Genomic DNA, 116,251 nt, shown 5'->3' on the forward strand with positions numbered 1-116,251 from the left:
TCTACTGAAATAGAAATCGCTGTCTGGCGTAATTCGTGGGGACCTGCCATCCTCACCAGGGAGCCTCGCCTTCTCCTTCTCCATTCAGCCGCGGCTCCCAGACAAGTGTCATGATTTTCCCCCACAAACATCTCGCGCATCTCGGGTTTGTTCAGAGGGAACTCGTGGCTTTTTACGCTTTGATACGCAGCGTTTTCGATGTGTTGCTGGTATTCGGAGAGGAGATGGCAGGACCGTGAAGGATGGGACGCATCTGTGATTGCGCCCTATGTCTGTGATTGCATGCTACTCAGACCCGGCCCCGAGCACCGCAGGGCCACGGCGGGGTGGGGGCGAGCTGGATGATGTGCGCGCAGTTACTCTGCATAGCCGCCAGTGAACCCCGGGCTTACAGACCTCCTGTGCCTGCTGTTTGCCACACAGGGAGATGCTGTCTTTACTGGACAGTGAGCTTAGCTGCCTTCGACACCATCTCTATATTCCAGAGGCAGCTGCTACACAGGAGATCTTCAAAAACCTCGTGAAAAACGTGTACTAAGAGGGCAGGCACTGGACCTCACAGTGAAGCCACAGACTGCAACGTGCAAGTCTTCTCTCCAAGTGTCAGGAGCCAATGCCACCTCCAGCGCCCAACTCCCCTTCCTGCTAAGTTGCAGACCCTGGGGGGCAGTGGTGATGGCCCAAGTTCCTGGTTCCTGCCACCCATGGGGAGACCTGGATTGATTGAGTTCCTGGCTCCTGGCTTTGGTTCCTCAGCCATTTGCAAGCATGGTGGGTGGGAGCCCTCTCTCTCTCTCTCTCTTTCTCTCAAATAAGTAAGTAAAAATTGATTTTAATGCACATTATGAAAAAAAATTATGTACGGATTCCAAAATGTTTACTCCAAAAACTTATCTTCTTAATTCCATTTTTCTGTAAACTTTTTGACTTTCCCTCATACGAATCTCCTAAAGGAATTAGCAAAAAAGAAAAACAAAACAAAACAAGGTCCCGGGCAAAGAGGCCATGAGTGCCGCTGTGACAAGGGCCCCAAGGGACAGCGGAGTTCGGGACATCGCCTCGCGACAGGAGCCCTCTCAGCTCTAACAGTTTGCCATAGAAGTCCCGATTTCTGGATAGATGATCACATGATACACAAATACGTAAGGGACAATTTGTTTCTCCTTTTCCAGTGGTTTGTGTCATTCGCTTATTTTCATTTTTTTTAATTGTACACACCAGGAAATCCAGTCCAGCCTTTGAACAAATGAGGCTAGTATAACTTTTTGAGTTTCTGATTTTTTTTTTTTTTGACAGGCAGAGTGGACAGTGAGAGAGAGACAGAGAAAGGTCTTCCTTTTGCCGTTGGTTCACCCTCCAATGGCCGCCACGGTAGGTGCGCTGAGGCCGGTGCACCGTGCTGATCCAATGGCAGGAGCTAGGTGCTTCTCCTGGTCTCCCATGGGGTGCAGGGCCCAAGCACTTGGGCCATCCTCCACTGCACTCCCTGACCACAGCAGAGAGCTGGCCTGGAAGAGGGGCAACCGGGACAGGATCAGTGCCCCGACCGGCACTAGAACCCGGTGTGCCGGCGCCGCAAGGCGGAGGATTAGCCTAGTGAGCCGCGGCGCTGGCCAAAACGACAATTTTCTAATGTTGAAATATTCCTGCATTTCTGGAAGAAATTAAACATATATATATGTGTGTGTGTGTGTGTGTGTATGATTTTTTCTTTTTCTTTTTCTTTTCTTTTCTTTTCTTTTTTTTTTTTTTTTTTTTTTGAGAGAGAGGGATCTTCCATCTGCTGGTTCACTCCCCAAATGGTTGCAACTGCTGGACTCTGCCATCCGTCCAGGTCTCCCACGTGGGTGGCAAGGTACTTGAGCCATCTTCTGCTGCCTTCCCAGGCATGTTAGCAGGGAGCTGGATCAGAAGCAGAGCAAACGGGACTCAAACCAGTGCTCCAACATGGGGTTTCAGCACCACAAGCAGGGGTTAACTTGCTGTGCCGCAATGCTGGCCCCTCATTCTATCTTTTTAGATGTCTGTTTATATTTCGTAAAAGGCGAAAGATGTATACGATCTGAAGAGAAACCAGAGTATATCTCTTTTTGTATTTAGTTTGATGACAATGCATTTAGGATATGTGCATCTATGTTCATAATTGAAATTGACCTAAAATCTTCCTGTTTCAAAACATCTCTGTCTAGGTTGGATGCCAAGCTAGACTTGCTACATAAATGCAGTGCGTAGTTTTCCCTCTTTTTGTGTTATTTAAGGCGATTTGTATCTGATATGGACTGTCTGCTCCCTGAATCTGTACCGGAGCTTGGGGCACCTGACTTTCATAGCTACATGCTGTTCCCCCAAACCTCCCCCTGTGACGACCACGGCTGGACCCAAGCTCTCTGCGTTCAGTTCTTTGGTCTGTTGGGAGGGTTCTGTCTCCTAGCAGCCTCCTCGGCTCCTGCACTCAGGCTACTCCCCCAACACAGGAGTGGACTGGACAGGCCTGGCTGTAGCTTCAAGCCCACTCCTTGAGAGACCAGGCCCAGCCATCCACTTCCCCCGGCAGCGGTGGCCACAAATGAGGTTCAGTTGGCACAGCCCTTAGCGCTCGCTCAGCTAAGACCTCTCACTTGGTACCATCAGTTATAAAAGGATATTTGGGGGCAGGCATTTGACCCAGCCATGAAGACACCAACTGCAACACCCACATCCCACTTTACAGTACCTGGGTTTAGTCCCCAGCTCTGGCTCCTGACTCCAGCTTCCTGCTAATGCAAACCCTGGGAGACAGTGGCAATGGCTCAAGTAATTGGGTTCCTGCCGCTCACATGGGAGACCTGGATTGAGCTCCCAGCTTCTGGCTTTGCTCCTCTGGCCCACACTGAGTGTTGAATTAATCAACCTCTGTTGTCTTAGTAATTCGTGTTTATTTTAATATAGATTAGGAAAACAACTATATAATTACAAACTACAAAAGACTTATCTAAAACCTCAAACTTGCCAATTTACAGATATGGTGTAGGACTAGGAGAGTCAACTTAAAGAAAAATGATACCTTAAGTGAACAATAATAAAGAGATGGTAAAAACTGAAATGTGAGGAGCTGGCATTGTGGCATAGCCGGTTAGGCTGCTACCTGCGACACCAGCATCCCATGTGGGCTCCAGTTTGAGTCCCGGCTGCTCCACTTCCAATCCAGCTCCCTGCCAATGTGCCTGGGAAGGCAGCAGAAGATGGCCCAAGTGCTTGGGCCCCTGCACCCACATGGAAGACCTGGATGAAGCTCCTGGCCCCTGGCTCCTGGCTTCAACCTGGCCAAGCCATAGCTGGTGCAGCCATTTGGGGAGTGAACCAGCAGATGGAAGAGCTCTTTCCCTGTGTGTCCCTCCTTCTTTCTCTTTGTAAGTAATCTTAAAATAAATAAATAAATAAATAAATAAACAAACAGAAACTGAGATATGACAAGAGAATAGCAAAAGTTTGGAAAACACCCAAGTAAAGGCCAATTTAATGATTAAACAACCAGTGTCAGCGGCCAACTCCCTCTCCCCGCAAACACACAAGGAAGGGGAGAGATGCAAAAACAGGAAAGAACAATTTTCCCAGGAAGTGGAAGTGGAGTGCTCTTTCTCCTAGGGACCAGAATTCCTCCCGGAAGCGCTAGTGTCTGGAATGGAACCTTCCATATCTTGGCCCAGGTGGGAGCCTGGGGCATTTGCTTGCCCATCTGCCCCCTTCCCACACACCTGAAACTGAAGCCACTGAGTCAGCCCAAGGAGAAATTCACGATGTTTTCAGACATGCAAAGCTTCAGCAACCTGTCCTCCCATGCACCCCTTCCACCAACGTCACTGGAAGATATATTGCAGCACTACAGAGACGTAACCCAAGCAAGAGGGAGACAACAGATCCATGTGGGGGGATTAGCCCAAGAGTTAATGACCAGAAATACCAGTGGCCCATAAAGCTGTCCGTCAAAATTAGAACAGGAAGTCAGCGGGCAGGAAGAAGAGCCTCTCGAAGACGAGAATGGGCTGCATTCAGCAAATAATGTAATTAAGAAGCTGGAATGTTTTTAACGACCTGATTTAACAGGCATATGTTTCTCCTCTCCAGAAAAGTGATTAGAAATTCCAGGAGAACAAAACGTTGTATAAGAAAGTCATAGGCCAAATATGATGCAAATTAAAATCTAAGACGTCTGAGTATCTGAAGGAGTGTAGGAGAACACACTTGAACTTGAAACCTGGAAGATTTCCCTTCAAGGAGCATTCGAACCGTAAGATGACAATGCCTTCTCTGTGGGTCCCAGGAAGCTGCTTGGTTCTGCTGAGAATAATGTTTATGTAATTGAGAACAATTTAAAAAAAAATATTATTGATTTTTCAATATTTGAAATTCAGAGACAGACAAAACAGAAAGCTAGAGCATTCTAATATGAGCCAGAACTAGATTCAAGCATAAAGGTGTAGAGAGAGGAGGGAGGGGAAGAGTGACAAAGGGTGTCTCCCCCTCCACCACGGGAGTCAAGAATCTTGCACAAAATCAATGGCACAAAAAGAAGAGCTGGGAAAACATTTCTCCGACCCAGCTCTGGAGGGAGGCTACTTTCCTAAACTTCTCATCTCTCTTTCTCTTTTTAAAGAGACTTATTCATTCATTCATTTATTTGAAATGCTGAATTACAGAAAGAGAAGGCAAAGCAGAGAGAGAGAGAGAATCTTCCATCCTCTGCTTCACTCTCCGAATGGCTGCAACTGCCAGGGCTTAGTCAGGCCAAACCCAGGAGCCTGGAACTCCATCCAGGTCTCTCACATGGGTGGCATGGGTTAGCACGGAGCTGGATCAGAAGTGGAGTAGCCAGGACGTGAACCGGCAGCCGGCGTCACAGGCAGCAACTTACCTCACTGCACCACAGCGCCGGCCCCTAACGTCTCACCTTTCACGACAGGAATTGTACCAGACACTGTCAATGCGTCGATCACCACTGCTTCTGCCTCCTTCAGTCCTAGAACCTTTATATTTGAACTGGGCACCAGCTGAGATGGCTATCCAGGGGGAATTTATGTTCCCCACCCTCCCTTTCAGCTACAGGTGATCAGTTGTCCAAATCCAGGCCAACCGGATGTAGATGGAACTGTCTGCCTTTCCACTGATGGGAATATGGAGGTGAGCAACCATCACTGCCCCAGGCCATGAATGATAATAGCTAACATATATGTATATGCTAACTACGTGTGCATATATTAACCTACTTGGCTCAAGAGGATGTATATTCCTTTCCTCTTGCTACCATAGTAAATTACTACAAGCTTAGTTGCTTAAAGATAAAGCCCACTCATTTACCCTCTTATAGCTCTGGAGGTGAGACATTGAAAATCAGTGTATCACTGGCGCCGCGGCTCACTAGGCTAATCCTCTGCCTTGCAGCGCCGGCACACCGGGTTCTAGTCCCGGTCAGGGCACCAATCCTGTCCCGGTTGCCCCTCTTCCAGGCCAGCTCTCTGCTGTGGCCAGGGAGTACAGTGGAGGATGGCCCAAGTCCTTGGGCCCTGCACCCCATGGAAGACCAGGAGAAGCACCTGGCTCCTGCCATCAGATCAGCACGGTGCGCCGGCCGCAGCGCACCTACCGCGGCGGCCATTGGAGGGTGAACCAACGGCAAAAAGGAAGACCTTTCTCTCTGTCTCTCTCTCACTGTCCACTCTGCCTGTCAAAAAATAAAAAATAAATAAATAAATAAAAGAAAAGAAAATCAGTGTATCAACCAGGGTTGAATCCTCGTGGAGACGCAGGGGAAGTCAATGTCCTCGCCTCTCTATGGTTTCTGGGGGCCATGTGCATCCCTTGGCTCGTGGTCCCTTCCCCCGTCTCTACAATTGCATGCTTCCACGATCACATCTCAGTTGCTGCTCCACATCTGCCCCCCTCTCACAAGGACACTTGAGGTTATTCTGGGTCCACCTGGGCAACCCAGGCTCCCAGCCTCATCTCAAGATCCCTGAGTTCACAGCTTCTATGCAGTTCTTTTGGCCGTATAATGCAACATTCGCAGATCCCAGGGGCTAGGACAGAGACGTCTTCAGGGGCACGTTAATCCCAACCCCAGGTTGGTACTTGGTACTATATTATGCTCATTTTAGAGATGAGGAGACCCAGGCACAAAGAAGTTAAGTAGCACGACCATGATCACATAGTTGGTAAGCGAAAGATTCATAATTTATGTGTGTTTCAACTTTTTATTATTATTTTCTTGAGACAGAGAAACAGAGAGAGAGAGAGAGAGAGAGAGATCTTCCATCCACTGATTCACTCCCCAAATGGCCGCAACAATTGGAACTGGGCCAGTCCAAGACCAGGAGCCAGAAGCTTCTTCTGGGTCTCCCACATGGGTGCAGGGGGCCAAGCACTTGGGCCATCTTTCACTGCTTTCCCAGGGTGTTAGCTGCGAGCTGGACCAGAGTGGAGCAGCCGGGACTCAAGCCTGTGCCTAAATGGGATACTCGAATCACAGGCAGTAGCTTAACCTGCTACACTATAGCGTCGGCCCCCAGACTTCAAATTCAGATAGCGTGGTGCTTGCATCCATGTACATGATGGTAGTCTTTTGTCTTGGCAGAATTCTGGCTTCCTGATGACTGTGGAGCTGAGGTAGCAGCCCTGGGTGGCCTGCAGAAAGAAACTTCCATGATTCTAAACTACTGCCTTCAGGCAGGCTGGGGGAGTAGTTTCTTTGTGATAGCAGCTATATTCCACTGCAGAAGTCAATAGCTACTCTACAGAATTAAAAAATTAATTTATTTGAAAGGCAGAGTCACAGCAAGAGAGAAAGAGACAAATCTTCCATCCACTGGTCCACTCCCCAAATGGCTGCAACAGCTGAGGCTGGGCCAGGCTGAAGCCAGGAACCCGGAACTCCATCTGGGTTCCCACACTGGGTGCAGGAGCCATCCTCCACTGCTTCCCCAGACACATCAGCAGGGAGCTGCATAGGAGGCAGAGCAGCCAGGACTCAAATGGGCGCCCACATGGGATGCCGGCGTCATAGGCACAGACCCAACCCACTGCACCACACTGTCGGCCCCTGCACTATGTAACTAAAAAGCAGGGACTTTGTTTTCTTCTGCATGGCTGGAATATTTTACAATGAAAATATATTATTTATTCATGTCAAATGTGCACCAATTGTAGGGCAATGTGTGTCAGACCCTTGCTAAAACCCTCTGGGGACTCCACTGCCTTTGGGGTGACTTGAATCCAAGCCCCCAGCCGACCCTCGAGGCCAGCCCCTCCCCCGGCTTCTGCTTTCCCACTGCTCCTCTTCCTGGCTGCACCACGAGCACTTACACCTTTCACGGGGCCCAGCCTGCCCCCTCCGCGGGGAAGACCACCCTTCAGCTCCTGCTCACAGCCCTCTGTGAGCGCCTCCATCCCTCAGAACCAAGCCCGAGTTGCATCTGGAAATGTTTTCTATTTATCCTGGTCTTTCCCTGTCTTGTTCAAGATTTTCCTCAAATGTCTGGTGATTCAGGACATAGCCGGAAACCCCCCAGTCCCCCCACCCCACAAATGCACACACATACACACACACACACTCCTTCCAGAAGATTCCAGAAGGACAGGCTCCTTTCCCTTCCCACAGTGCACTGCTGTAAGGAAATACCCACACAAGCACACATGCCCTCTGTCCATCGCCTATTGCTGACCTCATGCACATCATAGGAGCTATGCCTCCGGCAGCCCGCAGCCTCAGTGCAGGACCCCAAACGCAAACAATCCCCAGAGTCCAGTGTCTGGCGGTCTTACAAAGTCCCAGCTCTTCCCAGCAGGACCGCTTCGATTTTGTAAAACATGAAATTCTTGCTAAGATGTGGTGAGCATGCCCATGTCTGTCCCGCCTGGCCACTGCCCCAACACCAATCTCAGTGAATCCTTACCCAACTCTGCATGGCAAAGGCTCAGGGAAAATGAGGCGCAGAGGGCTTGTGTTGGTTTCTTGTCGTCTCAGACTTAGGGCTTAAAACAACACAGGAGTGTTCTCCTGCAGTGCCGGAGATGGCAGTCCCGAAGAAGCATTACGGGCCACTGCTTGACACGTCCACAGTGCATATCAGAGTCCTGACCTGAGCCCCAGCCACTCTGCTTCAGTCCAGCTCCTTGCCAATGCACACCCTGGGAAGGCAGCAGATGAGGGCCCCTGCCCCCCAAGTGGGAGACCCCGACAGAGCTCCAGGCTCCTGGCTTCGGCCTGGCCAGCCCTGGCTGTTGTAGCTATTTGGGGAGTGAACCAGTAGATGAGAGATCCATTGCTCTCCCTGCATCCCCTGTCCCCTGTACTGACTTTCAAACAAATAACTGTTTTTTTTTTAAAGTGGGTAGTTTTTTTAAAGATTTATTTATTTATTTGAAAGTCAGAGTTACTCAGAGAGAGAAGGAGAGGCAGAGAGAGAGAAAGAGAGGTATTCCATCCACAGGTTTACTCCCTAGATGGCCACAACAGCTGGAGCTATGCTGATCTGAAGCCAGGAGCCAGGAGCTTCTTCTGGGTCTCCCACACGAGTGCAGGGGCCCAAGGACTTGGGCCATCTTCTACTGCTTTCCCAGGCCCTAGCAGAGAGCTGGATCAGAAGTAGAGCAGCCGGGACTTGAACCAGCGCCCATATGAGATGCCGGCACTGCAGGTGGCTGCTTTACCCACTACATCACAGCACCGGCCATTTGGTTTTTTGTCTAAATGATCCTTACGGGTAACTGGTAAAGCCACTGCCCTTATGAGTGCCAGTTTGTGTCCCAGCTGCTCCTGTTCCTTTTTTTTTTTTTAATTTGACAGAGTTAGACAGTGAGAGAGAAAGACAGAGAGAAAGGTCTTCCTTCCGTTGGTTCACTCCTCAAATGGCCGCAACTGCGCCTATCTGAAGCCAGGAGCCAGGTGCTTCTTTCTGGTCTCCCATGCGGGTGCTGGGCCCAAGCACTTGGGCCATCCTTCACTGCCTTCCCAGGCCACAGCAGAGAGCTGGACTGAAAGAGGAGCAACCAGGACCAGAACCCGGCACCCATATAGGATGCCAACACCGCAGGCAGAGGATTAACCAAGTGAGCCACGGCGACAGCCCTCCAGCTGCTCCTCTTCCAATCCAGTTCCCTGCTCATGGCCTAGGAATAGCAGCGGAAGATGGCCCAAGTGTTTGGACCCCTGTATCCATGTGGGAGACCTGGATGAAGCTCCTGGCTCCTGGTTTTGGCCTGATAAGGGCTTGTGTGGTGAAATTTCATCTCCATATGAGGAACCCAGAGGACAGAGACCTGACCCAGCCATGGTGCTGGAGTCCTTGGGAGGGACCTAGAACCAGGCAAGTTTGTCAGGGTGGGGCCCCTGTAACTGAATTCCGGCAGCTTTATCAGGACACACGTGTGCCATCCCTGCCCTTGCCTGGGGCTCTGCCAGTGAGAAGACCACCACCAGCTGCGGGCCCTCAAACCCCCAGAACTGTCAGCCCAACAAACCCCTCCTCTTTAGAGTTCACCTGGCTCAGTGTTTTGTGAGAGTAAAGAAAAATGGGTCGATCCCCGTAACATATTCACGGTTCCAGGCGTAGGCTGTGGACCTCTCTGGGGACCGTGTCAGCCTGTGAAAGGGGTGGGGGCAGGGACCCCAGTCAGAGCACCGGTAAGGGGCAGAGCGGGCAGTCCCAGCCAGGGCCCTGGGGCCCCACAGCCTGTGTCCTGACCTCCACACTGTTGCAGCGTTGCTTCGGTTTCTCTTTAGGTTCAGGTACACTGTCACTGTCAGTCCCAATGCTGCTCCACTGCCTCCCCTGGATGCACGGACTCCTTACGATTTTGAGAGCACCCAGAGGGTCTGCAGCTGCCCAGCGGGGCCTCCTCTCTGCAGCCTGCCGGCCTCCAGTGCTCGCCGAGTGCTGCTGAGGGAACAGCTGTAAGGCTGCAGTCTCCCGTCCCCCAACCCCACCTCCCCACAGCTCTGGCTCTGGCTGGAAGGTGTGCTCTGGCCTGTGTTGTCACCATGGACGCCTGACTCTGGGCCTTGGGGCCCTGCTCTCCCGGTGGATGCTGGTCCCTTCAAGTGACCTGCACCTGAATACGGGGCCACCCTGAGCAGAAGAAGCACAAAGGCCTGGAGGTGGAGGACCAGGGTTCTGGGGTCCCTCCCCGGGCATGAACCCTTTGCCAGGAGTTCCCGGAGGCTGGTGCTGTAGGGCCCAAGGACCACAAAACCACAGCCGCTCCAGTGGCCTCCCTGGACTTAGCCCTCAGATCCCCTTCTCCAGGCCCACGGATGTCCCTGGGCCGCACCCCTCCCCTCGGCGTCTCTTCTCATCTCCATTCTCCCCTGCCCTGTCTAGAGTTTTCCCATCTGCAGTCCCAGCCCTGCAGCAGCATTAGCAATAGAAAACCCAATTACCTGTCAATTACTGGATCCAAGCCAGACAGGGGTTACTGTAAGTCACACTGGAATTGGGAGGGGGGGCCAGGGAGGTAGCACTGGGGCCAGTGCCCCATGGCTGACACTCGAAGATGGATGTGACAGGGACCTGTGGCTCAGAGGCTTGGGATTAGATCAACACGGCTGGGGCCGGCTGGTTCCAGGAAAAAGGTCGCATGGGCCCTGGCTGATAGACAGCTCAGGCAGAGCCAGGCTTCAGGCAGGCCCTGCCTGGGCAGAGAAGGCGCCAGGCTGAGGGCCCAGCCTGGAGATGGAGGACCTGTGCTCCCTGGGTCTGACCCCTGGGCACAGGCACTTGGCCAGGAGTTCCCAGAGGCCAAACAGCCGCAGCTCCTCGTTGGGCCCCTAGGAAGTCCTCTAAGCACCCATCCAGGGGTGTCGCTCCTGCCCAGCCAGGCCCAATAACTATTGAGTTGTTCAGACTCAGGCCCAGAGGGCCTGGGGTCCAGGGGCTTCTTGCCCAGCCAGGGCCTGAAGCAGAGGAGCCGCTCAGGACCCATGGTTCGGGGAAGCAGCCCTCTTAGGGATTCTAGGAGCTAAAGGTGGGGGTGCAGCTCTGTGAAACGGGATCCGGGGGGATCATCAGCCCGGATTCCCTCCCCACACAGACATGTGTGAAATGCCCATCTACAGTGATCTGGGGACACCCGGGGTCCTTTGCTCTCTCCACCCCAGGGAGGCCCTGATTTGCAGCTCTGGGCTGCGTTCTAAGCCCGGGCTGTGCTGGGCTCAGTGGGCGCCCACCCACCCACCCACCCACACACACACACACACACACACACACGGATCTGCACCTTCCGCACCACTGGCTGCACCTTGTTTGCTGCAGCTATCATTTGAGTGTCCCTGCGCGATCTGCTACCATCCCCCTCGTGCTCAGCCCCTTCCCCAGCCCCTACACAGCGAGCGGTGGCAGTCCTGGTGGGGGCGGTGATGAGGGGGATAAGATGAGTCATCGCATGGAAGCAGACACACCAATTCCCACCTCACACACTCTCAGAGCCCTGGACACAAAGGCATGCCACACACACATGCCCACACGCACAGGAAAACGCAGGCCAGCGCTGCGCAAAACCACGGCTGCACACTCAGACCCACGCAGACAGACAGACTGACACAACTCCCACACGCGTTCCTTAAAGACACAAACACCAAGCCCAGACAAACACATCCCGTGCGGGTGACTCCCAATCTCCAATCCAGAGCCTGTCTCCTGTCCACAAGCAGAGAGAGAGAGATGTAAACGCACACACATACACACACACAGTCTCGCAACAGATCCCCTAGACACACAGCCCTCACTTGGGTACACACGTGCGCGTGCACACACACGCACGAGCCAGCCCTCTTCTCTCAAGTCCCCTCCTCCATCCCCTGCCTCCGCCATCACCGAGGGCAGGCAGCACAGAGTTTTGCAGTCACGGGGGTCTGGGACCCATCACCCACCACAGTCTGACTCAGGTTTAGCTTCGGCCTCCTGCTCTGCAGAAGGGAAGGTCACAGGCCCCATCCCTGGGCCCCCTGCTCCCCTCCCATGCATTCTGTGCCTCACAGTCATCTCCAGCGCCCCTCAGTGGGGTTTCAGCAGGGTGGACGGTGGCCACACCCTGGGGATCGCCTTCCGGGAAGGAAGGAGGGAGAAGGGGTCCAGCACGTTGGCGAGGACTGTCCTGAGGCAGGAATGGCCAGGGTGACTGGCGGATGCCCAGGAGGTCACCCTTCAGCTACCTGTGGTCCTTGGAGGGCCCAGCCTAGAACCCTTTGCACCTGCTATTTCCTCCACCTTGAGTACGGCTCCTGCGATACCTAACTCCTCTTGCCGGGCTTCCTTCTTAGGTCTCCCTAGAGGTGCTCAGGCTCCAGGAGCCTGTCACCGGGCCCTGGCTGGGTCGTTCTGCCCCTCTGGGCCCTGCAGTCCCGGCTGCACTCATACCACAGGCTAACGGCCTGGTTGTGCACCTGCCTCCCCTCACCCCCAGCTACCCTCTGAAGGGCAGGGAGCCTCTGTGTGACGGTGGTGGGGGGCGGGGGCTGGGAGATCTCAGAATAGCACAGGTTTGAGCTCCAGCTCGGCCCCTGCACAGCCCAGGGTCCTCGGCTGTAAAATGCAGACAATCACAACGGCCTCACCAGGTTGGTGTGAAGACTGGGTAAGATCCTTGACACTATCGGAACCGGCTGCCTGCTTAGTAAATATTTGCTGAATTAACGAGCCTTTCCGCCCCCATCCCCCACCCCCGGTCCAGCTCCCGTCCCTGTCTCAGGAGAGGAAAAGTAGGGATGCAGGAGCAGGATGTGGGGGCAGGTGGAATTAGCGCGCAGGACTGTGCGGCGTGCGTGGCTGGCCACAGCTACCTGGTCCAGCAGAGGCGGAGCGGGTACCCTCTCACCCCCGTGACCCACCTGTGCCTCGGTCCTCGTCAGCCAGGTGAGGCGGCGGGGAGAGGTGGGGCCGGGATCCACCTCCGCACTGTGCCCTCCGAGGCACCCACTAGGCGCACCCTGAATGCAGGGGGCTTAACTGTTGAATGAATGCGGACGGTGTGAATGGAGGTGGGAAGCAAGCAAGCGAGCAGGGGGCGGCGAGGAGGGATGAGCGCGTCCCTCCGCCCTCCCGGTCTCGGGGCCGGGAGACACGGAGCTGAGGCCGGCTGGGGGCTCCCCTCCCCGCGGCGCTCAGCCCGGCGGAGCCCGCTCTGAGCCACAACCAGAGCTGGAGCCGAGGCTCACGCCCAGCCCAGAGAGCCGAGGCAGCGCAGCCTTGGGAGGGGGCTGCCCCAGCCCCCTCCGCGGGCCCTGGCCCCCAGGGGCCCAGACTCTCCCGCGGGAAGGCAACATCTCCGGTGCCAGGGCCTGGGACCAGCGGCGGCGAACGCCTGCGTCCCGAAACCAACAGGTGCGGGGCATAAGGGACCACCCGGGCCCGGGATGGGGGGATCCAAGGGACCCGCGGCGAGGGTTGGGGGTGCCAGGAGTCTCGGCGGGTAACCTGGGTGCTGGAGCCTGGGCCCCTCGCCGGCCCTGCCCACCTCTCGGAGGGCTCCTGCGGAACCCCTCGCTCCCCGCGCCGCAGCCCCCGCAGCCCGCGAGGCGCTGGGAGGTCCCAGGGAAAGAGCAGGTCCCGCGAAGGGAGTGGGTCCGCAGGCACTCGGCGGATGTGGAAAGGCGTCCCTTCCCCCTCTGCCGGGGGTCTCCAGGGAGCGTCATGCCTGCTACCCACGTCAGGGGTCTTCCGGGCCCAGCTCGAGAGGGAGGGGTCTGCAGGAGGGAGGCGCCGGGAGCGAGGCCGGATTTATGAATGGGAAGTGGCCTGTGCGCCGGCTCAGCGACCCCTGGCGGCCGCAGGAGGGACAGCGCGGCCGCGGGAACTCAATGGGTGCCAAGCAGGGGGCCTGGGCACTCCCCGCACCCCTTCTGGAGTGTGTGTGTGTGTGTGTGTGTAACATCCCCCCATGACCCTTTTCCCAACCAAAAATGAAGGGATATGAACTGATCCAAGAACACTCAAAGTCGAGATGGCTTCCCCTCCCAGCCTGGGGTGTTCAACAGCTTCAGACAGACCTGGCTCAGTAACAGTGACCTTGAGCAGGAGGCGCAACCCCTCTGAGCTTGCATCTCTCTCTGTAAAGCAGGGCTGTTGCCTAACGGTGGCTGCTGGCCGTGAAGCCCGCCTCCCCAAGGCCCGGGGGCCGTGGGTGAAGCCCTGGCTTGCCCGGGGGCTCATAACTCCTCACTGCAGCACCGTGAGGTAGGTACTTCATCGAACAGATGGGGAAACTGAGGCGCAAAGAGGCCAGGTGAGTGACACAGGGCAGCTTGCATGGAGTTGGGTTGCACCCCGGGTCTGTCTTCGTCCACTGATTTCACAGCTGTGAGAATCTAGACAGAGCTTACAGGCAAAGGGCCTGGCGCCTCCCCTAGTGCCCCCACCCTCCCCCCTCCCTTCAGGAGGCTTGGGGCCAGAAGCCAAAGACTGGGTGCAAACCTCGGGCCCCATGCAGGAAGTGGGCTGAGGGCTGGCCTGGGCCCCTCCCTCCACAGAGCCCAGGATGTCCGTCGGTAGCTGCAGCCCCTGAATTCATGGAGCCATCAGCCACCCCAGGGGCCCAGACAGGGGTCCCCGCTGGCAGCAGGCAGGCATCCCCCAGGCCTCCAGACTATGAAGATGAGTTTCTCCGCTACCTATGGCGTGATTATCTGTACCCTAAGCAGTACGAGTGGGTCCTCATCGCAGCCTACGTGGCTGTGTTCCTCGTGGCGCTGGTGGGCAACACACTGGGTAAGTCTAGGCCTCGCCCAGTGGTGCTTCTGGGGACTCTAGGGGGTCCTGGGCCTCACCTGCCACCCCCTGCCTCCTGCGGGCTGGGGGGGCATCGGGGAAGGACTCATGGGTGGGGCTGTACCCACTGTCCCTCACCCTAGCCACACCTTGCAGTCTGCCTGGCTGTGTGGCGGAACCACCACATGAGGACGGTCACCAACTACTTCATCGTCAACCTGTCCCTGGCCGATGTGCTGGTGACAGCCATCTGCCTGCCGGCCAGCCTGCTGGTAGACATCACGGAATCCTGGCTCTTTGGCCACGCCCTCTGCAAGGTCATCCCCTATCTACAGGTGAGCTCGGCCGGGGCACCCCTCAAGACCCTGTCACGGGGCCGGTGCCGTGGCTCACTTGGTTAATCCTCTGCCTGCGGCACCGGCATCCCATATGGGTGCGGGGTTCTAGGCCCAGTTGCTCCTCTTTTAGTCCAGCTCTCTGCTGTGGCCTGGGAGGGCAGTGGAGGATGGCCCAAGTGCTTGGGCCCTGCACCCACATGGGAGACCAGGAGGAAGCACCTGGCTCCTGGCTTCAGATTGGCACAGCGCCAGCTGAAGTGGCCATTTGGAGGGTGAACCAACAGAAGGAAGACTTTTCTCTCTGTCTCTCTCTCCCTGTCTAACTCTGCCTGTCAAATAAGTTAAAACACACACACACACACACACAAACCTGTCACATCCGCACAGAACCCACAGCCTCTCGGAGGCCTTGAGACAGGCCACAGTGGCTCAGGACCCTGGCAGTGTGGTCCCCTACTGCCAGGGACAGCAGGCCACCGGACGGACTCAGGCCCACACATTCTTGCAGTGATCCCCCCCCAGTCACACTCACAGGCTCCTACAGTCACCCCCAGGGACCTGGCTCACGTTGGAGGAGAAAGACCGAAACCCCCAGGGACACAGATATGACCCTACACCCTGATCCCAAGGAGGGCAGATGTGGAGAGCCCCAAGGGGAATGGTCCCCTCCTTCTACCCTGACCAGTCCCTCTCCCCGCAGTGGTGGGGAACACAGTGTCTAGATGGGGTGAGTGGGCAGAAGGAGGACCTCTCGTGTCCCTTGACATCCTGCCTGTACCCCAAAGCCAGGGCCCACCCCTGGAGGCAACGCCCACCCCACAGCTGGCCCAGACTCACCTCTGCTGCCCAGCGTGAGGACTCTGCAGTAGCCTATCCCGATGGCCTGGGAGGGATGGCGCCCAGGCAGGCAGAAACGCCTCCTGGATGGTCCCATTGTTTGGAGGTTCTCCACTCAACTGGTTAACTGGTGACTGAGCATCAAGTCAGACAGGTGAGGGAATTCCATGCCTGTTTTCTTGTCTGTAACGTGGGGGCACAGCTCCACCTTGTCGAGTTGTGAAGACTATGAGAGTAGTACCTGGTACCCAGAAAGTTCTAAATCCGTAGGAGCGGCACCCTGACTGCGTGCCGCATCCCACACTCACATTTGCCATCCATGATTTCCTTTATCCTCCCAAGAATCCTGCCAGGTGGACGGTATACTCCCATTGTGCAGGTGAGGCTCAGAGAGGGTGAGTGACTTGCCCAAATGCACACAGCCAGTAAGTGATGGAGTCACAGCTTGCACTGCACCCGGCGGTCTGGCATCACTGGGCTGTGACATCCCTGGGCAGCCCCCAGGGGCTGACACTGTGTCCCCGCCGGGCAGGCCGTGTCCGTGTCAGTGGTCGTGCTGACTCTCAGCTCCATCGCCCTGGACCGCTGGTACGCCATCTGCCACCCGCTGCTGTTCAAGAGCACTGCCCGGCGCGCCCGTGGCTCCATCCTCGGCATCTGGGCGGTGTCGCTGGCTGTCATGGTGCCTCAGGCTGCTGTCATGGAGTGTAGCAGCGTGCTGCCCGAGCTGGCCAACCGCACCCGCCTCCTGTCTGTCTGTGATGAGCGTTGGGCAGGTAATGGTGGGGGCCCTGGGCAAGCATCCCGGAAGTGGGCACCTCTGGGGCACAGGTCCCTAGGGTGGGCTCTCAATCTGGGGCATTGCCAGGCTGGGTAAGTCCAAGAGGGTGCCCCTTTTTATATACATTTTCCAGGAGTCTCTTCAGGATGGGCACTGGCAGGCGAGACAACGCCAGGGTCTCTCTGCCCTGGTGGCTGTGTGGGACCCCCTGGGCCTTCCATGGCCCATGTCAGGACAGGGTGGCGTTGCTGACAGGGCAGGCGGGGACTCCCAGCCTTGGCCTGACTTTGCGTCCCTTACCCCTGCAGATGACCTGTACCCCAAGATCTACCACAGTTGCTTCTTCATTGTCACCTACCTGGCCCCACTGGGCCTCATGGCCATGGCCTATTTCCAGATCTTCCGCAAGCTCTGGGGCCGCCAGGTGAGGCCCGCTGGGTCTGGGCTGGGAGGGGCGGACAGTGCTCTGCCTTCGGAACATGCCATCCCGCTGCAGCTAGCCAGAGACGAGGCCCAGGGACAGGTCACAGATGAGGCCCAGGGACAGGTCACAGACTCAAGGCCAAAAGCGCCAGCACGCCCCCTGGCAGGGAGCAGTAGCTGACATCCTTCTAGCAGTAGGAGCTGGCGCTGGCTGGGCTGCTCACACCCAGCCGGTCTCGTGTCCTCTGGACCACCGTACTCAATATGTGAGCAAACTGAGGCCCAGTCTCCCTCACATCCTCGGCTGCTAAGGAGCCAGCCAGGGACTCGCAGATGTGTGTGGGGCCGGCGCTCAGCTTCGTAGCCCCACGATGGCAGCAGCTCGGCCTTGCTTGCTTCACCCCCACGTCTTAACTGGCTAATGACAAAGCAGCACTGCTCTGTCCGCCCGCCGGGGAGGGGCAGCCCCTCGCTGGGGCCCCTGAGAGGCAGAGTCCTCTGGTTCCAGGGCTTCCTCCTCTCCCCTATGACGAACCGGCCCGCAGCAGGTGTCCTGGGTGGGTTCTGTGGGAAGGAGATGCTCTGAGCCCCATGGCGCTAGTGGGAGCGAGTGGCAGGTGCACGCCTAGGAGGTGAGAGGGTGGCCAGGCCCTTGCAGGAATGCTCGCGATGCGGGCTGTCACGTGTCACTGCACTGACCTGCACACTCAGGCCACGCAGGGGGCAGGGGCGGAGTGGTCACACCAGCCCCAGCCGTGGAGGAACACCCAGCTCAGCAGGGCCCTTCCTGGCTGGCCAGCCTCGCATTGTGCCAGCACGTGCCACCTGCTTCTCACGCATCCCCCGTCCAGCAGGGCAGACAGCTGACAGACGGGAAACCAGGACTGTGAGCTCACACAGCTCATGGATGCCTGCACTGGCCCGAACCCAGAGTTCCCTGAGCCCTGTGTGGGGCGATTAGGGTGTCCAGCGGTGGGAGAGGCTTCGGGGGTGTCTGTGGCTGCTCCAGGCATAGGCAGCAGGCCACAGACCCAGGTTGGGACCCACGCTCTGAGGCCCAGGCCATTCCACACTGCTCCCCTGCCCACCCCTTGATCAGGCCTCCTCATGGTCAGGGGTTGGCCCAACTCGCCGCCCCCCTCCCCTTCCCCTAAAGAAGGAGATTTAAGGACAGAAGAGCAGCTGGGAGGATGGTCAGAGCCCAGGTCGTGGCCAGGGCCTGGTCAAGGGGCCCCACCTGAGACTCAGGTGCCACATCTGTAATTAAGGACTAGCAATCCCCTCCCGGAGGCACGTGGCCGGTGTGCTCGCAAAACGCCAAAGGAAAGCGGCCGATGGCCAAGCCCAGATCACGAGTGCCGGGCTCCCGACCTTCCCCCTGCCTTGGGGCACAGCCCCTCCCTGAGGAGCTAAGCCCCTGCTGTGTGTGTGTGTGTGTGTGCCGGACAGATCCCCGGCACCACCTCGGCCCTGGTGCGCAACTGGAAGCGGCCCTCAGACCAGCTGGACGACCAGGGCCAGGGCCTGAGCTCAGAGCCCCAGCCCCGGGCCCGCGCCTTTCTGGCCGAGGTGAAGCAGATGCGAGCCCGGAGGAAGACGGCCAAGATGCTTATGGTGGTGCTGCTGGTCTTCGCCCTCTGCTACCTGCCCATCAGTGTCCTCAACGTCCTCAAGAGGTGAGGCCCGCGGTGGGCGGGCAGGGGCGGGGATCCGAGGGAGGAGCTCTGCCTGCTGCACGGCTTCTCCTCAGCGCCACCTAGGGGCGGGCCTCGGAGCCTCGGTCTCCTGGTGCATAAAATGGGAATAGCAGAGCAGCAGGCCTGCCCTCCCAGGGCCACTGAGAACATTCATGCGGGCGATCACCCAGTTGTTGGCGGCTGGGAACCCAGGGCGCAAGAGTGCGCGGGACAACATCCCCGCCTTCCTGGAGGTCACACTGCGCTGGGAGGGAAGGGAAATCCACGCAGTGGTCGGGTCGGTCAGTGGTGGTTGCCGTGAGGAACAATGAGCTAGGAAGACAGCGTGACAACGCGGATGCTGGGCTTTTTGGTTTTGTTTTTTGTTTTTAGAAATAATGGCTTTTGTCAATGAAGCAAAAGAAAAGGCCCCTCTGAGGAAGTGAACTTCAGCAGAGGCTTGAAGGAAGTGAGGGTGCTGGAGGCAGAGGCACACAGGGACCCCCAAGGAAGGCCCCCAGGGGTCAGGGCTGTGGCACAGGAGGCCACCTCAACCGCAGCTGGTGCTTGGCCGCTTCCGGCTGCGTGGTCTTGCACCTGTCACTGCCTCTCCGAGCCTGTTTCCCTCACTGAAAATCAGGTGATGTCTCTGACCCACGTGATCCCAGGAAAGTGCCACCTGGTGGTCAGAGTGGGCAACAGGAGCTGCCGCAAGTTTTGTGAGCGCGCGCACACACACACTCACAGACAAACATAAACACACACACGCACACACTCACAGACACCTCCACACTCACACACACGCAGCCACCGAGTTCCTGACCGTCCTCCACCCCGGCCCCTAGGGTCTTTGGGATGTTCCGCCAAGCCAGCGACCGAGAGGCCATCTACGCCTGCTTCACCTTCTCCCACTGGCTGGTGTACGCCAACAGCGCCGCCAACCCCATCATCTACAACTTCCTCAGCGGTGAGTGGGCTGAGGGGGAGCAGCGGAGCCCAGGACCATGGTCTCCCTGTCCCCCAACCCAAGGTCCAAAGGATGGCAGAGAAGACAGAGCTGTTCTGGGAACCGGGGTTTCAGTGACCGGCAGCCTGGGGCAGGCTGGCAGACTGTGGGAGTGAGGGGCAGGGGCTGCGCCCCTGTCTGGGAGGCAGAGCACAGGTGGAACCAACTGTCTTCCCCAGATGGCCCGCCTGCCCAACAGCAAGCAGGGTCAGGGCAGAGAGAGGGTCACGGACAGAGGCAGCCCAGGCCAGGACGGGGCTTCCCCTGCCCAGCCAGATTCACACTGGCAGAGTGGTCAGAACCCTAGGGACTGTCCCTGGACCCACCTGACGCTTACTCCACCTCCCCCCTGGAAGTCCAGGCCTCCATGCGCCTACCCCGACTCCTAGCCTAGGCCCCGCCCCTTCCTCTAGCTCCCGGTCCCAGGTGGCAGTGGCCTGGTGCCCCTAGCTCACCTCAGCAGTGTAACTCGCCAGGCCTCTGACCTGGGCCTAGGCTTCTGCAGTCAGTCCACCTGACTGTCCCAGCCGAGATGCCGTTCATCTTGGAGAAACAGTTGAAAGGTTAAAGAAGGGATCAGGGGACAATGGCCTAACTCCCAGTGAGACTCCAGTTACTCGACAAAGGCTGGCCAGCTGGCATCCGGCTCAGAGGAGGAAACAGGAGCGCTAGCCCTGTCGGGAGCAAAGGGTGGGCAGACCTCTGATGCACACGCCTTGGGGGGCCCACGTTCACTGAGTGCCTGCTGTGTGCTGGGCCCCGGACTGTGACACACTGAGGTCGGGGAAGTTCAGGTTCCAGCAAGGCCTGCGTCCCTGGCCCACCTGGGCTGAACAAGGTGGTGCGGTGCCCCCGCCTTCCCCTTTAAGAGAAGGGTTTGGAATGAGAACAGGATTCAGCTTCCAGCTGGGTGGCCTTGGGCAAGCTTCTGTACCCCTGTAGCTCATCTGTGAAGATAAAGGGCTCCAACCTCTCACAGCACTGGGAAGCCCTGGGGGACAGGAGCTGAGCCACCCAGCACAGTGCCTGGCACAGCATGACTGCCGCATCCCAGGGCAGAGCTGGGAAAAGCCTAGCACATGAGTGAGCTTGGAGCCCTTCCACCTACACATCAGTGAGGGCAGAGGTGACGCGAGGCCCCTGAGCCAGAGCAGTCAAGGAAACAGATGACAACTGCATCTCTCATGCCGTTGGGAACCTGCTCGGGGCCTCTGGCGCCACGCCGTGGCAGTGCCGAAGTCGCCCTGGGGCTCCCAAGCCCACTCGGCCCCCATCCCAGCGCCTCGCTGCGTAGGTGTCCCTGGGCTCAAGGCCTCTTCCGGTGCATTTGTCTCCTTATGGCTGTGTCTTTTGTCTCCCAACCAAGGCAAATTCCGGGAGCAGTTTAAAGCCGCCTTCTCCTGCTGCCTGCCCGGCCTAGGTCCTCGCTCCTCTGCCAGCCACAAGTCCTTGTCCCTGCAGAGCCGGTGCTCCGTGTCCAAGGTGTCCGAGCACGTGGTGCTCACCAGCGTCACCACGGTGCTGCCCTGAGCCAGGATCCGCCCCTTCCCCTCGTGGATGTTGCTGGATGCGGTGAGAGGCCAGGGCTCCAGTCCTGGTTTCCTGCCTGTGCGCCTCTGGGCAAGTCACTTCCCCTCTCTGCGCCTGTGTCCCCTACACAGGGCTAACTTGAGGATGAAGCATGCTCAACAAAGTGAAACCCCTCTGTAAAGTGCTGTGGACATGATTATTGTACTGCTCACGCTTGGCCACACCCCCACAGTATCACTCACCTCCCATCCTGCCCTACCTCCTAAAAACTCCTCTTCTAGCCAATTACAGCCTTCCCTGGACTCTGCCCCCTACAGCTCAGGGCTGCACTTGGCCTACTTGGGCTGAACAAGGTGGTGCCCCAGTGGGAATTACCTGTGCCCAGCCCCCCCGGAACAGCCCCCCCCACCAGGTGCCGAGTGCAGGCACCAGAGTGGGCCTTGTTGGCTTTGTGGCGTGATAGAACTCTCCAAGTGGCCGTTTGGCAGAGGACAGCAGCCCGAAGCAAGTGTAATTAAAAGTCTGGCACGGAATGTTCCCTTTCCTTGTCATTGCACAAGATCGCGTGTGCAGGTTAGGAGTGGAGGAAGGTGGGGAAGCTGGGGGAGGGGAGACACAGCGGTGGCGCTGGAATTCTGGTATCTGCTGACCCTGCCCCAGCCCACCAGTCCCAGGTGAACTCACAGCCAAGGACCTGAGCCCTGGCACATCTGTCTGCCCAGGGGCCCGTGGCAAGTCCGGGACGGGGGTGGGGGCTAAGGCAGGTACATGCCAGGTTAATGGACTGATTTACTGTTCTCTTCACTTTCTTGGAAATCTCTGGGCTTCATTTATTTTCTGTGAGCTCAGGATAAAAACAGAAAGCTACAGACTTGGCCAGACGTGCTCAGTCTGCCACTGAGATGATTACGGGACTGCCAGAGGCCCTGATCCTACGGCCAAGGCAGCTCAGGAGCGCGCTCTGCAGTGCTGCTCTGCTGGGAGGAGCGGGGACGGCTGGCAGGGGCCCACGCAGCAGAGCGCGCCACCAGCTCTGCAGTGCTCCTGGAGCTAGGACGCCTTCTGACTTCACCTGTCAGGAGGGCTCCAGCGCCGCTCCCCCACACACCTGCTTTACCCACTGCAGGTGAAGATGGGGTCTGTCACTCTCTGTCCACGTGACTCCTGACCCCGCTCTCTGAGGACAGTGAGCTGTTGCCAGGAGGGACAGGCTGTCCATGCTCCCGGTGGCCTAGGGCTCCAAAGCTGTCTGCAACTCTCCCAGGCAGGCCCGGAGGTGCGGTGTGTGGAAAGAGCATGAGGGCTGGCCCCAGGCCCAGCACCAACCATGCCCTCAGGGAAAAAACCAAGGTCCCTGAGAAACAAGCAAAGGACAGTGGTTGGCCCCTTCTCAGATGGACATCGGTGCACCCTGGCTCCATGGGAACGGGTGACAACAGCTTCCCCTAATGGCTACAGCTCTGCTCTGCTGTTAGCTGAGCGCAGCACCTCAGTGGCCTCAGGTGTCTGATGAACTGGAGAAAAGTGCGGGGGAGTGACGCTCAGTGAGGAGCTGCTGTGCCGAAGAGCCCAGGGGGAGCCGTGGAGGCCAGCCCTATGCCCGACACAGGGATGGCGTGCAGAAACGGTGAGGGGAGTCCCTGCAGCCCAGGAGCGAACCTGAGCCAAAGGCGGTGTTTTCAAGGCGGCAGGATTTGGAACTGTCAGGAGATCCCTGTCAGTGATGGAGGAAATGGGTACCTGGAAAGGGCCCAAGTGTGGTTTCTTGATAGATGTTTCTTATTTTAATGTGAAAGGCAAAGAGAGAGAGAAGATAGGGAACTTCCATCCACTGCTTCACTCCCCAAAGGCCTCCAACAGTTGGGGCTCAGCCAGGCTGATGCCAGGAGCTCAGAACTCAATCTGGGTTTCCTAGGCAGGTGGCAGGGACCATATACTTGAGCCATTACCTGCTGCCTCCTAGGGTGTGTGTTAGTGGGAAGCTGGAATCGAAGTGGAGCCAGGTCTTGAACCCAGGCACTCTGATATGGGATGTGGGCATCCCGCGTGGCATCTTAACCATTGTGCCAAATGCCCACCCCAGCATTGAGTTCTGTCACTGGAGGTTGCCTAACAGAGTGCGGACTCACAGGGGCCCTGCAGGGGCTTCCAGCTCTGGATGGGGACTGGCCCCTGGGAGCTGCATTCCATCTGACTGGATTCTCGAGTGTCAGCAGCCCAGAGCAAAGGGGGCTGCATGGCCAAGCCCGACTTGCCTGCTGGGCCTCACTGACCTGCGGAACAGTCCCAGCCACTTCCCCAGCCACGCACTGCAGGGAGAGCCCTGCTTAGGATGCACAGCTCTTATCTCCATCCCAAAGAGCCAGGGGATAATCACACCATCACCCGCGATAAGGCCCCCTGGCAAAGCGGCACGTCTGGTGTCTTCCGCTTTTGACTGACATTTTATCAGCTCGCCGTAGACACTCAGTGGAGACTGGGTATCACGCTGATCTAGGGATCTGACAGGCAGGTACAGACGTCTGTGCTTAATAACAATGGGGGAAAAGTTATGACTTCATAAGCGGAGTTTGTCTGAAAGATAAAACTAAGGCCGGAGATAATAAAAAAGCCATGTTGTGCCAAGTTTGGGGTGGCTGTTTCCAGCCCAAAAACTGTTACCTGACAGTCAACTTGAGTTAATCTCCAAGCTATCCTGAGCTGAACCTGGCTGCCCCACAGTGCAGCTTCACGCTGGCCAGTGAGAACAGCCCATGGCGGCCACGCCCGCCCCGTCCCTGCCACGTTCTGCATGGCTTGTATCTTATGTACTTAAGTATTCATGGAATGAAAGAACAAATCAGTGAATGAATGGGCAAGTGTAGCTGGAAGTCGTGATGGACAATGTCGAACTTGAGAGTTTCATCCTTTTATTGAAGCTTACAGTTTCACTGGACTTTTGGCCCCAAATGAAAAAACTAGAAATTAAAAAAAAGCATTGGCAGTGAGAGGTGACAACTGTCCCCTGGGGATGAAAGCTGAGCATAGCCTGGCAGGGAATGAGGGGTCCAAGATGCCCAGAGAGCAGACTGTGCGAGCTCCCTGAGCCTTGACTGCCCCAGGCAGCGAGAGGTAACTCACAAGGATTTGTGGGTATGGGACAAGGCAAGCCACCGGTCCCATGGGCAAATCTCTCCCGTGCCTGATCAACTCCACTTTGGCCAAACTGGGCTCATCCAATAGGACAGTCTGGGGGAAGGAACATGGGTGCAAATGCTAAGTCGGAGAGCCTCAGGGCGTAGATGGGAAAGCCGGAGGCAGAGGCCAGCAGGCCACACTAACTCCACTGTAATGACTGGAGCACCTGCTCCTGGTGCCAGGCTGTGCCACTAACTGCTCAGGGTTGTCAGGACTTCCAACCTCTTTCTCTCCTACGTCAGGTCCCCCATCTGTGTGGCCTCAACCTAGGTCCCCACTATTTGGTGGCTGTGACACAAGACTCCTACCCCTCTGAGGGCTGTGTCAAGCAAAGGAGAATCTTTTTCTAGGAGAGGCAGGAAAAGAAGAGAGGCCCACATGCTTCTCCCACTCTAGGGAGCTGGGAGAGGCCCCTGGCGCACTCCACACCACAGGTGGGCTGGGTCATAGCATCCGAGAGGCTGTCATGGTAACGAAGTCCTCAAAGCTGAGCCGAATGTTGCCCTGTACGGCGGTGTCCTTCTCCCGGAAGGCCTCGGTCAGCACCTGCAGCTGAGTGCACACCTGGATGAAGCGGTCGAGCTGCATGGCGGGACTGGCAGAACGTGGGCAGTAGCGGGAGACCAGAAGCTGGGTGAACTGGGGGCTCAGGTTGTAGCCCATCTGGGACAGAGCTGGAGAAGAGGGGCACACAGAACACACAGAAACCTGCTGTGAGCCCCTGCCCGGAGCAGCCGCAGCTCAGAGAACACGGAGGGACCGACACAGGAGCGTGAAGAGGACAGAAGAGTCCCAAGGGTCTGCACAAAGGGAGCACACCAGGGGCTCTACCTGCAAGGCCCCATCCCCCTTTCTCCAAGTCTCTTTGTGATCTGGGCTCACAAGTCCCACCGACAAGGTTCTCGCCACTGTCATCTGACTCATCCACATTACAAAAGGAGGCCCAAGCCCCAGGGACCACCCCAGCTACTGCGGACATCAAGGCGCTGGCCCAGCCCAGAGGGCCTGAGGGCCGGCTCGGAGTCAGTCCCTGGGCAAGCTGCTTGGCCTCACTATCCTTTCTTATTCTGAAGTGTGGATGACGCTGAGTCTGCAGCTTCTGGTGAGGATTAGAGGCGGCGATCATTAAAACAAGTAGCACAGAGCCTGGCACTCATTGACTGCTATCCTAATAAAATCACCCCATCTGCCCAGAAGAGGCTGCTGGGTGCTCCCCGCCCTCCACTGGGATGCTGCCTTCCTTCCCCTCCACCCAGGCTCAAATCTCAGTTCTCCTTTTGTTCTGGGGGCCCTTGGGTAAGGTTCCTATTCTAGGCCTTGGTCTCCCCAGGTGTAGAAAAGAGGTATAAGGGACCTTCACCACAGGGCATGAACAGTAAGCATCACCCATAGCTAACACACGGGCGTGAATGACATAAACCTGCGCAAAGGCTACTACAGTGCTTGTCCGAGACACAGCAAGCATTCCACAGAGAGCAGTGGTTGTTAGTTTCACCCTTACCAATATCCTTGACAGAAACTGACAAAATCTCCTCTCCCCGGGGGCCAGGCGCAGATGCCAAGCGCTCACCTCCACCCACAGAGCCAGGACAAGGACTGGACTCTCTGGCGGCTCTGCCCCCTCCCAGGCGGCAAAGCTCCCTGCTGGGTTCTTACAACTCCATTAGCCACCTGTCCTCTCACCACTGGCCTGAACCCTACAGTCAGACTGGAACTGGATGGCAGCTGTGGCCTCAGGTCATCTTACCCACCCGGCGTCTGGCAGAGGTGACAACGGAACCTGTTTCTGTGCAGGGCTCCTTCCATTCTGCAGTCTGTATGCCGCACACTAGAGGGGAAGGAGCCGCCCCGGCCACACACACTGGTCTGGTGCCCCGGCTGTCGAGTTCCCACCCCAAGGCTCCCTGCGGCTGGGGCTCTCACCTCGTGCTGCCAGGAGACTCAGTCAGGGAGTCCAGGGCTGACTCTGGACCCAGGCGTTTCCCTGGCCTGGGCTCAGGGCCACAGCTGGGTCACAGCAAGGGTGGGAGCAGTGGGCCTGCACTGAGGACGGCGTTGTGGGGTGCAGGTGGGCCTCTGGGAGCGACAGCGACAGCCCTTGTTCTGCCCGCCATGCCCCGCGTGGTCCTCACCTTGCTGCAGCTCCGTGTAGCTGATGGAGCCCGAGTGGTCCCGGTCGTACTGCTGGAAGAGGTTCTTCCACTGCTGGATGAACTTCCACAGGGCTGAGAACCCGTAGACGTCGATGCGGCCTGACTTGGTCTTGTCAAACATGTCTGAGGGAGGGCAAGGCAGGAAGGCTGCAAGACTTGGGGCCAAGGCTTCTCCGGAGCCATGGCCACAGCCCTTCTCCCAGGCTGGTGCGTGAGACTCCACAGAACCACAGGCCAGAGGCCCAGTGCCTGCACCCAAGACATCTGTATCGAGTGTTGCATCAGCTCCCTCCCCTGGACACGCCCAGCCCCACCCCACCCAGAACTGCACTTCCTTCACAGGCTTGGCAGCTGAGTCCATGGTGAACCATCCTGCCGTTTCCTCCCAGAGGAAGGAGTCCCATCCTACAGAACAGAAAACTGAGCCACCTCTAACACAGCAGGGTCAACCTGACAAAGATCCAAGAAGAGTCTCGGTCTAGAGGATCTCACCTTGAACTCAGCTTCCTCCCTGAAATCCTCCTTGACCGAAACGCTGTGTCCTACATGTCTACCTCCCCACCTACTGTCAACCCCCAGGTGGCTCTGGCCCAGTGCACGCCCACAGGGTAGGTCTGGGACTCACTTATCATCATGAGGCACGTCTCATCATTGAACGAAGACCAGTTGGAGTTGACCAGAGCCTGCTTTAGCTCCTTGATGGAAATGTAACCACTGTGATCAGAGTCCACCGACTGGAACCAGGAGTAGGCCTCAGGATCTACGCCGGGAGGGGCGCCACCTAGAGGAAGGGACATACACCAAGGGAATCCCCACGCGAAAGGGCCTCCCTGGCAACAGGCTTTCCTTACCCACAAAGCCTCACACATCTACCTGTCCCGCCTCTAAAGTTGACAGCCTCCCACGTAGACTCACTTGTACTGCAGCTGATGTCTATACCAGGGCTCCCTCAGACTTCCGTGCGGTCACTTCTCTATGCAAGTTTATGTTTCTAAGGGACAGGGCCTTGCCCAGCCCCTCCAGCACATCAAGGGTTCTCTGGAGGAGAGCTAAGGGACAGGGGAAGGGAAGTCTATCCGAGGAAAAGGCCCAAGTTACGCAGTAGTGGTAAACCACAGAGCTTACTGGCCACACCGGAAGCTCCTTCACACAAGAAACCATCAGAGACGGCCAGGGACAGCCGAGCAGAGTCGGTCAGTGCCAAAGGTGAGGGAAAAGACTGGCCTGCCTGAGGCCTGGTCTGACCTGCCAGGATGGGAAATGCGGGCAGGGCCCTGCCATCCTCCAGAAACAGCAGTGTGGTGGGGGCTGGGGGACAAGGGCCACAGCCCCAGGCAGGAGAATCTCTGACCATGGGCAGTCTGTGTGGTGTGTGGAGAAGAGCTCAGGCTTTGGAACTGAAGCAGACCTGGATTCAAATCCTGCCTCTGACCTTTACCAGCCTGTGTGATATTAGGCAAAATGCATAATTTTCTGAGTACAGAGTCCTCATGTCTAAAATGAGCCACTTCCCAGGGTTGGTGCGATGACTAGATGAGACGATGGCAAAATAAAGTTCCTAGCAAATGGCCAAGAACAAGTGTTGTCTTCAGAGGAGGCTATTCACACTGAGCCTGAAGGGATAAGGAGGGTCTGAGACAGGGAGAACAGCACGTGGCAAAGGTACCCAGTGCGTTCCCAGCATCCCACGGGGTCTCGGACTGACAGGAGGGGAGGTGATGACTGGAGAAGCCCTTCAGGCTCTTTCCTGTGGACTCTGGGGCTCCTCTAGTGGTCAAATCTGTCTTCCAGAGCCAGTGCCAAACTTTAGATCTAGATTTAGTGGGGCAAGGCCTCACAGGTGACTGCACTGCAGGTGACACCTGGATCATGCTTTAAGAAAAGCCTGCTCCAGGGGCCAGCACTGGCTCAGTGGCTTAAGCTGCTATCTACAGTGCCAGGATCCCATATGGGCACTGGTTCAAGTCACAGCTGCTCCACTTCTGATCCAACTCCCTGCTACTGTGCCTGGGAAAGCAGTAGAGCCCCTGCTTGGGCCCCTGCACCTACATGGGAGACCTGGAAGAAATTCCTGGGTCCTGGCTTCAGCCTGCCCCAGCTCCAGCTGTTGTAGCCATTTGAGGAGTGAACCAGTGGATGGAAGACCTCTGTCTCTCCTCTCTCTAACTCTTTCATTTAAATAAATAAATCTTATTAAAAAAAAAAAAAAAAAACAAAAACAGAATGACAAAATCCACCCTGGAACTGAGCCAAAAGCAAATGGCCAGAAGCTCTGGGCTCCGACAAGATAAATGCTGTTGGCTTACAGGGCTTGGAACCTCCCTCAGGGGCTCACCCTGGGTGCTCAGATGCTGTGCCTTCCCAGCACGGCCACCCTCTGGAGGCCCTTCAGGCGCCCCAGGACTTGGGCTCCTAGGAACAATCACCTGAAAAAGAGCTGACTGCAATGAGCTGGGGACTGGGGACAGACCCTCGCTCTCCCTGATCCGGCTCTGTCTGAGATGCCCAGAAATCTCCACTGTGGCTGAAGCTTCCACCCGAGACTCCGCCCTGCCGTCCCATCCAGGAGCTCACCTGCGGCAGCGCTGCCCTTCATCCCCCGCGTCTCGCCATCGTTCTCTCGCCTGCCCACCTCAGCAGCGTGCAGTGGTAGGGCCCCTGGCATGCCCACCACCACATTAAGTGCCAAGTTATTCTCTGCTGAGAACACCCCACAGCGAGTCCTCTCGTGGAATGGTATTGATTAAACACTCCCCACAGGCCAGGGCTCTCATTTAATCCTCGTTATCAACCCTGTGAGGTGGCGGCACTGCCCCATCACAGGTGTGGACACTGAGGCTTATGGTCATTTGGTCAGGTCTGATCTCAAAAGCCGAGATTTCCATGACAACACCATCCTGGCACTCGGGCTCCCCCACCCTGGAGGCGGCCCCCCATGCTGGTTACATCACTGGCTCCGACTATCTGCTAGCCTCCCCTTCACTCCCGAGCACTGCACGTCCTTCCTGTCACCTGGCAGTTTCAGAGCTCCCCTGACAGCAGCACCCACTCCCATGCTACTGATGTCAGGCTTGACCAGGGGACGAGCTGTGGCCAAAAGCCTGTGACAGAACAAGACACCTGGGGCAGAGCAGAACCTTCAGCGGGCTGCATGCGTCAGGCCTTCCCACCAGCTTCCTGCTCTTCTTCTCGGCCCCAAGGACAGCATATCCCAAACAGGGCTGCTCCTTCAGACGTGGAGAACCTCAGCAGTCAACTGCAGCTGCCGACGTGTGAGCAGGAATACATGCTCAAGAGTGAGCAACAGAAAGCACTGCCCCGCAGAGCCAACCCACAGACTCCTCGTTCTGAGAGCAGACTAAGGTGCCAGCGAGCGGGGTATCTGTACACTCACAGGAAGGACAAGGGTGGGCTGTGGACCACTCGACCAGGTCAGAGGCACCCTACTTACCCTGTCCATAAGGCCCGGGCTGCTGGGCACCATAGGCACTTGGAGGAGGTGGACCATAGGGACTTCCTGGGGCTGCACCACCATACGGTCCTCCTGGAGTTCCAGGGGGGATGCCCCCATAGGGCCCTCCCCCAGCTGGTGGTCCATAAGGTCCTCCAGGGGCAGGACCCCCATAACCACCTCCAGGGGGGAGCCCACTGCCATACTGTCCTCCGCCATGTGTGGGTCCAGGGTAGTAGCTACCCGGAGGGGCTCCGGGCGCTTGTCCTGCGGCTCCTGGGCAGCCCTGCAGAAAGAGCAAGGTATTGGTCAGAACGAGGAGGCCAGACACTAGCCACAGGACAGAGTTTGACTGCCGTAAGACACTTCCGCTGCCATTCTTTCAACTGAGCCCCCTGCTCAGAGAGGCTTCAGCCTTCTAGAGGAGCTACGAGCTACCCAAGGTCACAGCACCAATGACCTGCAGAGTCAGGACTGATCCTGCCCTCCTAACCCTCCTTTCCTGCACGTCCAGGGCTTCAAAAGGGCTGAGATGTCTGGTTTACCACTTCATCCCCAGTTTCCAGCACAAGACAGATGCCTGTGGAGTGTTTATTGTATGAAGAACTAACAACTGAATCAAATAGAATTCCAAATGTCCACTCTGTATATCCTCATTTCTGTCTGCAGAATTTACACACCCCAGGCCCTCATCAGTCACAAAGATGTTTCCATGGCATGGATGCATCCCCAGCACATCTTCCTTATCCCACTCTACCTCACAGTGCAAAAACACTTCCCTAGGGGTCGGCACTGTGGTGTAGTGGGTAAAGCCTCTGCCTACGACACCAGCATCCCATATGGGTGCCAGTTTGTGTCCCGCTGCTCCACTTCCAATCCAGCTCCTTGCTAATGGCCTGGGAAAAGCAAAAGATGGCCCAAGTGTTTGGGCCTCTGCCACCCAGATGAAGCCCCAGCTTCAGGCTGACCCAGCCCTGGCCCTTGCAGCCATCTGTGGGAGTGAACCTGAAGATGGAAGATCTCTCTATTTCTGTAATTCTGACTTTCAAATAAATAAATAAATAAATAAATAAATATTTTTTAAAAAAAGAGGCAGAGAGAAAGACAGAGAGATCTTCCATCCTCCGGTTCACTCTCCAACTGGCCACAGTAGCTAGAGCTGCGCCGATCCAATGCCAGGAGCCAGGAGCCAGGAGCTTCCTCCAGGTCTCCCATATGGGTGCAGGGGCCAAGCACTTGGGCCATCTTCTACTGCTTTCCCAGGCCATAGCAGAGAGCTGGATTGGAAGTCGAGCAACTGGGACTCAAACCGATGCTCTTATGGGATGCCGGCACTGCAGGCAGCGGCTAAAAAACACCATCTTAAAAACACAAAACAGGGGGCCGACACCGTGGCTCACTTGGTTAATCCTCTGCCTGCAGCGCCGGCATCCCATATAGGCGTTGGGTTCTAGTTCTGGTTGCTCCTCTTCCAGGCCAGCTCTCTGCTGTGGCTGGGGAAGGCAGTGGAGGATGGCCCAAGTGCTTGGGCCCTGCACCCCATGGGAGACCAGGAGAAGCACCTGGCTTCTGGCTTCGGATCAGCGCAGCGCCGGCCGATGGGGCCATTTGGGGGGTGAACCAATGGAAGGAAGATCTTTCTCTCTGTCTCTCTCTCTCACTATCTCTGTCAAAAAATTAAATTTTAAAAAAGGAAAAAAAAAAAAAAAAAACACTTCCCTAGCTTCACTGACAGCGAGGCAGGCAGGGCAACCCAACTCCTAAGGCAGTGGTTAAATGGTACAATGGTTAAAAATACCAGTGCAAGGGGCGGGCACTGTGCCACAGCAGGTTAAGCCACTGCCAATAATGCTGGCATCCCACATGAGATCCCGGTTCAAGTTCTCTAGCTGTCCCACTTCTGATCCAGCTCCCTGTTAATGTGCTTGGGAAAGCAGTGGAAGACGGCCCAGGTACTTGGGCCCCTGCCACCCATGTAAGGGTCCTGGCTTCAGCCTGGCCCAGTCCCTGCTGTTGCAGCCTTTTGGGGAGTAAACTAACAGATGGAAGATCTCTCTCTCCCCCGCCCCCTTCCTTTCAAATGAATAAATAAATCTTAAAAAAAAAAAAAAAAAAAGGCCATTTCAAGTCCAGCCTCTGCCAACCCTTTTTGTCAGTATCTTCTGTTGCAAAAGGGGATTAACAGTGCTTGTCTCAGGCTGATACGTGAATGAAATGGAAGCAGTTGTGGGAAGCACTGTGACACAGGGCCAGGCACAGAGCAAGCACGCAATATTCATCAGCTATCAGTAAGAGCCCCTTCCAAGGGGAAGACTCAAGTCCACAAAGGTCACAAACTGCCCAGAGGGGCTAGACCCAGCTCCTAGGTCTCAGAGCCCCAAGTCCAGGGTACTTGTGCACTGCAGGGTGCATGGAGCCTTCCCTCCCTTGTCCATATCCCCAGCCACTCGCTGAGGATCCCCGAGGCTCAATGTCACTGCTGCCATGTCCCTCAAAAGGCCAGAACCGGGCCAGGCAGGGCACAGCCCCCACCATCTGCAGATCAGCTGAGCTCCAGGCAGCAGGGACAGCTGGTACGGTCTGAGGTCGATGCCTCCTAGACACATTCAGATCAACCTGGAGGCACCCAGTAGCCTACCACAGCCTGGGCCTTCTCCTTTTGGATACTTTCCACGGCAGTTTGCTTCAAGGCTAAGGCCAAACTCACACTGCATAGAAAGGGGGTGAGGGAGGGCATGGTGGGGGTGAGGGAGGGCATGCCGGGCCTCCTGCTCCTGGAAGCCACCATAGCCAGCAGCAAAACCACTCTGCAGACGACCAAGGCACAGGCAGTCTTGAGTCAAAGCTGCTTTCCCCAGCTGAGTTCACAACCGTGGGCCTGTGGCTTAATCTCTCTGAGCCGGCTTCCTCACAAATAAGATATAATAATCCCTTCTTCACTGGACTGTTCCACAGATTACAAGAAATTAACACAGCAAAATTCTGCGCCTTTACATTTTAACTAAAGAATCCCATGATAAAGTAAAATAAATAAGACTAGTAGAAGAAAGCTTGGGTCCAGCTGAAGCAAACTGGGGATACCAGGGCCCTGACCAGGGTTCCCCCTTCCCTGCTAGGTTCTGAAGGGGCTCTGAGGAACCCGATAGTGACTCCAAAGACAAAAAAGGCCAGCGCCATGGCTCACTGGGCTAATCTTCCGCCTGCAGTGCCGGCACACCGGGTTCTAGTCCCGGTCAGGGCGCCGGATTCTGTCTCGTTTGCTCCTCTTCCAGTCTAGCTCTCTGCTGTGGCCCAGGAAGGCAGTGGAGGATGGCCCAAGTGCTTGGGCCCTGCACCTGCATGAGACACCAGGAGGAAGCACCTGGCTCCTGGCTTCGGAACGGCGCAGCGTGCCGGCCGTAGTGGCCATTTGGAGGGTGAACCAACGGAAGGAAGACCTTTCCCTCTCTCTCTCTCACTGTCTAGCCTGTAAAAAAAAAAAAAAAAAAAAGGCCACAAGAAACGTGCATCTCACAACAGTGCCTGCATAAAGCAAATGATCCCTAAGTCACAGCCGCTATAGTTAATACCATTCATTGTTATCATCAGCAAGGCCCTGGGCCAGGCAAGCTGGGGCCGCTGAAGGAGAGCGAAGCGTCCTGAAGGAGCTCACAGTACACAGCAGGGCCTCGGCCAGCATGGGGAAGAGGCATTTACCATGGAAATCCAGGCCACTTATGGGACCACAGAGGCAAGGGGAAAATCAGGGAGGGCTTCCACAGGGAAGTGGCATTGGAGTAGGGACACTAAGAACAAGATTCCCAAAGGGGTTGGAAAGGTGTGACAGGGAGGTACCCAGAGGGCCAGCCATCTAACCTAAGCCTCTGATTTCACAGGGACCCAGAGCAGGGTAGAGACTTGCCTAAGTCACACTGAGAGCAGAGGCGGGACTGAACTACTCTCTCACACCAGTGGCACCCACGGCCTCCCACTACAGAGCTGTTTCCTTAAGCAACAGGGCTCAGGATTCCAGGATGGAAAGAGCGTGGGGGAATCTGCAGAGACTGGACACACCCAAAGGTCAGGCTGGAACTAAGCGAGGAGGCAGCCACTTCATTACAAGCCCTGGGAGCAGCCATGAACAGTACCAGGCCAGGGGCACCCAAGGCACGGCCCTTCCACAGGGAAGCACCCCTAGGGGCTGCCAAGCAGGCCCCCTGCCCTCCCTGATGTCACATTCCATGGGCCTGCTGGTTCTGGCGCAGTCTGGAATCAACTAACCCCTTCCTGTCTGCCCTGCACTAAAGCCCTCACACAGGTCGGTGCTGTGACACAGTGAGTTAAGCCACTACCTGCAACACCAACATCCCATGTCAGCACCAGTCCAAGTCTCAGCTGCTCCACTTCTGATCCAGATCCCTCTCATGCACCTGGGAAAGCAGTGGAAGACGGCCCAAATGCTTGGGTCCCTGCACCTGCATGGGAGACTTGGATGGAGTTCCAGGTTCCTGGCTTCAGCCTGGCCCAGACTCAGCCATTACAGCCACTTGGGGAATGAACCAGTGGATAAAGATCTTCCACCTACAAAGACATTACTAGCACAATTTTGCCTACAATCCCCTTACTGAAAAAGGGAAGATGGGGCCGGCACTGTGGCACAGCAGGTTAACACCCTGGCCTGAAGCGCCAGCATCCCACCTTGGCGCTGGTTTGAGACCCAGCTGCTCCACTTCTGATCCAGCTCTCTGCTATGGCCTGGGGGAGCAGTAGAAGATGGCCCAAGTCCTTGGGCCCCTGCACCCATGTGGGAGACCCCAAAGAAGCTCCTGGCTTTGGATCAGTGCAGCTCTGGCTAATGAGGCCAACTGGGGAGTGAGCCATCGGATGGAAGACCTCTCTCTCTCTCTCTCCTCTCTGTGTAACTCTGCCTTTCAAATAAATAAATAAATCTTAAAAAATAAAAGGGAAGATGTTAGTAGGCCTATTTCTCAGATAAAGAAACTGAGCTGCAGAGCTGTTAAAGGTCGTCATTCAGCAAAGATCCACAGAGTTAACAACGCTGTGCTAGGTCCAAGGGCACACAACTAAGAGGGGCCCTGCTCCAGGAGCTCACAGATAACTAAGACACAGACAGTAGCATCAGGAAATCTACTTACACACTATGAAGGAGGCGGGACAGAGGAATGTGGCTTGTTTGTTGCATGTATAAATGAGCAATCAAATGAATAATGCATGAAGTGAGTCAAGAACGATTCCTGAACAGGCAGCAGTGGCACTGGGAGTGGGTCCTTGAAGGGTGCCCGGGCGCTCCCCGCAAGGCAGGCAGGGAAGGCCACTCGACGGCAGGGAGAGGAAGACAAAGGCAGATTTATGAGCCCGCACAGTGTGTCAGGGAACGAGCTCAAGGGCAGAGGCGAGAACACCAAGTGAACCCACACGGGCAGGGCTTCACACGGCCCTGACCACGCCGTGTCCTGCTGCGTTCCAGTCCCCTGGGAGAACAGCTTCTGCCATAGCTCCCTCTCACCCAACAGTGCCTCCCCAGGGGCAGACAAGACCCCATGCATCACAGCCCCAGGGCCCAGCACAAGGCCCGGCATCCACAAGCTTCCATAAATATTTGAACAAATGCACACAACTCTGAAGAGTTTGGGCTCCACGCCGGGGAAAACGGAGCACCACAGAGTTTCAAACAGAGAGGGGAACGTGATCGGGGCCTTGTGGAGAGAGTTAGCCAGCAGCAGTGGAGGATGAGCTCGTGGGAGAGGCAGCAGCCCAGCGCTGGGCAGGCAGGGCACAAACCAGACAGCAGGCTCCAGGGTGCAAGATCCGGCTGGATTCTGAAGCTATTTCAGAGATAGACTAGACATGACTTGGCAACTAATTAGATTAGGAAAGAGACGGAGGGGGCGTGAACGGAGGTGAGCGTTTAGAATGACTCAGGTTTCCAGCTTGCACAAGTGAAGGAGCGACAGCCACCAACCGAGGCGGAATCTGGGCTGGGGAGGAAGTCGGGGGAAGACAATGAGAGGATTCCCAGGGTCACTGGATTGTTAGCGAAGGTCTGAACCAGAAATGAAAACCAGGGCCCCTGACCTCTCACACTACTCTGCGCTGCCAACCCTCCTGAGAGTCTTTCCAAGAGTATTTCATACTGATAAACCCAAGACCGGGAAAGGGAGGAAAAAGACAGGAGGAGTTCAGTAAACATGGTTTCCAAAGCATCACAGAAAAACTATCTCCCGGCCTTTAGCCAGTTCCAAATAAGCTACATTTGGTGTATTGGGGAGGGGGAGCAGCTCACAGCGGCTGAGGCTCTGCCAGTGCTCCTAGCTCACTCAGATTAACCCGTCCTGCGAGGAAATGCTATGACTCCCCTCCTACAGAAGCCAAAACCAAGGTGCAGAGTTTACAAAGGTGCTGAGCCCACAGTCAGAATGGGAGAGCTGGGATGCAAGCCAGGGTCTGCAGGACCCTACTGCACGACCCTCTTCTGTTTGTTCACTCAGTAAATGAGTGCCCGGCGTGTGCACGTGCCAGGGACTGTGGTGAACGCTTCCGTCCAACACAACGCGTTTCCAGAGCAGTGGCAAGGGGAGGTGAAAGGCTGCAGTAGGTGACGGTTCCATGTCCAGATGTGTCCAGAACCCAGGGAGTCTCATAAGAATCTTTTTCCACCCCAGCACCTAGCGAGTTTGAGACCCCAAAGACCTTTCAGTCCAACCTCCCAGCTGATGGAATCCTGGGGTTTCCATCTGTACTCCTGTAAGCGGTGGGGCGCTCACTGCCTCTCAATGCGCACTATTTCCTTCCAGCACTGAGGGCTCAGTCTTCTTCCCCCAAGACCCTGGGGAAGCTCAGAGGTACCTGGCTCTTATTTATTTATTTGAGAGGCAGAGCTACAGAGAGAGGGAGAGACAGAGTTCTTCCATCCACTGGTTCACTTCTCAAATGGCCACAACAGCTGGAGTTTGGCCAATTCAAAGCCAGGAGCTTCTTCTGGGTCTCCCACGTGAGTGCAGGGGCCCAAGCACCGGGGCCATCTTCCACTGCTTTCTCAGGTTACTAGCAGAGAGCTGGATCAGAAGTGGAGCAGCCAGGACTCGAACTGGCATCCATATGGGACGCCAGCACCACAGGCAGAGGCTCATCCTACTACGCCACAGCGCTGGCCCCAATTGCCACCTCTTTTAAGAATTCTCCTTAGGGCCTGCATCGTACAGCAGGTTAAACCACCACTTGCAATGCCAGCACCCCATATCGAAGCGCCGGTTCAAGTCCCAGCTGCTCTACTTCTGATCTAGCTCCCTGCTAATGCACCTGGGAAAGTAGTGGAAGATGGCCCAAGTACTTGGGCCCCTGCTACCCATGTGAGAGACTCAGATGGAATTCTGAGCTCCTGGCTTCAGTGTGGTCCAGACCTAGCTGTTCCAGCCTTTTGAGGAGTCAGTCAGTGAATGGAGGGTATCTCTCTCCATGCCTCCTTCTTAAATAATCTTTTTTTTTTTTTTAAAGAAGTCTTCCAGAACCCCTAGACCAAGTTAGGTAAGCCTCTCATTCTGTCCTAGAACCTTACACTTCCCATTTACCACTGATCACATGATTACATGTCTGCATTACTCTCCCACTTGGAGGATTTCTAGACATTGTTCTTTGCATGCCTATCCAGCAGTTCACTCCGGGCAGAGCCTAGGGAGTGTGGCATAACAGCACTTGCGGCACCAAGAGCTACCACCATACATTGGCACTTGCTGTGTACCAACAACGTGGCAAGCTCCCTTACATAGGCGTCATTACATTTCATCCTCATTTCAGCCCTTTTAACAGGTTTCCAGCTTGCACAAGATGAAGGAGGGACAGCCACTAACCGAGGCGGAATCTGGGCTGTGGGGAAGTCGGGGGAAGACAGTGAGAGGACTCCCAGGGTCACTGCATTGTTAGCGAAGGTCTGAACAGGTATTAGCACAGCTCCTGTTCCTCTTTATAGCTGTAGACACTGAGGCTCAGAGTCTAGTTTGTCTAAGGCACATGGTAATTCAGAGTCCAGCCCGGGAGCCGCCGCCTGCAGGGCCGGCATTCCATGTGGACGCCGGTTCAAGTCCTGGCTGCTCCACTTCCAATCCAGCTCTCTGACCTGGGAAAGCAGTGGAGGATGGCTCAAGTCCTTTGACCCCTGCACCCGCCTGGGAGACTTGGAGGAAACTCCTGGCTCCTGGCTTCAGATTGGCTCAGCTCTGGCTGTTGTAGCCATTTGGGGAGTGAACCAGCAGATGGAAGACCTCTCTCTCTCTCTCTCTCTCTGCTTTCTGTAACCTTGCATTTCAAAAAAAATAAATCTTAAAAAAAAAAAAAAAAAAGTCTAGCCCAGCTCTGCCTAACCTGTCATTACTCCTTAGCTGCATATAAAACCACCCCTAAAGCTTATTAAAATGCAGTTTCCTGGGCCATTTTTGGGCCCAGAACAAGTCAGAGATGGGACCCAAAAGTGTATTTTTAACAAGCTCTCTGGGGATTCCAATGCTTAGGACCAACCACTAAGAAACAATACACTGTGGCCATGCTTTCTCAGTCTGTGTTACTCGGGAATCCTAACGTCACCACAAAAATGATCAGTTTTTTTAAAAGGCAGTTAAGCTGCGGTTTGGGACACCTGTGTCCCATGTGGAAGGGCCTGGTTGGATCCTGGCTGCTCTGCTTCCCAGCCGGCTTCCTGCTGAGGTGCACCCTGGGAGGGTGCAGATGATGGCTCAAGTACCTGGGTCCCTGTCACCCACATGGCAGAGACCCAGATCGAATTCTGGGCTCCTGGCTTTGGCCCCGCCCAGCCTTGGTTGTCATACGCATTTGAGGGGTGAGCCAGCAGATGGAAAATGTCTCTTTCTCTCTGCTTTTGCAATAAAATAACTTTTAAAAATTCTGAAATTCTCCATGAACAAATTTACTTGACCCTAGGTTCCTCCTCTAATGACAATTATCTACTGGACCCCACAACTCAGCAATGGAACGAGTTTGGGAAACACTATTCCGTTCTACTTCCTCCTAACCCAGCCCTCGCTGGTTCCTCTCCTCCCTACCTCTGCCAATCCAGCAATGAATGGGGTTCTAACTCCAGCCCTGGCCTCACTTGCTGTGTGTGACCTCTGACAAGCCACCTGACTTCTTCCCTCAGCTGTGGGCGGGAGAGTAATCCGAGTAACCCCTGCTTGACTCCCGGGGCGTCCACCCCTGGACAACGGGGCTCCAGACGCTGTGTCAACAGCACAAGGCTGCTCTCCCGGGAAGGACTCGCACCGCATCTTTAGGCAGGTGACCAAACTACACTCCATCCGGTGCTCTGTAATATCCCATCTGGTCACCGTCTGATGTTTCCTGCTGTGCAACCGTGGGCAATGCAGGGCCCTCTCTGGGTTTCAGCTTCCTCTGTAAAACGAGGGGGCCATTTGGGGGCCTCCTGGCACTGAGCTTTTAGGAGTCTGGTGCCCCCCGCTTCACAAGCCTCGCCTGGGTCTAACAGCTCCATGACTCGACGTCTGAGCCGGCGCTGTTCTAGAAGAGGGCACTTGGCTCAGAGAGACAAAACATCTTGCTCAAGGGCTCAAGACTACTGATGGAGCCTGGGGCAAACCCTCCTCTGACTCCAAACTGCACTTCATCTCCTCCTACTCTGTCACCCACATAGAGCTCTGGCCACGGCCAGCCCGGCTCGGCCCGGCGGACTGCAGCTCTGCTACCTAAGCCGCCCGCCGCCGTCGGGGCCTCACTCTCCCTGCGGGAAATGGACGTGTTGCACAGCGGCCAAACCAGCTCAACCACAGAACACCGATTAATCTCCTGCACTGCGTGTGGGGTGGGTCCGGACACCTGCTGCTTCCCCTCCCCACGCCCCAGATGATGCTAGCGGAAACAGAGCTCCGCTGAAGAGCCCGCCCGGGTCCCCCGCGAGGGCCTCGGGGCCGGAGGGGGCGCGCAGAGCCCAGGCGGGGTCCCAGGTCTCCGAATTCTCGCAGGCGCGACGTCAGAGGGGGCGCGACAAGACAGCCCACTCGCGCTGCCCCGTATGACGTGAGCCGGGTGCGACCGACGGTGCCTTTCCCCTTCCCTCTCGCGCGAGGCTTCGCTGAAGCGAACTTTCAGCGTGGAAAGGACGCGGTGAAAGCCGGGGGGGAGAAGAGCTGAGGGGACCCCTAGTTTGGGGCTGGCACGGCCCCTATCAGGACTCACCGACCCCCCCAACACTCACCTGCCCGTACGGATAGCTCGCCATGGCGACTCTGACGTCACACGTCAACGAGGGGCGGGGCTTCGTGCTCTCAAACCCGCCCTTTGCGTAAGCCGGGGGGCGGACCCGCTTTTCAGTGGACGCCCGTGACTGTCAATCCTAAATATGTTGGCCGACGGAAGTGACGCCACAGGGCGGGGGACTTCTTCCCGCCTGACCAGAGGAGCTTAGCGCAGGGTGGAGGTTTCCGGAAGCCTTGGCGGCTGTCTTGGCACATGTGTCCCTCTCTTTCCTGACCTGGAGTAGGCTCCAGGGCTGGTGAGGCCCGAGTACTTAGTGAGAAAATCGGGGTTCTGTGTAGCTGCGGTGGCCATATTGTAACCTGGAAAAGGGGACGCATGCTGGTGGCGTAGTTGCTGTCGTCACGCCAAGTTTCCGCCTCGCTGGGACGATTGTTGCCATGACGACGGGGGACTGCTTGTGGCCTCCAGGAGGGGACAGGCGATGGCCGAATCACTGTTCTAAGGCACCAGGTGACGGTAGCCGTGGAGTGGTGTAAAAATCTGAGGTTTTGGGGAGAAGAAAGTATTTTTTTTACCCAGAAACCTTTTGTTTAAGGTATACAAACTTTATGCGTTTCATAAATACTTTAGGAACATAGTGATTCTTCCCACCTGCACTCCCACCCTTCCTCTTCCTCCCACTCCTGTTCCCATTCTCATTTTCCACGAAGATCTAGTCTCAGTTTTTTTTAAGATTTATTTATTTGAAATTTAGAGCTTCCCAGAGAGAGAGAGAGAGAGGTCTTCCATCCGCCAGTTCACTCCCCAACTGGCCGCAACGGCCGGAGCTGAGCCAATCTGAAGCCAGGAGCCTCCCTCGGGTCTCCCACGCCGGTGCAGGGGCCCAAGGAGTTGGGTCATCTTCCACTGCTTTCCCAGGCCACAGCAGAGAGATTGGAAGTAGAGCAGCTGGGACTGCAACCAGTGCCCACTTGGGATGCCGGCACCGCAGGCAGCAGCTTTTTACCAACTACACCACAGTGCCAGCCCCCTCTCAATGAACTTTGTACACACAAGATTAGCTACACTAAGAGTTCAACAGATAGTATGGAAAAAAAAAACAAAACAACAAAACACTCTTCCTCAACAGTCAAGACAAGGGCTGTCCAAAGTCATCGCGTCTCAAAGTGCCAATTTCACCTGTATAGACTACCTTTTAGGTACAGAAGAAAATATTAAACCGCCAGGGTTGGCAGAAAATAAGATTATACTGTGCCCTTTGTCTTCATAAATGAGGAAACCTCCCGAGAGGCAGCAATTTGCCCTCGTTTGCTGTGGGTTCCTGGTACAGAGCCTGGCACTGATTTTTTAGTAAATAACAAGTAGGTTGGTGTTCTGAATTGTAATCCAGTGCAGCCCATCTATCTAACCATGTAGCCGGGCACTTCCTAAAACCATGGTACTGACCATGCTCCTTGCCCGCTGGATAGCTTGCAGTGGGTGCTCTTCAGTCACACCCATGGAACATGGGCCCATGTCTCCATCCTAGCTCTCCAGGCCTTGCAGAGTCGGGCCCAACCTGGCCTTCCAGTCTACAGCTCTGGTCGTCCACACTGGACACCCACGCCCCACTGCATGCGCAGGTCAGCACTCTTGCTTCAGAGTGAAGATTTTGGTGTTATCACTTTTTTTAAAAAAAAGATTTTGGTTTTTTTTTTTTTTTGAAAGGCAGAGTCACAGAGAGATAGAAGGAGAGAGGGAGAGAGAGATCTTCCATCCACTGGTTCACTTCCCAAAATAGCCGTAATGGCCAGAGCAGGGCCCATCCAAAGCTAGGAGCCAGGAGCCTCTTCCAGGTTTCCCATGTGGGTGTAGGGGCCCAAGCACTTGGGCCTTCCCCTGCTGCTTTCCTCAGGCACATTAGCAGGAAGCTGATTCAGAAGTGCAGCAGCCGGGACACGAACTGATGCCCAGATGGAATGCTGGCACAGCAAGCGGCAGCTTTACCCACTACGCCACAGTGCCGGCCCTGCTGTCATCACCCAACTGTGTGACCTGGGGGAGTTACTTAACCTCTCGGAATCTGAGTTTTCTCAGCTGTCAGAAACAAGTAAACTTGAAAGTGAGCTTCTTGCCCCAGCCATTGGCCAGACTTATGCTCAAGCCACTCCGTTCACCTGGGCCAGCAAAACCCTCCCTTCTCCTGTCCTTCAAGGCTTAGTTCCAACCCCACCCTTCTGACCTCCTGCATTTGCCCCACCCTGCACTTGCCCTTCTCCCTGTGCATTGTCACCGTGCCACAACACGGTCATCTGCACATGGATTGCTGTAACAGCATCCCCGCCTCCCCCTCCACCCCGCTCCACTCCGCAGGACAGCCAGAGAGACTGTCTTAAAGTGATCACGTCATTCATTGGCTTGAACTTCTCCAGGGGCTTCCCATCGCTCTTGTAATCAAATCTGAACCCATCCTTATGACTCTGATGGCCCTACTTGACCTAGACCCTGCCCACAATTCCAGCCTCACTTCCTGCCCCTGCTGTCTCCTTTGTCCACGCCAGCCACGCTGGCCCAGTCACCACTCGGCCCGTTGCCCGGGAACATACTGAGCTCATTCCTGCCTCCAGATCTCTGGGTTAGCGCTTGCCTCTGTTTGAGCTACTTTTCCCTGGTGGGCTTCTCTTTGTCATCCAGGTCTTCGTTCAAATATCACCTCCTGTGCTGGCTTCAGCGGCATGCATACTAAAATTGGAACGACACATGGCCCCTGCACAAGAGTGACACCACATTTGTGAAGCATTCCAATTTTTCTAAACAACAACAACAAAACAATCTGATCACAAGAAAGTGATTACTAGAGATTGGGAGGGGTAGAGAGGGATAGAAGACTTTGGATAGCAGGTACCAAGTCAGTTCAGTGGAAGGAATGAGTTTCTGGTGTTACACAGCATGACTGGGAAATTACAGGTCACAGTAACCCAGCAGATACCGTGTGAACAAACCAAAGAAGCTCTAAGCCTCCAATCATAAAGAAATGTCAGAGAGGGGAAGTGCTGATTGCCTTGATTTGATCAGTACACATTGTACATAGGTATTAATGTCACATTGTAGCCCATACAATTTTTGTACAATTACTATTAAATTTTTTAAAGATTTGTTTATTTTATTTGAAACATTTATTTTTGAGTTACAGAGAGGGGGGGGGAGAGACAGAGAGAGAGAGAGAGATCTTCCATTTTCCGGTTCACTCCCCAAATGGCTACACAGCAGAAGCTGGGTGGGTCCAAAGCCAGGAGCCAGGAGTTTCTTTCAGGTCTCCATGTGGGTACAGGGGCACAAGTACTTGGGCCATCTTCCACTGCTTTCCCAGGTGCATTAGCAGGGAGCTGGATTGGAAGTGGAGCAGCCGGGACTCAAACCGTCGCCCATATGGGATGCCGGCACCACAGGCAGTGGCTTAACCCTTTAAGCCACAGCTTCAGCCCCAATAAGAATTTTTTCAAAAAAATAAATATCACTCCCTAGGAGGGAGGGGGGGAGGGATATTCCTTAACACCACATTTAAAGCGCAGTGCCTCCCTACACACATTCCAGTCCATCATACCACTTTATCTTATGTTTGCATAATGGTTTTTAAAAAAGATTTATTTATTTATTTGAAAAGCAGAGTTACAGAAAGACAGAGAGAGAGAGAGAGAGAGAGAGAGAGAGAGAGAGAGAGGACTTCCAGCCACTGGTTTACTCCCCAGATGGCCATAACGGCTGGATCTGGACTGATTCAAAGCCAGGAGACAGGAGCTTCTTCCAGGTCTCCCTCGTGGGTACAGGGACCCAAGCAGTTGGGCCATCCTCCACTGCTTTCCCAGGCCATGAGCAGAGAGCTGGATTGGAAGTGGCGCAGTGGGTACTGGAACCAGCACCCATATGGCTTGCCGGCAATGCAGGCTGGGGCTTCACCTGCTACACCACAGCTCTGGGCCCCATAATGTTTTTTACCACTTGAATTATCGTCTTTAAGATGTACATGTATATGACAAGCTTTCCATGTGTATTATAGGATTGTCTTTTTTATTTACTTCTCTATCCCCAGCCCCTGGAACAGCACCTGGCATGAATTTGACAAGTGTCAGTTGGTAGTGTTATTATGAGACACTGTGCTAAATACAATGTGCTGTTTCATTTTCACCACAGTCTTTGGCGATAGATGCTGGTACCTATTTATAGTGAGGAACTGAAGCTCTGCGAAGTTAAATGAGTTCCTTAATATCCAAAATGATAAATGAAGAAGCCAGGATCCAAACCCAGGTCCAGGGGCTGATACTGTGGCACAGTGGGCTACACTGCTGCCTGTGATGCTGGCACCCCATGTCGGCCTGCTGGTTCCGGTCCCAGCTGCTCTGCTGCCCATCCAGCTCCCTCTAATCCATCTGGGAAGGCAGAGGAAGAGGGTCCAAGTGCTTGGGCCCCTGCCAGCCATGTGGAAGGCCCAGATGGAGGTCCTAGCTCTTCGCTTTACATTGGCCCAGCCCCAGCTGTTGTGGCCATTTGGAGAGTGAACCAGTGGATGGAAGATCTTTTTCCCTCTCTGGGTTTCCCTTTCTGTAACTCTCTCTGCCTTTCAAATAAATAAATATTTTTAAAAATTAAAAAATAAACCAAAGTCCATACTATTTAAACTACTCATTATTTAATAGGAGGTCACAGCTCTGGTGCTGTGACATGATAGGTTAAGCCTCCTCCACCTGCAGTGCCAGCATCCCATTTGGGCGCTGGTTAGTCCTGGCTGCTCTGCTTCCAATCCAGCTCCCTGCTAATGTGCCTAGGAAAGCAGCCGAAGATGGCCCAGGTTTGGGCCCCTGCACCCATGTAGCAGACCCGGATGAAGCTCCTGGCTCCTGGCTTCAGCCTGGCCCAGCCCTGGCCATTTTGGCCATTTGGGGAGTGATCCAGTGGATAGAAGATCTCTTCCTCTCTTTCTCCTTCTCTATCTATATTTCTGCCTTTCAAATAAATAAATCTTTTTTAAAAAATTAGGAGGTCGTGCCTTCTTTACCTTTATAAACTCCTTTCCAGTCCAAAAACTTTTGTTTGAAGATTTATTTATTCATTTGAAAGGCAGAGATACAACACAAGAGCAAGAGCAAGAGAGAGATCTTCCATCTGCTGGTTCACTCCCCAAATGTCCGCAATGACTGGGGTTGGGCCAGGCCGAAGCCAGAAGCCAGGAGCTTCTTTGGGGTCTCCCACATGGGTGCTTTCCCAAGCATGTTAGCAGGGAGTTGGATCAGAAGCGGAGCAATCAGGACATGAACCAGTGCCTGGACAGCATGCCGGTGCTGCAGGCTGCTGCTTCTCCCACTGCACCACACCACCAGCCCTCCCCCAAAAACTCTTGATGGATTTGCGTTGTAAAATCTCAGAAAGAAGCCTTGAAGTCCAGCTGAAGACCCAATGGCTGTCTTTCTGGAGACAGCACGGTGACACCGGCAGCCCAGGCTTGTACGCACTCACCCATCCACAGCCATGTTAGACTACTGGGTCCCCACCACTTGCCAGGCTCGGTCCTAGGCGATGGGGATTCAACCTCTGTAAGAATTCTTTGTCCCCACCCCCCTCCTCCACCCAGCAAAGGGCTCTTAGGGGACTGTTCCGCAGGAGGTCTGTGCTTTCTGGGGGCATCCAGGTCTACTCCCAGGCAGCCAAAGAGACCAGCCAAACCCAACACCCAGGGCTGCTTCTCTGAGGAACACAGCAGGCCCAGGTGTGTTTGTCTTGGAGGGAGCTGGATGGAGGAGATCAGAGAGTTCCCAAGACTGAAAAACAATCAACTGTTTTTCCAAACCTCAACTACCTGAGGCAGACAGAGGTGGGTGGGGAAATGCCTGGTATTGTTTCTGTCTCAGCCAAAAGGGGAGAACTTGGATCCCAGCCCTTTGCAGAGCACAGAGCCCTGTCCTCAGTTCATGGCAGCCCCGTGGTTGACCCTGTGGAGGTGAGGCAGCCTTGGAAATGGAAGGCCCATGGGCTGGAAAGTATTGCCTCCCCCGGAGAGACGCTGCCCGCAGCCGCCTGGCTCGGTGCCAGCTCCCGGCTGCCTGACTGCGAAAGAATACCAGCATCCCCCTAATGACTGTGGAATTGATTCTCTTTGATTCCAACCAGATCTACTTCTGAAATTTAAATTCCAGTTGTGATGTGGTGGGTCAGGACAGGGGGTAGGGGTGATTTGCAACTTTCCGTACAAACCGCGGCAAAACGAGAACAGCAGGTGTGGCGATCTGGCCCCACTCCCCTTCCATGATAGGGCGGCCCACTGATGCATCTTCTCTTCCCATGAACTATTTATTAGGACAGCAACAACAGCAACAGCGATCTAGTCGTGTAAGGGGTTAAGAGACCACATGTGAAGGCAGACTAATTAGATTCTGTTGAGTTCTGGTGACAGAGGAAAATATTATGACAAAGAAGATTTAAATTCCAGAAGGCATCAAATTTGGGATTCTTCTCTAATAAATATGCAGCAGCCTTTATTTTCCATCTTAAAGAGCGGAAGGTTTTGCAAAGGCCGGCCAGTCCATCCTCACATGGCCTCTGGTGAGCGCCCCCTGTAGGCCAACCTGACTCAATGTACCTCGGCGGAAAACCCATCAGTAGCTTCCCACCATGTCTTCCCTGCTCCTGTTCAGCAATCCAGCCCCGCTGCCCTGTGTCCTGCCACTCAACCTGCTGTGCTCAATCAACTCTGGACCTTGGCACATGCTGTTCCCTCTGCCTGGATCGATCGCTGTCTAAGCATGGCTGGGTCCCCCAGCTGTGCACTCCCCCGGCACCTGTTACTGCCCCTTCCTCCCACTTCACTAGAATTGCTGGTTTCTCTCTGCTCCACCTGTAGGTACTGTTGGGCAGGGACCGTATCTGCCTGGATCCCCAGAGCCTAGCCTGGCTTCTGGCACAAAGTAGGGAGGGGAAATGACACATCAAGGTAAACTCTGCCCATCTGAATGACCAGTGTGTCACCTTCAAAGCCTGGACTAGAGGAAGAAATGAAGACAGGAGAACTGCGGGGTGGGAAGGTGGCCCAGGTGGGGTGGGCGGCACGGGCAGCGTGCCCCTCATTCCCTTCTCCCCGGCTTACCAGCTCCTGAGCTGATGAGCTAGAGCCGCGCATTTTTTGCTGACCATGGAAGAAGAGACTATAAAATTCAGCTTTCCATCTGGTTCTTCATGGTCCAAGAAAATACAGCAATTTCCAACTCCAGGAAGACACTCAAATCATGAAAGCTTAAACCCAGCCTGTCGTCGAATTCCCCAGGAGTAGCCTGCGTGTGGCTCAGGGAGAAAAGTGAAGAAAGCGTCATTTACTCTGCGAGCATGGATTCCCTGGTGACCCTGCAAGGGGCCGCGTGGGATGTTTCCCCACGGCCATTCCTCCTACCCCGGCCTTCAAAGCCAATGCAACAGCTGCTCCTTGCTTCTCGTCCTCTCTGCTGGCGCCAGCGAGCTCCTGATGATGGGGCTGGCCAGCCGGCAGCACTCCGCAGCCTGGACCAGAAGTGGAGGCCGGCCTTCCAATGGGAGTGCTTTAACATCTGTCCTCATCCACTGTCCAAACCCTGGCTGCTACTTCAATGCAAACATGATGCACTCGCTTTTTAATGTTTTCTGTTAAAACCAGACTGAGGAGTGGAAAAAGGACCAACCCCTCCTCTTCCTAAAATCATCACGGGTGACCCTCAGGCACGCCCAAGAGTCTGCCTGGTTTCAGTCCCTGGACACAGGCACACCTCCACTCCCGGCAGGAAATAAATAGGGCAAAGGTCCTGAAAAGCCGTCAAGAGGCTGGTTCCCTGGTATTTGGGGCCCAACCAGACAAGGAAATTCTCAACAATGCGCTGGAAATGCCAGCTCTGGAGCCGTCTGACATCAGTTTGAAGGCCTCAGGCAGCTTGGGTGAGCATCTAGACTCTGGGTACATTTCTCAGCCTGCTGTGTGAGGTCTTTGAAGTTTATCCAGCTCGAATAAACTTTGCAGAATGCTAGGGCCAGTCAAAAAGGCTTTCTGTGGAAGTCCCCCGGGTGTGTCCTATTGCTTTCCCCCAGGGCAGCGGGCCCATCAGGGCAGGCGATCTGAGAAACAGAAAAGGCAGAGCTTGTGGGTGAGAAAGCATGATTCTGTGATGTTCCGTTCCCAGGCTGTTTACCCACGGAGAAGGAGATGGCAGATAGATCATGGGACTCCCGGTGGACTGCAGCTTAGATCGGGTCGTGTCTGGCCCGTGACCGCTTTTGCACGGATACCACCCGGCTGTTCCTGAAGGTCTGGGCTAAGATGTCCGGGAAAAGCACTCCCATGCATTAGAATGACAAAGAACGGCAAAAGTCAGCGCCTGATGCGCTCCATGCAGAGCTGGTGACCAAGCCATGCTTCACGTACAGGCAGGAGGTTCCGTCTCATTTCCCAGACAAGCGGTCCCTGGCTGCCCAGGCAGGGGCTGGGCCTGCCTGTCCTCCTGTTTGCACAGGCTCTCTAATTGCAGGATTACTGGAGCGTTGTGAAGAGCCTGTGTTCTTAGAAGGGCTTCTAGGCAGGTGAACGCGCCTCAGCGCTGCAGGGAGGGGGTGTTTCACAGGGTGCAACCTGGATTGGCTTAGGGTCACCCAAAGTGAGGAGGGTGGGTGGGGCAGCAAACAGGGAGAGGCCTTCATGAGCTGGAAGTGAGGTCTTCCAACCTGCCTTTTTTTTTTTTTTTTTAAAGATTTATTTGAAAAGCAGTGCAATAGGAAGAGAGGGGGAGAGGAGACACAGAGAGAATCTTCCATCCATCGATTCATTCCCCGAGTAGCTGTAACAGCCAGGTCTGTGCCAGACTAAAGCCAGGAGCCAGGAACTCCATCCTGCTCTCCCACTTGGGTGGTCGTTCCCAAGTACTTGGGCTGTCTTCCGCTGCCTTCCTAGGCACATTAGCAGGGAGCCGGACTGGAAGCAGAACAGTCAGGGCTGGAACTGGCACTCCACTATGGGAAGCCGACTCTGCAGGTTGTGGCTTAGCCTGCTGTGTCACCACACCAGCCGCTCAGACCTGCTTCTGGTCCACTCAGGAGGAGAGGCTGAGTGCTGCCCCTTCTGGACTGGATAGAAGTGTGCCCTGGAGGACAGGACACGAGGTCCCCAGGGCCAAAGGACGCATCGGAAGCCGCTGGAGAGGGGAGCCGAGCCCCGTGCAGCAGCAGCCGCAACTCCACGGGCTGACCGCGGACAACGAGGGGCCTGGGGTCGGAGAAGAGGAGGAGGAGGACAGGGAGACGAGGCTGCAGCACCGGAGGCACCCCACTGGACGTGGGGTTGCAGATCCTTTTGTTTCTTTATTGTTTAAAAAAATATTAACAGCAATTAAAAACAACGACAACGAAACATTCACAACCCATCACAGAGTCCTGGAGCTTTGGCCACTTATCCCCAATGGATTCCTTCATCTCCCACTGGGTGGCGGCGACTTCAGCCGAAAGGCCCCTTCATGGTTTTCATGGGTGGGTACTGCTGCTCCATTGGCATGGCTCCAAAGCAGTCCGAGGGGTTGCAGTGACCCGCCTTGCCTGGCTGGCCCATGGGCCCTGGGGGACCAGGGATGCCAGGGATGCCCTGCTGGCCCATGGGTCCTGTGGCACCCATCTTGCCATACCCTGGAGGCCCTTGGGGACCTAGGGAGGAAAGAGTCACAGAAGGAAAATCAGGAGACCCCGATCCTAAGAAGACAGCATGGCCGTGGAGAAGGAAGCTTATACTTGGTGACTACCTTCTGTGGACACCCGAGCCTCCCGTGGAATTAACAACGCTACTAAGAGCTTCCACGTGCCAGGCATGAGGCCGAATGCTTTCGCTTCCTTATCCGTTGCCTCTGCACAACAATTCCCTGAGAGAGGGCACAGGCTCAGAGAGGGCACACATCTGGCGGGTGGTGGAGCTGGGTCTCGGGGCTACAGGGTCAGGCTCCAGCCCTTCCTTTCAGGCTACACGGAGAAGTGTGCATTTGAGAGAGCCACCCTGAGAATCTAAATGACCTCTTCAAGGTCACACGGCCAGCAAGATACGCCGAGTCTGCACGTGTAGCCATTAGCCCCACTTAGCACTTGAGGCCAGAACTGGGCCTTCGGCCACCGCGGACCCCAGCAGGGGTCTTCCACACAGTGGCATCACCCTAACGGGGAGTTGATGGGCTGGTAGCTGTTCGAACCTCTACATAACTACCACATGGGGGGGCTCCCTGCTGCTCTCAATTCAATTCTGCTTTCTCATACCTGGGGGGCCAGGCAGGCCATTTTCTCCCGCAATGCCAACACCAGTGTCCCCCTTTTCACCTTTGGTGCCAGGTAACCCTGGGACAAAAGAAAGAAAAGGCGTCTTATCTTTGAGCAGAAGAATGGCACAGCCCGTCGGGTAGCTTGGGAGATACACATACACTTGGGCCCCGTGTTCATGGCAGCCCTCGTGAGTTTTTGTCATGCTCAGGCCTGCCTCTCAGAGCTGCACCCGCCCCTAGGGAAGCGGCGGGATGAGCTACCTCTCATTCCTGGCAAGCCCTGCCGTCCTTCTCTGCCAATCTGACCGGGGAGCCCCGGTGACCCGGGAGCGCCTGGCCGGCCTGGGGCGCCATCCTTCCCGGGGGGCCCGGGCCGGCCTGGAGCCGCCGCCATCTCCATGGGGAACTGTATCCTGGAGGTGTAGTAGGCCATCCTCTCTGCAAGAGAGGACAAGGACAGGTCACGGGCGGCCCCACGGTTCAGCCTGCACCAGCAGCCTTTCCTCAGAGGGTGTGGAGGCCGGGAGTGTGGGGGTGGGTCCCTGCCCTGGCCTCCACTTGGCTTTCCACAGAGCTCTTGCAGGTGCGCAGGCCTAACCATGGCCTTTTGCCACAGCCTCCCCTGGCTCACCGCTGGCTTCAGGATAAGCTCCAGACTCCTGGCTTGACACTCAGGGTCTGCCTCCCAGGCAAGGTGCCCAGCCCCTTTGGGTCGGCATCCACATTGTCCCCAGTCCCTAGCGCCATCAACACTGGATGAACAAATGAGCGGGGGAAAAGCTCAAACCACCACAGGCAGCGCACAGCTGCTGCTCGCCCCTCTCTCTGTGGCGCTTGCTCCATGCCGAATCATTTGAGACCAATTTTCTTGTCTGCCTGCTTTGCTCAAGTGGGGGCTGGGGGAGGAGAGGAGGGAGCCGTTTCATCATCTCTGAATGGCACAGGTGGCAGGGAAGGTGTGATGGATAATTGAACACGCGCCCGTCAACTCCCATGCCTGGGAGTGGGAGAGGATGGAGGTAAGGGACACGGAACTTTAAGAAAAGGAGGCCAGGGCTGGGTGGGACGAGGCTGGGACAGGCGAGCAGCAGCCACAGCCACGCAGCCGGCTGCCAATTACCATCAAGCATTTTAACGATCTCTTGTCTGATGAACCTCTTGATTTCATCGTAATTCACCATGTCTCCCTGAGGGAAAAGAGGAAAACCTGCCTCAAGTACCCTCCCAAGCCTGGCACCTTCCTCCTGGGGACAGACTTCATGAACGGAAAGGAGGGAGGAGAAGGCCAAGGCTCCAGGAGCCCCACCACGGAGTATTCGTCCGAAGCCCCAACCTCCCGGAAGTGGTCCCAAACGTTTTGCTCCGAAGTGTGTCTTCCTGGGGGGAGTGCCCTGCAGCCCCCATCTCCACCCCCACCCCACCCCTGCCCCGCACAGAACTCTACCCCGCACCTCGGAGCTGCGTTCTTGCCCACAGAATGCCAGCGGCAGCTTCTAAAATGCCCCACGCTTCACGCCACATGCTGCTCTTTGGTAGAGAGCCTGTGGCTGCCAGCCGCACCCCTTACCATGGAGCCGGGCATCCCGGGCAATCCAGGGCTCCCGGCCGGCCCCGGAGACCCAGGGTGGCCTCTCTCCCCCGCAGGACCTGGGGGCCCGACAGGCCCCATGGAGCCGCTCTTGCCAGGCCCCCCTGGCATGCCGGCTCTCCCCTTCTCTCCTGCTTGGCCTTTCTGCCCCGCAGGTCCCGGATCGCCCTACAGGGACAGAAATCACAGTCTGGCATTACCAGGCGCAGTCAAGGCCACGTCCGCGTCCCTCAGCAAGCTGCCCCTTTCTGCCAACGCTCCCTGCAGGCCCCCAGCGTGGCCCCCTGAGCTGCAGCCCCAGCGTCCTCCCCGTCACTCTGCCCCACTACTCCCAGAGCGGTCCTCTGTCATTCACGGGGTTACCCCCACTTGGAGATTCTCCCGTCTCCCGTGTGCCCTCCGCCTAAAGGCCTGGTTCCCTGGCCTGTTCTAGACCATTCGAGACACGGCCCTGATCACGCCTTCCTCAGCCTCGCTTCCCTGCCCTCCTGCAGCTGCACCTGCCTGCCTGCAAGGCCCTGCCCCTTGCTTGTGCCCAGTGCACTCCTCCTCCTCTGCGAGCGTCCTGATCCCCACACAGCCCTGAGTGCCCAGGCTCGCTTGCTGCTCCCTTGCCCCTACCCCCCAGCACCGCATGGCCCCTGCGCTCATGAAACTTTGCCATCCTCTAGTGAAAGTGCAGGGAGCGCTTTACCCAAGGCTGGGAGAGAGGGCCTGCAGCGTGAGCAGGAGCAAGCAGACATTGCAGAATGAAAAAGGCGAGTGGGGGCGGCCTTGTGGTACAGAGGGGTAAGCCACTAACAATGCCAGCATCCCATGTGAGCACTAATTTGAGTTTGGACTGCTCCACTTCTGATCCAGCTCCCTGCTATGCACCTGGGAAAGCAGCAGAAGATGGCCCAAGTGCTTGAGCACCTGCCAACCATGTGGGAGACCCAGATGGAGCTCTGGGCTCCTGGCTTTGGCATGGACCAACCCCAGCCATTGCAGCCATTTGGGGAGTGAACCAGTGGATGGAAAATATCTCTCTCTCCATCCCTCCTCCTCTGTGACTCTGCCTTTCAAATCAGTAACTAAATCTTTTTTTTTTTTAAAGGAATGAATGCATTAATCAAACAATGAATGAGTGAACTGGCGAGGTCCAGGCTCCTAACCCCAGCTAAGAAGCCCGGGTGGGCCCCCTGTGAGAAGTTCGCCAGCTCTTCTGTCCTCTGTGTGTCCTCTCCCTGGCTAAAGTCACAACTCGCCACTGGGCTTCACCAACTCATGAGCTTCTCCTCTCAGCCCCGGCCATTGCCTACTCACCTTGGGACCAGGGGGTCCATAGAGTCCCTGCTTTCCAGGGGGTCCCTAGAGGAAAGCAAAGGTCAGAGGTCAAATGCGGAGAGGATCTCCCAAGCTTCTTGGGGAAGTCGGTGCAGTGAATTGGCCAGCACAGGCCCAGTAGGGCTCTGTGTGAGAGTGGCCGGCAGCCTCCCTTGCCCATGGAGGGGCTGACAGCCGGCAGAGGGCACGCTGTCCCCTGTCCCAGCCTTGCACAGTCGTTTGTGTTGGCCGTGTTCCTCCTGGGGTTGGAGGAGACAGCCAATCTAGGGCACTGTGCATGGCCTAGCCAGAGCTGGCACCACCAGCTGTTTGTTTGCAGTTCATTGTCACTGCCGGTCCTGTTGGCCATGTACAGGGTAACGAATGTGACTGGCGTGAAACAGGTCTAACTCCTGCCTGCACCCCCTGGTCCCCGCCCCTCTCCCAGAGCAGCAAGGGCTACCGTGTCCTATGTATTTGCCCAGAGAGTCTGCACACATGGGGAACGTGTCCTGTGAATGCAAGGGGTCCGGAAGTAGCCCCAGGGGAAGGAGAAGTTCAGCACAGTGGTACCTCTTTGCCGGCCGCACCATCCATCCCGGGCTCGCCCTGGGGAGGAGAAAGCAATGGAGACATCATGAGCTCCAACCCCACCTGGAATCACTTAGCCCGCTGGACGTACCCAGCCCTGGCTCCAACACAAAGCCACGACCCTCCAGCCCTGGCCCTGTGATGCTGTGTGACACCTCCTCCCCCAACCCTATACTCCAGCCTGGCCTAGAGCCCACACTGCCGGCTCCCAGATGTCCCAGCCCCGCTCCCCTGAGCTCTAGAAGGGAAAAACAGACGGTGCGTGACTTGCTGTTTGCACCTTGCACACCCCCTGGCTCTGGGAATGGGTTAAACGTTTGCTGAATGAACACAGGTACCACAGGCCTCTGCCTGGGGGTGAGGTCCCAGAGAGCAGCTAGGGTGAGCCAGAGCCAGCCCCCTCCCCATGCAGGACACAGAGGCTGCCTCCCTCGCCGGGGCCCCTTCTGCGGGATGCCAGGGAGGTGAAATCCATGATTGTGGAGCAAGGGGTAGAGGCGTCCTGGGCCTGCAGGTGGGGAGGGGAGAGAGGCAGGGATGGAGGGGCCTCCCCATGGAATCAGTGGGTAGGGGAGGTGAGACCAGGTCTTCCCAGCATAGGGACCCATGGGCCCCCAGTGCACCAGCTGGAGTCACCCACCCCATCCCAGGCCACCAGCCAAGGGCATTGCTACTGCTCCCCAGGAGTCTGCGTTGGTGGAAAGCACACCATTGTGGGTGCTGAGAGACCTGCTCCCTAACTCAGCTCTCCCCGGAGACTTGTCGTCCCCGAGACAGGCAGTCAGTTCCAGCTGATGGGGTTCCCCTGCCTGAGACTTCTGAAAGAGAGGCTAAGGACCCAAGTTGCGGAATCAGAGCGGCTGCGGATGGAGCCACAGCTCTCCCGCCCACAGCCACGTGACTGGGCAGCCTAGTAACCTTGCTGATTCCTCATCTAAAACGGGGACAATCCGAGCTGTTAAACGGGCTTGTGGCACAGATCCGTGCAGGAAGCCCCTCAAGCTCTGAGCTCACCATCCGCTCAGCACCGGCTCAGTGACAGTCAGCATCGCTGTGAGCCTTAACCCTGAGCCGACAGGCGGCGGGGGCTTCTAGGCTCAGAAACTTACAGGAAGGGCCCAGCGGTTCTGGTTCCTGACATTTACAGAGCTTCCCTGTGGCTGCTGAAAAGCTCCTGGGGGGCAGGGCAGGGGTCTGCAGAGGGTGGACGTCAGTGCGTGGGCAGAGGCAGGACCGTGTGTGCACCTGCTTGCAGGGCCTGACTTTCCAAATGTGATACGACCCTCCCTGGAGACCCCAGGTGGGTCGTGCTGGGTTTAACTGACAAAGCCACCGGGCTTTGCCAGATTCACTCTGCCAAGGCTGCGCCATACACGTAGGGTCTTACCGGGGGCCCAGGGTGTCCAGGTGGGCCGGGCTGGCCCGGGAGGCCCACAAGGCCCCTTTCTCCAGTGGCTCCCCGGTCTCCTTTCAGGCCCTAGAGAATAGGAGGGGGTGGTGAGAGGGAAAGGAAGGTGTAGAGTGGACGCCCCATTGTGCGCAAGGACCCATGACCCCCACCCTCCTCCAGGTCCCACAAGAGGAGGTAGCACTGCCTGGACTCCCAGCAGGCCCCCGGAGTGGCCTCCAGCCCTCTCCAAAGCTATGTCCTGGACGGGGAGCTCTTTGGAGCACGGGGGCCTCTGCCAGGGAGGAGGCAGCAGAGATCCACTGCTGTGCCGCTCTGGCCAGAGTAGGGCAGGGAGCTCGTCACTCACCATGGCTGAGATCCCAGCTGGCCCTGGCTGGCCTGGAGGCCCCGGCGGCCCCTAAAGAGAGAGGAGTCAGTGGGATGGAAACAGCTCCTGAGCGTAAGCCCCCCGGGAGGCAAGGGCCCAGCAGCAGGACGGGACTCCAAGCTTCCCCCATGCCTCCATTCTCCTCCTGAAAGCCTCCCTCCCCTCAGGTACACTTGAGCTGCTGCCAGACCTGGGCACAGAGCTGATGGGGCTGAGACCTGGGCTCGGGGTCCACAGGATCCTCCCACCTTCTGTCTGTGAACAGGGCATCTGGAGCTGTGCTACTACTCTGCCACCCCCCACACCCCAGTCCAGGTCCTTAGCAAGTCCTCCACCTCCTGACACATCCCAGATCTGTCCCAGCCTTTCCCCCCAACCCAGCAACAGCCACCATCCATGGCTTCCGTGCCCTGTGGGTGCCCTCCCCCGACTCCTGACCACGCAGCCTCCACGGCTGCACCGTGTCCTTCTCTAAGCCCAGCTTCCCCCCACCCCCAACCCCTGCCTTCTCAGACTACACCCCAGCCCTTCTGAGCCTCGTGGGCTTCCTCCAGCACCCCAAGTTCCCCGCTGCCTTAGGCTCTGTGTGTGTGCTGGCCCCTCTGCCCGGGACTCTCCTCCCCAGCACTGCTCAGTCGCGGGCTCCTTCTTCCATGCTGTCCTCAGCTCCCACGCCACTTCTCCAGCAAGGGTTCCTCTAAAGTCACCTCCCAGCCCCTCTCTGTGACGCCTCACCACCGCCTGATGCTTTCACGTGGATGTGTTTGCCGGACCTGCATGGGAGCCCTTGTGTATCTTGCGCCCCACGGTTGACCCAAGGCTTGGAACAGTGCCTGGCGTGGAGCAGGTGCTCAGTGGTTATTTGTTGACTGACTGCATGACCTTCATCTGCTAAGCGAACGTGAACGTGCCCAGGAAGCAGGGGAGTGGTGAGAAGCTTGGGGGCTACTGAACCTGAGCTCTCTTCTAGCTCTGGGTGGTTGGGGCAGCTCCTATGAGCCGTTCTTGAAGGCCACCACCGCCCTGCCCCAACTGCGACAGCCGTGGAAACCGTTTAACTCACAACATGGCCAGGGGGTCCTGGTCTTCCTTGGGGTCCCATGGCACCAGGCTCACCCTGCAGGAGCCAGACAAAAAGAAGAAATGATACAGAAATGGATCGACTTGCCTGCATGTGGCTGCTACATGGAACAGAACAGAGCAGGGCAGGTGAGAACAAACGCCAATGGCCAGAGGAGCCAGGCTGGGGCCATCCAGGGCCCACGACAGGCCAGGTCCTGCCAGTTAAGGTGAGTGCCTAGCAGCCTCTAGGGAGGGGAACCAGTTACAACCATTAAGGGCAGGGAGAAAGTTCAAGTTGCACAGTGTTGGTGTAAGCTCCCCCCGGAAGGCCCAGGAGAGAAGGCAGCTGCTTGGCCGGAAGGAGACTCAGCAGGGCCAGGGGCCATCTAAAGCCAGCGTGTGCAGACCCCAGCCCTCACCTCCGCGCCGGGCCGGCCGCTGCTGCCAGGGGGACCTGGATTGCCGCAGTCACCCTAGAAGAGAGAGAGGCAGCTGGGGCTCACTACACATCCATGTGGCTCTCCCATTGCAAGTCGGCCCCACGTCACACAACCCCCACCACCACCCACCACCCAATCTGCCCTGAGCTGCTGGCCTCAGGAGGCCCAGCCGTGGGGACGGCAGCCCAGCGTCAGGTGGCTCCACCCAGGCCAGGCTGGGCCAGGTCGCCGCGTGTGCCTGGGCTCAGGTCTTAAGCGGAGCAGATAAAAACTGCTTGGCCCAAGTCACCAGGCCTTACCTTGGGTCCGGGAAGGCCAGGATGTCCCGTCTTCCCCTTGAAGCCCTGGAGGGGGAAAGCAGGGAGTTGTCAAGGCCCTCACCTCACCCAGATGACACAAAGAAAATCAGCCCAGTCCTGACTAGGCCACACCCCCCACCCTCCAACCCCAGCAGTGGCTGCTCAGCTTGGAGCCTCCCAGATTCCCGTCCTTTCCTCAGCTCAACTTACCGGGGGTCCCATGAGTCCGGGGGGGCCAGCAGGGCCAGGGTCCCCCTGGGAAAGAGAGCAATGGCACTGAGACAGGGGTTGTGGCCATGGCCCGCCCCTTTCTCCAGCTCCTCCCAGCTAGCCCAGGGGGCGGGACCGTTCCCTGACTGCTTCGGGCCCTAAGGACCCTGGCCCATCTCTGGCCTCTGTTTTCCTCCTCTGGGTGCAGAAGGGAGTGACCTCGGTGTCTGTCCTTGCCACAACCCCACTCTCTTCAGCTTCCCTGGCAAGATGAGACCCGACGAGCCGGGATGGCTTAAAGCCCTGCGTGTCTGCAGCTGGATTCTTTCAGAAACCCAGCCTGGTTTCTTTCACCGGCCGAGGTTCTGGATGGAAACTCACTCCTGTCACTGGCTCATCCAGCCCGGTCAAGGCCACTAGGAGAACTGGAGGCCAAGGGCTCTGGAGCCCCTGGAAAGGTGGGGAGGAGACCCAGGGAAGGCAAGGGTGCTCGCTGATGGGGCCATGGGACACTTTAGCTCCCTTTGTTGGGGTTCCTTTGACAGCAGCTCTTGGGAAGAGAAGGAGCAGAGGTGCTATTGGCCCTCCTGAGCCCACCGTCTCACCCTCAGGCCAGGCTTGCCGTCCTTTCCATCCAGACCGTCCAGGCCAGCGGGGCCCTGGGGACAGGAAAGAGGCAATCCCACAAGGCTGGGCGGGGCTGCCCCTGACCCTGCCCCTCACCCAGCTCCCACCCCTACCACACAGACACATGCACGCATATGCACACACACACATACACCCCACATGCCCACTGGGCTGAAAGGGCACACACTCACCTGGATCCCGGGAGGTCCTGGTGGCCCAGGGGGACCAGGCATGCCTGATGGGCCTCGCATCCCTTCGTTGCCCTGGAAACCAGCCCACCCCCAAAGTCAGCAGGGCCTGGCCCCTTCCCTGGAGACCAAGCCCTGACCCAGGCATTCTGGTGACCCGTGGAAGCTAGGACAGCTGGCTTCTAACTCCAGTGCTGTCCAGGCCTACCTGGATGTCACCTGCAAGGCACCCCTCCCCTTCTCCCCGCTCTGTGAGAAGGGACAGAGCCCGTCCTAGCCAGCGTCCTCATCAGCAGCGAGCAGGGATTGGCACAGCAGGGCTCAGCAGGCATGTGCTAAACTGGAAGCACATGTCCAGTTCCCTGGGGTCTCCACAGCACGCCACTGGATGTGGTCATTGATCTCCCACGACAAGAAAGGTAGGGCAGCCCCTGTCCTCAGGGGGCTCGCGGTCCAGCAAGGGGTCCAGACCCACCCTGACCCAGGACAACGCCACAGTCCACGCACTCTTTGTGAACAGGGGGCAATGGGAGCTCAGCAGAGGGAGCTGTCACTCTGGCTGGGGCCCGGGGAAGCATCATAAAGAGGAGTCACCAGACACTGGACTCAGGGGATGGAACAGGCCCAAGAGAAAAGGGCAGCCAGGAGCAACCCACAAGAAAGGCAAAGGTTTGGCCTGGGTGGCTGGGACCATGCGATGGGTGGGGCGGGCCAGGAGGCTGGAGTCACAGCCTGACCGGAAAGGGCCCGGAACACTGTGCTGAACTTGATCGAACAGACCAGCGAGGTGTTCTCCCAACTGCACTTCACAGCACCCTAGGGCTTCCTGGAGCTGGGCACAGGAAGTGGGGACCAGAGGGCGGGACTCCAAGGCCTCCTACCCTGTCTTAACCAAAGCAGCCCCACTTGCATCTGTCTGATGGGCTGAGATGTCACATGAGCTTTTTTTGTGATCACTAGGCTCAGGGAGGCGCTGGCGTTGTGGGGTAGAGGATAAAGCCACCCCCGAGACGCCAGCATCCCATATGGGTGCTGGTTTGTGTCCCGGCTGCTCCACTTCCGATCCAGCTCCCTGCTAATGGCCTGGGAAGACCAGTGGAGAATGACCCAAGTGTTTATAGGCCTCTGACACCCACATGGGAGACCTGGATGAAGCTCCTGGCTCCTGACTTCAGCTTGGCCCAGCCCAGCCATTGTGGCCATCTGGGGAGCATGGCAGTGGATGGACGATCTCTCTCTCTCTCTCTCTCTCTCTCTCTCTCTCTAACTCTGAATTTCAAATAAATCTTAAAAAAGAAAAGGTTCAGGGACTACAAAGCAAAGTCCGAAAACCCCTGCTACTGGCACTGGAGAGCCGTGGAAATTTCCAGGCAGGGGAGTGAGAACAGGTGGGTGACTTGGACTGGGTACTGGATATGGAGCAGGAAGAGAGGCAGGGCGGGAGGCAGGGTGGGCGCTGCACTCCCCTGGGGACAGGGCAGCTGTTCTGGACCAGTGGCTGTGTGGGCAGCAGAGGGGAAGCGATCCACCTCCAGACCCAGCAATAAGGGAAAGCTCTGGGGCAGTGCAATGCCACCAGGCACCAGGAGGGGTCAGCACAGCCCCAGCCAAGGGCAGCCCCCAGCAGGAGTCCGGAGGAGAACCACACTGGCTAGGCTTCTAGGAACCTCTGCAGTGACCGGCCTGAGGAGCTCAGGGGCAGCCACTTGGGCTCTCCACTGGAAGGGGACGGAAGGAAGCTGGCAGCCGCCACAGCCACTCGTGGCTGATGGGCACTGGCTCAGGGAGGCGGTGAGGGGCACAGCGCTCTCCCAGAGCTGGCAGTCTTGGCACTGCTACTGACCTATTGTTGCACTGCACCCCCGTCCCTGGCCTTTCGGGCCCCCTATGGGTGTTCCCTCACCTGAAGTTAATTGAGTGCTTTCAGAAGAAATTCCCGAGAGGCTGCAGGACTCCTGCCCTGCCCCCTGGCCCCTAGGACAAGCTTGGAAGTCAGTCCTGGGGCCTCATCCACCACCCACCCAGCACATCTGGGGAGCCCAAGCTCAGGCTGAGCTACCAGGTGGTGTCGCATCTCTGTCTAGCCAAGCTCAATGGCAGCCAGCATGGATGAGTCTCCCCGGACTGCTCTTCCTGCCGGTACTCGTCACTGGGGCACAGGCCCCCAGCTGCCTCCTAAGGGACCTTGGGGACAACCTGAGCATGGCTGCCCTGACCCAGACCCATTCCTGTGCCAGGTTGGTGCCTTCTTTGGGGGGATTCCCCCCTACCCACCAGGCCCTCACTCCCCACCCCCACCCCACACCAAGTTCCATGGGCCCAGCCCAGAGGCTTCTGCTCCCAGCCTTGATGTCACAGAGCCAGTTTTGGACTTCCCCCGAGGCCTGGTGCTGGCGGTGGGATGGGGTGGGTGTGGGGGATGTGGGGCTGATTCCTGGCTTTGGCCAGCCCGGGGTCCTGCTCACCTTCTCTGCTTGGGGGCCGGGTGGTCCAGGGGCTCCAACTTTGCCAGGGAATCCTGGGGGACCCTGTGTCAACAAAGCAGCCACGGAATCAAAGTAGGGCAGGAGGGGGCCTTCTTCCCTCCTCCTGTGCATGTTTCTCTGTTGTTAACGCAATGCATTTGGACTTCCTAGAACACCACGCAGGGGCATGGTGTCTGCCTGGCTGCTGGGCCCACCCAGGAGGCCTTGCTCTCCAGGTCCTGGTTCCTGGACTCCGGCCTGGCCACCCAGGCCGTTCCTCCTCTCCTGGGCCCATCCTCGCCCAGCCTGGCCTGGTCCAGCCTGCCCCTCCCGAGGAGACCACATCAGACGGAGCGGCTCTGGGGCTGTACTCACCGGTGGGCCTGGAAAGCCTGGCTGACCTTGGAATCCCTAGGGGAGAAGCAAGGGACAGTGCTGTGTCGCCCCGCCCTGCCTGGCCACTGGAGGGCGGGGGGTGGGATGGGGGGGGAGGGAGGGGCGGGAATGACAGAATGAGGCAGCCCCAAGCCGCAGGGCTCGCTCTCCCCTCTGCTCATCATGGCTGGCAGGTGATGCCCAAGGTGCCAGAGAGAGCTGGGGACCACCAGGCAGGGAGACCCCACCCCTTTGTACCTCCCGCAGCCAGGTCTCAGCCGTTACTCACCGGGTCGCCCTTCTCACCCGAGTTCCCTTGGGGTCCTCGCTCTCCTCGGGGCCCCTGTCGCCCACAGAGAAGAACACTGCTGGAACCCAGTCCTCCCACCCTCTGACCCACGGCAGGACCACCGGGTCCCACATCCACATCTCCCGCCCCCTCCCGCACTCACCGCTGGGCCTGGGGGACCTGGGAGGCCTTCCGATCCTGGTGGGCCCTGGGAACACAAGGGAGCACTCAGTCACTCTGACGGGGGTGGGGGGGCAGGGCACAGAGCAGAGGCAGGTGCAGCGGGAGCCCCCCCAGCTGGCAGCCCTCCCTCTCTCTTCTGAGCTACCTAACGCCAGCCCCCTAACTGGTCCTGCTACCACGGGGCTCACTTCAGCCTGGCCCGCCGATGGCCACCACCTCCTCTCCCCCAAGCACAGCTCTGAGCATGTCACTCTCTTGCTCCCCTCTGCCCATGGAGCGGGGCACACCCTCCACCGACGCCGGTCTTGCAGGTGTCCTATGGTCCGGTGCCAACCACCCTTTCCTGCCTCCCTTCTCTCCTGCCTTGCTCAGTCAGAGCGCTGTTCCCTGTGCTCTCACCGCTGGGCCTTTGCACGGCTCTCCCCTCCACCTGGAATCCCCACCTGCCTCAGCAGAGCACATCAGCAGATGGCTATTCCTGCAGTGCCCCCCACACACACACACACACAGCCGCTCCCTCTGGGCTCCCTCCCACCCTGCATCCAGATCTGGGCCCAAACACCTCCTCAGAGAGGCCTTCGGGGACCTCGCTCTAAAAAGCAGCCTGCACCGGCTCCAGCCCCTTAGCCTGCGGTTTCCTGTGTAGGTCTCAGCTCTCATCATTCACCGGTCTTTGTTCATTCATCTCGGGGCAGAGCTTGCTTTGTCCCTCAGTGTCCTCAGAAGGGAGCCCGGAGCCCAGCGGGCTCGCCAGAAATGTCTGTCACTGAATATGTGTGACGAGGTCTCTGGAATCCCACTGAGGCCTGGCTGAAGTTTGTGAGCAGGGAGTCGGAGCTGGGCTCCTTAGCTGAGGCCTGGGAGGTTTGTCACCAGGAGTCCAGGCCCCAGCACTTCCTCCCTCGGGGGAGCCCCGCCATGGGGGTCTTGGTGTCCTCCTCCTCTAATCACAGCCCCCTGCCGCCCAGAGCTGGGGCTGGGGCTAGAGTTTCAGGCCCACCTGCCTTTGTCTTGGCAGGGGGAGGGGATGGAGGAGGGAGAGGAAGAGGAGGAGGGGAGGGAGGAGGGAGAGGAAGAGGAGGAGGGGGAAGAAGAGGAAGGGGAAGAGGCAGGGGAGGAGGAAGAGGAAGGGGAAGGGGGGGGGAGGAGGAAGAGGAGTTCCTCTGCCCCCTTCCCGGGGCAGCCCCCACCGCCAGTCCCCAGAAGCCTGCTGGGATTCAGCTGGACTGGCTCGGGGCAGCAGCAGCAGGGGTCACGGTCTGCTCCTTCACAGGCTGCTAGAACATTCTCCCCAGCCGCCTGCGTGGGTGCAGCAGCGGGCGGGGGGGGGGGGGGGCAGCTCCCTTTGAAGCCCTTCCTCCACAGGTCCCGTCCATCCCCGGGCTGCGGGCGACTCACCGACTCCCCCTTCTCTCCTGCAGGCCCGCTGTAACCGCGCTCTCCCTTGATGCCCTGACAAGCGGCAGAGAGAGTGGAATTAGCCCGTGGCCCGCCCGTCGCGGTGCTAATGTGAGGGGTGGATCCTGCAGCTGGCACCCAGGCTGGCACTCAGAGGCAGATGGCACGGCTGGGGGAGGTGGGGCTGGGCGGCTGCGACCCTCAGTGGGAAGCGGGACATGCAGAGGGACGCCTCCCCGCCGTCTGCCCTGCTCTCCCCGCACCCCGGGACAGCCAGGTCCGGGACTTGCAGGATGCTCTGTGGATCTGCCCAGCTGAGGCAGAATGGGGGTGGGGGAGCCACACCGCCAAAGCAGCTCTAAGTGGAGGCTGCACGGACGGCAAGCAGAGGCAGGGGCTGAAATGCCGGCAGTGGGGAGCCTGCGGAGGAACACCCAGCCTGGTCCTGCCCTGACCACTGCCCACACCACCAGTACCCCCACATCCAGGTTCCCCTTACTCACAGGCAGTCCCGGGGGGCCCATGGCGCCTGGGTAACCAGGTTGCCCTGGAGGACCCTGCAAATAAAGACAGATGTGATGGGCCAGCCCCTCACCGCTTCTGCTCTCCACCCCTTGGGAGTAGGGGATGGTGGAGGCCCATCCCCCTCCACCAGGACTGCTACCACCTTGGGCCCACCTTGCCCTAAGCCACAGGTCCCCTGGTGGTAACCAAGACCTAGGACTTGCTGACAAGCCCCAGGCTGAGCCAGAGGAGAGGGCCAGCAGGGGGGTGATGAGGACCCAGTGGAAGGGAGGGCACACTGAGGGCTAACGCCGTGGGAGGACACAGGCCCCAGGGACTCGGGCAGCAGGTGTCAGGGAACAGGGCCTGTGCTCCTTCCAGGGAGTCAGGGCACATGGAGATCTTTGGTCCTGAGGGGCTGCGAAGACCCCTACACTGAGGGATCTGGGTGGAGGGGCAGAGAGTCTTAGAAGGAAGAGTCCACCTCCCCCTGCCATCGGGCAGCCACCCCGCCTCCAGCCCAGGGCCCCCTCCCCGCCCTGTGGGCCTCTTCTTACCGGTTCCCCCTTGTCTCCTGTCAGGCCCCTGAGGCCTCGCTCTCCTTGAAGGCCCTTGGGGAGAAGAATCATGAGAAACCACCCAGGAGCGCACTTCCCACCTGCCCACGGCCTCTGCTCCCATCCTAAGCAAAGGGAGGCGCTAGTGGCCCGGCCCCCACGTCCCAGGCGAGGTGACCCAGGAGCTGTGCTGCAGAGGGTGACTGTGGGAGGAGGAAACCCCTAGCAAGTGGTGCCTTTTGGGCACATTACCCCCCCCCCCCAGACAGCTACAGAGATATGCCCCCAGGGGGGTGACTCTCAGGGGGACCCTCAGGTGACTGTCACCAGTGTGCCCCACACAGCAAACGAGAGCTGCTGGAAGTGACACTCCCTAGCACAGGACGGCACCAGGTGCCCAGCACTTACCTGTCCACCCCTCCCACCCAGCCCCGAATTAGGACCGCAGAGAGAGACAGCGCCCTCCAGCGCGGCCCCTGCCACTTTGTAGCATGGAAGTGATGTTCCTGCCACTCAGCGCTGGAGACCCACCCACCAGCCCTCACTCCTGGCCTGCGTGGGGTCACCACGCCACCACGAGCACTTTCTCTGCCCCCTTCTCCCTCGGCCCCTCCGGAGACGACGCCCAGACCTTTCCACCACACAAGACAGATGGCTAGACGGACAGATGGCCCCTTCACCCAAGCAAGCAGAAACACACAAGGCCCGGCCAGAGATGAGGACGTGGGGACAGATGGGGCTGTGACAAGGAGGGGCCCTACTCCCTGAGCCTCTGTCACCAGGCTTAGGAGGAGAGGAGCCAGGCCCCGGGAACACAAAATCTGACAAACAGGAGGTTAGTTTCCGTGACCCAGGAGGGAGCAGCGGTGAGGATGGAGGTGACTTAAACACACCTGTGACAATGACGACGGCAGAGCAATTAACGACACCTGGCAGAGGGAGCGGGCCAAGACACTGGGGCCCCGCGACACCCAGAAACCCAACCGGCGGGCACCACGTGCCCAACCTCGGAGCAGCCTGGGACCGGCGCCAAGGAAGAGGAGCGGCAGGGGAGGAAGCTGAGGGTTCCTCTAGAACGGTGGGAAAAGTGTAGGCACTGCTGCCTTTAAATCCCTGGGGTGCCTCTGGACAGCCCTGCCAAGCAGCAGGGCAGCCAACCTGTGCCAGCCTGCAATGTGAAGCCTTGGCGTCTCCACCGGGCTCCGAGCCAGGGCCTGGCAGGGCCCCAAGAACGACTTTCAGCAAATCTTCCGTCCACACGGCAGGTGGTGGGAGCAGGAGGCAGAAGGGAGAAGAGAGGAAGAAAAGGGGCTCTAGGGGGGCGCCGGCTTAAAGCAAGAAGGTAAGAGAGCTCAGGGGGCCGGGGGGGGGGGGGGGAGGGCGCAGAGTGATCCGGGATTGTGAGCAGGGAAGGAGAGAGGAAACAAGAGGGGGTGGCAGCAGGAAGATGAGAGGGAGAACTGAAAAGAGGCAGAACACGGGAGGACGTCCAAGCCGCTGGCCCCTGGGGAAGCTGTGGGAAGCTGTGTCGTTAGCTACCGTGCCTGAAGGGCGACAACAAACACCACGACAGGGAGACAAGCACGAGGCACAGAGACCTGGCTGGCGGGTGGGGGTGGGGTGCAGTGCTAGGTTCTTACGGGCAATCCGGGGGAGCCAACAGCACCAGGAAAACCTGGGGGGCCCTGGTGGGAGAAACAGGCAGGTCACATCTCACAAGCACAGTCACGCCGGGGCGGCCTGGGGCTGGGGGCCAGGGCGGTACTGTCCAGGCCACTGGAGAAGAGACTCGTGGGTGCTCTCGGCCCACAGAGGCAGCTGCTCCCACCCTTGGCTCCTCTGTCCAGGGGCAGAGACGCGAATCCGCCCCCAAGTCAGACAGTGCTTCCCAAGTCTTCCGGAATCCACCTGGCACCTTTGTAAGAGTGGAAGCTCCTGTCTTTTTGCCTGGCCCATCCTGCCTGCCCCGCAACCCCTAGTAGGTGGCTCCCACCAGCCACACATTTTCAGTTCTTCCCGTCTTTGCCGGTCGCTTCCAGTTTCCTGCCACACCAACACCGCAGGGAACTCTGGAGTAGATGCTCCTGGCCTGGGCTTTGGAGACTTGCTCGAGATTTGGCCCCAAGAGCAACGGGCGGCAGCTCCAGCTCAGCCCCCAAACTTCGTGGCACCTGGAGCCACAGGGCTAGCGAAAGGTCTGGCCAGAATGCCACACACACACACCCTCCCCGCCCCCCGCTGCCCAGGGCTCCTGGGTCCAGTGTTGACCATAGTGGCGGGGGAGGGGAAGCACCCACGCGCCCCTGTGGGCCTCCCCGGGCAGGCAGCTCCAGGGCATTCTGTGGTCTGGTACTGAGGCGGGAAAGAGGAGGACAGTGGGTGTCGCCTCCCTCTTGCCCTGCCTGGCAGCTGGGGGATAAGACAGCAGAGGATGTGTAAGCCCTAGGACCCCTCTGAGAGCGGCTCCAACAGCCCAGGGCACCGCAGACACTTACAATAGGGCCTGGAGGACCTGGCGAGCCTCTCATGCCGGGTGGACCCTGCAAAGGAAACCAAGGGAAATGCATGAAGAGGCTGGGGCCTCCCAACCCCCAACTCAGTTGCTCCAGCTAGAGGCAGCGGGGGGGGGGGGGGGGGGGGCGGCTGTTACCAAAAGAGGCCCATTTAGTGGATGTTAAAACTGCCTTCTGTCCCCTGGGTCACCCAGTGAACGCTTAACCGAACAGCTGTTAGGACACTACAAGCACTGGTGCAGGTGCCCGGGGCACACTGCCGCCCACAAGTCAGGACGTGGTCGCCTGCCTTGAGGCATTTACATTCTGGAACAAGGCGGACACAGGTACGGAGTGGGTGCCTGTGGGACGCTCCTGAAGCAAGCCAACGCGCAGGATGTGGGATGGGGACAAGTACAGTGCAGGGAGGGGGCCTGGGGGCTCCACTTTTAAGAAGATGGTCCAAGAAAGCCTCCCGGAGAAGGTGGCGTTTAAGCTATGAGCTGGAGGGCAGGCATGGGCCTAGAAGAGGGGCCCAGGGAGGAAAAGCCAACCAGATACCAGCATGGGGAGGAACCAGCACACCTCGGGGACAGAGGAGGCTCTGGCTGGCCTCCGAGGCAGATGGGGAACCCCAGCCCCCTTGAGGCCCGGCCCCTGGTCCTACCTCTTCTCCTCTCTGGCCTGGCAGTCCCGGAGGCCCAGGCAGGCCAGGGCTCCCAGCACAACCGGGCTCTCCCTCGCTGTTGTCTCCCTGGAGGGGGGATGGGGTGGTGAGAGTGGGCAGTCAGCGCCTCCCCCCATCCCCTTGTGCAGCCCAGACTGGGGCAAGACCAGGTGGGGTCCACTCACCCTGGCCTCCTCAGCTCGGGGCCGCTCCCGCTCCAAGAAGCACTGAGGGTGGGGGACAAGGTGGGGCTCTGTTAGGTGAGGCAAGCAGGGAGCCCTCCCCCACTGGGCCTGCCCCAAGCCCAGCGCCTACCCGGGCGCAGTTGTCCAGTCCTGGCACGCCGGGGACGCCCTGGTCTCCCTTCTCTCCCTTCTCCAGCAGGGACACAGAGCGGGCCGTCTGGCCCTGGACGCAGTCCCCACAGATGCTCTGCGGAGGGAAGGGGAGGGCAGTGGGGCCTGGGGTGGCGCGGCAGGGCGGGGAGAAGGCCAGGTTGGGCCACACGGGGGCACCCTGACCAGCAGCCGTCCTTGTCCTCAGCCCACACTCTCCTGCCCCAGCCCCACGTCCACGGCAGCTTTGCTCCGCCCCCAGGGGACCCAATCCCAGCTTTGAGTTTCCTCCAGGAAGGAGCTCTGGCAGGACCAAGCCAGAGCCACTTTCCAGACAGGCGTGTGGGAGGAGGCGGAGGGGCCCGCAGAGGGACCATCTGTCCCGGCTGTCCCCGCAGCCTGCAGCCACTGTGAGGACAAGGCATGAGGGTTGCGGCTGAAAACGCTGGCTCCAAACGCGGCTTCACGGCCCAAGGGAGCGGAGGAAACAGCTGTGGGGGAAGCCAGGCCCGTGCCAGACGCCCTCTGGGACCGGGTGGCCCTGAGCAGACCCCATTGCTCCCGGGCTCCCCAGGAGGCTGGGACGGGATCAGAAGGGCCTGTAGCTATCCCGGGATTTTCAGCTTCTTCGGGTCATATTATCTCTCTGAAATTTTGATAAAAGCTACAGGTGTCCTCCACAGAAGGATCAGACCCACTAGAAAAAGCCAGTCTCTGATTGCAGGGGCCTGGGGGGCCTGCAGTCTCTCTGTGGGCTGGTGTGGTGGCCATGGCCTCCCAGGCAGTAGCCCCTGCTCTCCCCTTCACTGTTCGCCCAATGAGAGCAATCACTGGTCACCATTTACTCCGCGCCTGGGAGGCCAGGAGTGGCAATGGACCTTTGCACATTTTCACACCTGGTGCTCAGGGCTCAGGGGGTGGGGATCTTACGAGCGTTGTGCAGAAGAGCAAGTTGATGCCCACAAGAAGCGGGCGGGACTGCTCTGGGTAGGCAGGAGCCCAGAGCGGCCCTGTCAGTGTGCGGCCTGAGCCAGCGCTCTCTCCCCAGGCCCAGGCCTCCTCTGAGCTGTGGATGCAGCACTCCCTGGGCTGCCACCCAGCCCCTTCTCCAGACCCCACTCACTCTGTGGGCGCGTTTGGGGATGACGGTGGAGCACATGGCTATGAAACCAACAAACGAATGGTCACGAGAAGAAATGCCAAATTCTGGATTTGGAGCCACACAGTCACCGCCCAGGGGCAAGACTTGGGGAGACCCAGGCTGATAGAAGCTGCGATGAGGATGCCGGGGTTTGCTTGTCACAAGCCCACAGTTATCTCGAGTGTCGCTGGGCCAGAGGGTCGGTCGGCCCCACCTCCTGCTCTAGCTGTGTCATGGGGGGTGGGGCAGGCAGTCTCAAACTCTGCTTGACTGGGTCTCGGCAGGGCAGAGGGACATCCTGGCCGGTGGCAGTGCCAGGAGAAGCGGGCACGCTCTGGGGGCCAGGGCTGGGAAGGCCCCCAGGGGATGCTAAGTGCAAAGCCCTGAATGCAGCAGGAGGAATGAGTGCACCCTCATCTCCTGTGGTGACGAAACCTGACCGGGCCACTGCCCCGGGGTGGGGTCTTATGGCTGTTTGCAGGTGCATACCAGACCCGGGCCCTGTCTTGCACCACTGGCACGGCTTCTCATTCCCTTCTTGGATTCTTTCTGCACTGACCAGAGAGAGGCTGTAGCTTTTCACCTGGCCCCACCAGTCTCCTTGTGGCCCTCCACCACCTGTTTCCGCTCTGCTGCAGGTCACGCCCTGATGTGACCCTGGAGCTCCAAGGCCTCACTGCCAGCTGCCGCAGGCCCGCTCAAGGTTGGGTTCTGCTGACAGCAGCTGCCATATGGGTCCCTTCGCAGGACTCCTTTAAGCAAATGGTGCCTGGGGGTCTGTTAGGAACCAGGCACCAGCTAGGCCCTGCAAGGCAGCTGCATGGATCGCACATTCCCTACAAACAGCCAGCCAGTCGCTCAGCACTCTGCTCCCTCCCACCCTCCTCTGCAAGATCTGTGCAACTGAGCACTTACAAGGAGAGTCCCCTGAGGACAACCCTGGCACTCCCAGCCCACCTCATACCCGCTTACCTTGAGGAGGTGCTGCTCGATGGGGAGTGACCCCTGCAAGAGACAGAGTGTGGGGGACAGCAGGTGAGGGATGGGGAATTGGGGCAGCCTGGGGAAGCATCACCTCGGCTTCTCCCAGCTTTGAAAGGGAGAGGACAGGGACTCCCCCCACCCATGGCAGCCACAGGGGCTGCCATGGGCAGTTCAGCCCTGGGCAGGGAGGGGGATGGCCAGTGAGTTCTGGCAGGTACCTACCAGTTCCGCGGTGAGTCCAGGCTGTCCTGGCAGACCGTTGTTCCCAGGCACTCCCTGCAGCCAGGAAGACAAGAATGAGTGGCCCCCTCTCTCCAGCCTGCTGGTCACCCTGCTCCCTTGTCCTGCCCAGCCAAGCCCTGATGGGCACAAGCTTCACATCTCTTCTGAGCTTGGGAGTCTCCAGATCCTTTGCAGGTGCAGCCAAGAAGGCCCAAAGGAGTGACACCACCCCACCCCCACCCTCCACCCCACCCCCCCACCCCCGCCAAACCAGCCCAATAGAGAGTGCTTTCCCTACAGGCCGAGGTGCAACTGAAATCAGGCAAAGGCACTTCCATGTGGCTAACTTATTTCTTTCTGGCCTAAGCAGTTTCTGGCATTTTCTCCTATAATCATCATGGTTACCTTGGTGGTGTTATCGCCATGTTAAAAACAGAGCAAAAAGCTCAGAGAGAATATGCAAACTGCCGAAGGCCACCAACGAAAAAAGTCACAGGGCTGGGACTCAGTGGGGACCACCGGCTTCTGATCCCTCTCATAACGACGATTTTAGCCTTGTTCCTCCAAAGACGTCCCCAGAACGTTTGTGTGCACAGCAAGGCATGTGCCTGCGGCTCAGACCCATCTAGCTGCATGTCGAGCTATGTTTGGCAGATTACTTGGAGAGGGGTGGGGAAAAAACTACATGCCTCAGTTTCCTTATCTGTCAAACAGGGAGAGTTTATGGTGAGGCTTCAAGGAGACTGCGACTATAGGGAGCTTAGTCCCCCACACCTGGGCGCCTCCCAGGACCCCTGGCCAGCTCACAGTGTGCAACTGGGTATTAAACTCTCCAGGGAAGGCAGGGAGGGGGTGTCCCCACTTGAACTCCCAGGAGGGAGTGTGCATTAAACACGTGCAGAGTGAAGGCACTGTTGCTTGGCCTGCTCCTCCCTGCACGGGATCTCCTTGGCCTGCGCTGAGACCTGGCCTCCCTTCAAATCCCAGCTCCAGGCACCGGAACACATCGCTGCTGGGAGGCTCCTCCAGACTTGGGTCATGCTGGGAGGCAGCCCTCACCCAGCCCAACAGCGTCCCTTCCCACCCAGGCGGCCACCTCCTCTGCACCAGCAGGGCTGAGGACAGTGCCTGGCACAGGGACAATGCCTGCGTGCTAATTATGATCAGGCCACTCGATCATGACTCAACCCCTGCTCCTCTCTTCAACGTAGATGTGCGAGTTCAAGCCTGATACTTGGTGATTCCCTTCCTGACCCCCCCAGAACTAAGTGGGCGTTCCACCTGCTCTACCATAGAACTAAGGAGTGCAGCCTGAGTTAACATTAGGCTCAACTGCCTGCTAGTTATGGGGTCTCAGGCAGATTTCTTAACCCCTGTGCCTCAGTTTCCACATCTGAAATGGTTTGGGATGAAACGAGATCACCAGGCACTGGGTGAGCGAGGGCCACGCGTCGCTGAGCCTGCGTCTGCATCCCAAGACAGGAGTGGCTGAGCCCTCCGGCACCTTGTTCGGCACAGGGCAGGGGCCTGCTGGTGGCAGCCTGGGTTTGGGCTCAGGAACTGGCACCAGAAGAGGACTCTGGTGCCCGGGACCAGACTCAGCGGTCACTCTTTTCTGCCTCATTCCCCAGCATGTCTTGGCAGGGTTCACAGCCCATCAGCACTCCCTGTGAATGGGGCGCTTTGAAAGGACTCTTGGCTTCCCCTAAGCAGACTGGAAGAACCCCCCTCCCCCCCCCCCCCGACACACACACACACGGAATTGGGATCCTGGTGGAGCTTCCCATCAGTAACGGTGGCCTCCTCGCTGTGGCAGGTTCCCAGCCCAGAAAGGGGCGGTGTGCTGGGGTGGGGAGGCGCTACCACGTGACTCTGCTTCTCCAGGTGGGAGTCACTCTGCAGGGGCTGAGAGTCACAGGCAGCAGTTCCTGCTGGACCTCCTGGGCCCTCTGGAAAAGGTGGCCTGCTGTGCAAGCCACTGGGGAGCTGTGCTGACTGCCAGCGGAAGGCAGCAGAGAGTGCTCTGCGTGGGGGAGGCACAGTCCAGCGTGGCCAAGTCCCAGCCCCATAATCATGGCTCCGCTGTGACTTAGGGGGTAGCACCCCCTTCCTTTTGTAAGGGAGGAACATGATGCAAGGCTCAGATGGGTGAGAGAATGGAGGCCACACAGCACTTCCCCCCATCATCACAGTAACAATGGTCAGTGCCTCCCCAGCATTTAGCACGCGCCAGGCTCGGCTTAGACCCCTTGCACACACTGACTCCTTCCATGCACTGGTTTCTGCCCTATGGTGGAGGCGCTGTGATTATCCCTACTTAACAGATGAAGGAACTGAGACACAGGGAGGTTAACTAACTCGCCCAGCAGCACACAGGCAGCACATGGCAGAGCTGGGATTCAAAATCGGGCTGCCTGAGTCTGGAATGCATGCTCCGGTGACAATGCCACACCCACCTCAGCTCGAAGTCCCTCCTCTCCTTGCTATTTCCCACCTCCGGGCCTTTGCACCTGCTGCTTTCCCTGACCAGGCTGCTCTCCATCACCGGCTTGTCCCCCATTTCCTTTAAGTTTTGATTCCAATGTCACCTCCTTTTCAGCACTTTTTGCAAACATCTTTCCTGCCCTCCCTGCACCGACTATCCCCACCCCGACTCCCACTCCGTCTCTCTCCACAGCGAGTATGTCTAATACACTACGTTCTGTTGATTCATCTTGCTTATTGTCTGTCTCTCCTACTAGACTGCAGACTCCAGGAGGGCAGGGGTCCTTATTTTTGTCCAATGCTGTGTCCCCTGCACCTAAACCAGTGCTCAGAAGTCAGCATGTGTACAAAAACCTGTGTTGTGTGAACGAACATCAAATGGCAGAGCTCTGGAGCGTGTGAGGGATTTGATCTGACCCGGATCCTGCCTTCCTGACATTTGAACAAAGCCTGAGCTTGGTGTCCACCGGATGCTGATACACAAGAGGGCATTCCTCAAAAATAAATAAATTAATAAAGGGCTGGGGTCAGCGGGCCCCCTCCTCACCGCCCTGGAGACAAGAGCATGTGGGAGCACGGCTGGGACCAGTCTGAGGAGCACCTGCTCAGAGCAGACACAGAGCACAGAGCAGACACCGTGACCACACGACCCTGCTGCCCGAACCCTTCCCTCTCTCCTCCCCCCTTACCTGCAGCCCAGGCATTCCGGGAGGCCCTGGCGGTCCGGGAACACCCGGAGGACCCTGAGAGAGAGCAAAGAAAGAATCAGGGCCAGAGGAGAGCTGTGCCCCATCGCTGGGGGCAGCACTGGCAGGGCGGGCAAGCCACAGGGCGCCGGCAAACAAGAGGAGAGGCAGGGAGACAAGCGACACACCTGCGGGCCCGGCTGCCAGGAGCTGCCCATCCAAAGTCCCGGAGCACCCTGGGTGGGAGTGGGGGTCGCAAAAGAAGGGGAGAGGTTATAGGCAACGTCCACACCAAGCGCGGGGCTGCGTGGGGAGGCGGCTGGCTGGGGCGCAGAGCCCTGCGAGGCCCTTGCTGGAGAACAGCAGGCGAGGCCGAAGCCAGGCCGCTTCCCCTGGCTGGGGCACAGACTCTGAGCGCCACTCACCGGCATGCCAGAGAAGACGGGGTCGCCTCGGTGGGGGCAGGCACACTCCCCTGGCTCACCCTGAAGAGACAAGAGCCTCTGTGAGGGGAGGGCAGGAGTGGGCTGGGTCGGGGGGAGGCCTCTGGAAACCAATATCGGGAGGCCAAGTGTGCTCTCCAGAGAGGGGGGCCAGGGCTTACGTGCAGCATCTGCCGCTTCTGATGGCGCCCCAGGCAACCTGTTCAACCTCTCTGACCCTCAGCCTCCTTGTGGGTAACACTGAAATCATGATTCCAGACTGGATGCCTGCACACGAGGTCCCGCCACCCGGCAAGGACTCGGCAGAGCCCGGCTGCTGCTGTCACTATGGCTGTTAAGTTATGGCCTCGTGTGGCGGCCCAGGTGTTCTCACCTCATAGCCGCGGCTCCACCCTGCTGCAGGCTCGCACCTCTGGTCCAGCGGGGCTGCCAAGCCCTTCTCTCCCAGGCTCTCCTGTCTGTCCTCTCCCTGTCAGTCCTTCCTAACTCACTTCCTGCTTCATCCTCTGACTTCACCTCGCCCGCTTTGAAATTGCAGCTGCCACTGGGAGCGGGACCTTGTTCTCTGGCCTCCTGCTGTCCTAGTTTAGTCTTGGGCCAGCAACTAGAGGGGTAAGGGGTGCTGGGGGCCCCTGGAATCAGGGAGCAGGTGGATGGCACGGAGATCAGGATGCATCTCCGGCTCCCACCCTGTAAGCCAGGGCATCTCTGTGCACAGAGGTTTCCCTGTGGGCTGCAGGCACTGCTAATGCCCCCTGGGGATGGGTCTCAGGTCCCTGGGCCTGGGTCGTACCTTCTCTCCTCGAGATCCCTTCTCGCCCTGCAGGGAAGAAACATAAGGAGGTGAGTAGAGAGAGGTGCGGAGCAGGGCCAGCCACAGCTTCCTGCTGTCCCTTGGCACCGGACTCACCGGCATCCCTCTGACTCCTGGATGGCCCATCTGTCCTTGCTGCCCAGCTTGGCCCTGAAGGGAGAGAGCCCAGAGTCAGTGGGTGATGCTGGCCGGCAGGAGGGGACAGGACCAGCAGGCGCAGCACCAGGCTCCCCAGCGCCCACGTTCTAGAGGAGGCAACAGAGGCACAGCAGGCAATCAGAGAGGAGGAGGAGGAGGAGGACTGGCATTGCCTGAGCACCTGTGGGCCACGTGCCTGGCCAGGAACACAGGGCAGAGCCCCCACTCCCAGCCCTGCAGGATGGCATGGTTCTGCTTTTCAGGAAGCTCGAGGGGAGATCACAATAGACCCAACAGCATCACTGCACCCAGGCTAGCCAACCCCAGTATCTCCCTTTAGTGTGTGACGCACGTTCTCTCCATCACATGTCACCATGAGTGACTGGACTGTGTTTTTGTTTGTTTTTTTTTCCTGTTTTTTCAGTGCCATTTTTTAAAAAAAAAAAAAGTAAGAAAAGATTATTTATTTGAAAGCCAGAGTGACAGAGGGAAAGACACGGGGGAGAGAAAGAGAGAGAGAGAGATCTTATATCCCCTGGTTCACTCTTCAAATGGCCACAACAGCCAGGGCTGGGCCAGGCTGAAGCCAGGAGACTGGAGCTGCACACAGGGTCTCCCACAGTTGGGCCCTCTTCCGCTGCTTTCTCAGGTGCATTAGCTAGGAGCTGAGTTGGAAGTAGAGCAGCCGGGATTCAAACCAGGGCTCATAGAGGATGCTGGGCCACAGCGCCAGCCCTGGGACTATTTATTTTACAGACAAGGAACTGCAGACTCTGAGGAACTGTCCCTTGCTTGAGGTCACACATGTAGTGAGTGAGGGGCTAGGAGTGGGAGGCCTCCCGGGTGGGATTCAGCTTAAAGGGCGAGCTGGAAAGCACTCGTAGAAGGACCTGCAGCGTGGCAGAGGGGTGGGTTTGCACAAGCCACCTTCCCCTGGGACCCTCCACCTGCACACAGGGCCTCGGCATCGCTGCCTTTCCCTCCAGGGCCTCCTCGGGACAGGCAGAGGCCTGACTGTCCAGCTCTGCTGGGCCCACGGCAAGTCCTGTGCCCTCTGGGCTTTGGTGTACCCTTGGGAGGAATCCGTCAGCGATTCCCAAACTGGAACTAGAATTTCTCTAGGGATCCACAAAGACAGGAAAGCACACAGTTCACTGGGCTATTTTCAACATTACCAAAAGCCCAAGAAAAATTATACCTTTGCCCACGACCCAGCATGGCACAGCCTGGCTGAAAGGTAGCATTTCTTTGATTTAGGCTAAAATTATATCATCTTGCAAAATTCTAGTGGGTTCATGCGGAGCAGAAGCTGGCTATTATACAGGTCTTTGATGACTAAAACGAGAAAATGCATTTATTATTACTTAATCTAGGCAATTTGTTCAATAGACACATCTTTTAAACCTGACGCATTGTCTCAGGTCTTGCCACCTAGAATGTTCCCAGCCACGAAGAGAGTTCTCGCAGACAGCATGGATTTGGAGGGTCCCTAAGGGCCCCAGGATCTGAAGTCGGGGGCGGGCTTGGGGTCAGACAGGCCTGGGTGCAGGTTCTTGACTCCGCCCCTGTCATTCTCTCTTGAGTCTTCGGTGTCCTTATCTATGAACCAGGGACAATAATAGCCGTTTCCTTATGAGGAAGAAGTGACAGTCTGTGTTTAGGGCTTCGCACAGGGCCTCAGCACAGTCACTGCTCAAAAAATGCTGCCGATTAGGAGCAGGCATTTAGCCCAGAGGTTGAGACACTGGTGTCCCACACGGGAGTGCCTGGGTTCGATTCCTGGCTCCAGCTCCTGACTCCAGCCTCCTGCCAATGTACCTAAGTTTGTCCAGCCCGAAGTCCATGTTTTTTCCATTCTCTCTTTAGGATGTGATACAGGGTGGGAGGCAGTGGTGATGGCTCAGTAGTTGTGTTCCTGCTGTCCATGTGGGAGACCCGGATTGGGTTTCCAGCTCCCAGCTTTGGCCCTGGCTGATGTGGGCATTTGGGGAGTGAACCAGAGGGTGGGAGTTCTCTTTTTCTCCATCTGCGTCTCTGTGGGCCTCTTATAAAAGCAATGGTGCTCGTTATTACCATTCAAGCACTCCCTGCAAACAGTGTGCTCTTCCTTCTCAGGAGACTGGGCCTGCTGAGCCCGCTCTCCTCTTCCCATCCCCCACGCTGCTGGGAAAGGCTTGGTCAGCCCCTTGCCCCCTTCCCAGCAGCACGGTCCCTGGTCCCAGCGATGCCCCCAGCATAGCTCGCAGAGCGGACTCTTACCGGAGGGCCAGAGACACTGGCACCTGGAGGCCCCGCGGGCCCGGTGGCTCCTTTCACCCCTGGAGCTCCCTGGAGGAGAGAGGGTGACAAGACTGCAGGGACACAATTCGTAGCTGGCCACAGGCCCCGGGTGAGCTGCGCTCAGGCCTAGGGCAGGCCTCTGGCCGGCAGCTCTCAGCCCCCTGGGCCCCTGTACCCACTGCCAGAGCACCTGGAGGCAGAGGCTTACCTGGGCACCCGTCTCTCCAGTGGGGCCGGGTGGGCCCCGAGGTCCCGGAAGGCCCTGCAGAAGAAAGCACGGGCAGTTTTCCCTTATCCTAGAGCGGCCCCTCCGCCATCCACCTCTGCCGGGCCCAAGGCAGACGTACCTGAATGCCAGGCAAGCCCTGGGCTCCAGGCTCCCCCTGCAAGTGAGAAAGGGCACACTGGGGCATGGCACCCAGGCCAACCTGCCCCTCTGGCCCCAGCGGTCTTACCCCACTGCAGACCTGGTCCAGGGTGGGGTGTCTGCTCGCCCAACCTCACAAGGAGCACCCCAGGGAGACCCTGCACGTCAGAGAGCTGGAGGTCTAAGCCAAGACCCTGACAAAAGCAACAGCGGCCAGGGCTGCTGCTGACTCTGCTCCAAGAGCTGCAGCCGTTAGCCCCCGAGCCAGCCTGAGCCCTGCAGTCTGGGGCGATGGGAGTGAGCAGCTGTCTGATGGAAGTGGGGGTGGACAGGCAAAGGGAAGGCCGGAGACTCACCTGGGGCCCCTGTGCTCCTATTCCTGGAGGCCCTGGCTCGCCCTGGAGAGGCAGAGGCACAGTTTCTTGTAGATACACCCCTCACCCTCACCCGCCTCCCTCCTCTGTACCTGTCTCCATTTCCCCCCATCCCAGGTATCTCCCCACCCCCACACAGCTGTAGCCCACACATACCTGTGTGCCCTTCAGTCCTGGGGGCCCTGGAACTCCTGGCAGACCAGGCTGGCCCTAAAAGGCAGAGGGGATCCTTGGAATCCCCATGGGAGGCGGGGAACAAGGAAAAGGAGGCATAGTCCAGGCAGGGGAGGAGCAAGGCAGGCGGCCCGCACTCACCGCTTTGCCAGGCCGGCCCACGCCTTCTGGGCCCTGCTCTCCTTTGGGGCCCGGCCTCCCAGGCAGCCCCGCCACGCCGGTCAACGCTCCCTGCAGGCTGGGGCAGGCAGTGCAGCCGTCACCCTGGTCAGAGATGGGCACAGTCCGGGAGCCCATGAGCCAGGCCAGGGACAGGCACAGCAAAGGGGGTCCTTGTTCCGAGTGCTCCGCCCCTCTGCTGCCCACACCTCAGCCTGGCCGACCGCTGGCCTCTTCTGAGGCTCACAGCCCCACCTCACAAGCTCAGCCCTCCTCCCCACCCCACTGCCCTCATGCTTCTCGCACCACAAACTGCACCCCCCAACTGACCTTTTCTCCTTTCGGCCCTGCGGGGCCCCGCACCCCAGGTTCTCCTGACAGTCCCGGCTGCCCCACAGTGCCTGGCATTCCAGGGTCCCCAGGATTCCCGGCATCACCCTGTAAGGAGTGGGGTTCACCAGGGCCAGGGGTCACCCAGCTAGACACGGGCTGCCCCCACAGGACCCATAAACACAGTCCCTCCCTGGAGCTGGGGCCTGGGAAGGAGGCGGAGAGGGGTCACAGGCCAGTGAGGGCAGGCGGTGGGGAGGGCATCAGAGAGGAGGAGCCCCCACCCGACACGTCCCCCAAAGACCTCTCACCTTCTGCCCCTTCAGTCCACGCTCTCCAGCCTTGCCCTGAGGAGAAAACATTGCCAGCGCCCCTTCACTCATACTGGACACCCCAAAGTGCCCAGTGCAGACCAGAGTCCTGCTCACAGGCTCCTGGAGCAATCAGTGGAGGTTAAGAGAGGCGCCTGGACAAGTTACCTCCTCCGGCTCGCACCTCGGTTTGTTCACCTGTCAAATTGGAATTACGAGAACCACACAGGCCGGGACCCCCGGGGATCTTAGGCAACTGGAAAGCTCATGTGTGTGCAGTGGTGCCTGGCACAGGGTGCCCAGTATGTCCCAGCCCCTGCTGCTTTCAAAGCAGTAACAGTCATCAGAACCATGGTGGTGACCGCCATCATTTCTCCAGTGCCCGCTGTGTGCGGCTCTAGCATCGTACATGTCCTTGTGAAGCCTTACGGTCACGCCACTGACGGGACGCGGAGGTGCGGAGAATGAAAGCGAGGGGCTCAAGTCAAAGCTGGAGTAAGAGGCAGAGCTGGGATGGGAACCCAGGCCACCCAGTGCTAAATCAGTGTGCTCTCTGCCCATTCTGCCCACTGCATCCCAGAGTAAAGGACAGGGCGGCTCCTGCTGGAGGCAGACACTGACCCCTCCCCCTCCCCCCCTAGGGAGTCCAGAGACCCAGGTGGGCTCCCGCCTCTCCCCAGCCCTGTCTGCCTCTGCCTGCAGAGGCCCAGAACTCACCTGCTTTCCCGGCAGGCCAAAGCCTGGAGGCCCGGGGTCCCCCTTCTCTCCAGCAGGGCCGGGCAAGGCCACCATGCGGCCGACGCCATCCTGGGGCTTGGACAGGACTGGGCATGGCTCACAAGGCTCCCCCTGTGGAGCAAGGGCACCGGGCTAGGGCTCCCCAGCTCTGGGGCCCAAGGGCCAGGCTTGGGATCTGGGATTCTGACACAGGTAAGGGAGCAACTCGAGAGAGACTGGGGGAAAACAAGCATGAAACAGAGGTGGGGGCTGTCATAGGGGGTCTTGACTCCAGGGCCCAGGCACTGAGGAGCGGGGGGGGGGGGGGGAGCTGGAAGTAAGCAAGGTGTCTGTCTAGGAACTGTCCCCTCTCACCTTTGCCCCTTTGATGCCTGCTGGTCCTGCCGGCCCTGGTGGCCCCTGCATGATAAGAAGCCACATGTGATACCCAGCATCTGCTGGGGACCGGCCCAGGCCAATCCGCTCCCACCTGTCCTCCCCCAAGCGGCCATCATCCCAGACAACACTTACCGGACTGCCAGCTGGCCCCGCCTCCCCAAAATTACCCTGAGAGCAGAGCAGAGAAGGCGTGGTCAGATGAGAGGTGGGGTCTGGGTGCTAGGACATTCCTCAACCCAGAATTACAAGAGGAACCCCCTCCCCGGGACGTCTACAGGACATTCTCATTTCCTGGCTAGGGAAGCTAAGGCCCAGAGAGAGAAGAGCTCTTCCCCAAGGCCCCTGTGGCCAGCCAGGGGCTCAGATCCATGTTTCTGGCCCACGTCCACCTTCACAGACTCCCAGCCCCACGCTCACACTGCCCCGGCACCCGGAGTTCATTTGCGTTCACCCAACAGCCGGGTCCTTCACCTTCCTACACAGAGCGCTGGGCCAGGCAGCAGGTGCACGGCGACGACCAGCACTAGCTAAAACGCCTCGCGGGGCTTACACACTCAAAACACTGACTTCAAACAGCGAGGAAGCAAAGAAACCGAGGGAGGCGACAGAGTGAGTGGGCGGAGGCATTTCAGCCGGGGAGGCCTGGGAAATGTTAGCCGCGATTATCATCAGAAGGATGAGCCTGAGGTCGGCTGAGGAAAGAAGAGGAGGGGGCGGGGGAGAATGTTCTAGACGTTCCTAGTGGGGACCACAGGGACAGCATGAAGAGGTGGCAGCCGTCTTGACATGTTCCAGAACAGAAGGAGAGCCGGTGCCGCTAAAGCACAGTGGAGAAGAGGAGAGACGGAGCCAGACGGACCTGGAAAGGCAGAAGCCGGGTCATCAGTAACTACCCGAGGAAAAGTGGACTGTTGAAGGGCCGCAGTGGCCATGCAGGGCGAGAGAAGATGGCGGTGGGGGTGGAGAGAGCAGAGACCCTGGAGGGAGGAGTCGCTGGCCGAAGCGCCAGATCCTGGCTGGTGGGCTGACGGCAAGTGTGATATGGGGGAAGGCAGGAATCAAAGGCGATGTGGGGGTTGGGGCTGGGGTCCAGGAAACTGCATAGACGCCAGTCTCTGAGACGGAGAAGACTGGAAGGACGGCGGGCAGTGGGGAGAGGGTGCACAAGCCCCATCTGAGTATGCTTTGCCTCTCAGAGCTGGGCCTGAACACAGGTCTACTGCCCGCACCAGGGCACTGATTTGCCCACAGGGCCCTCATCCTCATCCAAGGAACACCGCATTGCAAGATCAATGTCCGCTGTCTCCAGTGGAGTCACAAACACAAACACCGCCACGGGCCCGGAGACGGAGTGACCCGGCCCAGTGATGAAGACACAGACTGGAGCCAGACTTCCCGGGCTCGGCTCCCAGTTCCACATCCAAACACTCGTGTGACTTTGAGCAATGCACTTGGCCTGTGTGTGCGGCTCTGTTCTCATCCGTAAAATGGGAACAAAGGAAGAGGCACTCCAGAGTGCATGGGGAGGATAAAACAAGTGAACACGTGGACAAGACTTGGAACAGGGCCCGGAGCATAATAAGCGATGAAGAAGGATTAAATGTTATTTTACTATAAGGTAGTCTTGAGTAAGCTTAATAGTTTTAGATGATCATTAAATTAAAAGTACAACACTAAGGAATTCTCTCGGAGAACGTGCGGGCTCTTGGAAATAAATTATTGGACTCCATCTGCAAAACACTGGTGAATTTATTTCACTGTGAATTTACAGTTCGGTGCCTTGTCGACATGGTCTCTATTCCTGCCAGGGCCACCCCACCCTGCCTCCCTGCTAAGAAGCCTGCCATCCCTGACCTCTGACCCAAGCCTCACCTTCTCTCCTTTCAGCCCCGCAGGCCCGGGAGCACCAGCTTTGCCCTGAGAAAAGAGTCAGGACAGAGTCACAGCCTCTCCCACCCCGGGCCCCACAAGGCCCCCCTGGGTCCCAGTGTCCAACCCGAAGGAGCAGGGCAACATCAGGATTTGGATTCTCACAGGCCCACGGGTAGCTGGACAGTTCCTTCTGTCTACACCGCCTGGGGCATCCCAGGGACTGGGACTGGGACAGAGAGAGGGCTGCAGGTGGACCAGGGTGTAGGCTTGGGACATCTCCCTCGTGGCCTCCCTCTGGGTCCCTGCCCTTGAAGAATCAGGAAGGCCACCAGTGTGACAAGGACGGGCTGTGCAGGGCTGGGAGGGGAGGAAGCGGTCACTCACCGGAAGGCCAGGCAAGCCGAGGCCTGGGGAGCTCACTTCTCTGAGGTGCTGGGCTTCTACAGGCGAGCCGCAGGACAAGCAGGGCTCCCCCTGCGGGAGGGACAGAAGGGATCAGAAAGGTTCCCGGGGAGGCAGAGGAGCAAAGCCAGGAACGGGGGCTCCCTCACCTTCTCTCCTTTGATGCCTTGGATGCCAGGGTCTCCCTGCAGGGAAAAAAGGTTTGTGGGCTGAAACTGGGCACATTGGGGCAGCCCAAACTCCCTGGCCATAGAGGAGGACAGCCCTGTTCCAACACCCCGGGGTCCCTCTGTGTTCAAGGCCAGCACCCCAGAGGTGGGGCTTACCAGCCCATGTAACAAAGGGGGTAGGGGAAGAGGCCGAGGTGACACCCACATCAGAGTGCCTGGGTTTGTGTCCCAACTCCTTTTCTGATTCCATCTTCCTGCTAATGAGCACCCAGGAGGCGATAGGCCCCTGACACCCACGGGGGAGACCTGGATGGATTCTCTGACCCCTGGCTTCGGGCTGGCCCAGCCCCAGCAGTTGCAGGCATTTGGGGACATGAACCAGAGGAAAGATCTCTCTGACTATCTCAGTCTCCCCGTCTTCGTATAACAAACAATCTAAGCTTCCCCAACGGGAAGTTCCTGTTACGTACCCGATCACCTTTCTGTCCGGCAGATCCCAGGCCCTCCTGAAAGAGAAGCCCTGTGAGGGAGTGGGGCAGGGAGCCCAGGCCAGGACCCCAACCCAGCCCTGCCCATACTTCCAGTCATACCCAGGCCCAGGGCACAGCCCCACTCACAATAAGAGCCGGCTCCACCCCAGCGTGCCCAAAAGGCATCCTGGAGTCTCCTGGAGAGCCGTGGGAGGTTGCCATGGAGACCTCGGGCAGCACTCTAGCCTGGCCCTGAGCTCTATGGTCCAGACCCCAGCCTGACCCTCTGTCTATAATCTCTGTGGCCAGGAGAACTCAGCCCCTCTGCCCCATTCCTCTTGATGGTTGTGCCCCCCACCAGGAGTTGTTTGGTTGACTTGTGGGGGTCCCTGGGCACTCACCCTGATTGGAGCTGGATCACCTGGTTCTCCCTTGGGCCCTGGTTTTCCAGGCAGCCCCACAAAGTTCTGGAAATCTTCAGGCAGCGTTGGGCACACTTCACAGGGCTCCCCCTAGCAGAAGGGGGACTGTGAGTGGACAGGTCGGGTGAGACCCTGGGGAGGCGAGGAGCCTCTTGCCTGCAGCTGCCCTGGACCCTGGGTGTGCCAGTGCCTGCCCTCAGCACCAAAGTGGGCAGCAGGACACTGTAGATTCCTCCACTCGCGGGGAATCCCGGGCATTGCACAGCTCCCCTGCCAGAGCAGGCCCTAAGCCACTGTGTCGGGGGACAGACTGGGGTCTTGGGCTGAGAGTTGATGGAGTTGCCGCGTTCATAAACCACATATGTGGTACGGGCAGGATTTGACCCCAGCTAACCTCAAGCCGGGCTCTTTATTTGCTGATCACAGACATCGTCCCCGGGGATATGGAAGGAATGAGGAGTTCCCTGAGAAAGGCCCAGCACCCCTCCGTGAGCCCCACAGAGAGGGGCTCCCCTTCCCATCCCACTGGAGCCAACCAGGCCTGGGACTCACCTTCTGCCCCTTCGTCCCTGGCACCCCTGGCTTCCCCTGTGGGTGAAGAAGCAGAGGGCATTAGTGCCAGGACAGAGGGGCTGGGGGGCAGAGGGGCTGGGGGGCCGAGAGGGGCCTGAGGCCCAAGGTCATCTCTCTGGAGGCCTCAGGGGAACAGACGCAGGTTTGGTGGACAAGATCCCCACCCCCCACCAACCAGATGGAGCTTACTCACGGGTTTCCCGCCAGGGCCTTCCCTTCCTGGCACGCCGGGGCCGCCCTGGGGTCAGAAGGAAGGTGAAGGGGGAGGCTTGGGTGATGTGCCCGCCACCCTCCTCCACCCATCCTCTCTCTGGTGGGAGGGACAATCACCGCCACCCTTCCGCCCCTGTTTGATCCATTTGGTCGGTTAACTTTCCCTTCCTGCTGCCTGTCCTTCTCTGTGTCTAACCCGAGCCCCCTGGCTTGCAAAAAGACAGGAGGAAGTGCTGCCTGGGGGTGCCCCGTCCCTGGTGCAGCAGGTCAGAGGTTATCAGGGGAACCACAGACAGAGATGGTCACTCCCACGGCTCCCTGCTCGTCCAGGGCCCTCCAGGGAAGGCCACGTGGTCTGGACCAGCCTGGGCCTACCCAGCCCCCATCTTTCAAGCATGGGGACAGGGACGGCCCCCACCCTGGCCTGGCTGAGCCAACGCCGGCCTCTCCGCTGGGCCAGGCTTTGTCTGCTCTTCTCTTCTGCCAAGCAGAGAGCCCCTCTGTGCCCGCCCCGCACCTGTGCTCACCTTGTTCCCCTTAGGGCCTGGTGGGCCACCTGGATCCCCCTAAGGGCAGAAACGGGGTTAGAAAAGGTTGCCCAGGGACCTCTCCCTGTGGCCCGGCAAGCCCGTCTACCCCAACCACCCCACCCCACCCCTGCCTCCAGCCACAGCCCCCAAGACACAGCCTCTTCTGCCCAGCCCCAGCCAAAGACAAGAAGCGAGACAAGGGAGCACTCACCGGGGTTCCCGGCAGTCCTATCCCAGGCGGCCCAGGGAGGCCGGGGGGCCCGGGCTCTCCTGCCAGCCCCTCAGGCCCCACAAAGCCAGGGTCTCCCTGGTACAGACACAAGGGGGTGAGGTGAGAGCTGTGGCTCTGCCCTGCCCCTACGCTGCCCCCCACAGACCCACTGCTCACCTTCTGCCCTTTGGGCCCGATGACACAGATCTCTCCCGGTCGGCCCTGTGTGCAAGCAGGGAGGGGGTAAGAATGGCACCAAGGCCTGGCATCTCCCCCCTGGGGACAGGAAACTATCCCATGTGCCACTCTCACTGCCCCTCCCCAAGCCAGGCCACTTCCCGTGTCCCAGGACATCAGATGAGCTGGGGCGCTGAGGCTGGGGCTCAGGAGACCTGGGGTCCAGGTCCTGTTCTGCCCCCTCTTACTGCGCCTCCCAGGACTCAGCCCCTCCCCTCCCTGGCAAGCAGTGGTAGGGGATGGGTCCCCACAGTTTAATCCCGGCATAGAGCAGGGGCCCAGGCACCTACGTCTCGGCCCGGTTTTCCAGGCAGGCCCTTGATGCCTCCGTCCCCCTTCTCTCCTTTCTGACCCTGGGGAGGGAAGAGGCAGAGTGAGTGGGGCAGACGGAAGGGACTAGAAGAGCTGTGTCTGGGAGGGACAGCCACCTCCTAGACCCCTGGTCTCTGAATGGCTTTAGTCACCACAGCGGGATAGACAACCAGCCAAGCCACTCCGGGAGTCGGTGACACTTACAAACCTCTAGGTCTGGGGGGCACTGGGACAAGGCAGGATGACCAGGGGGAGTGGTGAGGGCAATGCCACTCTGCCACTGCCACTGCCAGCCCGGAAGACCTGGGACACTGGCCCTCCGCACGCCCACTGGGCTCACGGACCTCCACCCCTCCAAATCCAGGCCTGTACCTTCTGGCCTGTTGATCCTGGGGGTCCTGAGGGTCCCTGAGAGGAGGAGACATAAAGAAGGGGTGAGAAAGGAAGGCGAGGCTGGGCCAGCACCCTGCACCCCCGCCCTCTGCTTGGTGCACACTCACCATGGCTCCTGCCGCGCCCTTCTCTCCTTTTGGGCCTTCTGCACACTAAACAGGGAGACAGTGCTGAACGGGGCACAGGGGCACCCTGCGGGCTGCCGAGGGGCTGGCCCCCTACTGGCCCCAAAGCGCTGTCACCTGTCTTACCTGAAGCGGGGCGTCGGGGGAGACTCGAACACAGTCATTGCCCTGGGGGTAGAGAGCAAGGGTCAGGGGTGGGGCCTTCTGGGGACATCTCCTAGATCTGTTGTCCCACGTGCCCCTGGAAAATAGAGGCTTTGCATAGGAACCCCTAGGAAGACCCCGCCCTCATCCCAGCCCCCAGGGCACAGCTGGGAAGGGGCTGGCAGGAGCGGGGAAGAGCCAGGGCACTTACCCGTGCTCCTTTCTCTCCCTTGGGGCCTGATGGGCCAGGTGGGCCCTGCTCACCTTTCCCTCCCTTGGGGCCAGAGGGCCCAAGAGTGACCTGAGGGGACAGAGGAGAGCACATCACACCTCAGGCAGGGAGAGGAAACCAGGGCAAGCAGTTCAGCCAGTGTGGCACAGCACGGTGGCAGGACCGCCAACCTGAATCCCAGCCCCTGCTCTGCGACTCTATTCCGAAGGCAGTGAAACTTGCCAAGGTCTCCAGTCTACTTTCTCTAATCTGCCTGGTTTTAGCTAGCTCCCTCCTCCCCACACTCCCTTCCTATTGCTAGGATAACATGGCTGCTCGGTTGCCATGGTAACCCCTTACCTCTGGGGACCATCAGATGCCCTACCAGATTTGGGCTGGATCAAGAGGGACAGGTAGCAGAGGGGGTACTTCCTGATGTACCCCAAAGTTAAGGGCGAGAGAAGCGCCTAGGTCGTGGGAAAGTGGTGACTCACGCTGCCCACGGAAGAGGTAGTGCCAGCTGGGTGCCAGCTGGGCTCTCACTAGGTCCCTCTCCATTGTCTTTCTGGACCCTAAGAGGGAGCCTGAGCCTGGTCCAACTGGTGAGGGACAGGAGAGGAGTCTGCTCAGGTCCTGTGTCCACTTGGCCGCGGGGGCTGGTGCTGGGCTGTGTGACCCCCGCCCCACCCTCCCTGCTCTCCAGGCCTGCAAGATGACTTTCGAGGCTGTTCCAGCGTAGCAGACTCAGATCGCATAGGAGTGCAAAGCTGCGATCAGCAACCGAGGGCCTGACCCCACCAGCTGCCCCCTGTGCCCAGCCCACCCTGGGGCCCGTGCATTGCTGGATCACAGGACTTGGGGAGGTGGGTGTGGGGGCAGGCTTAGCTCTGGGAGATGGGCAGAGAGGGAATAGAAATGCACAAAGACCCGCTTGTCCTCAACCAGGAAGCTGCCCAGCCAACTCCAGGCAACACCCACTCACCCACTCCCAGCCCTTGCCCACCCCACCCGGCCCATGCTCCATTCACTCACATTGCTCTCTCCAGTACCCTTGTCACAGGGTGGGCACTGAAAGGCAAGAATAGTCCTGGAGGTCAATTCTGAGCCCCCAGGACCCTTCCTCCACCCCCATCCCCACCCAACACATGCACACATGTAGGCACACATGCACACACATGCACGCCCCAAGCCTAAGAACATCACACTTCTCCTGGGTGGAAACTGAGAGCAACATGGAGACGGGCATCCTGGAAACCACACCTCACCCTTCACTTCCCACCAACCCCGATCCACAGCCATTTCTTCAGACCAGGAAATGGAAGCCCAGCCAAGACTAGCAGGTAAGACCCAGAATTAGGGGACCCGTGGCCAAGGCCTCCACGATGCCAATGGCTGTTTGCTGCCAACTCAGCGATAGTGTCCCCAGGGCTACCTCCTGCACCCCAAGGAGAGGCAGTAGGCAGGCAGGGCCCAGGTGTAGGCCCCAAGAAAGACCAGGAGCTGTGTAGTCATCCGGCAGCCCCATGCCCAGCCTCTGTGCCTCGAAGCCTTGTCCAAAGGCCTTTGCCAATCCAAATGCCTGCTCACCTCGTCGGCTGCTGTCTCCCGATGGACCTGGGAAGCAGGGAGGGGCATGGAACTCAGGGACCAAACTCTGCTGCCAACATCCCCTGCCCAAGAACCAGGCGTGGGCGTGCTAGAGAGCGCCTGCCCCATCCGCCCGCCCTCTCAGGGCTGGCACCTACAAATCCTAAGCTCTGTCCAGGAGTGGGGCCCGGCAGGAGGAGAGTGGGGGTGGAGTGTCTCCTCCAGGGGTTTACAGAGGGCACACAGGGCAGACTGAGGGCACCGCATGCCCCTCCCCGCCCACCACCTCTACCTTTGTTCCCCTGTCTGCCTTCGGGCTGATTCTTCCCGTCAGCTGGGCATCCACCTAGGCAGAGGAAGCAGAGGAAAACTCCTGGGCAGGGAGCAGTTCTGGGGCCCATGCTGGCACCCAGGTGGAGGCAAGGACCCCAGGAACACCCTCAACTGGAATCTGGCACCTCCTAGGACATCAAGGGCCTGCCCAGACCCCGGAGGCCTCCCTCACCGGCGCCCCTTCTCTTTCCCCACCCACGTGATGTCGGAGAAAACAAGACCATGAATCAATGGGCTCCTGTGTTCTGGCGGCCAAGGCCAGGCATGATGCCCAGGAGGGCAGGGACACTTCCCAGCCAGGGGGCGGGGCTAAGGGAGGAACTGGGCTTCCCTGCCACCTCCAAAGAACCTAGGAGGGCAGCTGGCCATGGTGCTGGGCAGAGAAACAGCCTGGCATTGACCAGGACTGCATTCTGGAGAAGGAGCCAGCCCTGGGGGAAGCAGTGGGACCTGGCCTCTGACCCCAGGATGTCCTGTCTCGGAGAACCTGCATTGGGGAGCAAGCCTGGTCCTGTCTTCATCAGAATTTTCTGGGTGGCACTGGTGACGGTCTGGGCCTAACTCTCAATGCCAGCAGTGGGTGGGCACAGGGTCACTCACTGGGCTGTGTCTCAGCCTTCCTGAGTCTTTTGGGATGGTATGCAAAGAGGTGGGGCTTCCTGTGCCCTTCCTGCCCTGGGCACATGGCCACCTGACCCTGGTGGCCGACCTCACAGCCAGGTCAGGGGGAGGGGCAGTCTCTCCTGTGCCCACCTGTGCCCCCGTCTGCCGGCCCTGCTCACCTACCTTGCTGTTCTGAGGCTCCTCAAGGCAGAAGCAGCGTGTGTAGACCTTGCCTTCTGTCTGCGGATTGATCTCGATGAGCTCATTATTCTGGGTGTCCCGACGGGTCTTGGTTGTCTCTGGGGGGCACTGGTGTAGGGGAAGGGCAGGGGTCAGACTTGCCCCAAGACTCCCAGACACTCACTCCCAGACCCCCAAGGCCAGCACAGTGCGCCTGGGCAGTGCCTCGAGCCCCATCAGCTGTGCCAGGGCCGAGCCACTCACCCCTCCAGGGAGGATCTCACAGCAGCCCTCCTCCAGCACAAGCTCCGGGTCACAGTAGATGTGCGCCTGCTGAAGGTCAAACTGCAGGGGACAACACAAGTCACTTTCACATGCTCAAACAGCTCTGTGCCTGGGCCTCCAGGGAGGCAGAGACGTCCCTGCAGGGTTGGACCCGCGGCGCTTCCAGTCTGCCTGGGAGACTCTCAGGGATAGAGCTGTTGGGGCCAGCATGTGGAGTAGCAGGTAAAGCCACCATCCCATGCGGACACCAGTTCAAGTCCTGGCTGCTCTACTTCCTATCCAGCTCCCTGCTGGTGCGCCTAGGAAAGCAACAGCAGATGGCCCAAGTCCTTGGGCCCCTGCACCCACGTGGGAGATGCTGATGAAGCTCCTAGTTTCTGCCTTTGGCCTGGCCCAGTCCTGGCCGTTGCAGCTATGTAGGGAGTAAACCAGCAGATGGAAGATCTTTCTTCTCTCTTTTCCTCTCTCTTTCTCCCCCCCCCCCATAACTCTGCCTTTCAAGTTAATAAGTAAATTTTTTTTCAAAGAAAGGACTATAGCTGTCACCAAACACACATGCAGGGAGAGGGAGAGGAGGCCCAGAGGAGCAAGGAGGGAGCGGAGAGTCCACGCAGGCTGGGCCTGGAGGGGCCAGTAACTATTCTACAGATGACAACACAAGGAAAGTGGTCCAGGCGGAGGTAGCAGCGGAGGCAGGGGCATGGGGTGTGGAAGCACCAGGATGACGGGGGGTGGGGGGGGGGCTTGACCAGGGATGAAAGGAGAGACATAAAGGAAGAGGACACACACAGTTCATGAAGGACCTTGAATGCCGGGTTAGCACATTTAGGCTGGGTCTGGAGGCCAGTGGGGAGCTAAGGAGGATTCTGAGCAAGGGGAGGGTCTAGTGACATGCAGACTCCAGGGGTGCGAGCAGAGGGCAGGGCCCAGCCTCGACTCACCGAGACGGGCTTGCCCTGCTCAGCGTCTAAACCCAGGAACACGTGGCCCAGCGGCCGCACAGGTCGCCAGGGTCCCAGGGGCTGGGAGGAGGCGGAGACACAGTCCACATGCACGGAGGCCACGCGTCCAGCCACGCTCAGCATCAGCTTGTGCCAGCGCAGGTCAAAGAGCTGGGGCACTGGGAAGATGCAGGACACAAAGTCGCCATCTTGGCCCTGGGCCCGGAGCTCCAGGCTCTGCTCTTGGCTGTTGACTTCCAGGGAAATCTGCATGGGATTGGGAAAGAGGAAAGAGAGGATTCAGAGCTCCAGGGCTCCAAACTCAAAGGCCTTGGAGCTCAGTGCTCGGGAGGGGACATGTAGACTCAGCGAAGAAAGCTGGCTGGGCTCAGGTGTTGATGGGTTGGGGATGGAGCAGGGAGGCCTCAGAAATCACAGCTGGGAAAGAAGTCGGGCGTGGGGCTCACCTGGGGGTACCCATCTCCATCGGTCACTTGAAACAAGTACCACGTGCTCTGGGGAGTGTGTTTCTTCAGCAGCAGGGTCAGCACCAGCGCAAACTCCTCCGGGAAGCCCCGAGGGAACACTCGGCTGGGGATGGAGCAGAGAAGGCGCTGTGAGGCTCGGGTGTGAGGGTCCCCACTGCTGCCCACCTGGGCTCTCCATCTAGGGAGCCTGCCCCAGGCACACGCAGGTCAGACTTCTAGCCCCACAGGAGGGTGCTGCCAGAAGCTCACGGGACCTGGAGTGCAAAGGTAAGTTGATCTCAGTATCAACATTTTGAAATCCGTGCACCATTTTTCCATCAGAGGCCAGCCCCGTGAGCTTTCTGAGACCTCTCGGATCCACTCATTCATTCTCCACACGTTCATCAGGTGCCTGGCTGCTGGGGATCACAGTGGGGGAGATGCCTGCCCCCTTGGCGTGTCCAGGAGGATGGGGGTGGGGGTGGACCACACACCAAGAAGGCTCAGAATGACCGCTCTGCGCAACCTGCAAGGAACCAGACTCCCCGGAGGGGCTGACTGGGGGTGGGAGGCGGGGTGCTGAAGAAGACCAGAGCAGCAAGCAAGAATTGAAGCCTGAGACGTAAGCAGGGGCCGGACCACCAGGGGATGTGTGGGAGTTTGGACTTCACAGGGTGGACACACACAGACACACACACACACCCCTCTTGCCAGGTTCCTGCCCCCGTCCTGGAGTTCTCGGGGTGCCCTTAGGGTACAGGCCTGTCCCTGCCCCCAGTGTGAGCAGAGCGGGGGAGATCTGGGGGTGGGCCTGTCACGTGCCCTGTCTCTGAGCAGCCCGAAGGCCCAGGGGTAGGTATGAAATGCCCCGCAGACGGGGCTCCCAGCTGAGGCCCCACACCCATAGTCGCTGGGGAGGCTGACTTCAGCAGGGATCCCGGCCATCACCCCAGGGGCCTTTACCGTGTGGGCTGGGTCAGCGGGGCTGCCCCCAGCCGCAGGATGAGCGGCCCCTTAGGGTTGCGGATCTTCTTGATGGCGGACATCTTCAGGAGGCTGAGTCGGCGGATGAGGTTGAAGCCTTTAGGGGAGACGCCGGGTGCACAGCTCAGCTGAGCCGGTGAGCAGAGGGAGGGTGCAGACACCCAGGAAGAGGGGCCGGCAGGACAGACAGGTACTCACCGGTCACGTTGGCGGACGGATCGCTGCTGTGTTCCAACTTGAGGCCTTCTTGCTGAGAAGGTGGGCACTGCCCCCCTGGAAGGGAATTGGGAGCCAGGCATTAAGCAGGCTCCGGCCAAGGGAGCCGCACGGCTGGGCTCTTGGGAACCCTAGGGAGGAGCAAGTGCGCAGCGCCTTGTTGTGGACCTGTAGCCAGGACCTGCCTCAAGGCTGCTTGCATCACGTGCCTTCTGAATCCCAGCTGCCCCGGGAACCAAGGCAACCCCCACCCTCCACCCCAGCATATAGTCGGGAAGACTGAGGCCCAGAGACTGAGACCCTGGGCCAAGAAATGAGTCAACAGCCAAGCAGGATCAGAACTCGAGAAACTCAAATCTCCCAATGCTCCAAGGGGTCAGGCCAGCAAAGAATAAAAGATACCTTGGGCAGGCCTGGAGGGCCAAGCTGGGAGCTGCACGTGTGTGTGCGCGCGTGTTCTCGCCACCATGCCCACCCAGGGCAGGTGGGGAACCGCCAGGGTCATGCACGCTTTGTGTCGGGCATGTACAATGGCATGCGTGTGCCCACATGTGCATGAGTTATGGACAGCCATGCCATGAGGGGTGTCACATGCAGCTGGTCCACATGTCCTCAGCAACGGGTGGGTTCCCACGTCCCACAACCAAAGCAGACAAGCAGGCCAGATAGAAGCTAAGCCAATAGAATGGCTTTTCACCTAGGTCACCGTCTTGTGAGACATGAGATGGAGGGTCTGAGGAGACCCCAAGCTCAAGGGCACCACCAGGAGGAACTTGGGGCTCCAGGCAGGGTGTATTAAGGGAATAAGGGCTCCTAAAGAGGATGGTTGAATTCAGGTCTCCAAAGCCCTGAAGGGCCAGGTGGGCAGCCCCGGGCCTCCCTCTGCCTGGGACGGGCTGAGCAGAAGTATTGAGGGAGGTGCTGCGGCAGCAGGGACAGAGGGGGGACTTGGAAAGGCCATCCTAGCAATGCAGATGGGGATGAGACATCGAAGACTGCCCCTAGAAACTGGCGTTTCACTCGCTGGCAAGCCTGGCTGGCAGGAACCCTGGGTCCCTGGGCTCAGCGACCCCACTGCAGCCTCCCTCCCCCGGTCTGGCCAGAAAGACCATCACTGTCTTCCCCAGCACAGCACGATGGGTGACTCACCCCTTGGCACTGGGCCCAGATTCCTTACAGATGTGGAAATTCTCTGCCCCAGCCCCCCCAGGAGACCTGGAGCGGGAGAGGAGAGCGAGGCTCACGAGCACACACGCAGGGAATCATACGTGTACGCAGGCTCTGGCATACCAGGCCGCCGGGCAGGCACGCCCACCCCCAGCGCACAATCCCTCTCCCTTCAGCACCCGGGTATTCCTGCTCCCTCCCCCACTCCCCAGCTGGATCTGGGCTCCAGAAGTTCTGTTTCCACTTGGCTAGGCAGGGTGCTACCCAGCCCAGAGGGCACCCAGCGAGGCCGGGCAAGTTGCCCGATCAACTTCCCCTGGCTTTGAGCCCTAGAAAGCTGCACCCTTAGTCCCAGCCAGACTTCGGGCCTCGGGCGGGCCTTTGTCAGAGATCCAGACCAGCACAGGAGGAGGACAGGGCTGCAGGACAGCTTCTCCCCCGTGCAGAGGATCCGAGGCCTCAGGCATCTTCAGCAGGAAGAATGCACTGCCATTCCTGCCCCGCCCCCAGAGGCCTTCCCAGCATGTGAGCACAGGGTGGGTGACGGAGCGGGGAGGAAGCTGTTCTTCCACACACGGGGACACAGGAATACGAACAGAGTAACTCTGAGTGCAAACACAGCCATGCTCAGGGCACAAACATGCACATGCACACACATATACTCTCCCGCTCACCTCACACAGGTGCCAACACCGCAGGCTACCCTGGGCCCAGCCCCTAGACTCTCCCCTAGGGCCCCTATGACCGGCATGCACATGGTCACATACGCATAAGGACTCCAGCATCACCAGGAGCCAGCTGCAGGCCTGGGGGATCCTGACCCTCCCTATGCCATCTCACCTGTGTTTGCTCCATGGCTGAAGGTGGCCCAGAGGCCGAGCAGCCAGAGGCCAGGAGCCCAAGATACCCACATCTTGGTCCAGAGAGATGAGCCACAGCCACAGCACCTGAAAACCAGAGACCAGGAAGACGGGATCCTGAGTTGACACAGCACAGCTCACACGTGGGCAAGCGGCAGCCAGCGCATGGGGCCCAGGCGCTGGGACTGCAGTGGCAGGCGGTCTGGCTGGGCATCAGCCCCTCTCAGGGCCCTAGCCACAGGCTTTGGGCTAGGATCTGCGCGGGGGCGATATTCAAAATATTTTACCACTGGTATGGCACAGACATGGACCAGCGGGGCAGAATGCTGGCCAGAGCATACAGACAGGGGCCAGGCAGCACCTGACCGTGCCAGTGGCTGGATGAAGGAGCAGCTGAGAGAGTTCTAGAAGCCCAGAGAAGTCAGGATCATGCTGGGGCTTGAGGCACAGGTTACTTATCAAGACACTGGGAAGCATTTCAGTATTTTAATAAGTTGCACTCTGTGCTGGTGTAGACCAGCCTCGTATCTGGCTAGCTGCACTGGGCTCTGCCGAGGCAGCCCTGCAGGCACCCACGAGGTCAGGGGCCGAGGCTCCTGGCAGGTCTCACAGGTCTGTGTGTGGGCCAGGAAGCTTCCCCCATGGAGACGGTGGGCGGGAGAGCAGGTCGCCAGGGCTCGCGATCTTGTTGCCAACCTTTCCTACTGATGGATGCTCGTCTTTTAGTTTTATGAAACCCTGATGGATGGGCCCAGATAAATCAATGCAGGCTCTGCATGCGGCCAGCAGCGCCGTATATCATCCGGCCCCCTCCGGACAGGCAGCTCGGGCGCGCACAGAGCCACGTGTGTGTGTGCACAGCACACACGGAGGCACAGGCACATGGATACACGGACACATACACGGTACTGGTATGTGCACAAAAGCCCACACACACACAGGTATGCTCGTTGGTCTGCCCAGCCACACTAGCCTGCACACACACACAGCCAGCTAATGACCACCCCTCCAGTAGGCCTTCCTGATGGGAAGTTCTTACGTGAGTCTGACCTCATTCCTTCCAACTGTAATGGAATTCTATGCCGCCCACCCCACTATCATGGATAGGGAGTGAGAACAGAAGGGACCCCTTGCCCCATTCACCCTCATCCTAAAGGTGCACACTTCCCATCTCTCAAAACCCATCCTGCTCTGCCCTTGCTGCCAGCCAATGGAAGACCAGCCACTCCACACATGCGAGGGCCTGCAGAGGCGTGAGCACAAATGTGCTCTTCCTGGCTCCTCCGGATCTCTGGCCTCCACTGCCCAGGCCTCAGCCAGAGGGGAGGGCCACAGGACGTGAGGGAGAGAAGCTGCCAGAGACACGGCCCTAACACAGCGCTGAGGATTCGGGGGCCGGGACAGGCAGAACCAGGATGGAGTTTAGAGCTCATGCCACTACAGAGAAGATGACCGAGGCACAGAGAGGGGACGCCACTTGCCGCAGGCCACACAGCCAGTCGGGAGCAGAAAGGGCCTTTCAGTCCAGAGCCCCAAGGCAGCCCGCTGCACCCCCACTTACCAGTGGTCAGGGATGCCCTCACCTCCCTGAGCAATCCGGGCAGCCTCAGGCAGGCAGCCAGCCAAGGCACGCAGGGCCTTGCTTCCTCAGGCCCCCTGGTGGGGTCCTCGATCTCTCCCGGCAGCCGGCCGGCCGGGTCCCCAGCTTCCCGCGCCGGCCCGGAGTTCCCGGGGCTGAGTGCCGCGGCCGGGGCGCACGCCTGCCTGCCTGCCTGCCTGGGACTGCGGCCACTCCGGGTGGGGGAAGAGGGGCGGCTCCAGGGGGCTGGGGGCCTGCCAGGGCGTCTAATGGAACACAGCTGGGCCCGCCCGCCAGGCCGGAGGAGGCGGGAGGCCGGGAGGGGCCCCGGCGGCAGCGGGAGAGGCGGCTGGACCGCCGGACCGACGCGCAGTCCCACTCCTGGCCTGGCCGGGAGCCCAGACCCGCCCCTGCCGCTTCCCCGCCAGGTGAGCGAGCAGCGCGCTGCGCTAGGCGGGACCCTGCGTGCCCGGAGCTGCCCCGGAAGGGGGCTCCTGCGCGGGGGCAGGCAGGGGTCCGGCGCTCTGAGAGCCGGGCCTGGAGCTTAAAGAGCCTTCCCGGTACCCAACCCCCCCACCCCGCCCCTGTTCCCCTGCCTTGGCTGGGCCCCCAGAAGGCTGGGGGAGGCGGGTAGGGACCCTCCTCCCAGAGTCCAAGGAACTGGTGACGTGGCTGCCAGCCGAGGCTCCGCGGTCAGCTTTTTCCAGCTTCTCGGCCTAGCATTCCTGGGCAGCCTGTCCCTCTGTCTGTCTGCACTAGGGCTGGGAGAGAGGGGAGCTAAAGCAAGCCCTGTGCTCTGGCCTCCTTCCCAGAGCAGTGGCGCCGAGCAAGGCCCCTTATTCCCCCTGACTCCATGAGGTTTAGGAGGGCTCAACTCCTGGTGCCTGCCCCCAGCCCGCGGCTCTGAGTGTAACTCTACTTTCTCATCTGTGGGCTGGGAGCATGCGGGTCTCACACGTCTGCTGTGAGCAGGAAGCAAGTGAGGGTCTGTGGAAGCACTCAGACACCGTAGGGCACGGAAGAGGGCTCAGTAAATTATCATTATTCCGGTGCTCCCAGGTGGGGCATGGGGAGAGGGCCGGGCCGGGGCAGCTGGGTGATGGGGAGGAGGTTGCCTTATATGAGGTCCAGGCAGGCAAGAGCAGTTGAGGCAGGACGGAAGATCAGGCTTCCGAGGGGGAGGCCACAAGTGATGTCCAGAGGCAGGGGCTTGGTGACCTCCCCCTGGGGGGGCTTCCCCCTTGGAGGCACCAAGGCTGAGGCACCCCAGCGATGCAGGCTCAAGCAGCTGCTGCGGGATAGAAATGGGTGTGGGGGTCACCTGGGGAGCAACTGAGTGCCTTGATTGTTGTGGGGATGCGGGGGTTGCTTCCTGTCACCCCGCCCTGTGGCTCCATCTAACCCGAATGGGGTCGGGGGCAGGTCTGGGGTTTCCTCCTCCAGACCCAGAAGCGCTGAGTCAGTGGAAACCCCAACCACGCCACTGCCATGGAGGCGCCCCACTGTGGTCCCCGCGCCGAGCCGGCCCAGATGCTGCTGTGGCTGCGGCGGGGCCTGGGAAACGCTGAGCTCAGCAGGCAGGAAGTGCAGGGGGTGGGGTTCGCCGGTCCGCGGGGCATGGAGGGGGGCACTGGGGACAAATAGGTCAGGCTCTGTCCTAAGAACTCACATGTGTGATCGTCTCTTTCCTCACCGCCACCTCCCCCACCCGGGAAGCAGCGTTCTCGCCTCATTCCCATCTCAGTGAGGGAAGCCTAGAGCAGAGAGGAGGCCACGGCTGCCCAGGGTCGCACACAGCCACCGGCAGAGTGGAGACTCAGCACAGGTCCAGTGGCCTGCTGGGCCATCCTGGCCTCTCCCACCCTTCCCCCACTCGCACGTGGCTGGCAGGGAACCTTGGAAGGAGGAGTCTAAATGCCTTCCCTTAGCACCCAAGGGTGCTCACAAGAACAGCCAAGCCTAGGACACATGCTCTACCCAGAGCCACTGTCACCGATGCAGTCTGGAGGTGTGCCTGTGCCCCTTCCGCCCCCAGCCACACCTGGGTGCACCCAGAAGCCCGCAGTCAGGTATGCTCTGTCTGCACTGGGGTGTGCAGACTCCACCTGCACACGCGCACTCATGTTCACACAGACACGCCTGACCCCAGAACTGAGCACACACGCTGCCCCTCCACGGCCACACCTACAAGACCACATAGATGAGCTGCAGAAGGAGATCCCAGGACAAACCCAGGCGCTGATGCGGGCAGGCTTTGAGCACTGCCGGTACTTAACTGTGCACAGGCAGTCACAGGCATGTACACCCAGACGTGCACACGTATACATAGAAACACAGATGTGCACTCACACACACACAGAGGAGCCTGCAGCCCTGCAGCACATACACGTGCACCCACAGACACAGGTAGCCACACGCGCTCAGAGACGCACACACGGACACGGGGGCACGTGTCCCTGCACTCGGCCAGGCTGATATATTCACATGCATTCAGCCTCAGGAAGCCTTGCGTGCCAGCAAGCTGGGTATCCCGTGGGGCTGGGCTCAGTGCCCTCACCCCAGATGGCATCGCCACGAGGTAATCAATGCTGCTAATCGCCACCAGCTGCCCCGGAGCCTGCCTGCCGCTGCCGGGTGGGACTACCGAGGCCTCCTGGGCCCGGGGAATGTGCCCAGATGTTGGCGGTGCCCAGGGCCTCCCATCACCCTAGCTGCCCACTGGGGAATCCCCATCTGGCAGGAGCAGCCCCTGGGGCTGGGGGAGGGCCCAGAGCAGAGCCAGATGAGCCAGGATAGGCCCAGGAGCCCCCACACAGGCAGACAAAGGTGGTCAGAATGTCTTCGGCTTGCAGGATGAATTGGCACCAGCTCACATGCACACTCAGGCCCTGGGGTACATGCACACAGGTGTGCACACACAGACAGACATCATAGGATTGATTACTTCCTGCATGGTAAATGTCACCATAATTCATTTGGGTGCTCAGGCCAAGCCCTCGGCCAGGCTCCTTCCCTGCTTTGGGTCGTTCTGTCCCTCCGATCCCCAAACACGACTCACATTCATCCCCTTCTCCCTGCTGCCACCCTTGCCCAAGCCCCCATCATCTTCCCTCCGCCAAGGCTGCAGAAAGAACCCGGAACCCCCTCACTGAGCTGCCCGCAGCCTGGGCGTCACCACCCCTGCTCCCCACCCGGCAGCCACTGAAGCATTTTTCAACCTGAATCAGTTCACTTCCCTCTCCTTCTTCAGTCTTCCAGTTCCCATAACACCCAGAATAAAACTCAAAATCCTCCCCTTGGCCTTGCCAAGCCCTTCAGGACCTGGTCCCTGCCTTCCTGTCCGCCCCTTTCTCAGCCCTCAATTCATCACATCGGGCTGTCCCTTTTCCCTCTGCTCTTCCCTCTGCCTGGAAAGGTTTGCCTCTTTCATGTCCAGGGCTCCCCTGCTGAGTCACCGCCTCCAAGGGGCCTTCCCTGACCACCGTCATCCCTCTCATCTCTTTGAGGAGTGCATCTCTGTGTCTCTGGGCTTCCCTCGTTTCTCCAGGTAGCTCCCTGAGTCTTTCCTGTCACGTGACCCTGTTTTAAATCTCTGCGCAGCCCTGGTGTTTGCTCATTGTCTTTCTCGCTCACAGACACCGAGCTTCCGCGAGTGAGCCCATCCGCCATGACAGTAGCCCGCAGCTGAGCCTGGCATCCCACAGGCACCCCACCAGGAACTGAATGAATGAACGTGCACACAAGCGCCAGCCAGACTCTGAGACGCTGGCCCGCACCTGCAGGAGGCAGGACATAAACACGTACACGTGCACACACACACACACATGCACGCAGCTCTGGGGCATGGAGGAGAGGTGGTAACCTGAGGCTCCGGGCCTCTCTCTCCTACTCCAGCTTCTCTGGGTGCCTCTATCCTGTCTCCTGCGACTTCAGGGCACTCTCACGGTCTCTGGCCCCTTTTCTCTGCGCTGGTTGTAAAATCACTGCTTCTTGAGCTCTCCGAGACATGGTCCCTCTCTGCAGCTCTCTCACCTTTGTTTCCAGCTCCCCTGTTTGCTTCTGTTTGCGGATCAGGGGCTCTCACCCTGCATCTCCATCACCTGGGTCCCTGGTGTCTAGCTTTTTCTTTTGCTCACACTTTCTGCATCTTTATGACCCTGTCTCCTTCTCTCTCTCTCTCTCTCTCTCTCTCTCTCTCTCTCACACACACACACACACACACGCACACACACATACACACACATCCCTGCCATCATTGTCTTCACCCTGTGTCTCTCTAGGTATCTCTCTCTACCTGCCTGTGTCTCTGTTTCTGGGTCTCCATCTCTCTGTCTCTCTTTCATTCTCCCTCCCTCTCTCTCCTTGCCCTAAATCAGCCTTGCCTCTGTGTGTCCACAGCCTCTGGTGTCCATGTGGCAGGGACACCCATCTTTCACCTCTGGCTGGCAGCTCTACAGCCCTGGCGGGAGGGCCAGTGTGCCAGCCTACTGGGTCCCACCTGCTCTGCGGGGCCGTGGCCAGCTCCTTCGACACCAGAGCCTGGCCCAGTCGGGACTTCTTACTTCAAGGAGCTCGTGTCAGCAGGCACCGCTTGGTCTGACCACTCGGGAGCATCTAGAAGAGTGAGCCCAGCCCCAGCGGGCACTGCTGTGGACGTAGCAACGGCCAGGGAGGTGGATGCTGGGAAAGGGAGACACTGCAGGTACCCTGGCTCCAGCTCAGGTGCCCCGGATTCTGCCCACCCGTGTGAGGAGTCCACAGAGAGGTGGCAGACACGAAAGTCCTGGATTCCAGTCATGTCTCTACTGACTGTGTGACCTGGGACTATAAGGTAAACAGTGGGATCCAGTTTGCCTTACCTGGCTGCTGTGTTACAGGACCTGGTCTACCCCAGAGGTTCTCAGCTGGGGATAATTTTGCCCCCTTGGCAATGCCTGGGGACATTTTTTAAGATTTACTTGAAAGGCAGAGTCACGGGGTGGGGGAAGTTGGAGAGAGAGAGAGAGAGAGACCTTCCCTTCACTCCCCAAATGCCTACAACAGTCAGGGTGGTTAGGCCAGGCCAGAGCCAAGAGCCAGGAACTCCATCAGGGTCTCTCACATGGGTGGCAGGGGCCCAAGCACTTGGGCCATCCTCTGCTGCCTTCCCAGGCACCTTAGAAGGGAGCTGGAAGGGAAGCAGAGCAGCCAGGACATGAACCAGCGCTGCAATACGGGGCATGGGTGTCACAAGCCACAGCTTAACCTGCTGCACCAGAAGGCCTGCCCCGGGGATGTTTTTCATTGTTGCAACAGAGGAGGGTGGTGCCACTGACATCCAGAAGATGCAGTGCACGGGACAGCCCCTCCCTGTGAAGAATTACCTGATGGCAGATGTCAGCAGTGGCCTGGTGGTGACAGCCTGCCCTGCCTCCGGGGAGAGTCTGCTCCGGCGAGTCCCTCATCCCTTGGCCTCCTTTCCACTCTTCCTCATCCTCTGACCAGGGCAGGTTGTCGCCAGAAGACGCAGGACACCAGAGTTTGATCCTGGCTCTGCCTCACCGACAGCAGCTAACGTTGGCTGAGCCCCTCTGAGATGCTGGCCTGGACCATGCATGCAGCAACCCGTTTTCATCTCGCGACAGCCCCAGGAGCCCAGACACTACTGCCGTCTCCATTCTAAGGATGGGGAAACAGGCAGACAACAAGCACACGGTCAGCTCAGGGTCACACAGTGGACGCACATGGAGCCTGGATTTAAACTGGGCACCTGGCCGGCGCCACGGCTCACTTGGCTAATCCTCCGCCTGTGGCGCCAGCCTCCCAGGTTCTAGTCCCGTTTGGGCACCAGATTCTGTCCTGGCTGCTCCTCTTCCAGTCCAGCTCTCTGCTATGGCCCGGGAGTACAGTGGAGGATGGCCCAGGTCCTTGGGCCCTGCACCCGCATGGGAGACCAGGAGGAAGCACCTGGCTCCTGGCTTCAAATTGGCGCAACACTGGCTGGAGCGGCCATTTGGGGGGTGAACCAACGGAAAAGGAAGACCTTTCTCTCTCTCTCTCTCTGTCAAAAAAAAAAAATTAAAATTAAATAAACTGGGCACCTGGAGAGAGTCCTTTCCCAGAAAGAACCTGCAAGGCAGGTGCCGGGCCAAGCCTGTTCCCCCATCTGAGCCTCCTTATTCTCATTTGTCAGGCAGGACCCACTATCTCATTTAACTCCACAACAGTTCTAAGAGGTGAGGTGGTATCTTCACCTCCACATCATGAGAAGGTGAGGATTCAAGATTGACGTTTCAGAGGCTGGCGTTGTGGTGCAGCAGGTTGGGGTTCCTGGGTTCCTGTGATGCCGGCATCCCACATGGGCACCAATTTGAGTCCCAGCTGCTCCACTTCTGATCCAGCTCCTCATGAACACAGCTGGGAAAGCAGTGGAAGATGGCCCAAGTCCTTGGGCCCCTGAACCCACATGGGAGACCCAGAAGAGGCTCCTGGCTCCTGGCTTTGGCCTGGCCCAGCCCTGTTGTAGCAGCCACTTGGGGAGTAAATCAGCAGACGGCAGGTTTCTCTCTCTGTGTCTCTTCCCCTCTCTTTCTGTATCTCTACCTTTCAAATAAATACATCTTTAAAAAAAAAAAAAAATTGGCCGGCGCCGTGGCATAACAGGCTAATCCTCCACCTTGCGGCACCAGCACACCGGGTTCTAGTCCCGGTTGGGGCACCGGATTCTATCCCGGTTGTCCCTCTTCCAGGCCAGCTCTCTGCTGTGGCCTGGGAGTGCAGTGGAGGATGGCCCAAGCCCTTGGGCCCTGCACCCGCATAGGAAACCAGGAGAAGCGCCTGGCTCCTGGCTTTGGATCAGCGAGATGCGCCGGCCGCAGCGGCCATTGGAGGGTGAACCAACGGCAAAAGGAAGACCTTTCTCTCTGTCTCTCTCTCTCTCACTATCCACTCTGCCTGTAAAAAAAAAAAAAAAAAAATTGAAGTCTGAGTGCCACAGGCCTGGGAAGTAGTAGAACAGATTTGAACTCAGCTTTGCCTAACCCCAGGGCCCCTGACCTCAAGCAGGTAACCCGCAGCCCCCAGGTGCCATCAAGCTGGACAGCGGGAATTCTGAAACGGAGGACGTGGTAACCGCCAGTGATCAGACCCCAGCCCCGAGTTTCTGCTCCTGTGGTTGGCTTTTCTGACAAGTTCCCAGGTGCTGCTGCTGCCCCAGAGAGCGCACTGGGGAACTCGGGCAGTAGAGACCACACCTGAATCTGGGTTCAAATCCTGACACCTGCTCTTGCTGACCTGGGGATGTCACGTCACTTCCTGTGAGAGCCACGCTCACAGCGATGAAAGGACTCCAGGAGAGGCTAAGGAGGGAAAGCCCCTCTCTTGATGCTGCCCCCTAGCGAGCACTCAAGTGCTTGCCGGGTCGACCACCCCCAACCCTGGCAATTGCCCAGTCCCCACCCAGAAAGTCTCCTGGAGGGCAGAGGATGAATCTTTCTTCCTCTTCTACCTGCTGGCCACCAGGACTGCAGAGAGGGCACAGAGATGACGCCTCAGGACAAACATGAGAAGGAGGCAGCCCCCAGCCCTCCGGGTATCACCCGGGGTCTCTGCCCCAAGGCACAGCACCTCCTGGGGCAGGGGTGAGAGTGGTGCACAGGCAGCATCAAGGACGCCCAGGGTGGTCTGACCCCCAGTCTTCCTCCAGGCCCTGCCCCATCCCCAATGACCCCAGCCTTTCACGGCAAGAACTGGCCTCCTGAGGCCTGATGGTGTAGTTTGTGGCTCCTTACCCTAGAATCCCTTTGGCTACCAACCAACTCAAGTCGGCCCTGCTGTGCTGTGTTGAGCTTGAGCTAATCTCTGGGCGTCTCTGGGCTTTATTTTCTTCACCTGTAGAAATCAAGTGAGCGCTTCGCCTAGTGACTGGGTATGAGCTCCAGCCCTAGGATAACTGGGTTCAAACCCTACCTCCACCACTTACTAGCTGTGTCAGCAATTTAGCAAATCAACTCTACCTCCTAGAGCCTGTTTGACCTTGAGGGTCAGCTGAGACGACATCTTCGAAGAAGCGAGCAGTGGCTGGCATCTGGCCTAGCAGTTAAGCTGCTGGTTGGGATGCCTGCACCCCTCACCCAGGTGGATGGGTTGGCACTCCAGCTCCACTCCCAAGTCCAGCTTCCTGTCAATGCACAGTATGGGGTGGGGGGCGGCAGTGATGGCTCAAGAAGTTGGGCTCCTGCCACCCCCATGAAAGATCTGGATTGAGTTCCAAGTTCCTGGCTTGAGCTTAATGAACCCAACCGCTGCTGTTGTGGGCATTTGGGGAGTGAACCAATGGACAGGCACTCTCTGTCTGTCTGCCTCTCAGACAAAGTGCTGAGCTTGGTTCCTGGAACTCACGAAACGGCAGCGATTCCAGAAATGGAGTGAGTGTGTGGCACCCTTTCCACCACAAAACAACCAAGCGCTTGGCTGGCTTCCCTGCCACCTCCCACCCCCGGCAGTCAGCGTTGAGGCCATCTCCCTCTTTCTCCCCAAGTTAGGGGCGAGGAAGGCAATTGGGAAGGGTCTCCGAGAGGCAGTGGATCTGTGCAGGCAGAGGAAGGGGCCCAGTTGCTTTTTGGTTAATTAAGCCCCGAGGGAGCCGTTTTACAGCCTTTGACAGAGACGGGGCACTTGGTAAATATTCACTGCGTGAACCGAAGAGGAGCCCCACTCCCCTCCACGAAAAGCGCACCAAGGAGTCTCAGGGTCGGGGGGGAGGCACGGTGGGAGGGGAGCGTTCAGGGACTCCCAGACTCTTCCCTGGCATGCAAGAGCCTCAGACAGTTGGACTCATAAATTCTTTGAATCCTGGAATCTGGGTGGAGGGAAGCTTTGGCTGCTCCCCAATGCCGCCGCCTCCCAGCCATGCCCACGGCTGGGCAGGGGAGGCCTGATACCCTGGCCTGGGAGGGAGGTGGAGGAGTGGGCGGTGGAAGGGAAGGTGAAGGTGAAAACCCGACTTCTTCCTCTCAGGCAGAAAATAAGATCAAAGATCAGAGAGGGTTTGACACTGGCGCTGCTACTTCCTGGCCTTGTCTTCTTACACAAATTCCTGCCCCTCTCTGAGTCACAGCCTCCAGAGCTGCAGAATGGGGTGAGAATGGTAATACCTAATCGCAGGGAACTGGTGGGAGGCTTAGATGAGATAATGCAGGAGACTAAGTCAAGCCCCCAGGAATCACCCCAAAATGCTACTCACTGTCCTTACCAGGATGTGAGAGGGCCGGCGAAGGAGCAGGGGCAACATGTTCACCCCTAACACGTCCCCTGCCCTGCCCCCCATCCCACTCCTTACATAGCTGCCTTCACGTAGCTTTAAGAGGTCCATGACATTTCTGACAGTATTAGCCCCCACGAAGCGGCCTAAATAACAGTATGTAGTGAAATGTAGCCAATGGGAGAATTTGTCAGCCTTGATCATTCCAAAGACGCCTCACACTGGCAAGTGTGTATGAAAGAGGACAGGTGGCCGGGAGGTATGGGAAAGAACCCAGGACCGGGGACCCGGGTTCAAGGCCAGGGCCTGCCTTGATGCAGTGTTTGGGCTTTGGAGGCTCTTGACTTTTGGAAACAAAGGGAGGCTGAACTTAGGGACTCAAGAGAGCTGTCTCCCCAAGTCTGAGAGTCAAACATGCCCACCCCGCTCTGTGGGATGGAGAATGGGGGGAGGCGAACTACACCTGCGTGAGGCTCAGGCTGCCTCGTCCTACACCCAGTACCTCCCCAGCAGTTTTGGCGTTCCACAGTCATCCAAAGGCCGAGCCTGTCCCTGGAGGGCACTCACCACACCTTTTCCGCTAACCCTGCCCTGTGCAACCCACACCGCAGGCCTAGAGTGCCAGAGGCGGCCACTCGTCCTCTGAGCCGTGTGACCTCATCCCTGCACCAATCACCAGGACAATCCTACTTAGGTACCGTTACTCCCACTTGACAGGTGAATGAGCCACGCACCTGGGTGTCAGCCTCAACTTCACAGTAAAAAACAGGTCCTGAGAAGTTAGGCAAGCGACCTGCTGAGATTCGAATCCGCTTTGCTGTGTGATGGACCCCCGTCCTCTCGTTGGGCCTCCGTTTTCTCATCTGTGGAGTGGGGGTATTTGCTCCAGCACTTTTAAGATCCACGTCGGGACTTTTTTGCTGCTCTGAGCTGAGGTCCCCACCCAGAAGCGAGAACAGCCCGGTGAGGCAGGCGGGCTGGCTAGGGGCAGGTGCAGACGTGACTGTTCCGCCAGGCGGGGGCGCCGCCGCCAGACACAAAAACAACCGAATAAATCAGGCCAAGGAACTCCTAATCCGTCCCGGCTGTGACTGCTACCGCTTGCCCGGCCTGGGAGGGGGCACGGCCGGCCCAGAGCGCGGAGCTGGGCCAGCAGACTCGGAGTGCTGCCTGGCCATCAGGCCCAAGAGGAAGACTCTTCCGAAGGGGTGACTCAGGCCTCCCTGACCCTCTCCTGGGTGGGCACGTTCCAGCGCCTGGGTCTATTTTTAGAGCCGGCTCCAGGCCTGAGCGCCGCAGAGCTGCAGGCAGGCCAGGGGGGCTCCGTCCGGGCGCGAGCGCCGGATCAGCTCCCCCGTCTCGGGGCTCAAGCCCCAGGCCCTCCAGCTGTGCACCCAGAGAAAGATGCGGGAGCCCGGGGTGCAGGGGTGAGGCGCAGGCCCCGAGGACGCGTCTCCTCCCCCGCTCCCCGTAAGGCCTGGCAGTTCCAGGGAGCTGGGCGAGGCCTCCCAAAAACGACCGCTATTAAGCGCGGCCAAGAGCCGTCCGCAGCTCCGTCTGCCTATTGGCCCGGAGGCCAGGGCGGCCGGCCCGGGCTCCCGCGGCAGGACTGGGTAGGGTGGGAGACCGGAGGGAACTGCCAGGTTCGTGGGAACCCGCCCCCACCCCGCCCTAGGGCCCTCCTCCAGCCCCACTCTGGCCCCACCTCCTGCTGGCCACGCCCCCAGTCCGCCTGGGGCCGCCGCCGTGACAGGGGTGCCCTCCTTGACCCCGCCCCAAGTCCCTCCCCCTAGTTGGCTCCGCCCATCCCTCTCCAACCTTTGGTCCTGTCCGAGGTCCCTGGATGCGGGGCTGGCACGGAGGTGAGAAGAGCAGCGCCCTCTCCCCCTGCCTGGGGACAAGGCAGAGAGCGTCGTGGGCGGGCGGACGACGATGGCGCCGCTGGCCGGAAGCCGTGCGAGGAGCTGGGCAGTCTTGGAGGCTGGGGCGGCCGAGGCAGCCCCCAGCACTGAAACAACCCTGCGTGTGTGGGCACGGGGAGGCGCACGCGGGTACCTGTGCAGCGAGTCTGGGCTGGTGCCCCTGCCACTGGGCCTTAGAGGCTGAGGCCACGGCCCTGGGGAGTGGGGAACGACTGGTGGCCCAAAGCATAGACGCGGGATTTGGGGAGACCCGAGTGGAGGCCCACGCCTGTAGGGGTGAGGCGGAGCTCGGCCGCCCGGCGCCAGCCCTCCATCTAGTGGGAAGTGTGGGAATGGCGGAACGCAGGGGTGGGGCGCGGGGAGGGGGCCGCGGCCCGCAGAATCCTTCGTCTCCCTGGACATTCCGTGGCGCCTACACAGCACCATCCTGGCCAATGCGCTCCACCTCCGGGATGCGCCCCAATGGGAACGGGAGTCGCTGGACCATCTGCCCTCCCCGGCTGCCCCGGCTCCAAGCCCTTTCTTCTCATTGATGAGCTCTGGAACCTGGTCCCGGGTGTACCTGCCAACTGCCTCCGGTTTTACTCTCGTTTCCGCATCCCTTCTTCCTGGCCAAACGGTGCTTCTAACACAGAGGTCTGGTTGTGTCACTGATTAAGATGTTTCAGTGGCTTCTCCCGGCCCGGAAAAACTCCAAACGTCGACCTGGTGCTGCTGAGGCTCTGCAGCCACCCAGCTCGCCTCTGTCAGCCCCCCAACCCCTCGCCGGCCTTGGTCCACACTGGGCAAGGTTCCCTCACCACTTTCCCAGGACCTCACTCCCGGCCTCATCCTTGCTGTCTTCAAGGATGGCTGAAACTGCTCTCCTAGGAAGGCTGAGCCGCAGGTGTGAGCTGGTGCCCCTCATCTGTGCGCCCTCAGCCCCCGGGTGCACACCTGTCCCCCTCAGAGCGCTCACAACGGCTAATTGCCTAATTGCTTGGTCCCCCTAGTGGCAGGACAATGTATTGACATGCTCATTGCTTTGCGCCCCTGTATTTTCCCCTCCCACTTCCAAGCTGGTCGCCAAACGCTTTGATTTCCCTAGCCTCAGGGAACTGTGCAGGGCTGCACACAAAAGCTGCTTGAAGTCTGATGGCACATCCCGACTTGTGAAAAAGCTAACCTTCTGGAAGCAACCGTGGGGGGTGCTCCCAAGGGAGAGCGAGAGAGCAAGAACGAGGACAGAGAAAGGAGGAGAGACAGCGACTGGCTGCAGGGGGGTAGGGACCTGTCAGGTGGACCTGCCTGTATAAGTGCCAAGACACCTGGGGAGACAGGAACTCAGGCACTGGGGTACTAACCTCAGGGCCCCTCCTCCACCAAAAAAAAAAAAAAAAGGAGCAGCTCATTCACTGAACCTCAAGGGACCATGTGTAGGTGTCTCTATGTGGCCAGTGTGGAGGACAGGAGGCACCCCCTCCATGCCTAGGAGTGAGTGGGACCAGCAAAACCTTGCACAAGCCTTGAGAGGAGAGGGAAGGGGCCCGGGAATGGCTGAGACCGAAATTTCTGCCAACTTGTAGAAAAGGGCTCGGAGTGAGCCAGATTGGAGATGGTTAAAACAGAATACAAAAACAGGATACTTCTTGTCCATGTGCCAGGATTCCTACCTGCCACACCTGTCTGTGTGCATCTCCCATACAGAGCTGAGACCACCTCATTCAGAAGTGTAAGCTCAGGACCCAGTGTGGTGCCTGGCGCGTAGTTAAGCGTTCAAAACTCACTTGTCATCGGTAGCTACAGGAACCTGTCTATAACCCAAGTCAGTTTCAGCGCCACCCCCCAGCCCCAGCTGGCAGAATAAAATCCAAGCCTGTACCGCGGCCTGCCAGGCCCGATGCGATCAGATCCAGCTTTCCTCCAGCCTCCTCCCTGCAGCCCGTCCTCGCTGTTGGAATGCACTACTTGCAATTCCCTGAGCCTGCCAGGTTGCTTCACGGCTCGTGCACCCTCGTCCGGTATGGCCTTGCCCCCTTCTCTGCTGCTGAGCCTCCAGTTAGTCCTCAAAGCTCAGCGCAGGTGTTCCCGAGTCCCCTCTGAGCCCCCTTCCCCAGGCAGGGGCGACGGCCACGTTGGTCTCCTCCTCCCAGGGCTGCTTCTCCAGACAGTGGCCTTCTCTAGTGTCTGAGTCCCTGTGCCCGGCCCAAGAACCCAGGGCACCAAATGCTCACTGTTCACTCAGCTTCAGCCCTGCTCCTCCAGGGGACTTGTGGGGCGACCTCAAGTGACTTCTGCCCTCTGGGCCTCGGTTCTCCTGGCAGGACTGTGAGGGCAGGGTCCCTCTCCCCCTCCGTGGAGCTTGGAAGTGACAGCAGGTAAAACACCATGCACTTGTTTGCCCTGAAGGCCAGCCGAGCACAGAGCAGACTCAGTTGCACAGGCCACACCCATGCATGTCCCCCTGGGAGCAAGCCCCTGCCCAAACAGCTGCTGTGACACCCTCCCCTGAAAGCACAGGGAGCTTTCTGGGCATGGAGGCTCTGTCCTCCCGTCCCCACCCCCACTCAACCACTGGCCTTGACAGTGAAAAATTCAGCAGCAGTCAGGGCTGCCAGTCCGGCCTCGGCATCGAGTTAGTATTCAAGGAATGAGCCGTCTGCAATATGCATGCCCCGAGGCTGCTGTCCTCTGGGGCTCTCCCCTTCCCAGGCCTGCCTGCGTGCCCTCCCCCCACCCTCCACCCCAGGCAGACACAGACACAGCCTGCCTGGGGTGGAGGACTGAGGGCCAGACCCTCGGCCCTATTAGCTTCCTGGACACCCCTCTCTCAACGTCTCCTCATTCATTCATTCGCTCACTCATTCATTCACCAATGTCCATCAAGTTCTTATCATGTGCCAGGCGACAGCACGTATGTCAGTGAAATTGGCCCTGCTCTGCCCTCAGGGGGCTACAGTCCAGTGGGAGAGCCAGATTATACACAGGGTGATAGGATTTCCAGTCAGGAGAAACACTACTGGGGAAAGAGCGAGGTGAGGTGATAAAAATCAATAAAGTGACCAAGGAGGCAAGGGGCAGTGAAGCTTCGATCAAAGCAGAAGTCAACAAACTCGTAACCGGGGAAGAGCCTTTCAAATGGAGGCCACAGCAAGTGCAAAGACCTGGGGAGAAACCATGGGATGTGTCCAAGCGGCAGACGGGCGGCCGTGTGGCTGCAGCTCAGTCAATGAGGGAGGCAGGAGATGTAGCTGGAGCACTGGAAGGGCCAAGGTCACCCCCGGCCCCTTGGGTCATGGTCGGGAGCTTTAACTTCATTCCGAGAGCAAATGAAAAGAAAAAAATACGAGCCTCCTCTCAACTCCTCAGCCTGGGAGCGAGACCCAGCACGGGGGCTGGATCGGGCAATGTTTACTAAATGAATGAATGACCGAGTCAGGTTTTCCTGACTCCAGGCTTGACTCCCTGGCTCAGAGTGGCTCAGCTGGACTGCCAAAGACTCCTTGAGCAGCTCAGCTCAGGGCTCAGCCGGGCCAGAATCAGGCATTCAGGTGCCCCTCCCCCCGAAGTGTCTGGTGTACCCACGCAGGTTACAATGGAAATAACCCCGATCCATGTAGCTTCATATTTACATGCACGAGAAAAGAAAATGGCCTCTTTTTTAACGACATTCATCACAGCAGAATCACCCTCTGCTGCTTCGCTGTGTTATTGCTGCTGCTGCCTTGCTGCCGGCCCAAGCTGGACTCGGTCTGCCCGCTGGGTCACTCAGTGCAGGTCGGCAGGATTTGCTGGTCCGGCTTTGGGATAATGAGCAGCCAGGCTGTTGGTGAGCCACAGGTGCAAGAGGCCAGTAGCATGGTGGGCAGCTTGCTGAGGCCACGCCAGGTTTGGCAGGTGCTCAGGGTAAGGACTCTGGGGAACTTTCCCTGGGGTCCTCAAGGCTTGTCCCTGCCCATCTCTGACCCTCCAAAGACTGTACCAGGTGACCAAGGTGTGTAAGGCTCAGTTACTTGCCCAAGATCCCTGAGCCAGTTGGGGACACAGCCGCAATTCAAACCCAAGCCTGGCCTCCACAGCACACCCCATTTCCTCACTGAGGGCGAGTGGGCTGGGGTGGGGAAGAATGCCAAGGGCCACAGCCCACCTGCACCTGCCTGGAGCCACAGAGCTAACAGAACAGTGGAGCTGGACCAGCGCCACGGCTCACTAGGCTAATCCTCCGCCTGCGGCGCCAGCACCAAGGGTTCTAGTCCCGGTTGGGGCGCTGGATTCTGTCTCTGTTGCTCCTCTTCCAGTCCAGCTCTTTGCTGTGGCCTGGGAGTGCAGTGGAGGATGGCCCAAGTGCTTGTGCCCTGCACCCGAATGGGAGACCAGGAGAAGCACCTGGCTCCTGGCTTTGGATCGGCGCAGTGCGCCAGCCATAGCAGCCATTTGGGGGTGAACCAATGAAAGAAAGACTTTTCTCTCTGTCTCTCTCTCTCACTGTCTAACTCTACCTGTCCAAAAAAAAAAAAAAAAAGGCTGGCGCTGCAGCTCACTAGGCTAATCCTCTGCCTGTGGTGCCGGCACCAAGGGTTCTAGTCCCGGTCCGAGTGCCAGATTCTGTCCTGGTTGCCCCTCTTCCAGGCCAGCTCTCTGCTATGGCCCGGGAGTGCAGTGGAGGATGGCCCAAGTCCTTGGGCCCTGCACCTGCAAGGGAGACCAGGAGAAGCACCTGGCTCCTGGCTTCGGATCAGCATGGTGCGCTGGCCGAGGCAGCCATTAGGGGGTGTGAAGAAGAACTGGGTGTGAACTGGGTGTGAACCAACGGCAAAAGGAAGACCTTTCTCTCTGTCTCCCTCTCTCACTGCCCTGTCAAAAAAAAAAAAAAAAAAAAAGGAACAGTGGAGCTGGACCCTACCCCCAGCCCCCTCTCTCAGGGCCTCGCTGGGCTGAGTCTAAAGTTTAAGCTCACCACTCCCATGATCCACTTTCTGGGGCCTAGAGATGGACCCTCATGTCAGGGTCCTCAGCAGGTTCCATAGATCACAGCACACCCAGACCCAGCACCCAGGAGGACTCCAGAGCCTGGGCCCGCACCGCGCTTGGACTCTGGGGCTCAGGGACGGGCTCTCCTGTCCCTCTAACAGGGGCGTGTTTCACAGGCTCCATTCTTCCCTCTCTCACTCAGCCCCAAACCACACTGGTCTGGGACGGACCCCGAAAGGGATCAGACTCAGCCCCTACCTGGGAGAGAAATTGTCCTCTCCTTTCCACCCCAGGGATGGGGCTCAGGAAACTCAAAGCAGAGTATGGTTCTCGCGGGCCTGGGAAGCCGCGTGGCTGAGAGCAGCACCCCAACATGTAGCCGATCTTCCTGAGCCACTTCCGGGCCGAGCTCTGCCTCCACTGGGTTCCAGCCGCGAACCCCACCCCCGATGAGTGGGAAGTGACAAATGAGCCCGGGGAAGTAGGGGGGAGGGGGCTGGCAATCGATGGCATTAACATGGTGCCCAAATTAAATATTGACTTTCTTGGTTGACGCTAGGGATCCTGGATTGATGGCTGGGGCCGTGCCACCACAGGGGATGGGAACAAATGAGCCTGGAGCAGCACCAGTGGGAAGTGGGGGCCTGCAGGGAGGACTTACCCCTGCTCCTGCCTGCTCAGGTGCAACAGGGTGAGCATTGTGGGGGGCCCAGAGTGCTGTGCCTGCGTCTCCATCTTGTGTCCAGGGAGCTTCCCCAGGGAAGCCAGAGTTCCCTCCTCCCAGGTCTTAGAATCCAGGTATTGTTGAGTGGTCCCTGCCACTGCACACCCCGCCCCCCAGTCCTACCTTCAGGAACTATAGTTGGCCCAGAGCCCAACCAATGCGCAGAATCCATCTCTGTGATGATATCTGTTCCTACGGCTCAGGACTGCCTCCCAGGTGGTAAGGTCGGTCTGCCATCACACGGGATCTTAAGGAGGGTCTCAGGAGAGCCTCTCCATCCCTGGAGACCTTCCACCAACCTCTCCAGCTAATTCACCATCAGCCCCCTCCTGTAGCTCTGAGCTTGCTTCCCACCCCCCCCCCCTTTTAAAGCACTGCTCCAAGAACTGTCTACACCGCCCGCATTTCCTCACCTCCCACTCACTCTACGGCCCATTCCTGTCTGGCTTCCTGCCACGTCCATGACCATAGCCCAGCGCCTCTCCTGAGCTCCAGCGCTGTGTGTCCAACCACCTACCTCTACAGAGCTCTCCGTTTGACCATCCTAAAGTTCACACGTCCAAGGCCAAATTCATGACTGTCTCTCCCAAAGCTTCTTCCTGTGTTCTCAAGCCAACCTCTGGTCATCCATCCTTGGCTCCTCTCCCAAACCTGCCCCACCAGGAGCTGACCATTCTACCCACTACATACACGCACGTTCTTCCTCCTCCACAGCTCCTCTCCAGTTTCTGGAGCGGGCTGGGCGGGCTCCTTACTGGTCTCTGCATCCACCCCTGCTCCTCCATGCCCTGCTATCCATTTCCCATCCACCCAGGGAAGTCCTGTGGATATGGATGTTGGATCACGTTAGTCCTCTGCTCAGTACCCTAGGCTTCCAACTAGTCTAAAGGCCAAAGCCCTCAGTGGAGCCTCCTCTGCCCTGGACAGTGTGTGATTTGAGGGCCTGGGAGAGGGGATCTTCCTGGAGTAGGTGGCCTTGGAGGGAGGAATATGGGGACAGATTGGACACCATCTTTATAAAACCTCACCCGAAGTCCCATGCACTGCCAAGGTGGGCATGAGGAAGCCCGAAAGGGAATGACTGGAGCTGCAGAAGTCAGCAGCACCCCACCCCCAGGTCCTCCCAAAGGCCACCCAGGCCATCTAATTTCCTTTTAATTGGTGTCTAATGGAAGTAAATTAAACCCAATCGAGTTTTAATGAGTTTGTTCAAATGCCAGCCTCACCTGCTGCGCATCTCCCACGGTCTGAGGCTGCAAGTGGGCTGGGAGAAGACAGGCTGTGTGGGTGGGGATAGGGATGGGAGCACACCTTCCCTCCAGCCTGCTGAGGTAGGCCTCGTACCTTCTTCTCCTTCCCCACACTCCTTTCCTCTATCCCAGGAATGTCTAGATTCTAGGAACAGTGCCATAGATCCTTGCAGGGAATTTCCTCTACACCTGCCAACCCCTCCACACCGCACCCACAGCCCTCAACACCACCTCTCCACAACCCAGGAACTAGGCTCTGGTTGGGCACCTCCTGTGCACAGAGGACACTGCATTGACTTGCCCAAGGTAACTGCTTTGCTCCGCCTAGAGCTGTGCTGTCCAGTATGGGAGGCAGTAGCCACACTGTGAGTACTCAGCACACAGAATGTGGCAAGAATGATCTGAGATGCGTGTGAATATAACACACTCTAGGGGCTGGCTCTCTGGTATAGTGGGCTAAGACTCCACCTGTGGCACTGGCATCCCATATGGGCACTGGTTCATGTCCCAGCTGCTTCTCTTCCAATCCAGCTGTTTATGACCCAGGAAAGCAGTGGAAGATGGACCAAGTGCTTGGACCCCTGCAGCCATGTGGGAGATCCAGAAGAAGCTCCTGGTTCCTGGCTTTGGATTGGCCCAGCTCCAGCCATTGCAGTCATTTGGGGAGCGAACCAGCAGACGGAAGATTTCTCTCTGTCTGTCCCTCTCTGTAATTCTACCTCTCAAATAAAAAAAAAAAAATCTTAAAACACACACACACACACACACACTAGATTTCAGACAGTATAAAAACAAATGTAAACCATTTCATTAACTTTTTATATTCATTGTCCAAATGCTCATTTCTTTATATATTTTGATTAAATATATTATTAAAATTAATTTTTTAAAACTTATGACTACTAGAAAATTTTAAGTTACATATATAGTTTACACTGTATTTTTATTGCCCAACCTCTGTGAACTGCTCACATGTGAACTGCCCCCTCCCTAGCCCCTGGGCCTGGTCTGGAAGGCAAGGAGTGGCTGCAGGTCAGTGTCAGTGAGCCTCTGTCTTGTCTCCCACGTCTAGGTCCCTTTCAGCACCCTGGACAGCATCCAGGACTGGCTTCCTGCTTCCAGTCCTAGGCTAGCCTTGGGGCCCAGGAAGGAATGGATGGGACAGGGCTCGATGACCCCTAAAATGTGCTCCCATGACTCCTCTCATGCTCTAGACACCCCGGGAGGAAGCCAGGGGAGAGATTATCATTCTCAACCCACATTGCCAATGAAGAGACCACGAGACCGTTGTGCAGGCCAAGTCTTCACTCAGCAAAGATCCATGAAGGCATGCTTTACATGGGCCTTGGCTGAGCACACAAACCCAAACCAAGGGGAAACAGCTGACAGGGAGTCTGTGTGATCGGCGTGACAGGAAGTGACAGGGTGTGCCAAGAGGTGTGGGCGCCCAGCAACTGCTGACTGCTGGGCCAGGAGGGGACCAGGAAGAAGAAGGAGTTTGCCAGTCCACCTGCTGAGGAGGGAGTTCCAGGCAGGAGGAACGCATGTGCACAGGCACAGAGGTGAGATGGGCAGGAGACACATCCCCAAGGGCCTTGCCTTCTAGGCCAATTCTAGGATCCGTGGACCGTGGCTAAACAGAGCAGAGGCCCTGCCAGAGCCACATTTTGGAAAGTTCGGACTTGGGCCAGGTGGTCGAAGAATTGGAGACTGGAAACAGAGAAAATGAGGAGAGCAATGATGTGAGGAGAAGTCCAGGAGAGGAGCGGCAGGTGGTTGGAGATGAGCCCAAATGGAAGGGTATCAGGCCAAGTCCTCTCCCAGATCAGGAAACCCATGTCGGGTGGCCACTGCTGGGGGAACAGGGACTTCAGGGCAGAGAGGGACAGCACCCCTCTTAGCACAGCCTGGCCTCTGCCCCCAGAAGCGGAGGGTCTCAAAGCCACAGATGCTGGTTAAGCAGAGTCAACCAGGGTCAAGGAGGGAAATGCACTTCAGTGTTCAGCCCCAAGGAGCCCCAGAGGTGGTGGCAGGTGGAGCCCAGTGCTGGGAGGGGAGCTCCAGGGGCACAGAGGAAGGTACTAAGGCCTTTATGTGGGGGCAGTGCTGGTTCAGAGAACAGCCTGACCCAGAAGGTGAGGTAAGGTCTGTTGGCCAAGGTCAGGGACAGAGGCTTTGCTTGGGAAAACCCTGGTCTAAGAATAGGCCCTCTCCTTCCTTGGGGGTTTGCTAGTCAGAATCTAAGAAAGCGAGTTCCTTCCCCAAAGAGGGGAAGTCTGCCTAAGAGAATGAGACTCCCCCTCCACAGAGAGAGCAAGGGAGGGGGAGGGGACAGCGGGCAGCTCTGTGCGCCGGGGTCCCCTCACTCAAGCCCGGCCCTTTGCCTCGGCCGCCCTTGCTGCAGCCCGCTCGCCTCTGAGTGGGCAGGTTCTCCAGGCCTCGGCTGGCTGGTGTCAGATTATGTCACTCCTGGCCACGAGTCCCAGTGTGGTCTCTTAGAAGCTAAGGGAGTTTGGGAAAGTCTCATCCCCTCTTGGGGGTCTCCATTTTCTCATCTGTAAATTGGGAGCGTCCCAACACCCATCATGAAGGGTGAAATGAGCCTGTGCATGAGCCAGCACTTGGCACACTCTGGTGCCGGGCTGCCAGAGGGGAGGCAGGCAGGTGAGCTGCGGGAGCACAGTCGTCACGGGCCTCTG

The 116,251-nt window shown here is 58.3% G+C and overlaps 3 protein-coding genes across 8 annotated transcripts; 1 reads left to right on the top strand and 2 right to left on the bottom strand.

Annotated features, from left to right (window-relative positions):
* Nucleotides 1-14,533: 14,533 nt before the first annotated feature.
* On the top strand, nucleotides 14,534-21,323 carry HCRTR1 (hypocretin receptor 1). Its single transcript, XM_062193215.1, has 7 exons — nucleotides 14,534-14,732; nucleotides 14,889-15,067; nucleotides 16,440-16,683; nucleotides 16,997-17,112; nucleotides 18,561-18,787; nucleotides 19,633-19,754; nucleotides 21,160-21,323. The coding sequence occupies exons 1-7, from the start codon at nucleotides 14,534-14,536 to the stop codon at nucleotides 21,321-21,323; spliced, it is 1,251 nt and encodes a 416-aa protein (XP_062049199.1).
* Nucleotides 21,324-24,211: 2,888 nt separating this feature from the next.
* Nucleotides 24,212-40,429, bottom strand: PEF1 (penta-EF-hand domain containing 1). Its single transcript, XM_062190838.1, has 5 exons — nucleotides 40,324-40,429; nucleotides 30,105-30,390; nucleotides 27,279-27,434; nucleotides 26,633-26,776; nucleotides 24,212-25,174 (listed from the first exon to the last, which is right to left on the bottom strand). The coding sequence occupies exons 1-5, from the start codon at nucleotides 40,345-40,347 to the stop codon at nucleotides 24,945-24,947; spliced, it is 840 nt and encodes a 279-aa protein (XP_062046822.1). The 5' UTR covers nucleotides 40,348-40,429; the 3' UTR covers nucleotides 24,212-24,944.
* Nucleotides 40,430-49,599: 9,170 nt separating this feature from the next.
* On the bottom strand, nucleotides 49,600-106,232 carry COL16A1 (collagen type XVI alpha 1 chain). Of its 6 annotated transcripts, none has more exons than XM_062190840.1 (71): nucleotides 105,441-106,232; nucleotides 93,867-93,973; nucleotides 91,842-91,916; nucleotides 91,623-91,740; nucleotides 90,660-90,783; nucleotides 90,193-90,459; nucleotides 89,231-89,311; nucleotides 88,970-89,095; nucleotides 88,143-88,196; nucleotides 87,851-87,877; nucleotides 87,296-87,331; nucleotides 86,264-86,353; nucleotides 86,035-86,076; nucleotides 85,891-85,935; nucleotides 85,763-85,798; nucleotides 85,369-85,431; nucleotides 85,019-85,063; nucleotides 84,842-84,937; nucleotides 84,628-84,666; nucleotides 84,081-84,125; nucleotides 83,867-83,902; nucleotides 83,294-83,404; nucleotides 82,893-82,928; nucleotides 82,402-82,437; nucleotides 82,235-82,324; nucleotides 81,851-81,895; nucleotides 80,111-80,146; nucleotides 79,955-79,999; nucleotides 79,580-79,711; nucleotides 78,863-78,898; nucleotides 78,552-78,659; nucleotides 78,204-78,326; nucleotides 78,045-78,098; nucleotides 77,871-77,912; nucleotides 77,495-77,530; nucleotides 77,356-77,409; nucleotides 77,127-77,195; nucleotides 74,826-74,879; nucleotides 74,709-74,735; nucleotides 73,898-73,957; nucleotides 73,661-73,708; nucleotides 73,476-73,529; nucleotides 70,303-70,356; nucleotides 70,069-70,101; nucleotides 67,936-68,052; nucleotides 67,806-67,847; nucleotides 67,621-67,707; nucleotides 66,957-67,001; nucleotides 66,102-66,146; nucleotides 64,462-64,515; nucleotides 63,904-63,957; nucleotides 63,401-63,454; nucleotides 61,983-62,027; nucleotides 61,820-61,873; nucleotides 61,531-61,566; nucleotides 61,156-61,218; nucleotides 58,694-58,765; nucleotides 58,481-58,534; nucleotides 57,876-57,920; nucleotides 57,666-57,710; nucleotides 57,346-57,399; nucleotides 56,928-56,981; nucleotides 55,844-55,894; nucleotides 55,474-55,563; nucleotides 54,069-54,104; nucleotides 53,496-53,540; nucleotides 52,170-52,358; nucleotides 51,723-51,789; nucleotides 50,864-51,040; nucleotides 50,601-50,678; nucleotides 49,600-50,003 (listed from the first exon to the last, which is right to left on the bottom strand). In XM_062190840.1, the coding sequence occupies exons 2-71, from the start codon at nucleotides 93,937-93,939 to the stop codon at nucleotides 49,801-49,803; spliced, it is 4,857 nt and encodes a 1,618-aa protein (XP_062046824.1). In that variant the 5' UTR covers nucleotides 93,940-93,973; nucleotides 105,441-106,232; the 3' UTR covers nucleotides 49,600-49,800. The 6 variants fall into 6 exon arrangements, with proteins under 6 accessions (XP_062046824.1, XP_062046825.1, XP_062046823.1 ...); XM_062190841.1 differs by lacking the exon at nucleotides 105,441-106,232 and adding an exon at nucleotides 95,470-95,649; XM_062190839.1 differs by lacking the exon at nucleotides 105,441-106,232 and adding an exon at nucleotides 95,448-95,649.
* Nucleotides 106,233-116,251: the final 10,019 nt, after the last annotated feature.

This window comes from Lepus europaeus, chromosome 5 (assembly GCF_033115175.1).
Source record: "Lepus europaeus isolate LE1 chromosome 5, mLepTim1.pri, whole genome shotgun sequence".
In the NCBI taxonomy this organism is placed as follows: domain Eukaryota; kingdom Metazoa; phylum Chordata; class Mammalia; order Lagomorpha; family Leporidae; genus Lepus; species Lepus europaeus.

Coding starts and splice junctions, on each gene's coding strand:
- HCRTR1 (XM_062193215.1), top strand. CDS start 14,534: ATGGAGCCATCAGCCACCCCAGGGGCCCAGACAGGGGTCCCCGCTGGC. Junction 16,684..16,996: donor CTGTGATGAGCGTTGGGCAG/GTAATGGTGGGG, acceptor TTACCCCTGCAG/ATGACCTGTACCCCAAGATC. Junction 19,755..21,159: donor CATCTACAACTTCCTCAGCG/GTGAGTGGGCTG, acceptor CTCCCAACCAAG/GCAAATTCCGGGAGCAGTTT.
- PEF1 (XM_062190838.1), bottom strand. CDS start 40,347: ATGGCGAGCTATCCGTACGGGCAG. Junction 27,435..30,104: donor GCCCGGGCCTTATGGACAGG/GTAAGTAGGGTG, acceptor CCCTTCCTCTAG/GTGGCGCCCCTCCCGGCGTA. Junction 26,777..27,278: donor GACGTGCCTCATGATGATAA/GTGAGTCCCAGA, acceptor GCCCTCCCTCAG/ACATGTTTGACAAGACCAAG.
- COL16A1 (XM_062190840.1), bottom strand. CDS start 93,939: ATGTGGGTATCTTGGGCTCCTGGCCTCTGGCTGCTCGGCCTCTGGGCC. Junction 83,405..83,866: donor CAGGGACGAAGGGGCAGAAG/GTGAGTCCCAGG, acceptor CCCTTCTGCTAG/GGGGAGCCCTGTGAAGTGTG. Junction 52,359..53,495: donor ATGGACCCCCTGGTCCCAAG/GTGAGTAGGCAA, acceptor CTGTCCCTGTAG/GGCGATCCGGGACCTGCGGG.